Genomic DNA, 132,119 nt, shown 5'->3' on the forward strand with positions numbered 1-132,119 from the left:
CGTGAGGACGGCGGTGAGTCGACCGCTGCCGCTGCCCCATCGACTCCACTTCCACCTCTCGCGAGCTGGAGTTCCTGAGTCGACGGGGAGCGCAATCGGGGATCGATTTTATCGCGTCTACACGAGACGCGATAAATCGACCCCCGATAGATCGATCACTACCCTGGTAGTGAAGACCTGCCCTTAGTGAGAATATGCCTTTAAGGGTTTGCCTGAATCACCCAAATGACCCGTTGCTGATAATGGGCGCAGATGAATTGGCGCTGAGCGTTTTGTGCACATCTCCACCTGCAGTTCAGCTGTGAGCAGCACCAGTTGAGCAGGCACCCACTGTCCGCCCTGGAGACAAACCCATAGAGAGGGATGGAGGAGGAAGAGAAAGCTCAGTGCGATGAGATCACTCAGCCACTCGCTTCGGGTGTGCACACAGCCAGGCGGTTTAATTGCTTAGTCATTGTTAAGGCGACGAGTATGTCACAGAGGTCGCGGAAGTCACGGTTGCACGGTCCCGGTTCTGGTACTCGAGCGAGCTGGATTAAATTGAGCTCAGGGACATCAGCTCAAGCTGCTCTCACACCTCATGACTGCCATCTAGATGAACCCATAGTCTCTCATCTCAGTTTCCCCTCATAAAATTAGGACAATACTTCCTTGCAAGGATACATACCCTGAGTCCCTCAAAACATCTCAGGATATGTCTACACTGCAATGTAAGCCCAGGGTTCAAATTCACGATCAAGCCTATGCCCCCTTCTGTCCACACAACTCATGCTAACTCAGGGCTCAGACCCAGTGTGCCAGGACCCCACAGGGTGGAGGGTCTGAGCCTGAGTCAAGCAGGGACCCAGGGTTCAAGCCCTGTTGCTTTGCAGTGTGGATGCAGCCCCACTGAACTTGTGCACTAGTAGTTTGCCAAATGTATCCCACAATGCCACGGGATGACTTTTTTGTCCTCTGAACAGTCAAATTGTCCCACATTGCATCATGAACAAAGGGTTAGTTCGGCCACCTTTGGGGAGGGTGCTAGGAAGCCTGGGAAATGGGTGGTTGGACTCGGGCCCACATAATTGCAGTGTAGATGCTGAAGCCCCAGGTTGGGACCCAGGGTTCAACCGTTCCTTTCCTGAGGTTACAAATGAGTGTAGACACTCAAGCCCTAGGTGAACAAACCCAGGGTCTGCTAACTCAAGTTCTACTACTCCAGGGCTTACATTGTCGTTTAGACAGACCCTCAGATACTACAGTGATAGGGGCCATAAGTACCATACTGGGTTGAAGAGGTGTTCAGGGAACCCAGCTGTACCACAGAGGTCAGGCCTTTGGGTTTTGTAGAGTCAGATGTCTCAATCCCATGGCAGGTGGGTGTTCCACGCACGTGGAAAAGATAGAGCTATTGATGCCCTGCCCTCAGCACCCTCCAGCTTTTCCTACACAACTCTGACGCCTCCGCTGGCTTCATCCTTCAAGGAAGTCACGTAGCCTAGTGTTTGTGACAACAATCTCCCCAGGAGTAAAATGCATGGACACAGAGTCACCTGTGAGATTCAAACCTGCAACTACTGCATTCTGAGACCACTGTGCTACCCCCCTGAGCTACAGAGCCAGGCTGTAGGGCCCCTCAGCAGAGGGAGGACATAGATAAACGCTGAGACGAGACAAGCCACCAGCGAGGAGAGTAGCTTCTCCTCACCTTCTCAAAGATGCTTTTCTCCAGCAGATCCCAGCTCATCCACAGCACAGCTTCTCCCATAACCATATAGGCTCACTAGTCAATCGTTGCTAGGGAGTGGTAGTGTTACCCGGGATTCTTTCAACCCAAAGCTCTCGGCAACTTTTACTCTGTGCAAGGTGGTATCAGAAAATAAATCGGGGAGACATGATCGTCCAACCAATAGTTGACGGCACAAACAGGACAACACAAGAGTGCTTTCACTTAAAGCTAAACTTTACTTAGTCTCAAGCACTTACACACCCCAAACCCTCAATAATTACCGAAGCTGAGCGTGGCTTTCGAGTGGCACGTAACAGGCTTCAGCTGGCCAAGCTTCCGTCTGCCGGTGCAGACCAAGATGTGTCCAGAGGGAGCGTCCCCGAAGAGCCCCTCCTGAGAAGTCCAATTACCTCAAACTTTCCCCCCTTAGTTATACATTAGTAATACAATGACATGTCCCTTAAAGAAAACTTGTTAAGCAAGCAGTTTTTAAAGATCAAGCAAGAGATTTTCTTATGGTCATCAATTTACCAGATATGTGGGGGGTTTTTTCAGAATGTCCATGCCTTAGGTCCCTGACAAACATTCCCGGGGGCGCATATAGACAGACTTCCTGTTTTTCTAAAATACATAGATCAGCAATTTCAACATTTTCAGCAGGAACGACGAGGGTCAAGGGCCCTGTCTATGGTACCCAAAACCCCCTCCCCACCTGCCTTGGTTACGCTGAGGCCGCTGCAGGACCAATTTACAACCTGCTGACTTGGCTACTTTTAGCAATAAGCAAGAATGGGTCAGTATGGCCTGCTAACTTGGCTACTGTTAGCAACAAGCGACAGTGGTTTAGGCACTTTACTCGTTAGCCAAAATGTCCCCAAACAGGAGACCTACCTGCCAAGAGAATCCCTCTCTCTGAGCTCAGTGGCTTGGGCTTGGCCTGCATCCCTTCTAGCCTTAGCTTTCTCATTCACCAAGCCCTCACCTGGGCGATGTGGCCTGCAGCAGAATCCTTGTGTGTTTTCCTGCCCACCCCAGCTAACAGGAGAGGATTGGGCCAAAAGAAACCTGATGAGGTTCAACAAGGACAAGTGCAGAGTCCTGCACTTAGGACGGAAGAATTCCATGCACCGCTACAGGCTGGGGACCGAGTGGCTAGGCAGCAGTTCTGCAGAAAAGGACCTAGGGGTTACAGTGGACAAGAAGCTGGATATGAGTCAGCAGTGTGCCCTTGTTGCCAAGAAGGCTAACAGCATTTTGGGCTGTATAAGTGGGGGCATTGCCAGCAGATCAAGGGACGTGATCATTCCCCTCTCTTCGACATTGGTGAGGCCTCATCTGGAGTACTGTGTCCAGTTTTGGGCCCCACACTACAAGAAGGATGTGGAAAAATTGGAAAGAGTCCAGTGGAGGGCAATAAAAATGATTGGGGGCTGGAACACATGACTTATGAGGAGAGGCTGAGGGAACTGGGATTGTTTAGTCTGCAGAAGAGGAGAATGAGGGGGGATTTGATAGCTGCTTTCAACTACCTGAAAGGGGATTCCAAAGAGGGTGGATCTAGACTGTTCTCAGTGGTACCAGATGACAGAACAAGGAGTAATGGTCTCAAGTTGCAGTGGGGGAGGTTCAGGTTGGATATTAGGAAAAACTTTTTCACTAGGAGGGTGGTGAAGCACTGGAATGGGTTTCCTAGGGAGGTGGTGGATTCTCCTTCCCTAGAGGTTTTTAAAGTCAGGCTTGATAAAGCCCTGGCTGGGATGATTTAGTTGGGGATTGGCCTGCTTTGAGCAGGGTGTTGGACTACATGACCTCCTGAGGTCCCTTCCAACCCTGATATTCTATGAGAGAGACCTTCCCCTCCACACCCTCCCCACCTATCCTTGATGAGCTGATGACATTTTAGAGCCTGAGGAGGCCCAGTGGTTGCCTTTAAAGCAATCTGTCCATTTTGCCTCAGCTAAGGAGAGAGAGAGCCATCGAGGAAGCACAGTTAACTATGGCCACTGGAAAGGTGACCACTGGACTGGCAGCTGGCAACTGGCAGAGAGGGACACGTATGGTGCACTGGATACCGCCTTTGGCAATGAAAGCACTGAAGCTGGTGGAGCACTGCTCTGGCAGCCCGAGACCCAGAGGGAGAATCATGTGCAGATGGTGATTTTAAACGGGATGAGTGCTGCTAACCCTTGTGTTGCTGTATTACATATTGTGAGAAACGCATCCATTGCTATCATATCCCCTTGCTCTTATGATCTGTGAATTTAAGGTGCAAGCAAGCAAATGTGAGGCCAGAACGAGGAGTTAATGACAATGTTAGTAACACTTTGCAGTGACAGGACAGCATTCTGTCTTCCAGGACCCAGCCATGCATTACTGTGCATCACAGGAACTCGGGTTCCATGCAGGCACACTTTTTGCAGCATCCAGAGTGTATGTTAAAACTTCATCCAGAAGGGGTCCGTTCAGCCCATTAAGTATACGTTTATTTTGGCAGGCACTTCACAGCCCATTGCAATATTATTTTAGCAGCTGGTGGAATGTAGATACAACCGTCCTGCTGCCAGCTCTGAACTCAGAGGCACATTTAAAATACACGTTTCTTTTCGGCTCCCCAGTGCACGTGCCTGGGGCCACAGCAATCCATTTTAAACCACTTCCTAGGGCAGCGTCAAGCTTCTAGACGCAAGGCTGAATCCAGAACACGCTGGAGTTCCTCCTACCTTTGTGTAACACACAAGATCAGTCTGTGTGGAGGCGTCATCCCAAAAGACCCTTCTGGAAATTGGAAAGGGTTTCTTTAAACAACACGCATGCACACGCCCAGCTTGATAATCCTCTGCAAGGAGGTGGTGATTTGTGAGTGTGAATGGATATTATCTGTGTATGCCCTGTTCTTATTAAAGCCAGCAGCCTACTAGGTCAGCCCATGAAAGGTGCCCATTCTTTCCCATAATACTAATGTGAGCAGAGTCAGAACGGGCTCTACCCTGACATCTGGTGGTGAGCTGTGGAAAAGGACTTCAGGTGCTGATCTCGTTTGCATGGGCACACTCACCCTGCCTAGCATGATGGGATTGCTTGCCCAAATGGTCACTTTGGCTGCTGTGGGATCCCCAGTCTTGGGGGGGATCCCCTTGTTATTGGAGCAGGAGTAATAAAGGGTTGTTATCCTGGTTATGAGAGTCAAGGACAGTAGAACTGTACTTGGCATTTTATGACTGAGGGACTCGCCCTCAACTAAGTAGCACTCACTAGGCAAGGGACATGGGTTCCAAAACCCAGTGAATTGAGAGAGGTTGGGGGCAGGTATGTGTATCTGGTAGTGTGGGCCCCTTCTGATGCCTGGGGGGCTGTGCTGCCCAAGGACAGAAACTGTGGGTGGGGTAACTGTTGGGTTGCCAGACTTAAGACTCTGAGGGGAAAAGGACACGTCCAAACTTACTTGGGAGTGGGTCTTTTGCTCATGGTTTGTGTTATGAATCCTGTTTGTGATGTTTCCCCAACATAATACCACAGTGTATCCCTCCTTTATTAAAAGGTTTTTGCTACACTCAAATTCTTTGCTTGTGAGAGGGGAAGTATTGCCTCTTAGAGGTGCCCAGGGGGTGGTATGTAATTGTCCCAGGTCACTGGGTTGGGGCTCGAACCGGTTTTGTATTGTGTTATTGAAACGGAACCCCTAGATACTGAACCCGGCCGTTGTTGCTGCCAACTCTGACAGGCAGAGGAGTTACACTAATGAACATCCAGGATTGTCTAAAAGCTTTAGGGCTTGATTAATAAAGGAAATGTATCAGCTTTACAGCTGTGTGCACCAAGCCCAAAGGAATGACACCGGCTGCGAGTGCTCAGGACACCCTCTGTGTAATGGGAATGCCCAGGTGACACACTGCTGGCATGGTGGCTTGACCTACTGGTCTCTGGTATAATGAGCATTCTAGGAAGGGAATGTGGACAGAGCATTCCCCACCCCTGCCATTCCCAGCTGCCAGAATGGCTGCCTGGGACTGTGGGTAGCTGGTCCTGAGACTCAGGAGAGCTGAGGTGGCAGAAAGCCCCCGTCAGCGCAATGAGCATAGTTCAGCCAGACCTGAGAACACAGCCCAGCTTCGCAGTCGCTCTGCTGCAGGGAGACAGGGCGAACGTCTCCTGTACTTGCAGCTAGCAAAAACTTGGGCTTTCCGGAAAAGCTCATTAAAACTCCAGTTATAAACAGACCTGGCGTGATCACACAGCCAACACCCACCCTCTCTTTTGTTGAGAGAAACGTTATTTTAAAAGCACATGGGTGTCTCTAGGAATTATTCCCCATTTTATCCTCTTCTGTTGTATTCCTGAACAATCACCTTTTGGGGGCAAATCCAGAACAACCCCAAAAACAAAGACAAAAACAACCCTACCCTCCCCCCCGTGTTACTTGGAGTTTCTCCCTGTATGACAAAACTCATGCGTTTAGACGGGCCCATCTGATTGGATTTGACCTTAACACTTATTCATTGTGAATGCTTCCCAGCCCAGGATGGATTCCACAGCAACTGAACAGACAATCTGCCGGGTAAGAAATGTTCATTTCCTTGGTGCACTAGATCAGTATTGCCCTTGAACAACAAGCCTTGATCAAATTTGCAGAGAGTGTTGCTCATGCAGAAAAAGACAGGTAGCTCCTAAATGTAAACTGAAGCAGGGAGGCATAAATCACAAGCACACGCAGAAGCCCTCTGTAGCTGGAATATTATTCAAACTTTTAATTTCAGTCCCATTCGTTTAATAGACAACAGATGATGAGCATTTTCCTTTAGGCAATACAGATTTGACATCTGGCACCGATGTAAAGGAGAGGAACAGCAAATGAGTCAGTGAAGATATAGCATTTTAAAATCCAGTGTTATGGGGTTTTAGGTCAATACTGTTTCTTGCAAAAAGAGTTTCATAGCTGTTAAATTTGACTTTTATTAAAATCTGAATAACCCTTGGGAATGATGCTCTATTATTCTGGGAACACTTCAGCACAGTTCCTCTCCATTTATTTGCAATAGGATTCATCTTTCATTTACCTCTACAATTATTTTTCTCTCTTCCAGCTCAGTTTCTGTTTAGTTTTCTCTCCTGTTCTCAGTTGTTTTTTCCTTCAAATGGTTACTTTCCCGTTTATTCACAACATATAAACAGAGACTATAGCTAACAATATAAAATAAATACTCTTTCTGGAAGGTTGCAACGTCACACTACTTTAAAATCCAGAATTCTAACACATAAGACCCAAAAGCAGAGAGAAACAAAGCAGGCTGCTCCCCACAACAGCCATAACTCACCCCACCTTGTTCTAGGCCGGCTCTTTGCAGCTGATTTCACGTTTCCCTATAGACTCCCTAGCTTGCAAGCAGGAGCAGGAAAACCCCTGAAATTTGAAGTGACAGTTTATGATTTTAACACATTTTTTCTGTATATTGCTTTTGACACATTTTATTTAGCTTTTCCTTTTATCTCATGTGCACATCTGCCTTTCTCCCCACTAGCCTTCCCACCTTCTCCTTCAGGGGAAGGTTCAGGAGTCCCTGCAGTTATGACATAATCTCTTCATAGGGGAAGTTTTTTTCCTAACTCCCAAAAGTTAGCAGTTGGCCTTGTGTCTTTTGCTCTTTACGTAACAATAATTCTACAAAGGAAGAACACAGGTGGGATGGGGGCCAAATAACTGTTTACTGAATATATACAACATGCAAGTCCTAGCCCCCTGCCCATCTCACCCATCACCCTCCACCTCTGCTTGGTGTGCATCTAAAACTACAGACCATGGTGAACAGCATTGGAGGGCTCACAGACTATTTATTCCTAGTTGGCTTGTCCCCTGAAGCAGGAGCATTTATATCCCTTCCTAACTACTGGTTGATGGAGTTTTTTGTTTGTTTGTTTCTTATTCATAACTCTGGAAGGTCTCGTTATACATGTAAATGTCATCCTTTTAGAATCTTGCTGAGGGTTTGAGCTCACTGCTGTCTTGTACCAATGACATCAGCTAACTCTCTGGGACATGTATTTTTTTTTCTCTGTGCATTAACATCTGAAGGTATCATGGGGGGAAAAATATTTGCAATAATCATTTTCCCATGAAATGTCCCAAGCCACAAAGTGGTTCTGCTTATGATTCTGCACAGCTTGCTGGAGCCAAAGATGAACTCAAGGTGACTGAGCATCTGAGCCTACATTCATCATCATCATCCCTGCATCATGAACCCAGCCCACTCATTTGTCTTCATTCAGCTCTCTAACTGCAGAATTGGGGGACTGGAATAAAAGCAGCGATTTTACTCTCTGCAATATTGGATATACAGAGATAGCTTTCACTGAAACAGCTACTTCAGCTAGTCCTGGGGAGTGGGGAAGAACGGTGCATTTTTGTTTTCCCAAGTTGCACCACCTGGACATATAAAATTCAAAGCTGGCACTGAAGAGACGTAATGCTAAACTTGTATGCATTCTGAACTCATTGTCGACAGCTATATTCCATGCCACTACACCAATGCTGCTCCTTTGAAGTTTACACTGGAAGTTAAAGGAGGGAGAAGTGTCTTTGCAGCACTTGTTATCAAAGGAACTTTGTGACACTACACATCCTTCCTGTAGGAGAGCTGCTATTCCCTCCGTTGGCTCTCCTTTGATACTGTACCCTGGAGTGAGAGAACATGCACAGAGCAGGGGTATCCATGGGAAGGGATGTATTCCAGGTAAGTCCATGCAATAAGAGGATACCGCACATCTACCCGGACAGCTTAGATGGGGACATCATAAACATGGGGGCCTGGTTAAAGGGATTTGATCCTGCAAACGGAGCTGGCTTGAAAGCTGCTTTGCCCAGGTGTCAGCTCTGGGAGACGGTTTGCAAAGCGTATGCAGGGCTGCCAGGAAGTCACCCCACCCAGCCTGCCCAGGTAATAGCACAAGGCACTCAATGTTGCCTCTCTCAAAGTTTGCCAGCAGAGGATAATTTGACCCCCCGATCAATATGCAGCGAGCATGCTGCGGAGAGCAAGAAGCAAGTGAAGAGATCATTGCCCCACGGCCGAGCGGGGCAGATTTGCAGGGCCTCGCTGTCCCCTTCCCGCTGGGAGCAGAGATCGAGGACACGGCGTCGGGTAATTTCTCAGTGTGATTTGTTTATTTATATGTACATGAGTCCTGCTCTCTGAACCCAGGATGGCAAAAAAAAAAAACACGACACACAAGCAAAACCCCTCAGGCTGAAACCTCCTGCCCGCTTCTTCTGCCCTGTCCCAGCAACCAGCTGTCCTGCTTCTGCTTCACCCCAGGGTCTGCTCACAAGGGGCTGCTGGCCGCTTAACACACAGTCTCTCTCCAGAGCTTGCTTACTGGTGGCCACACACACAGTTTAACATACACCCCTTACTCCAGCCCCTCCGAATGCTGTCTGGAGACATGGCCCATCAACCTTCGTCTGCAACAGCTCCGAGCTCTCACTGCTAGCCAAAGGAGATTGCTTTAGTGCATGCCTGGCACCTCAGGATGTTCTGATTAATGATGTCTAGGTGCAAGCCATCAACCCCTCTTGAACAGGAACATTGGCAAAGGAAGCCCATGTGAAAACAAATAAAGGGCACGTCTATTATCAAGATATTTCCCTTACAGTCCCTCTGCACACAGCGGCTACCCACAGAGCCATGCGCCAAGCACGCGAGTGCTCGTTTGGAACAGGGCCATTTGCAGAAATGTCTGGCCCCAAGAAGTCAGTGACCTGTGCCGTGGTGTGGACAGAAGAGTCAGAGTTTGAGGCCAGCAGGGACCACCCGAGCAATTATCAAGAAGCACAGGCCGTGATTGGCTGGCAGCGTAAGGCCACCCCTTCCCAGCCATTTCTGGGAACAAACACCTTCTGGGGTGGTTGTGTGCAGTGTAGTTGTAACTGTGTCGGTCAAGGATATTACCCTGTGGAGTGGTTGTCACCTTCTGGCAGGTGAGAGGACAGATACTGGACACCCAAAGGGCAGGTATTTCATACCCACTTCATCTCTAGTTCACAGTATTCCCCTCTTAGGAGAGGGCATTAAGAGAAACTCATATTCCCATGTGGAAACCATGTTCAATAACTACATTTCTAAATGTGAATAAGTGTCCCTTGCGGTGTCCTAGATCCCAGTTTCTTTCTCCTGTCATTAGCTTTAGGGCCCAAACTCCCCCAGTTTCCTCAGTTATTCTTCCCCTTGCACAAGCAAAACAAAATATCCTCTCAGGCCTTGACAACAGCTGAGTGCGCATTGGCTTCACTCTTAAAGTCCTTCATGACCTATCTTCACCCAACCTAGTATCTCTTCTATGGGATCCAGGCGTGCTGGAACTAGGGATGCTGCACCCCCTGGCTTGACGTGGTTTCCATCACATACAGGATTTACAGCGTGGTTCAATGGCTCTCAGCCCCCCGCCCCGCTATACAAATTGTTCCAGCCCGATGGGATCCAGACATCAGTACCTGCCTCCTCTCCACCAACAGTGCTGCCACAGAGACGATTTGTCAAATTTTCTAAGTGCCTTTGTTGTTTCTCCCATGCTGCCCCTTATGCACAGGAGGAGATCCCTGTAACATGGTGGCTTTGCAGATGTTTATCCTCCATCAGTTATCTCCTTAAAATTCTTCTCTGTCTGATGCTTACAGAAAACTGACCTCAGTCAGGGATAGGCTGACCAGGCAGCAAGTGTGAAAAATCGGGACAGGAGATGGGGGGGTAATGGGAGCCTATATAAGAAAAAGGCCCAATATTGGGACTGTCCCTATAAAATCAGGACATCTGGTCACCCTAGACAGGGAAGCCTGAAGCCAGTGGCCACGGGCAACTTCAATTCAGTGTAACAATTAATGGTTTCACAGAAGAAAGCAGTCAAATTTCTCAGTGCCGCAAAATTGGCTTTTCTAAAATCTAGAGCAGAAGGAAGAAATATTGAAATCCACCAGAGTGGTAGAAGGCCAGGAAGCTCAGGAAGGTACAATCTTCCAGACACCAAAGAACCAAACTCCTCTGGAAAATAAAGTCATGGAAGCAGCAGAAGCCCGTTTAGCTTCACGTGGGACTGCTCAGAGATCTAAGGTTAAAAACAACTCCACTGGCTACAGAAAGAGACAATGAAAGCACAAAGCGTAGAGTCGGTTGAGCAGTGCAGGGAATGGAGATGGGCAGCCCAAAAGCAGAAGCAGTACTCATCAGCCCAAAGGTTGTTTTTCAGTTTTTTTGACCAGAAAATGCGGATTCCTCAACACTTTTCCCGGGAAAGGGTCGCTTTCAAATAATTTTTCGATTCAAACATTTTGAAAAAAATTAGAAATAATTGAAACATTTTGAAATGAAAAATTCTGGTGCAAAACAACTTTTCATGTAGAAATTTAAGCCAATTGTAGTTAAAAAATGTTTAAACCAAAATGAAATGTTTCAAAATTGTCAAAATATAACGTGGCGATTGACCCAACTCAACCTTTTTTTTTTTTCCCCCTTTCAGATTTTCAGTTTGTGAAAAATTACAAGATTTTGACCCCATTCAAGGCAGGAACATTTTTTGATACCTCAAAAATGTGCACGGGAAAACAGATTCCCGACCGGCTCTAAACCCGAAGGAATGAGAAAGTTTTCACAAATACAGGGTCAGTGATGTGGTAGGATTTACGACTTTTGTTCTCCACCACCCATAGGGGACCCACTTCATCCTCAGAGGCTGCCACAGTTTACAGATGGCCTGTGACAGATGAAAGGGGACAGAAGACAACTAGAGCACTGGAGTCTCAAGCTGAATCCAGAGACCCCAGAGAATTTTTGCACTCGTCATTATTTGTATTACTGTGATGCCTTGGAGCCCTAGTCATGTATCATGACCCCCTTGTGCTAGGGGCTGTACAAATACACGCCCTAAGGGCTTACACTCTAACTTTTAGGCCATGGCTGTGCAGTGAAAGAAGAGATTCTCTGTCTCTGCCTTAACATCTGCCAAATCTCATTTTGAGGGGCAGACAGCTTGGCCAGCATGAGCTGGGTGCCTGATTAGAGTCCCTCCCATCAGGAGGACATTTGTGACCCTTTTCAGATGGGTTATCATTGAGCTGCTTGCGTCCATGGGTGCAGAATGGGGTCTGGAGAGGAGAGCTCTTCCCTGGTTGAGCTTTGGTTAGTGGCATCTGCTGAGTCCTAGGAGTTGTTGGGCACATACCATCCCACCCCTGTTATTCAGTTCCATGCCCTCCCTGGCTGGCCAAGGCCCGTGGGGAGGTATTGTGTCCAGCACTGGGGGCGTTGTCAGTGGCTCCATTGGGGAGGGCAGCGTGCCAGCTCCTTTTAGCGGAGCAGCCATGTGGCCTTCCTCAAAGAACCAACACTGACGATCTGCTTAACAGCTTCCCTGTGTGGCCAAGGTCAAAGAGAACATTGCGCTGAGACAACAGAGGGCCCAGGTGCCACAGCGGCTTGAGCCTGGTCAGTCAGATTCAGACTGGGTCTGGGTCAGAAATAGCGCCAATAGCAGCAGGAGGTGATCTCCGACTGCCAATGAAGATCAGATGTCCCTGCTGACGTCGCTAGCTCTATTGGCAGACATCAGTGGCTTTGAGCATGAGGCGCTGCTGACCCACCTGCCAGGGGAAGCAGGAGAGGACAAGGAGGCCCTGGGCAGTGTTCCCAGAGGGCAATCGTGAGGCAATTGCTCCTTCTCCTAAAGGCGTTGTTGTGAGAGTCCCGTATGGGCGCATCTCGCCTCCCCTCCTGCTCAGTGTCTCTATGGAGCTGCTAGTGTGTGGCCACAGTGCGTTCAGTCAGCCAGTGTCACAGGCCAGCTTTCTCGCTCCACTTCCCCTGCCTCAGCCAATGCTGCCGATCAGCTAGCTGGGTGTCTGGGGGAGACTGGGGCATGGATGAGCACTCCCTGGCAGCAGCTGGTATGTTGCTGGAAGCAACCGGGTGACATGGCCAGGCTGTTATCTCCCCCTGTGAGCGAGAGGGTGCCCCCACCATCGTTACTCGTGTTCGCGATATTGAGGTAATCTCAGATCCCTGTCGGCTGCTGGCTGCGATCAGGAACACGTCTGTCCATCTGTGCCTGGCCAGGCCCTGGGATGTGGGGACCTTGCTCCTGTGACCTAGTTTTTCCATCTCCAGACTACCTATGTGGGTCTGCATCCCAAATCTATCGGGAAACGCCAGCCAACACGGTGTCCAGAAGCACCACTTCTTGGGGTTGGTGCTTCAACAACAGCCACATAGCAGTCTGTGGGGGGCAGGGGGAACATATGGCATTACACACAGACCTAGGACAGCCCCAATGACAGGATCAAACCCCATTTTTCTGACTCCCCCGCAACTCTCCTACTTCAAAATCAAAACGTTAGAACATTTTGATGGTTATTTTCTATGAAAGTTAAGGAACGTCCCTCCAAACGTCCTTTAAGGTGACCACGGTTCAGCAAGACATTCACAAGCCAACAGCTGTCAGTGCTGAAGGAACTGCGCGGGAAGCATGGTATGGACGGGAGTCCTGGATGCATTCAGTGTGGGCAATACTAGTACAAGTGCAGCTATAAAACTTCACTTCAGACACAAGTTAAGGTTGCTCCCTGACAACAGTGAGGTGACCTTTCAATTCATTTGGACAGCAAGGACAATGGTCCAGACCTAACTCCCATTGGGTTCAATGGGAGTTAGGTGCCTTAATAACGGAGGATCTGGACCATCGTTAATCTCACCCTGTCCACAGGAGGCACAAACATGCACTTCTTCATACTTAACAGGAGCCAGAGGTTAGCAGAATGCAGAGTTCTCTCAGGGCTCTGCCCATTTCCAGCTAAACTATATCACCTCAGACATGCTGCTCCTCGAGAACCCCTTGCAGGGAGTGGAAAGGTCCTATAGCATCTGATTTCGTGTATTTTGGCAGGACTGCTATCACGGTGACCGCTATGGTGAGATTGCGGGCTTTGTTCGATTAGCATCAAAACAACTCCTCAGCCTACCCGGCATTGGCGGTGTCCCACACCAATGGAAAACAGAGGCCCCCTCCTAGCTAAACCGGCCTGTCAGGCTGCTTTTTGAATGCTGAACGTCCAGCGCCAGGACTCACCAGAGTGGGCGTGGCCAGTCGCCACACACAGCCCGTGTCTGTATTTCTTTGGCAACAGCTGTACCCAGGAATTTTCCAAGTGACTTAATTGACCTACGTACAAATCAGATTTGACTTGGGGATTTGTCATGGCCCTAATTGCTGGTCCAGCTCAGTCTGGTACTTCCACTAATTTGACAATGCAGCCAGTAATGAGGCTCGAGACAGAAAACAAGATGTATCACTTCGAATCAATACAGCCTGACACAGCTTTTAATTGGACTGATCCTTCCTCCCAGTCGCTGGGCACCCCTTCATCCAGACGTTGTGGCAAACTGCTCTAATTTAATGCTGAAGATGCACCAGAAGCGTATCAGAATAAGGATAGCCGTGCAGGTTCTTATTTACTAATTGCATGCTGGGCGTTGCTGGTGGGAGCTAGGATAGCAAAACCAGTTGTAAATCTTTTCTGACGGACCCTCCACGATAGGACTGTTTGCTAAATGTACATTTAGCCCAGTTTACTTTACCAAATTGTGCTAATTGCAAAAAGACTCCGTGTTGAAGTGGGCATTTTGTGTAATATTTTCTAAGTCCTGTGTGTGCCTCAGTTTCCCCTATATACTGCACTGTTACCCAGTGGGGGCAGGGCAGGTCAAGAGACGTAGGTATAGATCTCACCGAGCTGTCTGGGCCTTAGGCCCCATATCAGTGGAGCATCTAAGATGACAATGGCAAATCCAATCACCAAGACTTGGCATCTAGCAACCAACCACCCAGAGGGAGATGGATTTTCCTGCCTCTCAGCAGGGAAGCTGACTGTTCTGACAATATTGTGTGGTGTCACTGCAGACGCTCTGTGAGGTGCATTAAACCCTGCAGAGTGGACAAGTCTCTAGCCGGAGTCTGTCTCAATTGGACTTGCTGAACGGAGCTCAGGGTGTGAAGCAGAAGTGCAGAGATGCAGTCTAAGGAGGTGGTCAGGCCACGTGGCTTACCCTGGAAGAAGAGTGAGAGACGGGCTCTGGCTCACTGAAGGGTTCCTCCTAGAGACTGTTGCAAGGCTGGGGCCATGGCACCAATCCTGTAGCTCCAGGAGAGGTTTGCTCGGATTTCTTTGCTGAAGAGTTAATTTACAGCACAGTCAGAATGTTTCCACTGGGCTGGGGTTGTATTTATGGAGAGGGTTTTTCATAAGCCTGTCTGCAGGAGCTATATAATACCTTGAGTTCTACACCCCATGGGTCTTGCACCTGGTCTCTACAGTACCATTGCCCTGAGTGACCCTATATTCACCTCATCTACTCAAAAAGTGCTGCTCCTCCCTAGCTGAGAGGGATTTTATGACCCTTATCCACCAGGCCCACAGAGCTGAGATGGGGTGCTGATGTTTCCACTCTTTGTAGGAGGTTTATTTCTCAGACACAATCATGGAGCCTCCTTGAGGCTAGGACCACTGGCCATTCCAGCACGTGGCGATTTTCTTCCCCTGACCTGGCACCTTGCACAGAGATCTCCCACCAATCTGTCCCCAAAATAGCAGGCTGGTATCTGCCCTCAGGCTCTCTCTGTGCTCGCAGAAGGCGAGCATTTCGCATGGCACCATCCCTTCTCAGCCACCTGCTGAAATCCACCTCATGCAGCAAGGAGACCAGCATGGCCATGCCTTTGTACGTGTGGCCTTAGGAGGCCGGGAGAAACATTTGCAGCCCATCTATTGGACCCCATTATCCCCAAGACGCTTTGCGCGTAGACAGATCTTGGCGCACACATTAGCTGCCCATGTTTCCCCAGAAGTCACAATGTTTGCTAACCCCTGATTCCTTCTCAGGGAGCGGAGAACCCCCGTGGGAAGTGTCTTCAGAGCACCAGCACCCAGCACAGTCCGCACAGGGCTGCCCTGCACCACAGAACGAAAAGGTGGATTGGCCAAAGCATTTCCATAGGCACTGTTAGAGGGACCCATCTGTACTGCAAAACACAGGGAAGCAAACCAGGTACCGGACTAGGACCCGGCCGAGGGTGACCATTCAGCTACCCAGCGTGGAGCCATGTTGTGTGCGGACAAACCATGTTTAGAACCTGCCATGTCACGCGCTGCTGACAACCCCATTAACAGCGGTGGGATAGACAGGGCCAGCGTGTTTCCACCGCTGATTCACCAGTTCAAATCCAGCTCAGGTTACTAGTGGCTAAGAAGTGGGGTGGGAGTTTGGTGACCTAAATGAAATGGGGGCGGAGGTCTAAATGGGCTCACCTCTCAAGAACTCATCACTGACTGCCTTTGGCACCAGCAGATGCAGAGAGGCTAAGGCCTGAATAGTCACAGATGTTAGCTCACCCTCATTTCAAGAGGCAAACCCTCAAAGTCAAGGTTGTTGCATGTGGATAGGTTGTGTGCGGATAGGTTGTGTGCGAAGGCTTCATTCTCCATCCCAGACTACGTTTCAGAAGCAGTAACTTCACTTCCAAAAGTAAAACAAACACCGTCCTTGGAAGATGACACAGAGCGAACTAGCTCGCCCCAGCAGGACTGATATTGAAGAGTTTGCAATTAATTATGGATCTCATTTTGTGTGTGTGCGCATCAGCAAGAGAGGAGACATTCACAAAAGATGCCTTTCACGTCCCCAGTGCAGGTTTGGCTGGATTCTCTTTCCCACATTAAATAGAGCTGGCATATTTTTCATGTGCAAGTGCCGTGCTTTTCAGACTCAAATGATACCATCTTGAGCCCATCTGTAAAATCAGGGGCTACTCTTTTCAGCCTCCAGCGTAGTAAGGAGGTGGATAGCTGCTGGTGAAGAGAATCTGGGACCATGTCTGGGCATGGTTCACCCGCAGCCAGGCAATTAGCAAAGCAGAGAGGTGTGCTCGTGTTGATGCTGCTATCAGTACTGACTTCAACCACTGTTCAGACTGACCTCTGCTTGTATCCAAACATCAGGGTTATAGGCCTTGAGACAGTGATTGTTTTAATTTATACAGTGTAATTTCTTTATTATTATTACATCCAAAAATGGCACTAAAAGAATGTGATTAAGGTTGCAAAGTCAAGCACTGAAAAAAGTTAGGAAATGCCAGAATTAAAATTCCCTGGGCAACCCTAAGTCAGCCCCCGGTGCATCTGTGTTATGATACAGTGTTTAATTACATGATCACATACTACTTTTTCCACAAGACCACTGCCTCTTCCAGTGCATGTGATGGACTGTAATCACTGCACGGGCAGCTCGTCAATGTTTATTTTATCCTTATTCAGGGTGTGGCCTCATGCATTATCTACTACACGCTATTCAGACCCGGCTCTGAATACTGAATCATTACATTTCCTCATGGGTTTCTCTATGTTCTCATTACCGTAGCATCTGAGTGTTTCACAGACATTCACGAATTAATCTTTACAGCGCCCCTGTCAGGTAGGCAAGTGCTCTTATTCCCATTGCACAGATGGAAACGTGAGGCACAGAGATTAAAGCCTCAGAAGTGGACACAACTCACTTTGGGTGCCCAACGTGAAAGTAGGGTGACCAGATCACCCAAGACAAATATCGGGACGCGGGGGGGGGGGTGACGCGGGGGGGGGCGTGGCGGGGGGGGCCAAAAAAAAAAAAAACCTTCCTCCGCAAGTGCTGGAGGGAGGCCCAGGAGACTCAGGGGAAGCGCGGGGCCGGGGTGAGTAACAGTCCGGCCTGGCCCCGAGCAGGCAGGACTCAGTTGGGTGGTTGGGAGAGGAGGGGGGCGACCCACGGGGCCAGGCGGCGGCTGTTGTTGTCCCCCCGGGCAGCGGGACTCGGGAGCAGCCGCTGCTGCAGCTCCCACTGCCGCGGGGGCAGGAAGCGGCCATGGCGCTCCGCGGCTGCGGCGCCCCCGAACCTCCCGAGCCGGGGCCTGCTGCGGGGACCCAGCAGCGCGTACGCTGGGCCCAGCCCCTGGCTAGGCACGTCTGGGCTGCTGCCCAGCTGGTACTATCCCGCGGCGGCCCGGAGTGGGGGCAGCAGGCCCCAGCCCCCCCGTCCCGCAGGGGAACGAACGGGGCTGGGCTGCCGATGCCTCCGCCCCGGGGCCGCCGCGGGATAGCACCAGCTGGGCAGCCCAGACGCGACTGGCCAGGGGCTGGGCCCAGTGTACGCGCTGCTGGGTCCCCGCAGCAGGCCCCGGCTCGGGGGGTTCGGAGGCGCCGCAGCCGCGGAGCGCCATGGCCGCTTCCTCCCCCGCGGCAGTGGGAGCTGCAGCAGCGGCTGCTCCCGTGTCCCGCTGCCCGGGGGGGAGAACAGCCACCGCCTGGCCCCGCGGGTCGCCCCCCTCCTCGCCCTACGGCCAGGCCGGACTGTTACTCACCCCGGCCCCGCGCTTCCCCTGTGTCTCCTGGGCCTCCCTCCAGCGCTTGCGGAGGGAGGGGGAATGGTGAGCCCGGGGAAGAGGCGGGGATTCGGGGAGGGAGCCAATCGGGGGAGGAGGGGGCGGAGTCGGGGCAGGGGGGGGTGCGAGCACTTCCGGGCTCTAGGCTCGGGGCATTTCCTTGTTTGTCCAGTGTCCCGACCGCATGTCGGTCGGGACGCGGGACAAACAAGGAAATATCGGGACAGTCCCGATAAAATCGGGACGTCTGGTCACCCTACATTCTCTGGTGCCTCTCTCCCCCCGGTTCATTGTATAGGGAGCTGAGGCACCTCCAAGCTCGGTGTCACAACGCTCCAATGCCAAAGTCCCTTCATGGATTCCACCCGGGCTATGTGGGGTACCAGAGCAGGCAGGGGGCTCGGAAGTGGATTCAGCCATGTTGGTGGGAGTGTGGCTGGGGGGATGCTGAAGGCATTAGGCAGCCCGGGTTCCGGGGAGAATAGAGAGCCCCACCAGCCCCCACGGTATGAAGGTGTTCTTCATTCACATGAATAACCATAGCCTGGCCTGACACACCTTGGCCCTGGAGCTGATCTAGCCCAGGATAGCTACTGCCTCATGGACAGGTCATAGCCTCAAATTCTCAGTGTAGTACCTGCCTCACAGGTACACAGGAACCTCAGAGGCAGGGCCACCAAAAGGACATTCTTGCACTCACCCATTCAATCTTTCTATGGATTGTAAAAGGCATTCTTAGAGCAGTGTGACAACTGGTGGGAGTGGGTACATGAAAAATATTAGTCTTCGGGAGGGAGAGTTTAGAGGCAACATTTTACTGTCTATAACAGAGGCACTGAACAGCACTCATATCAGTTTATACGGAACATGCATCTCCTCGAGCAAGGGGGCATATTGAGTTTTAAAGGTTTCAAGTTAAAGAGAACAATTTAAAACCAAATAGCTCAGGCAGATGAAACCGGGCAGGCAGAGACAGAAAAAAGAAGGATTGAACCATATCGACTCTAGTTCCTATCAAAGCAGTTCATTACAAATTGCTCTTGCAGGGGAAATCACAGAGTCGACTGGCACCTGTTTCTTCTAAAGCTGCATTGACTGCTGGCATACAAGCCACGGCAGAACAGAAATACTTGAATCTCTGAGCCAGTTAGCAAGAAGTACAGGTATTTGGATCAGAGGAGGACTGGAGACAATTGGCATCTGACTGTCTCGTGCCAGCTCCTTTTCAGAGCTATTGGGAGTAACGTGTTTAAAGGACTGAGAACAAGCTCTCCATTTCAGCTGAGCCACCAGCAGACTAATTAGCCAGAGGAATTTCTCATTGGGAGGGCTGCCAGGAGACGACTCTTCTGAAGCAGTTCTCATGGGGGATGCTCAAAGCACTCTATGAATATCACTCACCCAGGCAGGTTTCATGCCCATTGTAAGATGAGGCACAAAGGGGTTAACAACTTGCCTGAGGTCAAACATCAAGTCACCCAGAAGCCGGACCCAGAAGCCTTCATTCACTAGGTGACTAACTCCGATACTAGGGCAGAGGGACCCATTATGCTCGTCCAGTCTGATCTCCTGCATTGCACAGGGCGGAGAAACTCACTTAATGATTCCTGCACCAAGCAAGTTGAAGTACAGTTCTGATCCCCATTGGATCAGACCCCTGTACAATGTAGTGGGTGGATCTCATCAATAGAAGGGGAAAGAAATTAGATTTCCGCTGCAACAAAATAAACCCTTTCATATTAGTAGCAGCTTCCAAAATGGTCATGTTAGATGGGGTGTTCATGTTACACCTCCTAAATCACCAGCTGTCAGGAGAACAGCTAACAGATCGTGTAATTTTCACTCTGCTACTAGCAAGGACCTCACACAGACCTACAAACACACACAAAAAGAAAGATCCGCCTCAGTTTGAAATAACAAGGGGAGCTCCTAAAAAGAGCTAACACTGACCTCAGTTCAGGAAACCCAACTGAAATGGTGCTGAATTATAACCTATAACAGGGGTCGGCCACCTTTCAGAAGTGGTGCGCCGAGTCTTCATTTATTCACTCTCATTTAAGGTTTCGTGTGCCAGTAATACATTTTAACGTTTTTAGAAGGTCTCTTTCTAGAAGTCTATAATATAGAACTAAACTATTGTTGTATGTAAAGTAAATAAGGCTTTTAAAATGTTTAAGAAGCTTCATTTAACATTAAATTAAAATGCAGAGCCCCCCCGGTGGCCAGGATCCGGGCAGCTCGCGTGCCGCCTTTGGCACACATGCCATTGGTTGCCTACCCCGGACCCATAACCTTGTCCTCTTCTAGGGCTCTCTCATCCCTTCTCTTTCTTCAGAGCTGGAGACACCAGGATGCAAAGGCCCTGATTCAACAGAGCACTAAAGCACATATTTTACTGAAGTGAGTTGGAATACCCTTAACGCGAAGTTTTTCTAAAGCAAGGCCCACATCCTTACCTTTCTTTCTATTTCTCTTAGTAAAGCTCCCTCCACAGCCACAGGCTGACACAAATCCCCACCTCCACCGCTCAATAGTCTCTTCACTTTATTTAACACCCTGGAAATATATAGCTGGCAAGAGTTTGAGAAAAATCAATGGGTTGTGTGGTTGCTGAACAGAATCCAATTGCATTAAAACCAGGGCCCAGAGCCCAGACAGTGAGAAGGCGGCTGTGTTTTTATGGGTGAAAGGAGCTGTTTCAAGATGCCAGCACCTGATTTTTGTGGAATTGGTGATGCCGGCACACAGGCTGGTCAGCAGCATAGTGAAGAGAGCTGCTTGCTTGATGAAGCCAGCATAAAAGCGGCTGGATGCAACCCAGCTGCGGGAGATAACTTTTTTGCATAAATTCATTCTCTCTGTTTAGAAGAGGCTAGAGATGTGCCAAGTTGTTAACATTTTGTCTGGCCCATCAAGGAGTAAGAGTAGGTTAAAGGGACATTGTCAGGAGACAGCCTGGATTTTAAAAATATCCTTTCATGTGTTACTAAGCCCAGTTTCAAATTGGAAAATGGAAAGAATTAGAAGAGACCGTAGTCAGTCTTTAATATTTTTGGCAGTTTCCCGTGGACAAGTCACTCACTGAGAGCTGGACTGGGCAGTCCATACGTGGGTAAGCACTCACAAGTGATCATATTGCAGGCAAACAGCACGACCCACATGAGCAATGCTCGGAAGGGTGAGCAAGATTTGTACTTTCTAACTGGCTTGGTCAAAGAATTTCCCTCAAATGTTTTGACAGAAAATGGGGTTTTGACCTAAAAAAAATTTAACGAGACGTGTCTGCTTTCCATGGAAGATTTTGATATTTCACTAAAAACAAAACATTTTGGCTAAAAACCCAAGTATTTTGATTCAAGTGGAGCCTCATGGGAGGTGTAGTTTGGATGCCTTTCGCTCCCATTCTCCTCTGCAGGCTGGGCTCTCTGTCCGGACTACATCGCTCATGAGGCATTACAGCCAGGGACTCCTATGATAACTCCTCGTTCCTCACCAAGAGGAGAAATTGGTGCATCATGGGAGCTGTAGTCTGGCCAGGGAGCCTGACCCACGGATGACAATAGGAATATAAGACAGCTGAACTACAACTCCCATGAGGCACTGTGGAACCAGTTAGAAAAAGAAACTGGAAGTATTTAAATTCAAAAATATATTTAGCCAAAAAGTCAATTTCTCTACAAATTTCATCAAAAAGTCATTTGTCAAACTGCTTTCTGAACAGGTCTCCTTTCTAAGCCCTTTGTTATTTACTCTCATTTGCACTTCGCGTAGGTCTACACAGCCACTGGGAGCATGCCTCCCACTGCAGAGCGACAGGTGCTCGCTAGCAGAGTAGCCAGGGGTAGCATGGGCAGTGGCTCAGACTATCTGCCCGGGTATGTAGCCAGGGGATCCAGGTGGGTTTGTACTCCCGCTGCTAGCCTAAGCCGCTGCCGCCCCTGGCTACATTATTTTTAGCACACTAGCTCCAGGACAGCTAGCACCCACCTGTCTGCCTGTTCTGGGAAACACCCTCACAGCTGCAGTTTCTCTTTTCAGCACAGTTCTGTTGCATTTCCAGCCGTGCAAGGAAACAATTAAAAAAAAAATCAAATGGCTTATTTGCTAAAATTAGAAAGATACACCACCACACTAGTATTCACATTGCTTTTCGTAAAAAATTAAGTTTGGGGCCTAAACTAGTTGATGTTCTCTTTCTGGGAGAAATCGAGAAATAACGCATAAAGGGAAACTGATTGCGCTGATAAAATAGTGTTACGACGTTAGTGGAAGAGGAGGGTAGCATTGCAGAGACGTACATTTGGGAAATAATGGTTCTGCTTCCTTCTGCAACTGTTCCAGTTTAAAGGGATTATATGATTTGTGAAGAAAATCTGCCACCTCACTTACTAATAGTGTCTCTTCCTCCCCACACACCACCACTGATAGTGACTGCCAGGAACACCATTTGGAGCATCACATGGGATTATTGCTGGGTGCTCTCCATGGTACAATGATTTAGAATGTCATGTCACATTTCCGTACTCTGATGATCACCCACTGGCACCCTCTATGTTAAACTTCCAATTAACGAGGTGGTGTGAAGACTTTAAAATGCTTTTGATTTACGGTTCTTCATGATGAGAGTTATAGCAACTGACAACCAGCAGTCAAAGCACTGTCATCTTCTACTGATCCTCCCAAAACAAATAGCTTCTGGGCTTCACCAATGTTGTTTTGAAGCAGGAGTAATCCAGGCAGATGTCATTCTGTGCTGTACAAGTATCAATGAAACTTGTATTTTGCCCAATAAATGTCATGCTCACCATGGATCTCTGATCCTAAACACTTCACAGTTACGGGGAAAAAAAAAAAGGCAGAAAAAGAACAATTCAGCCCTATAGAGACGTGGGCCTGCATCTATCCAACAGCCATGTTCTCACAGGGCCAGACTCTAATACTCACGTGCAATACTGTTGCACAGACCTCGCTCTGCTTGTTGCATCGTTTCACCGTAACTGGACAGAGTTCCTCCCTTTCAAGGGCACTCCCCCAGGCCTGACAATGCAGGAGTAGTAGGTTGGGGCTAACTGGGACCACAGGAGTTCTTCAACCCCTTCTTGACTGGTGAGGGGTTTGTCTGCCCTCTGAAGTCCTCCTCTGCAGAGGGGAAGCCATACTCGCAGCAATGGGTAAACTCTGAAGAGTCAACACCCCTTCCCCAGAAACACTGACATGCTCCACAATCTCCTCCCCGCCAGCGTGAGACCACTAGAGAGCCCTCCTTAAGGAGTTCAGGCCCAGATCTTCAAAGGAATGTAGGTGCCTAACTCCCTTTGACACCCCTCTCTTGGATGCCTTTCGATTTCTAAAAGAGAGCCACATGGCTCCAGGGCGAGGGCACTGCCCTTAGCACAGCTCTCACGGCAAATGTAAGAATGAAGGAAAAGGAATAAGACAGCCAAGGAGTGGATCTGACTTCACCACTGGAGACTGTTTGAACTTTTCCACTTCACATCTGAAGTGGTGGCATCTCTTTGTTAGCTTTCCACTAATGTATTATAGGGCTAGACCTTCAGCATATTCGTTTGCTGAGAAGTTGAGGGCCCAGATGGCTTTTCCCCAAAACTGTCTTGTGAAGTTTACGTCTAGCTCCTGGTTTCCCTGGCTACGTGGATTGGGACTTTTGCACAGTACTGCCATGGTAGCCATCTTTGTCTCTTCACAAGCCCACATTGCCAGACAGCCTGAGAAAGGACAGGGATGTACCAGGCCAGACCCTTAGCCCCTGTCCAGCACTGTTTGTGGTATTGCAAAGACACCGTAATGGCTTACCTAGGGATTCTCCTGACGGGGAAATCCCCGAGTGGCATAAAGCTGGTGCAGCCGGCCTGACCACAGCCCCGCCCCAGACTTTCCTAGCGTACGGGGCACGGCGGGGAGAAGGGCAGAGTGCCCACAACTCCCTTGCACTGCGGCGACCCTAGCTGCCCTTGGGAGCATTGCAGCTGGTTCAGCTTAGCATTACTCGCACTGAGGCTCAGGATCCGAGCAACGCCTGGTGGTTCACAGCCCGAGGACTCCCACCTTTGCAGCCCCTCCCTGAAGCTGCACCAAGCACCGAAAGGCTGGTCGCCAAGTCCTGCCCCGTGGCCTCTGATTTTATCTCCAGAAGAGGCACAAGGATCTGTACCAAGCCCCTCCTGCTGCCCCTGGGCCTGGCCGGGGAGGAGAGCTGAGCTGAAGTGCGAGCAGCCTCCGAGGAGGAGCTACGTCCCGGGCTGGGATGCAGAGGAGTGCTTGGGGCCTGCAGCAATGCCAGCGCAGGAGAGGGAAAAGGATAGTTTGGAGGAGCAGGTTCCTATTGAGGTTAGTGCACAACTAGGATAACCCAAGGAGCGGATGAGGAAGAAGCTGACGTCTTAAAGTGTTCCCAGTAGCCCTAGTTTCCAACAGCTCGGAGCAGCAATAATGGCCGTGGCCCAGGGAGGCAGAGGGAAGGAGTTCGCTGGGTCAGTGGCAGGGGTTTTATCTTCAATGTTGTGTGTGATCGGAGCCCAGCATTTCCACCGTCACCGCCAGCTGTGCTAAACACAACAGTCAGCAATCGGTAGGAAAGAGCCCAGAACAGCGGCCCAAGGGGAAGCCGTGATGAACCCAGGCTGTTCATGCAACAGCCCAGCTCCATGGTGCTGAAAGATAGTTTCCAAGTGGGGTTCAAGCTTGGGCCACTGGAGGAGATAACTGAGAAGAGGGACGAGGCTGAAAAAGTAACAGTGACTCTTTCCATCCCTCTCTGCTATTGGCCATCAAAGGCTATTGCATTGACCAGCTGAGGGACCAGCAGTGCTGTCTGCAATTGAGAGGAGTAACTGCTTTAGATCTGTCCCAAGGCACGAGGCCAGCAACTGCACTGAACGCTTCAGCCACTTAGTTATGAAGCGTGGGTCAGACTTTTAGAGCTTAAAATCCCCTCAAAGGAAACCTTGGGCCATGGACATCTCCACCTGCTTCATGCTGTCTCCTTCTCTCTAGCATCACCTGCTAAAGAATCTCATATGGGTTTCTATATGCTACATCCCTACTGCACCTACAGCTATGGGACAGGAACATCGGCTAAAATCCCAGTTACCCAAAACCCAGCCCCCTTCTTGTACAAGCACATGGAATGGATTCCCCAGTCTCTTCCGGGAGGTTATAAGATGAAATCCTTAGCGAAGAGGAGAGAGACGTTTCTGGACCAAATCCTCAAAAGGTATTAAGGCCCCACCAGAGAGCCCCGCATTCTTGGTTAGTTGCTCAAAAATTTTTATTTGTTAGACAAAAACGTGTAATTCAGTGCAGCTCTCAGTCTGTTTTGTGAGACGATCCTCATGAGAATTCTTACCGCTTCCCTCCTTCAACCTGGCTTCATTTGGGATCTAGGTCTTGTCTGTGCTGGCGGCTAGCTCGGATTTCCTCCATTGTCCCACAGCAACCCTCCAACCCGGGGGAGGAGAGCGGTGATTTGCACTGGTGAAACCTATCCTGGCTTGAAATCCTTTCGCTTTTAAACCGGCTGGGTTCAATTCCCAGCGCCGCCACAGAGCTGGGCAAGTCATTTCATCTCTCTGTGCCTCAGTTCCTTATATGCAAAATGGGGTAGAACTTCCCGGCTTCATACAAGGTGGTGAAGGAAAAGTTGTTAGGTGTATGTGAGAAGTTCAGCTGCTTGGCTGATGGGGCCATGTGACTAGCTAGAGGATGAAATTTGTTCATTCGCCATCCCTGTGGAAATAGCTAAGGCACATGATCTGCACTCAAGCAGCAACTGAATTTTAAAAAACCATACACAGCTCTTGCCATGGTGTTAGACAGTGACAGACTGCAGCTGCTGGAGGGGGGAAGGCAGGACATTTGACAGCACATACAGCAAGTATGACAGAATTTGGCCGATGTGTTTTTGCAGATGGTCTTATCTGAACATACTCCAGACACCACCAGACATCAGTTCACAGTCGTGCCACTGTGTGTATTTGGTTTTGCTTAGAAAGAACAAATGAGCATCCAGTGAAGTGACAGAAACAGCTTGATAAGGAAGAACTGCACGTGGGCTTTGCAGAACTGCAAGACACACACTGGAATTAGGGGATTATAGCAAAGTGGTGTCCCTAAAAAGGGACACCACTTCGTTACAGTCACGGGAGAAGGTCCAGATGCAGTGCAAAGTCATGTCTCAAGATGCATTTTGATGGAGAGCAGTAGCTGAACGTAGGACTTTTAGAATTTTGTGTTAAACCTGATTTATACGGCATAAAAGAAAGTCTAAAAGCATAGACCTGGATAATTCCAAAACCTAGTTTACAAAGAGCCCTTTAGAGTAGCATACTTCCCTAGCACATCACTTACAAACACACACACACACACGTAAAATAGGCAAGGAGCTCATAAATCTTCCACCGCCCACACTGCGTAGGTCTACACAGCAAAAATGCCAGCAGCGGCAAGTCTCAGAGGCCGGGTCTACAGACTGGCAGGGCTCACGCGACGGTGCTCAACACAGCTGGGCGCAAGCTGGAGACTAGGCTCTGAAGTCCACCATCCTCCCTGGGGCTCCAGAACCCAATCCAGAGCTATTTTTGGTGCTGTGGCAGGAGTCCTACGAGCGCGAGTCTGTTGACCCAAATCCTGTGACTCACTGACATGGGTGTATCTACACACTGCAAAAAAAAAAAAAAAAAACCCATAGGACGTAACACATTATTCTTATCAAATATTAGGAAGTGTCTAATCACAACACACCTTAAAGGTGACCCAAAATAAGCACACTCCTTTCATCGCTCAAGGTATCATTGCAACACCAAACCCTTAAGAAAACAAAACTATGAGCCATATCCTCAGCGGGTATAAATCAGCATACACCAGTTTACACCAGACAAAGATCAGGCCCCAAACAGTATAGATCCATTGATTATAACGCCAGAAAAGGACCACTGTGATTAGCTAATCTGACTTCCCGCATAACACAAGCCAGAGACTTCCCTGAATTAATTCCTATTTGATCTAGAGGATTCTATTTTTTTTAATCTAATCTAATGCCAGTGATGAAGAATCCACCCCAAACACTTGGTAAGTTGTTCCCGTGGTTACTCACCCAAGGAACTCAGCACACCAAGGTCTCTGTATCCCAAACCCCCCCAAGTCTGGTTTAAAACTATTTAATGGTTTTAACATGAACTGACTCACAGGGCCCATCTATTCCACTGAAATTAACACAGCGCCTCTATCTACTATTGGAATACAAACAATGAAACGTGGGTTTTCATACATCAAAACACAAACGTCTACGTTTCTCTGCTAAAGCCTCCCACAAGTTACCTTTGGAATGCACAGGATTGCCTCATCCCCACTTGTGTAATTCTCATCCTTACTCATCTCTCGACATTGCTATGAAAGACGGAGCAGTATATTCAGATATATTGAAATAATAAATTAAACGCAGTTTTGACTTGAGGGCAATAAAAGATGCAAATCATAGAAAAAGCAGAACACGTTTCTTTGCAGAACCTGACTATTTAATTAACAACATTTATTTCTCCACAATGAATGAAACATAATCGTCACCGTCACAGGACTAGACTTTTCTGGTCTCCGAGCTCCCACCTCAGGGTTTTTGACTGTGGGTACATCTACACAGTAATGTAAACCGGGCTTGAGCCTAAGTCCCCTTGCATCCACACGCTAGTTGTGCTAACGCATCTGGGGTCCCAGGACCCTGCAGAGCCAGAGGGTCCAAGCCTGCATTAAGCTGGGACCTAGGGCCCAAAGAAACCCTATTGCTTTCCTGTGTGCATGTGGCCCCAGCTTGGCTCAGGTCCCGGAAGCTTTCCGGATGTATCCCTGAGTTCCCAGCAGCAAAGGAGAAGCGTTGCCACCTCCCTGGCTCCTCCTCACTGCTGCACAGAGCTTGCCCAGAGCAGGGAGCAAAGCTGACAGGCGGGAGGTGGTGCCCAGCCGCTGGGATGTTGGAGGAGAGGGGTGTCATCCCTCCCCCAGCGCTGCTGCTCCCCCTCCCTGCAGGGCAGCCACTTGGTCTCCTCTCCACTGTCTGTTGCTCCCGGGCCCCCCTGGGGCTGCGTGTGCAGGGGTGCCCAAGCTACGTGTACTGTGAGAACAGTTAGTGGGAACCAGCCCTAAAGCTTCCCCACAGCCTCCGGGGGATCCCTTCTCCCTGCCTTCTGGGATGCAGAGCACCCTGCATCCCAAGCCTTGGGGATGCACTTCACCACTCTGCAGTCAGCAGCAGCCAGGCTGGGGGGGGGGGGGGGGCGGTTCTTCCTCTGAAACCTCCGTTTTATGTGAGACTTCAAAAACGGACAAAAATTAACAACCAACCAACCACCCACCCACCCCTTCATTGAACAGCCCCTGCTACAAACCAAGAATTGCAGCATTTCATTTGACTCGTCTGACAGCCCTGGAGACTGGTGTACACCCGAGCTGGGGATAATCAGCACATGGGCATTTTCCTGCCACGGCGACTCAGCCTGGAGGTGCAGAGCCCAATTCCCAGGTTAGATGGTAGTTCAGAACAAAGCCTTCTCCACCGGCCGCCATTCTGCTGAGACGGCCACCAGAGGAGCTAAGGTGTCGTCTGTGTGCTCCTTATGGGCACCTGAGTCCCATCGACAGCCCCGCCACAGTGAGGAAACAGGGTGGGCGGGAAAGTTTTCCCACCACGTTCCTAGGGTGAAAGTGTAAACATGGGGGAGAGGGGGGCATGCACCAGGCACTTTGGGAAGTGTTTACTTTGACTCAGGTCTGAGCACTGCAGTGTGGACGCCAGAGCCCTAGGTTTGAGCATGGGTCAGAAAATTTTTAACCTAGGGTTAAAATGCAGTGTAGATGCTCAGCCAGGGTTCCCTGACATGGGTCAGCTGACTTGAGCCCCACTAACCCGAGGGTTACATTGCTGTGTAGAAGCAACAAAGAGTCCTGTGGCACCTTATAGGCTAACAGATGTATTGGAGCATAAGCTTTCATCAGATGCATGTGTAGACATAACACTCTATATCTACCTGGGGTGGGTGGGTAAAACCATCTGCTCCCTCTGGCAGTCTAACACACCCTCCTAGAAGTCAAACATCAATCACAGTTTGGGGGAGGAGATCACTAAGTCTCACCTCACACCCCCACGTTCCCTACTGTGGTTGTAGCCAGCGAGTCACTCAGACAGAGAGTCCTGGGAAAGAAATGGCTGTGCACCAGGGGTTTTCAGACATGTGGCGCAAGAATTTCTTGTGATCACCTAGTTGTTTTCATAGCTCCAACCTTGCAGAAGAAAGTGAAAGCCTCACAACTCAATGGCTTCAGTGTTAACTTGGGGTTCATGCTGCTTGTCCTAGCATGCATCCTGAGCGGCTGGGACAAGCTTGGGACAGAGACCCAGAGGCACCGCATTAGGGGTGTTTGCTTTTAGCCTAATCATGGATTCATCTTGAGGTGCAGAGACAAGAAAAACATTTTCCCTGAGCATTATCCCATTGGGCCTCCATGGAAGCTTAAAGCATGGCTCAGAATGACTCCGAGGGACTGAATATCACTGGCTACGCAGGGCACGCTCATGTGATGGACTACAAAGCGCTGTCTCCGGTGAAACAGTAAAGATGAGCACAACTGATCGTTCCATTAACGCCAACACACATTTAAGTTCAAAGTCTCTGTTGTGAAATGCAGGCATCTGCTATCACTCTGCCAGTCAATCACCTCCTGTCTGGAACTGTGGCCCCTCTCGCCACCAGTATAGGCCTGGGAAGCAATTCAGTGGGGCATCTGAAACATCACATGAGATTTAGTTTATGAAATACCTTATCTAGCAACTAATACTGCTTTAGAGGAAGCTGAAATGAGATTAGAATAGGCACCTGCTTGGGAGCGGAGGTCAACAAGATGCAGTATCACTTAGCTAACATGGTTTTCTGCAAGAGGGAAGTTATTAAAGATCCATTACAGAGGCGGTGCACTCTGGATAAACAGCTGAGATAAAACGAAAGTAGAGCTATTGCAACATTTAAGGTTTTGTCGGCGTTTCCAGGAGAGAGTGTTCTGGTTTCTGTTTTCAAAGGTGTGGAAGCAGAGAAAAGAATAAAGGGAATTTGAATGCAGATATCTTAACTTTTAGGAATAAAGCAGGAGTTAGGCTAACACTAGCTCTAATAACGCAAGATTTCAGGCAGTGGAAAGCGAGTGGAACAAAAACCTGCAAGAGATGCTGTTTTTCGACCTTGTGTTAGATAAGAATGGAATACAGACTGTAGCAGGAACTGCTGAGAAAAGTAAGATATCAGAAGGAATATGTATAAACAAGATGCCGTTGTTGATCATTATTGTCTGTAACAATAGGTATAAGTGCTTGCCCTAATTGTTTATCGAATGGAGACCTGCCTGGGATGGGGGGAACCCCTGCCCATGTGTACCCTCCCCTTGCAAGTGTCAGGAAAATAAACTGTCTGACTTGTTGCAACCAACCTGAGAGTGAAAACTCGGTTTTCTTCCACTGTTGTAACGGAGCGATAAGAATTATGACTGAGTCTATTCCAGTAACACTAAGATGGCATCCGTGACGGCACTTAGGTACCATGATGCTCAGCATTGCAATGCCTAACTTTTAGGATGCTAGAAAATCCCTGGAACAATACCGGGATCCACAAAACTGGGTTAGGTGCCTATGCTCCCTATGCAATGAACGGGGAGAGAGAGATGCCTTAGGCTAGGTCTGCACTAGAAGCGCTTACAGCTGCAGCTTCGCCACTGCTGGGTGGACAAATTGGAGAAAGCCCAGAGAGCAACAAAATGCTGAAAAGTCTAGAAAACGTGACCTCTGAGGGCAGATTGAAAAAAATTGGGTTTGTTTAGTCTGGAGAAGAGGGCGGGGGCGTAACAGTCTTCAAGTGCATCAAAGGTGGTTATAAAGAGGAGGAGGAGGAGACGATGTTGTTCTCCTTATCCACTGAAGACAGGACAAGAAGCAATGGGCTTAAATTGCAGCAAGGGAGGATTAGGTTGGACATTAGGAAAAATACTTCCTGACTATCAGAGTGGTTAAGCACTGGAACAAGTTGCCTAGGGAACAGGTTAGACAGACACCTTCAGGGATGGCCCAGGTAAGACTTGGCCCAAGTGTCCTGCCAAGGACTGGCCTAGATGACCTATCGAGGTCCCTTCCAAACCGACATTTCTATGCTTCTACAGGGACAGAAGGCTGTTTCTCTCGCTGTAGCTAAGTCGATGGAAGACTTCTTCTGTCAACCTAGCAGTGTCTACACCAGGGCTTGGGTCAGCTTACCTATTCCTCTCAGGGGTGAGAATTTTTCAAACCTCCGAGCAACACAGCTAGATCGGCCAGCTTTTTACGTGCAGACCAAGCCCTTAGACTGCAATTCACAAAGGGGAACTGCCTCAGCTAGCCAATGGGAGAGGCCAATGGCGGTGGGGGGGGGGGATGCTAAGCCGCACCTCCTCAGAGAGAGGCTCCTGAGTCCAGGATGCAAAGAGACGCCTCTCCCTGTTAGCGATCCATGAGCAGGTCCCGCCCCCTGCAGCCAGGCAGCGTAGGCCCCTAAGGCGTTGCTTGCAGGAGTGAGTTAGGCAAGCGCCAACTCGACACAAAAGCGCTGGGTGAGGAGGCGACAGCTCCCTCCTTATAACTTTGAGGCTGGTGAACATCCCACATCCCAGCTGAGCAATTCCCACCTCTGCCATAGGGGGCGAAAGGGTTTGAACAGGGGTCTCCCGTGCCAGGAAGCAGGGAGTTGCACCTGCCTCTCCCACATCCCTAGTAGCCTGGAGGGTTCTGGCAGCAGCAGGGGCCGAGTCAGAGCTTTGGCTGTCTTTTGAATCAGCTGGGAGGGTAGTTTGCATAGCCGCGTGCTGTGTTACTCCCTGGCACTGAGCGGGTTTGGTTCGAATTTTTCTCCTAGTTTTGACCTACGTAAAAGACGTCGCTCAGGGACAGCAAAAGCCAAGGGCCAGTTAGCTTAGGTCTCTACACATCTGTGTTTCACCTGGAGAAAGTCCCTGGCCTCTGCCATGCAGGAGGTCAGGTTACACGACCTTTCTAGCCCTAGGATCAGTAACTCCGCAGCTGGATTTGTATTTTCCTTAAAAAGAAAAGGCCAGATTCCCAGATCCAGCTAGGCTGTACTTGGTGCAGGACCACGAGTGAGGGCAAAGGGAGCTTCAGGTCACCTTTGTGCTTCCTGCACCTGGGATCATGGCCCCGGCTAGTCTTTGCTCTAACCCCAGGAGCATTCCAGCAGCCAGGCATAGCCAGGCCCATCTGCCCAGCCACACCCCTTTTCCACCGGGTCCCCATGCCAGGATGGGCTACAAATGCAATAAAGAGTAAAGTATTCAAAAGTTTGTTGTTTTTACATGGGGGGGGGAGGAGTGCCATTAGCGCCAGCCCTGCCTGCATGGCCACCAGTCTCAGCCTCTGCTTGTAGTTTATTTACACTCCTATTTTCCATTTTGTTGTTTGCAGGTTTTATTTTCGGAGCTATTTTCAGTCAGATGCTCTGGTGACAGTAAGCCCTGGAAGGACCGGCTGTACGCTGTCTGTAGCAGTGACTTCTTGGATAGATTATTCAGTCTCAAATCAGCCTTGCTAACATCGCTGGGAGCTGCTGCTTTGGCTGACAATTTTCAGTCACTCCCACTGACACACCGGTCTGTTAGCAACGGGCCCCTGGCAGCTCGTTTTAAGGAGAGCGTCGTTCGGCACTTGGGAAGGCAAAGCTTCAGTTCCCTACCACTCACCACACGACCCAGCGTGCTCTCCCACAATTAAGGGGTGAGGTAGGGAGTATCCATGTTATTTAGCCATGTTCTCATTTGGGCCATACGGATCAGGGGAGCGTGTCCTTTGGTCAGGGCCGGCTCCAGGCACCAGCCCGGCAAGCAGGTGCTTGGGGCGGCCAAGGGGAAGGGGCGGCACGTCGGGCTCTTCAGCGACAATTCGGCGGTGGGTCCCTCAGTCCCTCTCCGAGGGAAGGACCTGCCGCCGAATTGCCGCTGAAGAAGAAAGCAGCGCAGTGGAGCTGCCACCGATCACGATCACAGCTTCTTTTTTCTCACTGCTTGGGGCGGCAAAAACCCTGGAGCCCTTTGGTTTCATCTCAGGTTTGGGCTACAAACAAGAAAGTCACTGTAAGGTCTGAGGCCTTTTTCTTTAGTAAGCGCCAGCCGCCACATTAGGCCAGCAGCAGCAATGAGCTAAGAAGCAGAAAGTCGCATCCTCACATTCCCTCTAAATTACATCAAAACAAAATGTGATACCAGGCTGGTAAGAAGGCTCCTGTCCTAACAGTACCCGCCATGACCAGCTAAAGGAACAGATCTTAAGATCTTTAAAGTAAACTTTACATGACTGCGTTCTGTCGGGCAAGAAACCACTTAACCGTGATGAGTGTGAAATCTATACGTCTATTGTTTTGCCTTTATGTTCCCCACTTCTCTATTGCTTTTCTGTAGGGTCTGATCCTTTGATTGTTTGTCTGTTGCATAACTAATTTTGCAAGATTTAAATCAACTAAGGTGGTGGGATATGATTGGCTAAAGGATTGTTTCATAATGGGCTCAGATGGGTGAAAAATACGGTTTTGTAGAACTTCAGTTTAAAATGACTGGTTACGGCACAGCTAAGCAGGACCCAAGTTCCACTCACTCTATAAACTGGGGTCCAGAAGGAAGTTCTTTGGAACCAACTCCAGGACACAGCCCAAGACCAGAGCTGCCAGACCTCACTCTGCCAATGGCACGGTACAGAAGCTGGAGGCGCCCCGGACGACCAGTTCCTGACTGGCCACCGGGAAAAGTTCATCTGCCGTATTGGGAGTGGTGAGCGTTGTCTGCATAGCCTGTGCGTTCTGTGTTGGTAACTGTTCATCAATAACTAGAGGTTATGGATATTGCTGGGTAAGGCCCTTTCACTGGTAAAAGGGCCCCACAAACCCACAGACGATTACACCCTGAGCCCTAGGAACTTGGTATGGGTGGAGATGCCTCAATTAACAAGGTTATGCCTTGAGCCCATGCAAGGATAAAGGTGACAGGCCCTAGTGTGTGCGGGTAACAGTCACAGTGCTGTGGGTCATTTGCCCCTGGTTACTACCTTCCATTCTAGGTACCTCGTTAACAGAGAGGTAGAGACAAAGTGAGGAACGGTCAGAGAAGGGCAACAACATGATACCCAGAGAAAGAGCTATTGTCCAGCTTGGCTAAAAAGCACCCAGCACTTGAGGTGAGGGGCAGGTAGACATTATAGCCACCTACAAGTGTTGGAAGGTGTAAACATGAATCCAATGAAGGAGGGAGAGGCGTTACTGATGTAGAGAAGCTATCCTGAATTAGCAGGGATGGACTTTTAGCAAGGCATTTTACCCATCTCAGAGTCAGCATCAGAGCTGAAGGGCAAAAGGGCCCACCAGATCATCTGGTCTGACCTCCTGTATCTCACAGGCCACTGACAACACCTCACACCTGCACACTAAGCCCAACAACTGGAATGAGACCAAAGTATTTCAGCCCTCAGGAGACTAGACAGTTGTATGCCACAGGCAGAAAACAGGAGGGACCAAGGTGGCCCAGTGCCCAAAGCCCTGCAGTGGAAGGGAATTGTTTTAGTGAGATATCCCAGATCCATGCTCCAAACTGCCAATCTGGCCTGGGTGAAAATTCCTTCCTGAGCCCACATATGGTGATCAATTAGACCCTGAGCACGTGAGCAAGAACCAGCCAGCCGAGCTCCTGAGAGAGAGAGAGCGAATGCTCAGGAAAGATCTTGGCATCATTGTGGATAGTTCTCTGAAAACATCCACGCAATGTGCAGCAGCAGTCAAAAAAGTGATCAGAATGTTGGGAATCATTAAGAAAGGGATAGATAATAAGACAGAAAATAGCATATTGCCCATATATCAATCCATGGTACACCCATACCTTGAATACTGTGTGCAGATCTGGTTGCCCCAGCTCAAAAAAGATATATTGGAATTGGAAAAGGTTCAGAGAAGGGCAACAAAAATGATTATGGGTATGGAACAGCTGCTGTATGAGGAGAGATTAAGAAGACTGGGACTTTTCCACTTGGAAAAGAGAGTACTAAGGGGGGATATGATAGAGGTCTATAAAATCATGACTGGTGTGAAGAAAGTAAATAAGGAAGTGTTATTTACTCCTTCTCATAACACAAGAACCAGGGGCCACCACATAAAATTAATAGGCAGCACATTTAAAAAAAAAAAAAAAAGTATTTTTCTCACAATGCACAGTCAACCTGTGGAACTCCTTGCCAGAGGATGTTGTGAAGGCCAAGAGTATAACAGGATTCAAAAACTAGAGAAGTTAATGGAAGATAGGTCCATCAATGGTTATTAGCCAGGATGGGCAGGGATGGTGTCCCTAGCTGCTGTTTGCCAGAAGCTGGGAATGAGCCACAGGGGATGGATCACTTGATGATTCCCTGTTCTGTTTATTCCCTCTGAAGCACCTGGCACTGGCCACTGTCGGAAGACAGGATCCTGGGCTAGACGGACCTTTGGTCTGGCCTAGTATGGCCGTTCTTATGTTCAGGGCCATCTCAGTCCACTGGACAGAGTGGCCAGTGCTCTATCTCCAGCCAGAGCCAACCCTAATGCTTCAAAGGAAGGAGACCAGACACGCCCCCCTGCCAAAAAAAAAATCCCACCAGAATACATTTGGCGGGGGAGGGGGGATGAGGAATTAATCCCTTCCTGACCGCTGTAGGTGACCAGCTGAAGCCTTGAAGCACCAAATTATTAGGAATATAAAACATGAAATGGGAGGGACCGGTGGGGCAACCAAGCCCAGCCCTCTACTGCTACAAGCAGCCCCATCATACAGTTACTCATAAGTTCATCAAGTGCTCTCTTAAAACTGTTTAAGTTGTTTGCCCCCGTGGCTCCCTGTTCTAGAGCCTCACTCCCATGATGGCTAGAAATCTTCACCTCATTTCCACCCTCAATGTAGGATTTCACCTGCATCCAGCCTGGCCATCTCCTGAAGGAGCCAAAATGCATCCCCTTCGTGCTCCATGTGTGTCTCCTGAGGAGCAACTACATCACCGTTGAGTAACATAGAATCACAGACTGAAGGGGACTTTGAGAGGTCTTCTAGTCCAGGCCCCTGCACGAACTTCGTCTCCACTCCAACACTTGCAGCCTGCTGGTGCCAAAATCCTGAACACCAGCCATCAGATTCAGACCCAGGTCTGTACCACTAGCACTATGCCCCAGCTATCAACCCAGCGTGGTCTTTATGTCTCTGCCAGGAAGACAGAGTCATTTCCAGCTTTGGATCAAGGCCTAGAAAAGGTTTTCTGGTTGGGGGTTGTTTTTCAGTCACTCCATGGAATGGAGAGGAGTGCTGGCTGCAGGAGCAGGCCCAATGGCCGCAGGGGGTTACTATTCCCTAGGTCAGAGGAGTTTGACCCATGTGCACATGACTAAAAAGTCAGGGCACTTTTCAGAATCTCACTGCACAGCCAGACCTCAGTGCACATTTACTGAGAGGATTCTTGATGCCACACACAAATGCACCCTCCAAAAGCATTCATTTGTCTGCCAGCCTGGAAAATGGCCCCATTCCGAGCATTACAGACACAACGACCACAGCAAGACTGGATTGCCCGTGTTTTGAAGGGGAAAAGCACAGAACTGTCTCACCACTCTGTGGTCTGCATTCCCTTGAACACGGAGCATCATCACGCTAATGAACACGCGGTGTAGGATACAGTTTAATAAGTGACGGCCATCTGAGCATCTGAAGTCAAGCCGGCTTTAAAATGCAACTAGAAGCTCAATTCAACAACAGCTTCTCTGGGCAGCATTGTATGTATTCCCGGGAAACATTTGCAATGAGATGGATATTGTCTCTCCCCCGCCCCCATGAAGGATCTGCAATGGCTCTGTCTGAGTCCCCTGGAAGTGACTGATCTGAAAATTAGGTAGGTTTGGGTACTGGGCTCGGGCCGGATCTCACTGACACCAAGGCCCTGTCACATCACTCCAGCAGCACAAAGGGGCCCACTATAATTTCTCCCCACTCATTGACTAGGGCACAACCCTAGGACTTGGCAGTCCCAGGTTCAAGACTCTGCCAAAGACTCGGTGTGTGACCTTGGGCAAGTCACTTGGCCTCTCTGTGCCTCGGGTCCCATCTGTGTAAGGATACATGCAGTGTGGATGGTGAGATCTGCTGAGGACAGTGCTAGATAAGAACCATCCATTATTATTCACACTGCCAGAGATAGGTAAAATAGCCCCAGGGTAAGTAAGAATCGGGCCTGTTGAGAGCTTCTGTTTACTAAGACCCGCTGGTTTCTCAGGGAGCAATGAGGGTACAGATATGAAGACTCCCCGTGAGCACCATGCCGGTCAGTGTCCATGGGACTGAAGCATAGGCTGATTGAGAAGACTCTCCAGATGGCTGTGATATTGGACCGACCCATCTAGAGAGTAGGTGGTCATTTGCTTTTTTGTGATCATGCTATTCAGGAGTAACTCCATCAACTCCACTGGAGTCCCTCCAGATTCCCACAGCTGCCCCTGACCCAACCACACACAAGTCAGAAGGGTCAGGTTGTCATGAATATCCCCAGCTGCCACCCAACATCCACACCACTTTGGAGCTGGAAAACATGCCAACCAGATCCAAGTCTGAAACTAAATTGAGACTGCTCAGACAGACAGACAGGGCTAAGAGCCGGTAAAGGACTAATGGACTGAATTTGTGCAGCCAACAAATCCCAGAAATGGGAATTCGAATTCTGTAGCCCGAGAGAAGGTGACAGCTGGACGGACATCAGAACAGCTTATGCCCCATTTCCTCCCTCTTGTGGAGAAGAGGCATGGTAAATCAATCATACTTCTTCTGTGTACCAGTTAGCTGTCACTAACAAATGAACCCCAATCTGCAGGCAGATCTGTGCCCTCACACTCAGGTTCTCTCTGACTGTGCTTGGATCCAGGATTTCTGCTCACGTGTTCACACCAGCCTGCCAAATGCCTTCCACATACCCGGATAACAATCCAGGTTAGGGTATTTTGAGAAATGCCCCATCACACCCTGCCGCACAAAGCAAAGTAACAGTCAGCCAATGGTGGCCATGACTCACAAAAGCAAATATTTTTATTAGGACATGGCTAGAGAAAGCATATGGAGTTGTGGAAGAGATTGCACCCTAAATCACAAATCCCAGCCCTGGTTTAAGTCAAGTTGGATTTTAACAAAGCCACTACTGGCAACATACACAAGAACACAACACAACACGCACAATCTTGGCCCTGAACTAAGCAATAGTGCAGGGGTAGGCAACCTATGGCACACGTGAGCTGATTTTCAGTGGCGCTCACACTGCCCGGGTCCTGACCACCAGTCCGGGGGTCTCTGCATTTTAATTTAATGTTAAATGAAGCTTCTTACACATTTTAAAAACCTTATTTACTTTACATACAGCAATAGTTTAGTTATATATTATAGACTTATAGAAAGAGACCTTCTAAAATTGTTCAAATGTATGACTGGCACGTGAAACCTTAAATTAGAGTGAATAAATGAAGACTTGGCACATCACTTCTGAAAGGTTGCCAACCCCTGCAATGGTGATTCTGGTCCTCCAGGGAAGCGTCTGAAGCGCGTACTCCTGTATAACGCTGCCACACTAAGGCCTGGCTACAGACGTTCCAATTCATGTCTGCTATCCCTGTTTACATGTTGATTTGCTGCATCAAGTACTGGCTTGACTTCCTACCACGAGGGCAGCTACGAATGCCATACCCCTGGGTTATTTCCTGCTTACAGCATTTCCATGTACAAATGTGTTTGAAGCAATGATCCTCACGCACCAACTCCACTGGGCTGGACATTGTGTGCAGATGCCGGACTCTCACCTCCCAAAACAAGTCCTCTCCTCTCAGCTCACCCATGGTCAGAGAGCCCATGGTGGTCAGAGGAAACACTACAGAGACACACTGAAAGCCTATCTTAAGAAAATTGATGGGTTCATCACAAGCTTGGGTGCCACATTCTCCATCAGGCAGTGGGCTGTTTGCAGGAGACGAATCTTACCCTCACAGCTGAAAAAAGAGAGAAGGAAGGAAAAAGAAAGAACTTTTGCCCCGCAGGCAGCTGACCTGCCAGGAAACATCTCTATCTACTGTCGGCGGATCTGTGGTTCCAGGGTCAGACTCTTGAGTCATTTCAGGACCCCTATGTAAATCTATGGTAGAGATCATCCTCAAATCAAGGGATCACTGATGACGATGATGATGAATAAATGCTGTGTACATTTCATTTCAAAAACCACACCTACACAAAGATTTTGCCCAGATTAAAAAAAAAAGGTCTTTTTTAAAAAGTTGAATAGGCAGATGCTAGAAAATCTGTGAAACTGGGAACCACAAAGAGCTGAGATCATGTTCAGTGTTAGGTGGAGGGAGTGTTATGCATCATTTATTTTATCTCTTCTGCAAGCTGTTAAGCATGAAAAGCCCTTGAAAAGGATACTGAGTGCACCAGTTGGTAGCTGTGAATGATAGAAGTATTATTGCAATGATGTTGGTGATTACGTGGTGGCTTTGAAATACAGAGACAGTGTGTTGTAATTACCTAAAGGGACACATTCAGTTTAAAAGTCAAACATCAGAAATGTGTTGGGGGTTGTTTGTTTTTAAACCAGTTACTGTTACAACTAGCACCTCAGATCGCTGTTACTGTAAGATGAAAGGAGGGGAAGTGTGTTTCCAGTTTACTTTGGGCAGGTGAGAGCATTTTGTGTAGTCAATTTCATTCATTCCCTGGAATGGTCAGTTTTCATCATTGTGTGACAGACCCACAACAGCAAACAGTGCAGAGGAAAATATTGCAAATAAAAAAAAAATGAATGTGATTGCAAACACCACAAGCTGGCAGGGAGAGACGGGGCAGGTGTAGTATTTGAAGTTACTCTTCATTCATTTTATTTTTCCAACTAAGTGGAATTCCAGCTGGCTGTCCCTTTGAACTCTAATCATTTCTATGGTAATACACCACCCTGCTGTGTCTGACCCCAGGAAAGATCAGGGCATTACAGCCAGATACCATGCCATGGAGAGGGTTTATCAGGCATTTTACACTAGGTGATGTGCTCATGTGGCAAGTTCTTCCCTGGAGACAGATTTTGTCATGTAAATGAAAGCACCCCAACATTAAACAATGCCAGCAAAACGGTAAACTCCCCACAAATATGTCTTTCTTCATAGGCCTCAGCTGCAAGCTTGTAACAAACACAAGTATAACTATAAACGCGGTTCTTTAAAGGATCCTCCAGTGTTGTGTTTTTCTCCTTTTACCTCTTCTAACCAGGAGTCTGATATGAACAAGGGACAGCTGCAGGAGTTTCACACCGCTGGTGAGATTCCTCACTTGCTTTGCAAGGCTAGTCAAGGGCGTGCATGGGGGGCATTAGACAACATCCTATCCCAGACTGAAAGTAGGGGTAGGTAATTATCCTCCGACATGTCCAGATTTCCAGAAAGGGTGCATACCCAATTGCTCCTGCTGATATTGTCTGGGTCCTCAGCCCATATGAAAAAATAAAATAATAAAAATCAGGCAACTTATTTAGACACCTAAATATGATCCGTAGGCTCCCTCTTTTCAGAAATCTTGGCCTAACGAGCTAACATTGGGCCAGATCTGCACCAGCAAATTGAACCAGTCACTAGTAACTTAGCTGGTACCCTTCTGTGAACAGCAATGCCATAGTGCATACCCACTAGCATTCCCTTTTGGGTGTGGTGGTTCTGTCCTCGAGCCACACACTAGCCAGCGAGTGCACTGCACTGACCTCTTGTACTGATCTCATGCTTCCTGACACAGCAATGGCTTGAGGGGGGGCTCAAAAGACCTCCTGGGAGTCCTTCAAACCTGTAGGAGAAGGAGTCAGACTCTTAGCTCCTTGAGAAACAGCCATTTCCATGGTAGAGCCTCAAACCAGAGGCCAGCAGGCATGCTTAGAGCAGGCAGACAGTGGGTTCTGGGAGCGCCTAAAACACAACCTGAGCGTCTCGGGAGGCGGTGATGGAAGGTGCCAGCCAGAGAATAGGCCCAGCAGTGCATGGAATTCATGCTGTGAGGCTCACCTCCTCCTGCACCAGCCCTGGTGTAAGGGGCTCCATGCGCTGCTGCTAGATTAAGTTGACTGGTGGGGATCCAGGCCCACAATCAAGGGTGCTGGAACAATTTGTATAGTGGGGGTGCTGAGAGCCATTGAACCAACCTGTAAATCCAGTATATAAAGGAAACCACTTCAAGCCAAGGGGGTGCTACAGCACCCCTCCCCCCCTCGCCGCACCTCTAGTTCCAGCACCTGTGCCTACAACCGCAGACAGCTGGGAGAGAGTTGTTCTGGTGACCCGGGCAGGGTGGCCAACGCTGGTTGGACGTAGTCCTGGAGGTGTCAACAAGTGACAATCTTCAATTCCTGGTGACTCCCACAGCTAGCATTGTAATCCCACCGGGAACCACCACTCCACCTCAGCCCGGTTCAGGTGGGGCTGGGAAGGCAGTGGCAGGTGCTGGAGCTGTACATGGCAACGCCGAGTGTTGCAGGGACGAGTGACTGAGGTGGCCAGAGGGTCAGGGATCTGCACGCCTTTGCAGGGGTCCAGCAGGATGGAAATTGCCACATCACGACCGTGCAATCAGCAACGTCTGCCTGTTATGCCCAGTGTCACGCCCAGGGTGACAGGCCACGTGTCCAGCACACCACACCGCGAGGCGGCTGTAAGGCAGAGGAGCTGAGGCGGTGACTGGGTCAGTGCTGCCAGCAGCAGGTGCAGAAACACAGAGGAAGGCAATTTGGGGCCCACTCAAATCCCCTGTAGCTCCACTCCCTCCATGCCTTTGCCTCAGTTTGGGATGGAGAGAGCAGGTGTTATCTGCTGAGGGTCTCCCCACTGCTTCCCTCTGGCCAGGCTGGGGTCTCCCTCCCCAGCTAAGCTCTGATTGCCTTGTGGGACGTGCCCTGACGCAGACACCCCAAACTCTCCAAGCTCCTGTCACAGCCAGAGAGCTCAGGCCCGGCTCCTCAAAAGGTACCAAGGCACCTACCTCCCATTGACTTCACAGGGAGCTGGTGTCTCATGCCCAGGAGGAGCTGGACCAGAGCGACAGTTCTTCAAACCTCAGCTTTCAATTGGGACACGGAGGCTGTCATAACTGTAAAGGGAAGGGTAACAGCTGTCCTGTGTACAATACTATAAAATCCCTCCTGGCCAGAGACTCCAAAACCCTTTTACCTGTAAAGGGTTAAGAAGCTCGGGTAACCTGGCTGACACCTGACCCTAAGGCTTGGTCTACACTAACCCCCCAAATCGAACTAAGGTACGCAACTTCAGCTATGTGAATAACGTAGCTGAAGTTCGAAGTACCTTAGTTCGATCTTACCTCGGTCCACACGCGGCAGGCAGGCTCCAACGTCGACTCCGCGGCTCCCCCGTCAACTCCGCGGTACTCCTCTCGTCTAGCTGGAGTACCGCAGTCGACGGCAAGCACTTCCGGGTTTGACTTATCGCGTCCAGACAAGACGCGATAAGTCGAACCCAGAAGTTCGATTGCCAGCCGCCGAACTAGCGGCTGGGTATAGATGTACCCAAAGGACCAATAAGGGGACAAGATACTTTCAAATCTTGGTGAGGGGGAAGGTTTTTGTTTGTGCTCTTTGTTTGGGAAGTTGTTCGCTCTTGGGACTAAGAGGGACCAGACTTCAATCCAGGCTCTCCAAATCTTTCTGAACAAGTCTCTCATATTTCAAACTTGTAAGTAAACAGCCAGGCAAGGCGTGTTAGTTTATCTTTGTTTTCTCAACTTGTAAATGTACCTTTTACTAGAGTGTTTACCTCTGTTTGCTGTAACTTTGAACCTAAAACTAGAGGGGGGTCCTCTGGGCTCTTTAAGTTTGATTACCCTGTAAAGTTATTTTCCATCCTGATTTTACAGAGATGATTTTTACCTTTTTTTCTTTAATTAAAAGCCTTCTTTTTAAGAACCTGATTGATTTCTCCTTGTTTTAAGATCCAAGGGGTTTGGATCTGTATTCACCAGGGAATTGGTGAAGAGTCTCTCAAGACTACCCAGGGAAGGGAATTAGCACATTGGGAGTGGTGGCAGCAGACCAGATCTAAGCTGGTAATTAAGCTTAGAAGTTTTCATGCAGGCCCCCACATCTGTACCCTAAAGTTCAGAGTGGGGAAGCAGCCTTGACAGGGGCCCTCCCCCAATCCCTTCTCCCCTGCACGAGCTCGAGCAAAGAGGGGCTGTCCATCTGACTTCAGAGTCAGGGCCCCAGTGAAAACCCCAATTGTTCGTTCAGATATAGGCCTGACGGACTTTGCCCTCCCACGTCTCCCAGCTCCTTCCCCCCCCCACAGAGCGCCAGCCCCAGGACGGCACGCTAGTGGATGGTCAGCGTAGCATCCCATCGTCCAGTGCCCCCTGGCCAGCATGAGCAGGAACATGGGATAGCGACCAAGGGGAGTTAAGTCTCTCAATCCCTTTAAGAATCTGGGCCAAAGCATCTGAAAACAGACTTCTCCTCCCCTCCCCCTTGAGGGCCAATTTGAAACCAAAAAGAGTCACTCCAGCACCAAGCTGTGTGCTGGAGAACACTGCTTCCTTCCTGCCTTCTCCGAGGGCCTGACCCAGAGCCTCCCACTAACATGAAACCCAGATACATGGAGCCAGGGCACAGGCCCACACCGTCGCAGCACCATGTTCATTTGCCAGCAGGAGGGATGTGTTGGACAGGCAAGCTAAGTCCCGACACGAAATCCAGCCTGCTGTCCCTTCCGAGGGATTCTCTTCCCCGTCCTGATTTGCCATCACTGCTCTAGATCACAGTTCAGAAGATTACTGGTACCTTTGCATTTGTTCCAGTCTCTCCTATTGCAAAGGAGCTAGAGGGCTGGTTGCTGTATGCTCCCTTTTATATTTGGCGGCAAAAGAGCCCTCAAAAATATGGCAGTGGCAAGTAAAAAATACACTGATTTAAGGACAGGCTACAAGCAGGAGGGACATTCCAAACCATAGCTCAGCTGGAGGTTAAAACCTGTCACAGAAGAGACCTGTAATGGAAACTGTTGGTGTACGTTACGCTGTGTCTATACTAGCACTTGTCCATAAAGTGTTCCATGGTCGTGGTGTGAAAAAACCACCCCCCTGACCAACAGAAGTTACACTGACCTTAGCGCTGGTGTGGACAGTGCTGTGTTGGTGGAAGAGTTTCTCCTACCGCCTCTTGCGGAGGTAGGAGTTAAGCCAACGGGAGAGTCAGCTAGAGTGTCTCCACCACAAGCCCTGCAGTGGCACACCTCTAGTGCGGTCGTGTAGATGTAGCCTCAGAAAGTTCCTCCTGAACCTGTATCAGAGGGGTAGCCGTGATTGTTGCTTTTTACAGATTCAGACTGAGGGTCCTGTGGCACCTTTGAGACTAACAGAAGTATTGGGAGCATAAACTTTCGTGGGTAAGAACCTCTGGCATCTGAAGGAGTGAGGTTCTTACCCACAAAAGCTTATGCTCCCAATACTTCTGTTAGTCTTAAAGGTGCCACAGGACCCTCTGTTGCTTTCTCCTGAACCTGGACTCACTCCTGTAGGAATGAGTCACTCTCAGCCCAACCCAGCAGAGTTTTTAACCTGGGTGCTTAGCTTTAAACAGGCGAGTTCCCATTGAGCTTAACAGGCACAGTCAGGTGAGTGCACTTTTGCAAGTCACACCCATGCCTGAAGACATATTAAGGAGCCTAAGCTCTGGCACTGGTTTATGAAAACCATGATCAGTATTATTTATGCATCACCAAAAGGTTCGATTCCCTGTTTTAATTGCACCACTCAGCGCAGCCTCAACGATGGAACGGCACCTTCATGAGAGGCTGCCTCAGTTTGAAAGTTCAAGTTTCCACCGTGTTTCTGTGAATGGATTCATACCATCCTAGATAAGTAGGCTTGACAGGATCAGATTAATAAGAGTCAATAAATGTTGATTTCACCTAACACACAAACAGACAAAAGTATTTCCATTGAAAAGTGATTGAAATTTACAGATAGGCAGAAAAAGAAACACTGCTGGGAAACGTATTACAGCCTGATTTAAGGATATTTACTTTGTGTCCATTGACAGTTTGCGTTTAACAGTTATAAAGCTTTAACTTTCCGAATCTCAACATCTCCTGCCTTGAAAAATTGTCTGACCCACATCATTTCCCACAACTGGGAAAATTTACATTGATAAAAATTAAAATAAAATGCTTAAAAGCCGAACATTGATATTATCTCTCAAAAAGAAAACACTGAATTCTGCCAACCTTTATGTAAGGCTATTAGCTGTGTATATACACATCTAAATACCATGCTGCCCTCTGGTGGTCATTGTGGGAAAAGTCGCTTGATCCTTGCTAAATTAAAGGACATTGTGAACAAAAAAAAGTCACTTCTGAAAAGCATTTCACTGCTATTGCTGTAACCTCAGAGTGACAGATCTGGGAGTCAGTATCTTCCCCCTGTTTTCACTTTGTTTATTTTGCACATGTGGCTGCACTTCGTGTACAGATTTTCAAAGGGGATTTGGATAAGTAAGCATAATATTTTCAGGGGCAGCCAAGGTCCAACTGCTCCATAGTACCTAAAACCCCAACTCCCATAGATTTCAGCACCTCAGAGGATCTGGGCCTATGTGACTTAGAAGCCTAATCCCTTTGGATTTAGGATTACACTCCAGCTGCTAAGTGCCTAAATCACTTTTGAAAAGGAGACTTGGGAGCCTAAATCACATAGGTGCTTTTGAAAAAATATCCTAACTTCCCTAGTCTCCTTTGAAAATCCCAACCTTTGCCAAAGCCAGTTGCACTTTTCCCCAAATCAGGCACCTTGCACCACTGAAGGCAATCAGACGGTTGCCATAGACATCAGTGGCTGCAGATCCAGGCCTATCCATTAGATTCTGCCCACGTGGCTCTTTCACACAAACAGCAACAGAGAAGAATTTCATAGTATAGGAAGATGATCATCAACTTATACTGGGGGGGGGGGGCGCCACGCAGCACCAGGGCAGCACCCGAGCCTCATTTGTTTTAAATGTGAGAGAGACAAGGGAGCTGAGGTAGTATCTTATTGGACCACCTTCTGCTGGCGAGAGAGAGACGAGCTTTCACGCTACTGAACTCTTTGTCAGGTCCAACTCTTAAAACTCTTCCACATGTGAACGAGTTGACAGTGCCACTTCAGAGCCAAAGGCCATATTCTGGAATCCACCCCAGAGGGCTTGCAGCAGTAAACGCACCTCGCTCCCCCTTAAAGCTTTCTATCAGCAGATCGCAAAGCACTTTACAAAGGCAGTCAGTAGCATTATCCCCATTTTACAGATAGGGAAACTGAGGCACAAAGAGGGGAAGCAATTTACCCAAGGTCACACAACTGGTCACGAGCCGAGTCAGGAATGGACCCCAGACCTCAAGAGTCTCAGTCCAGTGCTTTATCTGCTAGGCCACACTGCTTCTCACCCCTGCTAAAGCAGCTATCTGCTCCAAGATATTTCTATTCTCCCCAAGGAAGAAGAGCACTGCCCGTCTAGTCTTTGCTCAGACACCTCCATGCAGGGGCCTAGCTCCCCAGCCTCTAGCCCATAGGCGCCGACTTAGGGGTGCTCCGGGGCTGGCGCACCCAAGGGAAAAAAGAAAGGTTGGTTCTGAGCACCCACTGGCAGCCCACCAATCAGCTCCTCCCCCTCCCCCAGCACCTCCCACCCACAGCGATCAGCTGTTCCACAGCAGCGTGCAGGAGGTGCTGAGGGAAAGGGGGGGGGCGCGGAGAAGAGCGCGAGGCCAGGACATGTTCAGGGGAGGGGGCAGAGCAGGGCAGGAAGAGGCAGGGCCTTAGGGGAAAGGGTGGAGTCGGGGCAGGGCCTGGGGCAGAGCAGGGGTCCAGCATGCACGCGCACACACACACACACACACACACACGCACACACACAGGTGCCTCTGATCTGGGCAATTCCAGACCCGCACATCAGTTGCTCAAATAATTGTATTGAACAGTAGCATTGCCATGGCCCCTTTTCTGGGTGCGAGGTATTTTGTAAAGGCTCAACTTCTGGAACAAACAGTGCTGTGCAGGGGCCTCTTTGGACAGCCTGAGAGATCCCTGCTGAACGGTTTTCAGCTCAGAGACACCAGTGCCAACTCCACACAGTGGAGCAGCCTGTGGATTTGTACAGCCCTTACAGCCAGGAAGAGACACTGGTAGGAATGAGCAAGACCGCTCCCAGACAAATGGAGTCCAGTTTTCTACACTGTGACAAACATCGTATTGCTTTCATTCCTCGCATTGATCTACTGGAGCATTACATGGGCAGACAACAGGGTTGAAGTCATTGGCACCGACATGTGGGGACCTGACGTGTCTGTGACATGTCCTTCTGAAGTCAAAGGTGTGCCACGAGCTGGTCAGCCCGTGGCACAGCCAAACAAGCAGCTGGCAGTGAGTCTTCAGTGTCCCCGAGTGGTACGCCACATGCCAAGAAACACTGCAGACCTTCCTGCAGAATTTTGCAAGCCCTGTAACTGGAGATTTCAAAGCAGTCTCTTATTATGTGCATGTACAGCCCCAAGCACAAGGGGTCCTGACCTCAGCTGGAGCCTCTGGGTATCACTGCAGTACAAATACTAAAGGGCCTTTCCTTCTCACAACACTCCCGAGAGGTACCGAAGACGTGTCCCCATTTTACAGATGGGCAAGCTGAGTCACCAAACAGCTCCACGGTCCTCTTTTCTGCCATCCTGCTGCTTTAAGGCTCTACCAGTCAGGAAACAACTCCCAAAGTTATACTATGGAGTGAACTGCTGCCGTGCAAGTTAGCAGGCAGATTTCCTGTGGGGTATTAAATAACAGTGTTTACAGCGCCTGGCTGAGGTTACATCTTAAGCCTGGATGTGTAACAAATATGCCAAGTAACTCCTGTGCACCGAGTAACCCAAGCTGGGCATTAGTGGGTTACTCCTAAGTGAAACCCGACCCTATTAGAGCAGCTGCTAGGAATCTCTGCTCTCCAGTGGACTATAAACCTGAGCCTTGGAAAGATAAAGAACTCTTCCCCTAAGAGCCTCCTCACGGGAGGCAAAACGGGACACTGCAACCAGGTCCTCAGCTGGTCTCAGTCAGCATAACTCCACTGCACTCAGAGCCGAACACCCAACATTGACCCAAGTGTTCCAGCAGATTCTAGATCTTTCCGTGGACCCGGATGTTTGGGGGGAGGTTTGACACCAGAGGAGGAAGTTCCCTTCTAGGACTAGAATTTTCAGTGCACCAAATGGAAACTCATCCCTCCACCCCCTTCGGCCCCGGGCCCCAGCAAATCTAAGCCAGCCCTAGTGACCGTAATAAAACAGGGTCACGACCCACAGTTTGAGAACCGCTGAAGACTATTGGGAAGGATGGGCCACTATGACATTCCACGGGAATGGGGCGTTTCTCTCCTGATCAGTAATTCGGTGGAGTCCGGTTTTGATGGGCACGTGAGGAGTCTGTGTTGGTTTTAACATGGTAATCACTCAGGGGAAAAGGGCCCCAGTCCCAAGAGGCCCTTGAGCACATGCAAGTGTTATGTGCTAGGCTGGAGCAGGGCTCCTTTGAACTGGATTTTTAAAAGCCCTAGAGCAGCACTGGCCAAGAAGCCAGTGTCACAGGTGATAGATTCCCACTGCCGGGAACGGAGGTGGTTAGGTTCAGAGACAAGTGGAGCCGACATACCAGATCTGACAGACACTAATGGAGTCAGCCGTGCCCTCCACAGCCACGGAGTTACTACACAGAGCACTCCGGTCTCTCCTCCCCTGGACAGACTCAACCTTAAAAATGGGTCACGCTTGTCCTGTTTTTTTTTTTTTTTTTAAATGGAGATATCCTATCTCCTAGAACTGGAACGGACCTTGAAAGGTCATCAAGTCCAGCCCCCTGCCTTCACTAGCAGGACCAAGTACTGATTTTGCCCTAGATCCCCAAGTGGCCCCTTCAAGGATTGAACTCACAACCCTGGCTTTAGCAGGCCAATGCTCAAACCACTGAGCTATCCCTCCCCCTGTTGAGGGTCTCCAGAGCAGCCCAAATTAATTAGCCTGGGCCACGTTCTCTGCTGGCCTCGCTACGGCCATTAGAGACCTCGGCAGCACGTGTCAGTGGTAAGAACCGCGTTTGGCGGCCTCTCTCTAAGCTGCTCTGCCTGCACACGCGGTGCATTTGTCCAAGGGTAGGAGCATTAAATCCTTCCGGATTGTCTCTCTGTTGAAGAGCAGTGAAACAAGCATGGCTGCCTCCCGAGCAGCCAGCCAACTGCCGCTTGAGTGGCAGCTCTCGCCTCGGTCAGCTTTTCACGTAAAATGGAAAAATGCTACTGCCCCGGGGCAGCACCCTCATCCCCCTCCCTTATGGCGGCCCTGCAGGCCCTCCTAGGTAACTCTGCACAGTCCAAACAGGCATGAGACAGAAGTCCCCGCCCTGGGATCTACCTTATGTAACCCCTTTGGGGTTTAGAGAGCATGGCCCTTTAAATCTTTTTCCTAAGCGGGAGGGAGAGAGTAAGAAAAAAGAAGGGAAATGCCAGGGAGCAGCGCTGGAGCTCTAAGGAGAGGGGGAGGCAGCCCCTGGAAAAGTGAAGCAGGAGAGAACCTGCCTGAAGCCTGGGAAGGACAGGGCCGATGGGGGACACCCCAGGACAGGATCCAGGAGGAGCACTGTGCCAGGGAGGAATCGCCCGAGAAAGACAGGCCGGAGCTGGACCCAGTATCACGGCTGCCCAGAGCTGCATGGGGCTGTGAGTACTGGGGCTTGGGACTCTGCATTGGGAACAAGGAGGGAGGTTGCTAGATAGTTAAGTGGGGAGGTGGTCGCTCTGTGTGGCTTTGCAGAGAGCGGCAGAAGAGGGCACCGGAGGGGTTTGTTGGGGGAAAAATTCACTGGCGCCAAAGACAACCAGGAGCACCCAAGACTCACCACTGGACTGGAACTTTGCTCAGGCCTCCTGAACTCTGTGTGCAGACACATTGCTCCGTGTCTGCCCTTCCAGACTGTGCTACCGCTGGGCCCTTGGGGCCTTGGTTTGGATGCAGCCCTGTTCTACTGCTCCCCCTATATTTCCCCTTGTTGATTTTCTCCTCTCATCCCTCTGTAAATAAATATTTCCCTTGTTATATCCACTGTACTTTTCCTGTGGGTGTGTGTGTTCACTCTGGGGGGTTTGGAACAGGTGCCCCTGGGGTGGAAGGGATTTCTCCTGCTGCATTCCTGTGCATGCCTTCTCTTGGCCAGAGCTGCCTGCAGAGCAGACTCCATCTTGGCCACGAGGGCGCTAAAGTTACACTTATTTGAGCCCAAATAAACTAAAACCCAACAAGTCTGTTCCTGCTCTCTTCCCCAGCCTCTTGCAGTCACTCAAGCTGCTCGCTCTACTTGAGGGCAGAGTCCTCAGCCAGCCACCACCTGGGTTAGGTACAACCTCTGCCTTTATTCCCTGTATTACTCACCTGCAACTGCTGCTGTCCTCTCCGGGAGCTCCTCCCACCAGGAGCACATCTCCTACAGTCCTTGGTCTGGGGAGCATTTCTCCTCAGGAATTTCCTGCCTCTAGAGTCTCCTTCAGCTGAGCCCAGAGAACCCTTTATCAGGCTCATTAACTAATTAGCTGCCAATCAGCCACCTACAAATTTAATTATTTCCATGTGGGTTTGAGTTGGCTCATTCTCCCTCCCAGGAGCCTGTCACAGGTAGGCTGGTCCCTGACCCCATTAAAGGGCCAGCCCATACATTCTGTCACAGCCAGTAACAGCACTATGGCATTGTGTGGCAAGCACTGAAAGAGGCAGACGATTGAGAGTCTTTCCTCAGATGAGGAAGAGAATACACGGAGGACAGAGATCGAGGTTAGCATCATGCAGGCAAAGGGGATGAAAGTCAAGCTTGGCTCTGAGAAAGAATGAAAGACACCAGCCATGAGCGTTGCAAACCTGCCCAGTTCTGCAGCAGAACAATCACACTGCTTGTTGATTGCAGCTGACTGGGGAAAAGAAAGTTACAAATGTCATGAAACCATTGGACATTTTGAATGTATTTCTACTTTCTAGAGTCCATTTTTGGTCCATCCCCTCCCCCCCCCACACACACAGAGTTTTGGGGGGAACAGAATTAGGGTGACCAGATAGCAACTGTGAAAAAATGGGACAGGGGGTGGGGGCACCTATATAAGAAAAAGTCCCAAAAAGCAGGACTGTCCTGTTAAAAAATGGGACATCTGGTCACCCTAAATAAAATGAACAACATCCAGGAGGGCTGGGCTCGCCATGACTCTCACCCATTATTTTTCCTTTTTCCACTCGGGCACTTTTCCAAAGTTGGAGATGTTGTGAAAAGCGACAGAGTGGAAAAAGGAGAAAGGAAGGAAAAGGAAAGAGTGAAGAAAAAGAAAGAACGAACCTAGACCCCATTCTGTTGGGCTCAGCGGCATTTCAATGAAAGCAGGGAGGAACGGAGCAGCAGGAGCAGTAAAAGCGAAAATCCAACACCGCAAACAGCATTCGTTTTTAGAAATTCTCCCTTCATTTTTCTATTGGAAATGAAACAATATCACCATTTTGAAATGTCCCCGCAACAAGCGTAAGAAAAGTGACATTTCCATGTGAAAATGTTTAGTTTCAACTAAACTCCATTTTTTTGGGCAGAAAAACTATTTCAGGTGAATAATTTCAACCAGCTCGGGTGACCACCCTCCGAGTCTGGTTACAGACACCTTCCCTGGGCTCACCAGGAACAAGGAACTGCCTGAGTCCCACCATAAGCAGTAGGTCTACAGATGTTCTGGGCTACTAGGGAACAATGAAATGAGGGGAGGGATAACTCAATGGTTTGAGCATTGGCCTGCTAAACCCAGGGTTGAGAATCAATCTTTAAGGGGGCCATTTAGGGAACTGGGGTAAAAATCTGTCTGGGGATTTATCCTGCTTTGAGCAGGGGGGTGGACTAGATGATTTCCTGAGGTCCCTTCCAACCCTGATATTCTATGAGTCATTACAAGAAGTTTTGGTGTGGTAAAGGAGGGTTACAAACCTGGGATATGAGTGCCATCTAGTGGAATTGCCTTTTAAAAATTGAACTTTGCCCACACACAAAAATGCAGTGATGACAATGGACTTACACAAATTTTGAGTTACGCAAGGCTTTCCAGCGCAGAACAATTGCGTAAGTTGTGGGGCGTCTGTACATTGTGTCAGTTCTAGCTGCACCAGAGGGCCTGACGCTGCATTCCTGATTGGGAATTTTAGATGAATAAGGAATTCAGCATTGCGTGCCCTAAGGCAGGCGAGGAGGAGCTCTTACAAGACACATTGCTCACTGAAACTACAATTAACGGCAGACATGCCAACACTAGAGCCAGGACGTTAAGAATAAGCACAGATGAATAGCTCTGGCTCTGCAGATCCGTGGCTAGATACCTTTGTTTGGCCCAGGGTATCATGCCCATCACATTGGAAGTACAAGGTGAAAATATTAATCCCAGCCCAGCTGCTAGTGGTGGGAATCTGCTGGCTAATACAGCACAATGCAAGCTGCTGAATCCTAGAAGCCATAGAATCATAGAACTGGAAAGGAGCTAGAGAGGTCCTCTAGTCCAGTCCCCTGCACTCATGGCAGGACTAAGTGTTATCTAGGCCATCCCTGACAGGTGTTTGTCCAACCTGCTCTTAAAAAGCTCCAATGATGGAGATTCTACAACTTCCCTGGGCAATTTATTCCAGTGCTTAACCACCCTGATAGTTAGGAAGTTTTTCCTAATGTCCAACCTAAACCTCCTTTGCTGCAAGGTAAGCCCATTGCGTCTTGTCCTATCCTCAAAGGTTAAGAAGAACAATTTTTCTTCCTCCTCCTCGTAACAGCCTTTTGCATACTTGAAACTGTTATGTCCCCCCTCAGTCTTCTCTTTTCGAGACCCAATTTTTTCAATCTTCACTCAGAGGTCATGTTTTCTAGACATGTAATCATTTTTGTTGCTCTTCTCTGGACTTTCTCCAATTTGTCCACATCCTTCCTGAAATGTGCTGCCCAAAACTGGACACAATGCTCCATTAAGGCCTAATCAGTGTGGAGTAGAGCAGAAGAATTACTTCTCGTGTCTTGCTTAGAACACTCCTGGTAATACATCCCAGAAGGATGTTCGCTTTTTTTGCAACAGCGTTACACTGTTGACTCATATTTAGCTTGTGATCCACTATGACCCCCAGATCCCTTTCCACAATACTCCTTCCTAGGCAGTCATTTCCCATTTTGTATGTGTGCAACTGATTGTTCCTTCCTAAATGGAGTACTTTGAATTTGTCCTTATTGAATTTCATCCTATTTACTTCACACCATTTCTCCAGTTTGTCCAGATCATTTTGAATTATAATCCTGTCCTCCAAAGCACTTGCAACCCCTCCCAGCTTGGTATCGTCTGCAAACTTTATAAGTGTACTCTCTATGCCATTATCTAAATCATTGATGAAGATATTGAACAGAACCAGACCCTGAACTGATCCCTGCGGGACCCCACTCATTATGCCATTCAACCATGACTGAACCACTGAGAACTACTCTCTGGGAACGGTTTTCCAACCAGTTTTGTAGCCACCTTATAGTAGTTCCAGCTAGGTTGCATTTCTCCAGTTTGTTTATGAAAAGGTCATGCGAGACATCTCACATGACCCATCTTGCATAAAACACATCTTAGTTAGGCCATAATTATATCATAACCATCTCTCTCTGAAGAACATGGGGCGTAGTGTCACATGGGGTATTTGTCTTGTAACACATTCTTTTTTCTGCAAGTACAGCCGGCCACGCCGGACTGTTTTTCTGGCTCAGTTGAAGTGTCCCAAGCTGCCTGTTTTGTCAGTTCAAATGGTAGCAGCAGATGTTTTCAGTCCAGGGCTACCAGTCTGGGCTGTGCAGAAATGCAGGGTGATTGTAAAGAATGTGTCTCCATCCTACATCTGCACCTTATTGACTTGTGTCTCGAGTTTCTGGCTGGTGATGCATGTGAACTTCTCCTGGGATAGGAACTCTAGATGGTCAGTTAAATTCCAGGGCAGGGCATACTGATTATGTCTGCCTCTCTAGCCCACGACCCCCCTGCATAGAGAGATGTGCTAGTCAGTCACCAGAAACCAAAAAGTCTCCTGAGCACAGGTGGATGGCTCTCCTCCACTAGCCTGGAACAGACGTTCTCATTCCCACATAGGTGCCCTGCAGATAACAATGCTTCCAGAGTTTGTCCTGCCTGAAGGGACTGTAAAGCCAAAGTTAGTAAGAGGGGCCCTCATAGGAATGGCCCCGGGGGGGGGGGGGGGAATGAGATTGATGAATTATGATAAAACTGACATACCCAAATTAAAATGATGTGTCTTGGCTTGCTTGAGCTTCTGAAGAGGCCAGTGAATAATGTCTGAATAAAATAAAACCAAATCATAAAAAGTATCATCCTGTGACCTTGAAGAGAGACAGCCCCTGGAAAAGGAGAGAAATCCTTTTTCCTCCTGGTCCGACAAGGACCACGGTAGGCCCATCCCCCTCTGCTGGGCTGAGACAGGAGCCGGGGGGAGTGGACTGTCACCCAGCGTGGGAGAAGGGAGAGAATCAGGGCCGAAATGATGCAGGGCGTTTTGGCCAAGGCTGAGGAGGAGGTGTCAGAGAGCCAAGGAGCCACCCCAGCAGGAGGTGCCGTTCCTGGGGCAGACGGCAGGTTGAGGGAGGAGGACAGAGCCCAGCAGAAGCAGCTAGCTCTCATGCACACCAGGCTCCAGCTCCACGGGCTGCGTCCCCGCCATGCTACCATGTCCGGCAGCAGGGGCTCCCCCAGAAGGATTTCTCAGGGTACACCCCTTGGCTCCCTGCCACCCTTCTCCCGGCTAGCTTGCTGCAGCTCCCTGTACTTCCAGCTGTTGCTGAGCGAGTCCTGGTGTGGCAGAGCAGAGGAGAGACCGGCTGCTGGAAGTGGGTGAGGCCAGGCAGAGGGGCTGCAAGGCTGAAGCTGTGTGGGCCGCGCTGCTGCTCCTTGCCACGGCTGTGAGGAGGGCCCAGTGCTGATGACTTGGCGCCCGCCCTGCCTATAGTTCACATCGTGTGTAACGTGCACAGCTGCAGGTGCCACCGTGCTGCAGCCTATGCAGCCCTTGGACTGCAGATGGACTCCATGGCCCAAGCAACGAATGGTTCGCGGAACAAGCAAACTCATGTTCTTCTGAACCTCTGAGGACAGGACAAGAAGCAATGGGCTTAAATTGCAGCAAGGGAGGGTTAGGTTGGACATTAGGAAAAATTTCCTGTCAGGGTGGTTAATCACTGGAATAAATTGCCTAGGGAGGTTGTGGAATGTCCATCATTGGGGATTTTGAAGAGTCGGTTGGACAAACCTCTGTCAGGGATGGTCTAGATCAGGGGTCAGCAACCTTTCAGAAGTGGTATGCCGAATCTTCATTTATTCACTCTAATTTAAGGTTTCGCGTGCCAGTAATACATGTTTAATGTTTTTAGAAGATCTCTTTCTATAAGTCTATAATATATAACTAAACTATTGTATGTAAAGTAAATAAGGTTTTAAAATGTTTAAGAAACTTCATTTAAAATTAAAATGCAGAGCCCCCCGGACCAGTGGCCAGGACCCGGGCAGCGTGAGTGCCACTGAAAATTAGTGCCATAGGTTGCCTACCCCTGGTCTAGATAATACTTAGTCCTGCCATGAGTGCAGGGGACTGGACTAAGTGACCTCTCGAGGTCCCTTCCAGTTCTATGATTCTATGTACCCTGTACATCAGTCCACACCTGCTCAACCACAGCCATGCCCGTGAAGTGCAGAGGGGCCAAGGAGAACAGGAAGACAGGGAACACACAGAAACACATGGGGTGGGCTGTCCCTGTCCGGGGTGGGGGGGGGCCAGGGGCTGGGCTGTGGAGGGGGGCCAGGGGACCAGGATGTGTATGTGGGGAGGGGGGGCTGGGCTGTCCGTGCCCAGGGTTGGGGGGGGGTGGCAGGGGACTGGGCTCAGGGGGGCCGGGCTGTAGGGGGGGCAGGAGGTGGGCTGTCCTAGGAGAAGGGCTGGGCTGTCCCTGCCAGAGTTGGAGGAGGTGGGCTGGGCTGTAGGGGGGCTGGGGGCAGGCTGTCTCTGCCCGGGTTGGGTGGGAACAGGGGCTGAGCTGTGGGGTGGGCAGGGGGAGGGGGCGGGGACTGTCCCAGCTGGGGTGGGGGGAACAGGGGGCTGGGCTGTGGGGTGGGCAGGGGCTGTCCCAGCCGGGGTGGGGGGAGCAGGGGGCTGGGCTGTGGGGGGAGCAGGGGTAGGCGGCTGTCCCATCCGGGCTGAGGGAAGCAGGGGGCTGGGCTGTGGGGTGGGCAGGGGCTGTCCCAGCCGGGGTGGGGGGAGCAGGGGGGCGGGCTGTCTCAGCCGAGGGGGCGGGGGCTGTCCCAGCCGGGGTGGGGGGAGCAGGGGGCTGGGCTGTGGGGTGGGCAGGGGCTGTCCCAGCCGGGGTGGGGGGAGCAGGGGGCGGGCTGTGGGGGGGAGCAGGGGGAGGGGGCTGTCCCAGCCGGGGTGGGGGGAGCAGGGGGCGGGCTGTGGGGGGAGCAGTGGGAGGGGGCTGTCCCAGCCGGGGTGGGGGGAGCAGGGGGCTGGGCTGTGGGGGGAGCAGTGGGAGGGGGCTGTCCCAGCCGGGGTGGGGGGGAGCAGGGGGCGGGCTGTGGGGGGAGCAGGGGGCGGGGGCTGTCCCAGCCGGCGTGGGGGGAGCAGGGGGCTGGGCTGTGGGGGGAGCAGGGGGAGGGGGCTGTCCCAGCCGGGGTGGGGGGAGCAGGGGGCGGGCTGTGGGGGGAGCAGTGGGAGGGGGCTGTCCCAGCCGGGGTGGGGGGAGCAGGGGGCGGGCTGTCCCAGCCGAGGGGTCTGTCTGAGCCGTGGTGGGGCGCCCCCGGCTCTGTCTGGCGGCGCTGTCCAGCGGCTGCAGCCCGGTGCCTGCGCTCCCTGCCCAGCGCCCAGCCCGCGCCATGGCCCGGCCCGTCGGGCTGTTGCTGCTGCTGCTGGCGCTGGCGGCGCGGCGGGGCGCGGGCGGCGGGTGCGGGCTCTGCCGGCCCGAGCGCTGCCCCCCGGCGCGCTGCCCGGCGCCCGAGCTGGCGGCGCGGGACGAGTGCGGCTGCTGCGAGCGCTGCCTGGGCGCCGAGGGCGAGCGCTGCGGCGGGCGGGGCGCCGGGGGCTCGCGGGGGCCCCGCTGCGGCCCGGGGCTGGTGTGCGTGAGCCAGGCGCGGGGCGCGGGGGCGCCCGAGGGCACCGGCCGCTGCGTGTGCAAGGAGGACGGGGCGGTGTGCGGCTCGGACGGGCGCTCCTACCCCAGCGCCTGCGCCCTGCACCTGCTCGCCGGGCCCCGGCGCGTCCGCAAGGCGCACGACGGCGAGTGCCGGCTGGGTGAGACGGGGCCGGGCGCGGGGGGCGGGCGGACGGGACGGGCTGGGTCCAGCGGGGCACCCGCTCTCCCCACCCCGGGGATCCCGGCGCGCTGGAGCCGCCGGGCGGGACGGACGGACCCGGGGACCGCTGCGCTCAGAGCCGGGTCTCGCTGCCTGTCGCTAGCGGCGCCGCAGGTGCAGGGCATGGGGCGGGCGTGGGCGCCTCGGGGTGGGGATCCAATCCGCCGCTGCTCAGGTCTTTGTGCCCTGCTCCCCGCCTGGACAGTGCCTGGAAACCCTCGGGCTCAGGGGTGTCTTTCAATCCTTGGGCTGGCCCCGGCTCCCTTTGTGCTTCTAACGAGATCAGTGACACTGTCAGCACCGATCTCAAGGCACTTGGCAAAGGAAGGTTCATTCCCGTGGCTGTTTGTTTAATGTTGGAATGGTTTCCGTATTATTTAGTGTGGGTTTAAAGCGGACTGTCCTTTGAGGTACCAATTCAGTCCCAGCCTCCACTTGTGTGTGCCCTGGAGGTACAGACAACTGCACGTGCATTTGAACAAGTCTAAGATTCGTGTGCAGATTTGCACCCACAAAAACCTAGTTGGACAAGGGAGTTTTGCAGATACACTTTTCAGCCCCTGTGCGAGGGGTCGAAGTGTTGTCGTGAGCGCGGGCACATGTGTGTGAGCCCAGTCTTGCACAGGAGGCCAGGTGGAGGCTGGGGGGAGAATTTGGCCATGTTTGTGCGGTCTCTTGTCAAGGTGAGTTGGGCAGGATGCCTCACATGTACTAATGTGTTCTTAAGAATTGACTGTCACCGTTGTGATGCCCCACAGCAACACAGCATGGTGTGAGCATTACAGTAGCTGGCCTGCTCACTCCTTGTCCCCATCACATGCACTTCTGGCCCCCAACGTGAGCTGTGTATGAGGGCCAGACTGCTGTGGTGCTGTGGCTTTGTCTGGTGCTGTGGAGGTTGCAGGTTCCAGTCTCCCTTGAAGGAGTTGTTTTAATTGTCCTTGAGCTCTGTGGGTGGTGGCACAGATTGGCCCTGCAGCATGCTAGGGGGAGCGGGACAAGAGCTGCAGGCTGTGGATGGGTTTGGTGGGTCAGCAAGGGGGCTGCACTTCTCTCCTCAAAATACCCATGGGGGAGCGAGCAGGAGAAGCCTTCCTCCCCGGGGAGTAATAGCTAGGGGAGATTGAGGTGGGCAGATTGAGGCTGGATGGGCCAGGGAGCGCTGTGACAATGCTCCACGGGGCTAGTGGTGGGAGAAGTGGTTATGGATACAGTCTTATGAAGTGATGGGCAGGGGGCTTGATTCACCCTGTGGCTTCAGGGAGTGCATTGTGTTTTCCCCTGTGTCCCAGGGCCTCTGAGGTCCTGCCAGAGGGGAGCAGCTTTAAATCCCACCATAATGCTCTGTGAAGCATTGGGATCCTACTGCCCCTCCCAGGCCAGAGCCCCTGCTAGTCAGCCGCTCTCACTGCCCAGGCTGTGCCAGCCCGCTCTGGGTCTCCCGCAGTGGAGTGAGAGTTACAGATGGCACACCCCAGAGCAGCCTCTGCTCTGGAAGGCGTTTCCAGCCCTGGGAGCCCAGAGCAGGAATTCTGCATTGGTGAACGGAGCCCATTCACCCTTTGTGTTTTTATCCCCCCCTGCCTTCCCAGAGCCATTAACGGAGAGAAAGACAGCACTGCCCTTCTGAACTGGCCAGAGACATTTATCAAAAAAATAATAATGCTACTTGTCAATTCAGTGTTCTGGGTTAGATCCTGCAAGGTGCTGAGCACTCATGGCCCGATCCAGCAATGCACTTCACCACGTGCTTAACTTTAAGCACATAAAATGGGATTTACTCATGTACTCAAAGTTAAGCATATGCGGAAGTGCTTTTCTGAATCAGGGCCAGCTGAGACTATATCATCTTGAAGTATCAGTTATATAGTCTGGCAATGAATGAGTTAAGATGAGGTGCTGGTTCATTCTGTGACAATGTCATAATCCAAAAGTTTGAAGTTCTGTACCTGTAGTGCTAATTCTCTGGTCTGTCTGGCAAGCGGCATTCCTAAAAAGTAATTTTCTGGGTTTCTTTTTGAAATGGTTCACTGGAGGGATATAAGCACATTGCTCAAAATCCTTTTCTCCAAATGCGCATGCAGGATTATTCTGTTCCTTGACTGTAACTTATTCTTCAAATAAACTAATAATACAACAAATGCCTCCGAAAGGCAAAGGTTGGGTTTTGAGCCTTTAAGTGCTGAGAATTGTAGAGACATTACCTAGAGCATTAGAGAATGGAATTCCAGATTAGACATGCTGGCTTTTAATATTTTTTTTAAAAAATGGCTCTCTGCCTTCATATAATCAGCTTGTTTGGACAGTTAATTCTGTTAATGTTTCGGTAATTAACCTGCATTTTCAGAGTTGATAACTTGGTAATAAAAATTGACTTGGAACTGGAATTTGGCATACAAATTCTTGGCATGCTAAACACAAAATAATTGCCATGGATTTAAAAGAAAAACAGAACCGTTTTGGCCACTTCAAAGTTCCTTTAGTGTTTTAAGAAAAAACAATAGACGTTTACCAGGTTTAGAGACTTTTTTTGCACTTGAGTTACCGGAAATTTTGATTAAAATGAACCGTGGTTGGTTACTAATCTTATGAAGCTCTAATCACGTTCGGTATTTCAAAAAGGAGTTTAGATTGACCAGGAGATTTCAGTCCTTAAAACTTGACACAAGGGAATCTTTTCTTAGCAGATTTTTAATGTACAGTTAAATATGTATATACTCAAAACGCAAAACTTTCCATGAAAGTAATGCCTAGGATAATTCTCCCTTCCTCTCCCAGAAAACTAAATACACCCCAGTGAGTCAAATCCTAAACCCTGCACAAAGCCAAAAGCACAGGGGACCTCTGCCAGAAATGCACTCTGCTCTGCCCCCGCAGGCCCCCAAAAAACTGCTCCCCACCTGCTCCTGCAGCCTCAATGTTGCACTAACCTCAGAGACAAGTGCAATTCCCCTATATGGTGTAGTTGCAGACTCACTGGGCGCGCCCCATTCTGCCCCCCAAACACCCCTGCCCATTGCTGGCGATGGAGCCCTTTGGATTCTGCACCCAGCAGCTACAGAACTCCCTTTGCAGGCTCCCTACATGCTGCGTATTGAGCCTTTTGCCCTGCAGACAGATAGAGGATGGGACGAGATGCAGGATTTACTCCTATCCACATAATAAAATTAAGGCCCTGAAAGGTTGTGCGTGGCCCGTGTGGAGTTGAAGGGGCCGGCCTGCTTGCCAGGATCCAACTGCAGGATCAGGGCCTTAATGTTGTTGTAGTTTAGGGGCAAACCTTAAGCAAGGTCACCGCATGGGCGCCAGAGTCTGTCTGTCTGCGGATCTGATTGCAGGACCAGGGGTGCTGAAACAATTGGTATAGTACAGACGCTGAGAGCAATTGCACCAAACTGTAAAACCTGTATATGATGGAAACCACTTGAAGCCAGAGGGTGCAGCAGCCCCCCCCCCCCCCCCCCAGCCCCTATGGGCAGGACAAAAGCCAAGCAATTCTGAGCATCCCATACACTATGCCAGTCTTCCTATCCACAACAGTGTGACCTGAGGACTGTCAGCCTTTGCACTTCCTGCCACTGGCAGATTTGTGTCACAACCACATCGTTACTGAATGGCGGCTGTTAGCATCGGGCAACATTTTGTTGCATCTTCCTCTTTTTGTTTCCATACTGAGGAAAATGCAACAAGGAGGGGGCATTTCTGTATAAGTGAGCACCTCGTTATAGTATGACCCTAGGGCACTCATTTATTCAGCTGTAATCAGAGGGATAATTTTTAACAGTTCCCCCTGGGAGATGGGTTGTATGCAGACTGGATAAGCCTGGGTACCAGCTGCTTCCTTTCCTATTTGTAATCAAACCATCCCTGTGAGTTTGTTTAGTTTTTAATGAGCGTCCCTGAAGCCCAGAGAGGGAAAGGGCTCCTAAATTAAATGTGATTTTGATTCTCCTTGTGTCGCTGGAACATTTCTGAGACAGAATGGTGTGCACGGAGATCGGTTTAAAATTCACTTCCCACTCTGGCTTTTAAACATCCTGAATTGTAGCGGGGAACACCGGGTTATTGAAGGTTTGGACCCCCGGGTGTACACTAACGGTGCTCCCTTAGCTCCGCGGCCTGCCTTTTCATCAACGCTTTAGTTGGGAACAAACACATTGATTAAAAGGCGTTACCCCCTTTTCCAGAGACAAGCCCGGGTTCTTGTACTATCCTGCGGAGGAGCCTGCACTTTTACACCAAGGAATCTCCTGTCAGATGGAACAGTCCTAAGAAGCCTTTGAGTCACTGTGACCCGCAGCATTCTTTACAATACTCTGAATATATCAAGAATAAATGCCTGATCTCCTTTCATCTCTTCCAGCGCTTTTCATACTCCCTTTAATCCTCTCGCTGACTCAGCCAGTGAGAGATTAGGCAAAAGCTCTGCTAAATTCAGTGCCAATGTGAGCACAATTTGATATTCATAAATTAGTCTTGTCCCGGTAGATCCCAGTGAGCTTGGCTTTGTCTCTACAATCTTCTTTCCTCGTGATCTGTTTTAGTACTGGAATATGCAAGAACAGGTGCAGGTCACACTCGCCGTAGCTAAGGTTGCAAATCAGATTCCATTAAAACGTTGTTACTTAAACTTTTACAAAATAGTCAACTTTGGGGCAGATGTTTTTCATGGTAGGTCTGTGCCTGAAAGTGAGTATTTTACTTGTGTGTTTTAGAAGTATTTAAGAAAAATCCCTCTGGTTATTTTTGAGGGATAGCTCAGTGGTTTGAGCATTGGCCTGCTAAACCCAGGGTTGGGAGTTCAATCCTTGAGGGGGCCACTTAGGGATCTGGGGCAAAAATTGGTCCTGCTGTGAAGGCAGGGGCCTGGACTCAATGACCTTTCAAGGTCCCTTTCAGTTCTATGAGACAGGTGTAGCTCCATATTTTAATATATATATATATATTTAATAAAGGTGGGGAGGGGATTGCATGATGTTCAGTGCAAACACCAAAATGGGCCCTACCCATTTTCCCCCCACAAAGGCTGAAATGCTTTGAGCAGGCTATATTCCTCCACTAGGGTTTGCAGGTCAGAGTCAGTACAACTTGTGCATCTAACCTGATGGAGCAATATAACTTGATCTGAGCATTTCAGCTTTCTTGACTTGTGGAAGTTTGTTATATGGGAAGGTGCTGTCAGTTGCGACTACAGCATGAGTTATTTGCCTGTCAATTTTGTGTGAGAATTTGAGTTGGCCTTACGCTAAGGATGTTAATGAGGCCCTTGGCTTGTCCTTGTCAGCACAGATGAGCATTTTAAGGATGAAACTTCTTAGTAGAAAATCTGTAAACTCGGAAATGCCACTAAATACTTAGGAATCTAAAGAAACAAGTACAAGCATCCACTTCAGCAATGTAAGACCACAAAAGGGAAGAAAGCAAAGAACTAACAAGCTGTAAACAAAACCAATCATTAGGCCCTGAGTTTTAATCTCACCTCAACTGCTGACTGACCTTAATGCCTTGGACTTCTACAGCATTGTACAGTCCTTATTTCGGCCTCCCGCCCCAGATACAGTTATTTGCCCCCAGTTACCAGATGGGTAACAGAGGCAGAGAGTTGAAAGTTGGTGTGTCAGTTTTTGTGACATGGCGATTCACCTGGATATCACAAAGGATGAACAAGCAAAGGTGGTTGCAGGAAAAATTCCTTCGGCCCACCCTATTACACCGCCCTCCCCCCCGCAACTGAATCCATATTCCTTGCCATGATGCTCCAGTTCTCTTCTTCCCCCCTGCCCACTAAGGCATCTCTGAGGGAGGGGGAATCTCTGGGCATCAAGGAGGAGCATGGAAGGATGAACTCCCTCTAGACCAGGGCCGGTCCAGCTTTTTTGCCACCCCAAGCAGCGAAGCGGAGAAAAAAAAGAAGATAAAGCTGTGATTGGCGGCACTTCAGTAGCAGCTCTACCGCGCCACTTCATTTTTCGGTGGCAATTCGGCGGCAGGTGCTTCGCTCCGAGAAGGACTGAGGGACCCACCGCTGAATTTCCACCGAAAACACCGGTCGTGCCGCCCCTTTCCATTGGCCGCCCCAAGCACCTGCTTCCTTTGCTGGTGCCTGGAGCCGGCCCTGCTCTGGACCCAGGCCCAGACCACTCCTGTCTCCGCATCCAACATCACTGCATACAGGAGAACAAACATTCCACTCTCTAGCCTAGCTCTGCAGCCACACAGAGCGTGGAGGTGGCATGGGACACACACAGGGTATATCAACTAACATACTGTGGAAGGTAGGGTCGGGTTGGTAGAGGCATCTCCTGGGGAAAGAGCAGGTACCCAGAGCAGCATACGCCAGGCTTGGTTTAGGAATGGCCAGGCAGGGGTGGTTTAGAGATCTAAGCATCACCTTTGGTGTTTAGTCTCCTTGGCTCTCAGGATCACATCCAGGGAGGGTGGGCTCAGCCACGCGTCTCCAGGAGAGAGAAACAGCTCCATTCGGTTTTTCACGCAAGCCCTTCGGATGGGAAGCTCTGCGTGTCCTGTGTGGGTAAGCTGGGGAGCAGGGCTCCTTGGAGGGCTTTACAAAGCGGGCTTTGAAAGTGTGTGACGTGGCAAAGTTCTAGCCTCTCAACCTTGGGTTCGAGAGGGGCCAAGCCAGATACTTAGTAGTTGGGAATGGTCAAGCTCCATTTGCACTTTTCCCTTAAAAATAAAATAATCAGACTAGGTAATTCCATGCCAAAATCTGATGTGAGTCAGATATTGAAGTTGTCTAGCCCAGCCCTCAGCGCTAGGGATTGGAGAGCTCAGATTGAAAGGGGCCAGGGAGCATTTTGGCTTTATCTAGTGGCATGAGCTTCGACCAGGGATGCCCTGGGATTCTCATGCCATCAGGAGGCAGAGCATGGAATGCAGCTCTACAAAAACAAGCAACTTCCATGACATTCGCCCCAAATGGTAGCAAATGACAGTGAAATCCTGGGGTGCTTCTGCTCACGCATCACCCTTACTGAGCCGCTGTGCACAAGTGTGAACCCAAGGAAAAGGGGGCGGGAGCCCTGGCAAAGCAGGTGTGATAGCAGAATCCAGGCGAACATGGCAAGGTCTGGCCAGCAAGCCACGCCTAGCTCCGAACAAAAGGACTCTGCAAACCAAAGCAACTAGAGGCTGCTTTAAAGTGCTTGGCTCAGTGCTAGGACCGAGCGAGCACGTGGAAAGGAAGCAGCCACTGCCCGTGATAGCCAAAGATAGTTGTTTTTGCTTGGCTGCTATTCCTGATCCCTCTGCCACCACCGATGTGGGTCACCTAGACGTGGAGAGGCTGATCTGGTGCAGTGGAGGTTAATCCAGGGCCCTGGGCTCTGAAATGCGCTTAGAATTTGCTGGTGGTTCGTGGCATGACGCTTCCCCCTCACCTGGGAGATTTCCCTTAGGAAATCCATGCTGGAGTTAATACTCCTAAAGGCAGTGTCAGTACCCTTCCATGCCCTGTACTCCCCTGGGCAATGGGAGGGGAAGGGAAGGCCCAAGCAGGGAATGGGGAGCCAATGACGTCTGGAGGGAGAAGGCCTGTTAGCACATACAGCTCCCCACACCTCAGTTCCAGGGTATGTGGCAGCACAGAATGGTTTCCCATGGAGCCTCACCCTGGTGAGAATTCTGAGCCACAGCCCATGTGCTCCTCCCCACAGGCAAGGTCTGAAACTCCTCCTTCAGGGTGGAGAATGGGGGTAACCCCTGGGGTGAATCTCAGTGTTTACAGCAGGAATTTCCTTGTGGGATGGGGTGATGGGATCCTTTTGGCATCATTGGGAGCTGTGGGGGCTCATTGCCTCTGACAATAAATCAAGTGTGGGCGCCTTTCTAAAAGAGACTCTAGTTCCAGCACCAGCTATGGGCTCGAACCAGGAATCACTAGGTGAGGTTCTCTGGCCTGGGCTAAGCAGGAGGTCAGGCTAGATGGTCAGAATGGTCCCCTCTGGCTTTAAACTATGAAATCAGGCCATGTATTCAGGATCCTAAATATGGAAACTTATGCCCAGATCTTCCAAACTATTGAGATGCCCATTGATTTCAATGGGAATTAGGTGCCCAAATACTTTTGAGGGTTTGGCCCTTGGTGCCTAACTTCCAGGCGTGGAATATTGGTCTTTGGTTTAGTAAACCTGGCCCTAAATGTAGAGTTATCAGGCGTGCAGAACAGGCCAGCCCCAGGGAAGTCAGTAGGAACTGCAGGTGCCCAGTGCTTTTGCAGATCAGGATTTCCTGACTCTCTCATATTTTTTTAAAGGTTGGGAGTGGATTAGATGCTAGTGTTCGAAACGTAACGGCTGTCACACAGCATTACTCGGCTGCCGCATTAAGGTCTTTCAGGATTTATAATTTCTCAGCTATTTGTGAGTGTTTCTTTAAACTCTTATTCTAAAGTCTTTATTAGATCAGTGTGTTGGCTGCTGAGTTTACTAGACAAGAGCGTTTTGTTATGCTAAGCGCTCCGTGGCAATTCAGCCTATGAAAATCTACAGAAATTCTTTCATACCTCGGCATCTGCATGTAAAGCTTCTTGAATGTGTCATATAAAGCAGAGAGAACAATGCGCCCGGGGAGCTTGAGAACTGCCCTCCCCCACACCACCCCCCAAAATCCCAGCATTCATAGCATGGAAATTAAGGAAGGGATTGTTGTGGATGTGAGCATGGGCTCACGTTCACCCAGGAGCAGTTATAATAATCCCTGCTTAGTAGAGGCAGCTCAACAATGCTTTAATAACATTATTCATAGCCACTTTTGGTATTGCATGTGTATCCTTAAAGAGACACCGCTACCCAAAATAGTCAACATTTTCCACCTGCCCCGGAACACACTGCTAGCTGGAATCGGTGCCATGGTCACAACTGGGAGTAAACATTTGACAGTCGCTAGTAAAAATAGCCTATGGGGCAGATTTGTTCCTTACGTAGGTTTGATCTGCTGGGAGTTGGCAGAAATCAAGAGTGCCTTTGTCACTCAGTAACGTAGTGCATTGTTATAGGACAGGCATTTCTTTGGGTATAATTCTTTATAACCTAGCCCTTTTATTAAGGGGAATCAACGTAACAGGGAAAAAGAATACTATGGAATCCAGCGCTGATTTTCACAGCTTACTTGTGACTATACATCACATAGAACATCTGCAGCTGAGGTTGTGCCGTGTTTCCATTATACCATCCTAGTTTTAGAGTGTGTCAGTTCCCATGGAATGACTCCAGGCCAAGCTCTGGCATGCTAGCTCGTGTTTGGGAACGACATCCACTCTCCAGAGCTCAAAAGAATCGATTGAACTCACTGCCCGCAATCCTTCATTTCTCCATTGCACACAGATAAGGCTGTGGTCTGCGATGAGTGAGTGACCTTAATTTCCACGTGTCCTGCGAGGCACACCGGATGAGTTAAGGAAGGAGTTTTAACCTGATTTTGAGTTGGTTGGTTTGAATTTTGATTGGTTTGGGCTTTTCACAGCTAACAGGTCCCACAGAAGACGTGTGTAACAGAGCTTGTTTTCGCGTTAAAGCAGAGCACTGTTTTGCACATCTCCTGTAGGACTTGTGAACTGTTAAATGCTGTCGTTTCCATAAATACACCGGGAATGGTTCATGGTTCTATTTTTAAGCAGAGTAGCTGTAGCTTACTGTGTGTAAAATCTGATATTTCCGTTGGCATTAAGTTGGGTATGTGACATTGAACTGTTGTGTCCTCTTAGCTCTCCAACCTGAGATGCCTTTTCATAGAATCATAGAATCTCAGGGTTGGAAGGGACTTCAGGAGGTCATCTAGTCCATCCCCCTGCTTGAAGCAGGACTGACCCCAACTAAATCATCCCTTTTGCACTGCTTTACTGGGGAACAGCAACCCCTCCAGGCTCTGCTCACTCACAGCCACTAGCATGTAAAGTCACTCCCAGCTGAGTACATCAGTGCTATGAATAGATACAGGGTGACACCCGCATATCCCTCAGTGCCAGCCTTGCCTCCCCCAGAAATGTGTGTCTTGTACTGCTCAGTAGCCTACTGGACAGTACAAGCTCATAGTTAGGTCATCATTCCAACACTGGGTAATGATTGTGCATCAGCCCTGTTGCCCTAAGCAGAGATTCCTAAACACTTCAGCCAAAACACACTGGTTTACATAAAACAATAAAACAAGTGTATTAATTAGAGAAAGATAGATTTTAAGTGATTACAAGTATAGATTCATATAAGTCCGGACTGGTTACAAAAGAAATAAAAGGATAAACACGCAAGCTAATTCCTAAACTTTACCAAGGCTAATAGATTTAAAAGCAAAAAAAGCCTAAAAGCCTACAGCAGTCTGTACTATCTGAAAAACCTCCAGGCTAGGACCACTCCCCCAGTCCTCCTGTTCTTCTTTTTCCCCCAGTTAAGTGATGCTTCTTTTGTCTTTCAAGGGATCTCGCTGCCATGAGTAGAGATGGAGGGGGAATGGTGAGGTCTATATCCCACTCCCCTCTTTGAGGATTACCTTCCACTGGAGTGCAGACAAACAGTCTCCCGTATGTGTGAGGTTTGAAGCATTTCTGGGATGAAATGTAAATTCTTTGTTTATACCATCCTCCCTCCTGATGGTTGGCCAAGTAAGTAGGTAATGGTGCCTTAGCACGTTCCTGGCATGCTAGTGTGCCTTTGTCTCTGAGAAAATGGTTTGTGGGTGTTACCCAGAACTACAACATCTTTCAGTAATAATCATATAGCAACATTATGTGTGTAACATAATTTTACATGCAATGATGTTACACACATTTCATCTGGGCAATAACATTCAGTAGATTATGAGTTTTCAAATGATACCTCACATGGCATACTTTGAACAATATATATCATAACCATATAGAAGTGGTGAACATGGGGTACAGGGTGTCATAGGAGGTACAGGGTGTCACAGGGAAGCAGTGTCAGGTAAACTTAAATTGAAGATAGGAAAATGTCAGTATTTTTGCAAAGGTAGTGTCCTATAAATGGACATTTGAAAAGACAACTTAAACCCAAACCTTGCTGGTCATTATAGTAACTGGCAATCTTGATGGACAGCTATCTGTTTTCATTCTGTTGAGTAGTTAAGTAAGTTTAGTTGCAACTACACTCTGTGACCTAATGCAAAAGTCTGCATTAAAGACAGAACTCTAGTGGTGTAATTAGGGTGACCAGATATCCTGATTTTATAGGGACAGTCCCGATTTTGGGGTCTTTTTCTTATATAGGCTCCAATTATCCCCCACCCCCTGGGGATGGGGGATAATCGGAGCCTATATAAGAAAATATATAGAGAGCCCTGATATCACCCCAGCCTTGGAGGGAGACTGCAACGAGGACCCCGCCAAGGAGGCGGAAGAAGCGGGACCTCGGAGCCAGGAAGGCGTGCCTAAAGACCTCCCACTAACATTTGTTGTCGGGTCACCCTAGGTGTAATAGAGGGAATGCTATTGTAAGATACAGGCAAACTGGCATTGGTGTTGAAATGTTTTTAGAAATACGGGATTTTGTTTCTTTCTGTATCACTCTTTATTCTGAGAGTGAGCATCGGGGTTCACATTCTGCCTGTTTAACTTGCTTAAACAAAGTCAAGGTATTCCCACCAGGCTGTGAAGTCTTCACAAATGTTTCATAATTGCAATACCTCAACTGAAGACTTGTCATTGGGGCTTGTCTACACTTTTGGCTGGATCGATGGGCAGCGATCAATCCAGCGGGAGTTGATTTATTGTGTCTAGTATAGATGCAATAAATCAACTGCCGATCGCTCTAGCATCAACTCCGGTACTCCACCTCAATGAAAAGCGCAAGGGGAATCGACGAGAGAGCATCTCCCGTTGACACACCACAGTGAAGACACCATGGTAAGTAGATCTAAATACGTCAACTTCAGCTATGTTATTCACGTAGCTGAAGTTGCATAACTTAGGGCATGGCTACACTTGCCGATGTAGAGCGCTTTGAGTTAAACCAGCCTTCGTAGAGTGCAGTAGGGAAAGCGCTGCAATCTGTCCACACTGACAGCTGCAAGTGCACTGGCGTGGCCACATTAGCAGCTCTTGCAATGGCCACAGAGAGCAGTGCATTGTGCTAGCTATCCCAGCATGCAAGTGGCTGCAACGTGCTTTTCAAATGGAGGGGGTTGGGTGGAGTGTGACAGGGAGTGTGTTGTGTGTATGTGGGGGGAGAGAGAGTGGGTTTTGGGGGGGCTGAGAGCATGTCAGCATGCTGTCTTGTAAGTTCAGACAGCAGCAGACCACCCTCACCCCTCCGCCTCTCTCTCTCACACACAGCATTCCACAGTAACGGTTGCTTTGTCTCGGAGCAGATAAGCAGCCAGCTGTCAGAAACGGAGCTTTCAAAGGGCATATCCGCATTCCTGCAGCAATTACAAAACAATGACATGAGTGGCCACTTGACTTAAGGGGATTATGGGACGTTTCCGGAGGCTGATCAGAGCGCAGTAGTGCAACACCCCGTTCACACTGACGCCCGGGCGTTTCAGCCAATGCACACCAACCGTTAATCTTCTCGCCAAGGTGGAGTACCAGGAGCGCTCTAGCCCTGGAATCAGAGTGCTCTACGTGCCTTGTCAGTGTGGACGGGGAGTGAGCTACGGCACCCGGGAGTTAATGCACTGTAACTCACAAGTGTAGCCAAGCCCTTAGATCGACACCTCCCCCGCCCCGTAGTGTAAACCAGCCCTGAGTCACAGTGATGCAGGAAAAGCAGCCCAATTCACCATAACCTCCTGGCAGTTTTGCACCACTCTGGCAATGCAAAGCAGCTGTCAATCTAGCTTTGGGGTGGTTGAAATTCCAATCCAGCTGCAATCCTGAAGAGCCAGTTTGTCAAATGCAGCCACAGAATAATCGCAGAGTAAGGTGTGATTGTGTCAGTGCGTTGCGTTGCACCAGTAACGATGTGAGTCATGGGACTCCACCTTCGCACTGCAAAGATGACAATGCACTCTGAAGTTGTTGGCACTCAGTTATTTGGTGTCGGTCCAGTTAGAATTGTAATGGACTAAACAGTGATGGTGCAGTTTGGAAATAAGTGAGACGTGCAGGGTGTGTCGGAGTGTCTGAGGAAAGTGCATGTGCTTTTCAATGCAAAGGCCCTGTCAGCCAAACAGGGAAAATGAACATTATGCATGCCCTCCAGCAAAAAATTACATGAAGGGGGAAAGGATCATTGGGTACATGAATAAAGAGGAATCTGGGTTAGAAAGAAAACACAAGTGAGGACTAAAACCGTGTGCAGAATGAAGAGTATAAATGCTTTACTGGAAGAACACAAGTGTGGAATGGAAGGACTTGACCCCAGAGGTTAAATAAATATATATTTTAAGGTACGGGTAACAGGTAAAAGAGTTAGTGTAAAACATGAAACACATTCCGTGACTTGGTGCTCTGTGGTCCAGGGAGGTTGCTATCATTAAGTTAAGCAACAGAACTATGCCTGTCTGAGGATCTGGGCTGATGGATGCAAAGGATACAACCAAACCTAAATTCCCCCTTGCTAGACAGGAGAAATATTAGAGGGAATCTGGATAATGCTAGAGCAAATGGTCAAGAAACTGGAACCATGGGCGGGGGACATTAAAGGCCGGAGGAGGCTAAATCTCCCCCTAATGCAGGCCATGTCCCCACCCACACTCCGCCCAGAGGCCCCGCCCTTGCTCCCCCTCTCCCTTGAAGCCGGCAGGAGCTCAGCTCCAGCCGGCGGCCTGGAACTCGGGGCTCAGGCTGACAGCCAGGGGCTGGGTTGGGCCAGTAGCAGCCTGGGGCGCATGGCTGGGACGGGCCAGCTGGGTCTCCTCAGCCAGGGGAAGGGGGTTCGGGCCTCCGGCAGGCAGGGGAGCAGGGCCTCAGGTGGAAGGGGCGGGTCCGGGGCGGCTAGATTCCCTGAACGGGGGGGTTTCATCTGCCACCCATGACTGGAACATATGAAGACTGACGACTGGCATTGAGGAAGTGAAAAAGAACTGGAGCCTTTAGCAAGTTTAATTAAAGCTTCTCTGGAAATGGAAAAGGAGAGAACTATCAACTGGAGAGAAAATAATGAAACTCTTCCATCGAGGAACAGAGAGGAAATCTAGGTCACTGGAGACTGGTAGCTGCACACTACATTCTGCCAATGGAAGAGATAACTGAAGTAGTTGGGTCTTCACTAGAGCTGAGCAAATACTTGATAGTTTGGTTCAGTAGCCAGACTGAAAAATGTCCCCCCTCCCGGCCCCCAGTGTGATTTGTTTCAAAGCAAAACTGAATTTTTCTTGCTGAAACAAAAAACCAAAACCCAAAAGGTTATTCAAGTCAAATGAAATGTTTGGAACGTCATTTTGAAACGAAATGTTGATTCGAAATGCAATGTCAGAATGGACTGACATTTCAAAAGATAGGGATTTTCCAAATTATTTTGGCTGAAAATGTTCCTGAATTCACAAAGAGTTTTGATGCCCTGAAAAATGCATTATTTAGCAAATGTACTATTTACTGAAATGTTTTTGCCCAGTTCTGTTCATCTCTCATGGGTGATGGGGCCCAGGTGGGTTAGTAGCTTGTAGCACAGTCTTATAAAATACTAGCGGAGTGCCACAAGAACTGGCACCGAGACTCAACTGTGCTGGCTTCAAATATCCGTGCTGGCAAGAAGGGTCATGCAACAAGATGCTAGAATTAGCAACTAGCACTCTGCCTGGAAACTGCTTGGAGTCTCAAGCAGAGACTGGTGTTTAGGAGCACGGAAAGATGGTGGCACCTCAGACTCTGCCTCTCCTCCTTCCACACATGCCTGACTTGGCTGACCTTGATTATTAACCCCTGCTGTGCTGCACAGATGCACCCAGCTTTGTACTGCTTGTGTACATTGGAGTCTCCCATTAATCTCCATTGCGGAGATCTAACAGATGGAGAGTGGCTAGTCGGAGAAATCAGGGTGCTGCACCAATTGATGGCCTAGGGCCGCCTCCCATCCTCCCGTATGCCAAGGAAAGTGTCCTGCTGGCCCCTGGTGACTGTGAAGTTCAGGGCCTGTGGTAGGAGACAGTCACCACTGCCCTCTGAAATACAAAATGTGTGTTACATCAACCTCTTTTGCTTGAAGGCCTTTTATATAGACCCTGCCCGGTTCCCACAGTTTGAGAAGTGAGAGGATCACAGGCCATAGTGATATTTATTTATTTAATTATATCCGGCGTACCTAACTAAGACACCAGCCATCTATAAAGAACACCAGAAATATCACACACACACTTCAGTCTGACAACACAGGACTTTTCTCAAGCCCTGAAAATAAGTGTCATTGTCAGTTCAACCCCAATCACACACCTCCTCCTAGAGAAACAGACAGTTTTTTGCATCGGACACCTGGAGAAATAGCTGGTTTTTGCATTGTGTCATGCAGGCCACAGAGCAGGTCAGAAAACGGGCAGGGGTGCGTCTTCATTACCCATTGTTGGAATGAGTTTGTACGGTCCAGGGGGCTGCTGAACAGTACAAGATGCACATTTCTGGGGAGCCAGGCTGGGACTGAGGGATATGCGGGTGTCGCCCCGAATATAGTTCATGGATGGCTGGGCATAGCGTTCATGTATTCAGCGAGGGGCTGCATGTGAGCAGAATCTGGAGAGGTTTGCTGTTCCCAGCAAAGCTGTATAAAAGACATCCCCAGGCTGGTGGCTTAAGGAGATACTGCTGTTCAACAGTCCAGATTGTACCCTGGGGAATGTCACAGTAGGTCGATACCATCACCTAGAATTGTTTGCAGCACTGCATTCAGGACTGGCTGTGACACACCATTAAATATGCGGGGAGGGATAGCTCAGTGGTTTGAGCATTGGCCTGCTAAACTCAGGGTTGGGAGTTTAATCCTTGAGGGGGCCATTTAGGGATCTGGGGCAAAAATCTGTCTGGGGATTGGTCCTGCTTTGAGCAGGGGGTTGGACTAGATGACCTCCTGAGGTCCCTTCCAACCCTGATATTCTATGATTCTATGATATGCTCCTTGAGAGAGGCACTGCTCAATAAGCCACCAAAAGACTCCATTCTGTACTCACTGAAGTTTCTGAGTGGTTCAGGTGTAGCTCCAAATATACTGCATTGAAGTAATTCAGTCTGGACATGAGAGAAGTTTAGATAAGCATAGCAAGGTTCACATCCACCAGGAATGGCCCCAGCCTGCTAGCCAAGCACAGAATGATGAAAGTACCGTTGCTGTCGGGATGTCTGGAAGCAGCTGAGGAAGCAACAAGACCCTCAAGGTGTGTAACACAAGTTGAGCAGCCCCCCTTGGGGAAAGGAAGCCTGTATTGCAAACTTCATCTCCATTGTCTGCTCAAAACAATGGCTCTTTCTGGCATGAAAATAGGAGTTAGAAATGGAAGTGCCAGCTCATCCGTAATTAAGTAGTTGCTACTGAGATGGGATAGTACTGATGGTGCTAAACAGTTTCCAGATGTTCATTTACCAGACGTGCAGAGGGGTTAGGGAGAGTCAGAATGATTTGAAATAATCTGTTTCAGGCAAGGATCGGATAGGAAATATTGTTATCCAAGAATTTTAATGTTGCCCTTAAAGAAGCTGTTTGAATTTGAACTGGAAATACCTTTTGGGTTTGTGTGTCTTTTTCTCTTCTTTTCTGTTTTGAACTGCTGAGATTCTGTGTTGCAAGGGATCATGGGACATGCCACATTGCTTTATTTTGATTGAAAATATTTAGAGGTTCATCCTCAAGGCCCAAATAACCTTTGGGTTTTAGTGTAGCTTGTAGTATGGGAGTATTTCTGCATTAAGCTGCTCTTTCCAGAACAGATCTCAGTCCATCTCTCTCTTAGACCGTTTTGCACTTGCACCCGTCAGAACAGTGTCGGCATCCCTCACACTTTAATTATGTTGACAAAGTGGAATTCCTGGAGTCTTCTGCCTGTCTGCCTTTGTTTATGTGGCATTGTTTGGGGTTGTGTTGCATTGTGCATGTCATTCTGGTTATGGTGTGAAGGCTTTATCAAAGGGGAAGGCCTGGCAGCTTTTCCTGAAGATGGCCAGACTCTGCATTGAGTGAATCTCTTTTGAAGTTGGTGTCACAGCTAGATCCTCTCAGCTGTGAACCCCCTATCTCTGGCTCTCACGTGCTTCATCCTGGGTTCTCTGATCCACGTTTTCCCAGAGGAGCGGCGGTGTCTTGGCATTTCACAGATGGAAATGCAGCCTTGATAATGAAGCTGGGACCTGGTCCACTAATGACTCCGCCATTCAGGACATGCTGGTAGTGGAAACGACGTGGGGCCACGGAGGCACTTTAGGGCTCATGATAGCCTAGCCCATGCAGGAGGTGGACAGCTGCATTGTTTTAATTTGCTGGAGCCTTTGCATTGCTTTCATCTTCAGCATCAGATACAGCAAATTACAGGCATCCAGCGTGGCCAGCGATGGATCGCTGTGGGCGGGTCCTTGTCTGGCAGGAAGAGGTGATGTTTCCTAGCAAGCTGGAGATGGAAGAAGGCATTTTTAGTCATAGATGCTCTCTGATCACATGGGCTCACTGACGAGTTATATAGGACCCCAAGCCCTCACACTGCGTTGACCGTGGTCTGTCCGCATTCAGTGGGAGAGGAGAACAGTATCCTGGCTACTTCTTGAAAGCGTTTCCCTCTTTCCAACCAGCACATCTGCAGTTGTGCCCAGGCTGAGTTAAGCCAGATGCTTGTCCTCTGGGACCCGCTTCTTGGGGGCATTGTGACAATAAGGTGTTAGCTCCTGACAGGTTAATGTCCTGTATGGTTACATTCTTCCAGCCAGCTTGTCTCCGCAGCGACTCTCTGAAGTAATCCTCAGGGAAGGATAAGTGAGATTTAAATAGACTGTAGTAAATGTCTAAGAGAGTCTTGTTTGGCAAACTCAGTGACGGTACTGGGCCAAACAAAATTACCAAGTGTTTGGGATTCCAAACTGACTGAACCTGAAGGCTGCCCCAAGACACTCCGTCAGCAATGAAGCCTTTCAGCTCAAGTTTTGTTACTGCAGAAGTTTAAGTAACAAGGGGATAAAAGAGACAAAGAGAAAGCCTTCACGCATGAGAGCAATTCAAATGCTATTCAGTTTCAAATGCAGCACTGCAGTTAGCTGAATTAAGTTACTTCATGTTTGGCATTAGAACTGTAATTTCAATACTGATTAGCATAGATCATTAGCATTTGCCTTTTTATTCATGTGTCTGATTATGTCCAAATCTGTTTATTTTTCCAGATTGCATATATTACAGGTTAACAATATCTTGAACTTTACAAAACTCTGAGGTTTCCCGTGATTTTTTTTTTTAAATGTTTTGTGATAAAACCATCATCGCCATATCAGGAGATTATAGCTCTTAACATAAAAATCCCCTCCTTGTAGACTTAAAGGCCAGAAGAGACCATCATGATCATCTAGTCTGACCTCCTGCACATTGCAGGCCACAGAACCTCACCCACTCACTCCTGTAACAGACCCTGACCTCTGGCTGAGTTACTAAAGTCCTCAAATCTTGATTTAAAGACTTCAAGTGACAGAAAATCCACCATTTACTCTAGTTCACACCAGCAAGTGACCCCTGCCCTATGCAGAGGAAGGTGAACCCCACCCCCCACCCCCGGATGTCTGCCAGTCTGACCTGGGGGGAAATTTCTTCCCGACCCCCAATATGGCAATCAGTTGGACCCTGAGTATGTGGGCAAGACACACCATCCAGACACTTGGCAAAGAATTCTCTGTAGTAACTTGGAGTCCTCCCACGTTAGTGCCCCATCTCCAGCCTTTGGAGATATTTGCTAAAAGCATTCACAGATGGGCCATATGCCATTGTACCATCCCCTCCGTACACTTATCAAGTTCAGTCTTGTAACTTTTTTGCCCCCACCCCTGGGGAAGGCTGTTCCAGAATTTCACTCCTCTGCTGGTTAGAAATTTTCATCTGATTTCAAGCCTGAACATGTTCAAGGCCAGTTTACATCCATTTGATCTAGTGCCAACATTGGCCTTTAACTTAAATAACTCCTCCCTGCCTGATATTTATCCCTGTGATGTATTTATAGAGAGCAATTATATCTCCCCTCAGCCTTCTTTTGGTTAGGCTAAACAAGCCAAGCTCCTTAAATCTCTTCTTGTAAGGCAGGTTCTCCATTCCTCTGATCATCCTTGTAGCCCTTCTCAGCAACCTGTTTTGGTCCAGTTTGAAATCATCTTTCTTAAACATGGGAGACCAGAACTGCACACAGTATGCCAGATGAGATCTCACCTCTGCCATGTACAATGGTACTAACACTTCCCTCTCTCTACTGGAAATACCTCGCCTGATGTGTCCTAGGTCTGCATTAGCCTTTTTCACGGCCACATCATATTGGCGGCTCATAGTCATCCTGTGATCGACTAATACTCCCAGGTCTTTCTCCTCTTCTGTCTCTTCCAACTGATATGTCCCCAGCTTACAGCAAAAATTGTTGTTGTTAGTCCCCGAGTGCATGATCTTGCACTTTGCTCTGTTCAATTTCATCCCAGTTCTATCACTCCATTTTTCAAGATTTTCCAAATCGTCTTGTATAATATTCCAGTCCGCCTCCATATTGGCAATACCAATATGGGTCATTCACAGATTTGATTAGCACATTCCCACTTTTTGTGCCAAGATCATGAATGAAAATATGAAATAAGATCGGTCCCAAGACCGATCCCAGAGGAACTCCACTGGTAACCTTCCCACCCCCCCCCCAAGCTGGACAGTTCACCTTTCAGAATGACCCACTGTAGTCTCCCCTTTAACCAGTTCCTTATTCACTTTTTGATTCTCATATTAATCCCCATCTTCTCCAATGTAACTAATAATTTCCCATGTGGAACTGTATAAAATGCCTTCCTGAAATCCAGGCAGATTAGAGTTGCTACTTTTTCTGTGTCTAGAAAACTGGTCATCTTCTCTCAAGTTGGTCTGGAACGATCTACCTTTTGTTGTATTTTATCCCAATTTACCTCTATGTCTTTAATTAGTCTCTCTTTCAAAATTTGTTCTGACCTTGCGTACAATTGAGGTCAAACCTATAGTTAAGGTACTGTGCTATATTTGCAATTCTCTAGGCATAGGATAGACCCCTGAGTTTATGGATTCATTAAAAACCCTTGCTATTGGGCTTGCCATTTCCCTATTAAAACATCCGTCAAAAGCTTTGCCCAACAAGCAGCTCTTGGATATGCTCAAAGACAGCACCATTTTTTAATATTTTTCATTCCATCTCTCAAAGAATTGAGTGTCTGAGCAAACAAGCTGTATTCAGTATTCTCCTCCCAGTCCCATGAAAAGCTTTTCTCTGCTATCAGCTGATGGCTTTATTCTACGCTCAGGTGCATGTGCTGAACTGCCATTGGTGTTTAATGTTATATAGGACTTTCTGTTGTATAGCTCATTTCTATATCTGAGAACCTGGGGTACTTTGTGAATACCCCATAGCAGAGGGGAATTCTTCCTTGCTTTTTACAGCTGGGGATGGAGGCAGAAAGATACAGAGTATCTTTACTCTGCAGTCAGACATGTGACTGCCCACCTGTAGACACATACCCCAGCTACCTTTGATCTGGCTAGCGCAAATAACAATAGGTGTGAAGCTGTGGCAGCATGGGAAGCCACTCGAGTACATAGCCAGGGTCCTGTAAGGAACCAAACACATCCCTGGTCTTACACCAACGTGCATACTTAAATCCTGCCCAACGTGGCAGTGTGCCCCAGGTGACCTCTTGAAGTCGCTTCCAGCCCTGCATTTCTATGATTCAGTGAGTCTGGGTCTGTCTTCTTTTGTTTAAATAAAGGCACAGGATACAACAGCATGTCCTAAATATATATTCATTGCCATGTTTTTAGAATATTGGATCATAATTTGCATGTGATTTAGTGGCTACTTTTTGGTTAGTTTTTTTCTTGCTGTGACTTTACACCCCGTATTCTTCATAGAAATATGCTTATGATATGAATGTGGCATAACTAAGATATATTTGATACCAGGGTCAGCTTTAGGCCGATTCCCTGATTCCGGTGAATCGGGCCCTGCAACTCAGAGGGCCCCAGAGTGTCCAGAAGAGGGGCCCCGCAAAGTAAGGCCACGGAAGACAACTGCTGCCGAGGAAGGACCCTCCGCCGAAGTGCTGCCGGAAACAGCGGCAACCGATTGAGCTGCTGCCGAATTGCCTCCGATATCTTCGGTGGCAGCAAAATCGCTGCCGCTGTCTTCAGCGGCATTTCGGCAGCAGCTCTTTCTAATCGGGCCCCACACGTCCTAAAGCCGGCCCTGTTTGATACAACATGGGTCATGCGAGATATCATTGGAAAGGTTATGATATACTGAATGTGATTATCCAATTTGTAGGTCTGTATCATTTCTGTATCTAAAGTTAGGAATATTGGCTATGTAACAATTACAACTGTGCGTGTACTTGGGAAACACCCACCAGACAGCAGGCCATCAGCTGGATGGGCCATTAGGAAGAAAGAGTAGAGCCCAGGCTGGAAAAGGGATCTGGTCTGTGAATATGGTGTCCGAAGATTTAAGCTGCAAGCAGAGTAGCTAACCTTCAAGAATTTTTACATCCTGCCCAAAAACATATATTTAGGGTGAGAAATTACTTTTTGAAACCAGTCTCTTTAAGATCTTAAGCTTAGTATGCGTGTTTTGTTTTATTTGCTTAGTAATCTGCTTTGTTCTGTTTGCAATCCCTTATAATCACTTAAAATCTGCCTTTTGTAGTTGTTAAACTTGTTTTTGATTATTATAAAACCCAGCTTGTGCCATTTATAACTGAGGGGGGCAAGAAGTTGTGCATATCTTCCTCCACATTGAGGGAGGGGGCGAATTTATGAGCTTAGCTGGTATAGATTTCTCTACAGCGCAGGACAATATTATTTTGGGTATATTCCCCAAAGGAGGTGTGTGCTGGGTGAATCCCCGAGTTGATTCTTCCCACACAGCTGATCTCAGTGTCTCTGTGTCCATTTGCAGCTGGGTGTGTCCCTGCCTGTGCGTGTGCCGGAGAAGGCTTGAGGGCCTGGCACAGCTAAAACAGGGTGAGGAAACCCAGGCTGGTGGAACAGGCGGAACCAGTGAGACCCTAGCACATCAGGTGGCATCCTGAATGGGGGGTCCAACCCGTCACAGGCATGTTTTTAGAATATTGGATCATAATTTGCACATGATTTAGTGCCTACTTTTTGGTGATTTTTTTTTCTTGCCTACATGAGGTATAGATAAGAACTCATTAGTTGTTTCTTTATCAAAGTGTTGCACTGAGACGGATTTTCAAACCGTAACCTTTCCTGCCTTGACACTGGCATACTGAAAATCTTTTATAAACAATGGTGAGCTAAAAGCAGGCATTAGGTGCAGTACATCAGCTACGCGATGGACTGCTGGCAATTCATCCTGAAAGCCCCAGTGTATCAGAAATCACTTATCATAATACTCCCGATTCAGTTCTGCAATCTGTCATAATGTGCAACTTTTCTCCCCCAAAGCTTCAATTTACATCCAAGGATAACAGTATCTTAAAGCAGATGTGTGCCATTAAATTATTAGAGCATCAGAACGCTTGGAAGCAGAAGGGACTCAGCAGGTATTAATCTTTGAATCCAAAGGGAATTACTCCACATTCTGTATAGGATGCTTTATCTTCTTACAGACTCAATTAAGTAGCATTACTGCATAGATTCATTTGTCAATGGTAATTTTAAAGTTGGGGTACCTTGTAACAGATGGTCTTTTTTCCTTTTCTTTTCTTTTCCAAAGAGTGATGTGTCCTATGCCAGCTGCCAAAGGGAAAAAATAGTTTATGTTCATACCAGCTGAGTTCACACAGTATTCAATATTCTGCATGCGTCCACGGACTGAATAGAGATCAAAAATAGTATCAGGTGCCAAGCGTGATGGGTCCGCACAATGGGATCCCATGGTGTGAATCCTGGAGATCTGAGCTTTAATTTGGCAGGCAATAGTAGAAATCATAACTGGAGTGACAATGCGTTCCTGGATATTGACAGAGCTCAAAGATTTCCTCCTGGGCTAATTGTCTTCTGAGGAGGAGGAGTGCTCCTGGTGGGGAATCCAGGGTGACTGTTTCTAAATTACCTTTCTTTGTAGCGGCAGTAAATGCTAGTGGAAAATTGGCTTAATTTGGCAAGGGTGCACCCTCTGAGGAAGACTGCTAGTATTCATAAATGTTGCTATAGATACTGATAACAAAGCTGAAAGAAAAATGGGAAATATGGTGAAACTAAAGCACCTGAACCTCACTAAGGCCTTGTGTTGTAAGTCCCTTTCTCTCTTCTCTCAACAGATGCAAATCTTTGTTCTTTGTTCCATGGCCATTCAAAAGAATTGTTAGATAGCTTTAATTAGAAATGTAGTCCTGAAATACTATGGTTTATATTGCACATTTGTTGGCATTACGATATTTTGTCAATGGCTTTTGTTTAAGATGCTGCTACCCGTGATAAGAGACTTGTCATGGCTGTGTTTTAAAAAGCCAAATAAGTTTGTAATGATAAAGGCTGTACAGCCCTTAGGTCATAATCCTGCATGCATATTTAATTTTATGCAGGTGTAAGCCCATTGGTTTCAATGGGCCTATTCACTTGTGTAAAATTAAGCTTATGTCTTTGCAGGGTCAAAGTATAGTGTTAGGTAACTGAGAGCTCTGAACGCCAGTTTCACCGACCGTGATCTCTTTCAGCATCAGTGATACAGTCCACAACAACAATTCATGAAACAGCTGCTTTTTTCAAATGCCCCCTCTGTGGGCATTGTCCTGTGTGAGAATGTCTATAGGTCTATAGCACTATCTGAAATGTGGCGCTGTATGAGCACTGCTGTGCTCGGGAAAACATGGACCAAATTCTCCTGCGAGATGGCTTTGACTTTGAACAGGAATATTTTGAAAACCGAAGTCAATTTGGATTATGTCGCATATAGAACCCTGTAATCCTAAATTTACCAAAATCTATTAGATTCTTCTAGCCTGTTTTAAGCATACAGTCTGCAAACAAGATGGGAGAGGTAATTCTCTCTCTCTCACCAACAGAAATTGGTCCAATAAAAGCTATTACCACACCCACCTTGTCTCTCTAGTATCCGGGGACTGCCATGGCTACAACTGCACTGCATACAATCTGCAAACAAGTTGGTTGCTCCAATTAAAGGGGTAGAAAATGGGCTAATAACAGAAATCTGGACGTCAAGTATCAGGGGGTAGCCGTGTTAGTCTGTATCTACAAAAACAAAGAGTCTGGTGGCACCTTAAAGACTAACAGATTTATTTGGGCATAAGCTTTCATGGGTAAAAACCTCACTTGCATCTGAAGCAGTGAGGTTTTTACCCATGAAAGCTTATGCCCAAATAAATCTGTTAGTCTTTAAGGTGCCACCAGACTCTTTGTTGTTTTTGTAGAAATCTGGATGCAGCCTTAACTGTGCCATCTCCAGGATAACCTAACATCAGAAATGCATTCTTTCCATTTCCAAATTGTGTGTCACTGAGTTTCAGGGTTTGGTGTAGTTTGTCTCACAGTGTACTTCCTTCATAGGAATACAGTAGCTGTTCAGTGGTCACAACTAGGCATTTACGGTCCTGATCCTGCAACGAGGTGCATGTCCCATTGACTTCCGCTCACATACATCTCACTGCAGGACTGGAACATAGGGAAATACAACCTAGATGGAGTTACTGTCCGGTGGGTGAAAAACTGGAAAACCGTTCCCGGAGAGTAGTTACCAGTGGCTCATAGTCATGCTGGAAGGGCATAACGAGTGGGGTCCCACAGGGATCAGTTCTGGGTCCGGTTCTGTTCAATATCTTCATCGGTGATTTAGCTAATGGTATAGAGAGGACACTTATAAAGTTTGTGGACGATATCAAACTGGGAGGGGTTGCAACTGCTTTGGAGGAGAGGATTAACATTCAAATTGATCTGGACAAACTGGAGAAATGGTGTGAAGTAAATAGGATGAAATTCAATAAGGGCAAATGCAAAGAACTCCACTTAGGAATTCCTGTGAGTCTCTGATTAAGGTTCCATGTTTGTCACAGAGGTCAAGGATTCTGTGACTTTCTGTGACCTCTGTGACTTCTGCGGCGGCTGGTGTGTCTGCCCCTGGGGCTGCCTGAGCAGCTCGGGCAGCCCCCGGGCCAGGTGCACCAGCTGCTGCTGGGGCAGTCTCAGGCCCCCCCCGGTCCCTAGTAGCAGGAGTGGGAGCTCAGGGCTAGGGATTTGGGTGCCTGGTGGCGCTTACTTGGAGAGGGCCTCCCCTCCCTCAGCCCCTAGCTCTATGTGCTGCCACTGCCAGCAGGCACCGCCCCCATAGGCCACGGTTCCCAGCCAATGGGAGCTGCAGAACCAGGGGTGGGGACGGAGTGAAGACAGCACATAGAGCTCAGGAGCTGGGTAGGGAGCCAGCCCCAGCCCCAGCCCCACCAAGCCTCCTCCCCAGCACACGCGCTGCCCCCCTGCCCCACCCGAGCACCCATGGCGGCCCCTCCCCTAGCACCCGCGGCGCCGCCCCCAGGCTGCGCCCCCCAGGGCACCCCCCCGCACACCCCAGCACCTGCGGCATCCCCCAGTCAGTCCCCCGAGTTCCCCCACACAAGTTTTAGTCAGGGGAACATAGCAAAAGTCATGAACACGTCACAGGCCGTGAATTTTTGTTGATTGCCCGTGACCTGTCCGTGACTTTTACTAAAAATACCCGTGACTAAAACGTAGCCTTATCTATGATTCTACGTAGCTAAAAGGAATGGGCTAAATTCCATCTCTGTTTGAGTTTATCTGGTGGCAGATGGAGTAAGACAACAGTGCCCTGATTTCTATAATGAAGCCAAGCTTCCCAGGTAGAGGGGCTAAAAGCTTTTTAAAATAAAAGCTCAGAACCATTTCTGTTGCCTCCGGTTTAGAGACAGATCCAAACCTTTGTTACTGCATCATCTGTGGCTGGATGGAGGAATCTGTATGTTTGTTACATTTAAAATTGGCACATAACATTGAGAACTATTAGTAGTCCCATGTAAAAGCACTAAAACGGAAGTGTTCTTGTTATTTGCAGCTCCTGTGATTGTGGTGCCACCAAAAAAGATTCATAATCTAACTGGTGCCCAAGTGTACCTGTCCTGTGAAGTGAAGGCAGTTCCCACTCCCATCATCACATGGAGAAAGGTATGCCAACAGTAGATTACATTTTAGCCAAGAGGTTACGCAGAATCTAATGTGTGTAAGACAGAGAAACTGACATGGGGCCAAATCCGCTGTTAATGTAAACTGCCATTGGAATCAGCGTTCACCTGGAGAGAATTTGGCCCATTTCTTTTGCTGTGTTGCCATACCTGATTTCAGATTATTATATTCATAAATAAAACAGCATTACTTAAAAATGAGACTAGAGGGCAGTAATTCCCTCAGCGCGTTAGCATGCCCCGTCCGCAAACAGGGGCTATGAACACCTGCCTCCCCGAGGGGCTTTGAGAATTGAAGTGTTGGTCTCACCACTTTTGACCAGCACTGAGGTCAGGAGAGCATCTCTGACTTACAGCAGCCCGGGGCCTGGCCTCAGTACATCCCTGCGGGGGAGGAAGGGAATTAATAACCCAAACCCCACTCAGTGCTCAGGTTGAATATTGGACTGGCCTGGCTGGGGGTGATTCTGGGCTGAAGGCTGGGCTGACATAGAGACTGATGACATCTGTAGAAGGAGTCCTTTGAGCAGCACCAGGGGCAGAAAGGAAGAACCTCTGCCTAGGGACTCTGGCTGTGGGAAGGAAATCTCTCTCCCCCGCTTCCAAGGAGCCAGCTCTGGGGCTACAAGGGGGGTGGTCAAAGAGCTAGGGCTTTGGGGATGGCCAGAGGAGTGGGATGCTACGCTCCTGGGAGCTAGGGACAGACCTTGAACAAAGGCAGCTAGGCACTTGTGCCAAAACATTCGAACTAGGGTGCCTAAAGTTAGGCACTGAAACAGAAGGGGGGTAGCGCACCCAGCGATTCCCAAGGGCTACGCTGGGAGAATGGGGAAGCTAGCCCTCATCCTGCACACCCACCAGTTCCTTAAGGATCCAGATGGATGGGGCAAGAGGAGCCCCACGCTGCGACACTGGCTGGATGTGTGCAAAGAGAAAAGTCAGAATCTGCCTGCAGCAAGCTGGGGCGAGCAGGGCTACAACCAGCTGCATACCACCGGGTAAGAGGGAGGCACTGCCTCGCGTTGGCTGCTGGTCCTTGACTAGGATCTGCCTCTCGCTCCTCGCAGTAGCTGCAAGAGGTTCTGCTCCATACTCCTTCCCCTCAGTGAGAGCCTCACTCTGAGATGCTGAGGGGAAAGATAATGGCATGTGTTCTTCTGTGACAGGCATCTCTCTGTGGAGCACTGGTGCACATTGCAGAAGCTAGTTGTGACGGGTTGGCTCACAGAAACCCCCTTGGGAACTGCCAACTGATGTGCCTAGACTACTTCTGCCCCTGCTTTCCCTGCCATCTTGAGACTCCAACACCCTGTCTCGTTGAGCCAGACACTCCCATCTGCTCCAACCCAGACCCAGGGTCTGAACCACATGCCCCAAAGCTGCAGACTTAACTGAAAGCCGCTCACAGAAGTGTTCCTGTCTAACACTCAGATGCCCAACTCCCAATGGGGTCCAAACCCCAAATAAATCCGTTTTACCCTGTATAAAGCTTTTCCAGGGTAAACTCATAAATTGTTCGCCCTCTATAACACTGATAGAGAGAGATGCACAGCTGTTTGCCCTCCCAGGTATTAATACATACTCTGGGTTAATTAATAAATAAAAAGTGATTTTATTCAATATAAAAATTAGGATTTAAGTGGTTCCAAATAATAGCAGAGAGAACAAAGTGAATTACCAAGTAAAATAAAACACAAATCTAAGGCTAATACAGTAATAAAACTGAATACAGATAAAATCTCACCCCTCAGAGATGTTTCATTAAGTTTCTTTCACAGACTGGATGCCTTCCTAGTCTGGGCACAGTCCTTTCCCCTGGTACAGCCCTTGTTCCAGCTCAGGTGGCAGCTAGGAGATTTCTCATGATGGTTGCCCCACTTTGTTCTGTTCCACCCACTTGTATATCTTTTGCATAAGGAGGGAATCCTTTGTCCCTCTGGGTTCCCACCCCGTCCTTCTCAATGGAAAAGCACCAGGTTAAAGATGGATTCCAGTTCAGGTGACATGATCACATGTCACTGTAAGACTTCATTACCCACTTGCCAGCACACATGTATACAGGAAGACTTACCAGTAAAACAGCCATCTACAGACAATTGTCCTGGTTAATGGGAGCCATCAAGATTCCAAACCACCATTAATGGCCCACACTTTGCATAACTACAATAGGACCTCAGAGTTATGTTTCATATTTCTAGTTTCAGATACAAGAGTGATACATTTATACAAATAGGATGACCACTCAGTAGATTATAAGCTTTGTACTGATACCTTACAAGAGACCTTTTGCATGAAGCATATTCCAGTTACATAAGATTCACACTCATTAGCATATTTTTATAAAATCATATAGAGTGCGTCACACTAGTAGAGGCAGCAACATGTTGAGCTCAGACCTGCCAAATGCAGAGGCAACACACCGATGAGCATGATGCTTTTAAAGTATTCCATATCTACGTTAACGGTATGCCAATGTCATCAAATCCCACAGGTCACAGAGTCACCCAAGGGAGTTAAACTCCTGGAAGAATTGCCTGGAGACAGAGTAAACATGGCAGTCCAAGTTCGTGGTGGTCCTTCTAAACATGAGAGCACAGGGTGGGTTTTGGTAAGTCCAACAAAGCAAACTACTGAGGGCAGAGGTGGGGAAAGGGAGGGGCAGGCTGATTTTGGAAGTTTTTCCATACAGAAAATACAGTACATTGCAAGCACGTGATGGTACAGTTCCTAGGGGAGACATTTTAAGAGAAGAAACTCAGAAGAGTGATGGAGCAGAGTTTAAAATAGAATGGAAGTTCCTACAATCTATCAGACCTAATTTAAACCTGACATTTTAGTCCTTGTTTTGAAAGAGGAAATCTAAAATCCTTCAGATTTTTCATTCTTATCAAGAATTGATTTATGGCTTCCCTTTTGTGCGTACTGTTCACTTGTTGATAGTGTGATGTTCTCCCCTTTCGTTTTGCCAGATTAACCCGCTGATGAAGGAAGATGAGGGCGTTTACCAATGTCATGCTACCAACATGGTTGGAGAAACACAGGCAGAAGGGAATATTAAAGTCACTGAGCAAAGTAAAAGTAAGAGGACTAACTTCCTAGAATCAGATGACATGATATAGCAGGGTAAGTTCAACGTTACAAATCCACTTCAGTACCGCAGAAGCCTGTTGCCTTTTTTTGCATTCACCTACTCTTGTTGGTCGAAAGATACAGATGTAGAGGAAGCATGGCCTAGAAACAGGGAATCTGGAGGAGCCTGGAGGTGGTTAAAGGTTGAAGCATTGGCTCAGGACTATCTTGAATAAGTCATTTTCTTCTGTCTACCTTACTAAACCCATGCTGAAGTGTAGGAAGATAAAAGAAGGGCATTGCAATGTGCTAAATACCTTAGCTTTTCAATAGCAGATACTGCTGCACTGAACATTTCTGGGTCGATAAGCTTATAAATATCATTGCTGTTTTTAATTCAGCATTTAATGACTGCAGTGTAAATACATACCGTACATGATCAGAATGCTTGACCTCTTCAGACCAAAAACCAGCATTTGGTACCATATTCTAAACATGATGCTAATGTCACATGCTAAGGAGACAGAGCGGACTTCCCTCATCTATGACCAGTCATCTCCTCTCCCCTGTAATATCTTCTCATGTAAATGGATGCAATTCACCCCAGGGCAGAGGGCCAGCACAATACCTGTGTTACAATTTCATCCTTGCGCTGACCCTTTGCACCCTCAGGTGAATCTCACCCAGAGAAAGGAGAGCAGACCCCAAGCAGATAAACAAGTGTGTGGCCGTGATTTAAATAAAACAACCAAAAACGTCCTTCTGCTGATAGCTTCATCGTTCCCAGAAGTTTTAGTATAATTCCCCACTGCATTACTCCAATTCTAAACTGGTGCGACTCCATCGATTTCAGTGAACCTTTTGAATAACTGGAGTAACATAGTGGTGGTGAATTGTGCCCAATACGTGACTCTAGCAAGGCGAGGCTGTGAAGCAAAGAGGGTGAACAGTGATCAGTCTCTTGTTGTGCAGCATTTGGCCTGGAAATGCAGCTCTGTGCATGAAAATTAATGCTTATTTCTGGGAGAGATACCCTATGTTTTAGCTGAAAGAGTGGCTTTTATGAAAAAAGATACATCCAGTTTAGCAAATATATTATTCAAAGGTATATATTTTGTGCTAGTTGCAGCCATGGCCACATCTCCATCCTAGTTCAGTTTTCTATACAAGTTATTACAAATTCCTGGATAATAATCTCTCAAACTGTGCTTTTTTTTTCCCTTCTAGGGAGAAGTGATTCAATCTTCGCTCCAGGGAAACAAAGATTGTCGAGCACAGGCTAAAAACAAGTCAATTAGTGGCTTCCTTGGCTATCTTACATTATAGAATTAGGAAACTGCATTAATATTCTTGTTACGTGGTTAATGACATGTTTTTTGTACATTTTCCTATTTAGATCAATTAGATTAATATTAAAAATCTGTAGTTTATAACTGGAAAAAATGAGCAATAAAACCCTTTTTTTTTTAAATCATTTTAAAGATACATACTGTCTTGGGATGGCTTTTTATTGGCACTCTCAACTGTAACAGTAGGGGGCAGCAATTATGGAAGAGACCATTTAGTGTAATTTCTGCACGTTGGTCTTGGCCTGAAAGACAAATCACAGCAATATAACAATTGTCTTTAAAGCAAGCCACTTCTTAAGAAAAAAAAAAGCGGAGCATTTAATGGAGCTTTGGCAATTGTTGCTTTTGGGTGCATCCAGTCACTAGAACATGACTAACTAGAACACCGTGTTTTGAAGAGGTTTCTAGTCAGAAATGGATAGCTGCCAATGTCTAAAACAGATATGGGTAGCCCTGATTATATGAGCCCAGTACTCAGTCTACTGAGAAGGGTGCCACAGTGATTCATTAGATTCCAAGGCCAGACGTGGCAGCCGTGTTAGTCTGTATCCACAAAAACAACAAGGATTCCGGTGGCACCTTAAAGACTAACAGATTTATTTGGGCATAAGATTTCGTGGGTAAAAAACCCACATCTTCAGATGCATGGAGACAGAAAAGATCACTGTGATTCTCTAGTCTGCCAAGGGTAGCAGAAATAATGTGACTTCACTGCACTTCTGAGCAAAGCAGAGATTCTGAGCAAATGGACTCCACCCCAACATACTGTGGTATAAGAGAGCAGAGATAGGTTCCCATGCAACAGCCACATCCCCTGACCCTTTTCAGATAACCCTTGTGTGTTCTCTGTCTCACACGAGTCATTCAATAATTAACACTAGATGGCCCAGTCACTAGTGAGTGACACTGGCCCTCTGCAGCGGTTCTGCACTTGAGTAATGCACCACGTGAGACTTATGTGATGCATGAAATCCATGCTGTACATCAGTACAGTCCAGTATAAGTGATGCACAGGCTGCATGCAGAGTCTCTGCACGAGGACAGAAGTCACTCTGGTCTGCGTTAGCCAGGGTTTTAAAAATCCTCTAATACAGCACATACGGCAGTATGTTTTTGTGGCTACAGACTAACACGGCTACCCCCGATACGTTAGTAGCACACTGTCATTATCCTGTTCTGGACCAGAACCACTTTTTAACACCAAAAAATCCCAAAACAGTTGGTTCCAAAGTGGCGCACACAATGAGATGTATACACCTGGCTTATTGCCTTAATATTTTAGCAATGAAAACCGATCCGCTAGCCTGTCCCAGCTCAGAACCACTTTGAGACCAATAAGGATTCAGAACACCAGGTTCTGAAGTGCCTCAGGATTAAATTTGTACCTATACTCCAATACCTTGTGGATAATACTTAAATAATGAGAACTGATTAGTAGCACACTATCATTAACCTGACCCAGATCCACTTCTTAACACAAGTAAGGACCTAGGACTGTCGGTTCTGAAGTGGCTAAGGGTGACCAAAATGATTCACATCATACAAATGAGAATAACGGTATACTTTCAAGTGCCCCTTGTGACGGTGCTGCCCGTGGGAGCCAGCTGAGGTCACTCAATCAAGGTGAACTGCAAACAAAACGGGGCAGACAAACTCCAAACGCTGGTGGTTATTTCAATACTTAGATTTACCAAGCCAGCACAAAACAGCTTCTATAGTACCTCACCGGTTACTCAGAAGTCCAAACAACGCAGCCTCAGGTACCCAGCCTCAGGCCTCCGTCCAGACACACCTGTCAGATATGATGATGATTACTGAAAATCTTACTTCATCATATAAAAGAAAAGGTTCTTCCAATCCCAAAGGATCAGCCACATACCCAGGTTCAATTCTAACTTAGATCTTACCCAAAATACACACTATAGTCAATTCTTATTAACTAAGCTAAAATTTATTAAAAAAAAAAAAGAAGAGAGAGTGTTGGTTAAAAGATCAATATACAGACTTGAATTCAATTCTTGAGGTTCAGATACATAGCAGAGGTGAGCCAAAAGTCCTTTTAGAAATAGTCCATATGTTATAGTCCAATATCCATATTCAGGGTGGTTCCAGTCAATGACTGGGGATCTCAATCCTTGTGGCTTAAGGTTTCCCCCTCTTGAAACCCAAAGCAGATGTGAGATGCAGCAGGATTGTGTCCCAGGGTTCTTATACATTTCCAGCAGCCTTTCAGCCTGAGAAAACAATAGGCTTAATTCTCCTTCCAAATATCCTGGCAATTAGCACAGGGTAATTTATCCATTAAACAGTTCAGATACAGGTTACCACAACCTTCAAAGAGACACATAGACAATAATACTATTTCACTCAAGTATCATTGTCAAGGCTGCTTCCCCACTTTGAACTTTAGGGTACAAATGTGGGGGCCTGCATGAAAACTTCTAAGCTTAACTACCAGCTTAGCTCTGGTCCGCTGCCACCATCCCAAAGCTAATTCCCTTCCCTGGGAAGCCTTGAGAGACCTTCACCAATTCCCTGTTGAATACAGATCCAACCCCTCTTGGATCTTAAAACAAGGAGAAATTAACCATTCCCCTCCTTCCTCCCACCAACTCCTGGTGAATACAGATCCAACCCCCTTGGATCTAAAAATAAGGAAAAATCAATCAGGTTCTTAAAAAGAAGGCTTTTAATTAAAGAAAAAGGTAAAAATCATCTCTGTAAAATCAGTATGGAAAATAACTTTACAGGATAATCAAACTTAAAGAGCTCAGAGGACCTCCCTCTAGCCTCAGGTTCAAAGTATAGCAAACAAAGATAAACACTCTAGTAAAAGGTACATTTACACGATGAGAAAACAAAGTAAAACTAAGATGCCTTGCCTGGCTTTTTACTTACAAGTTTGAAATATGAGAGACTTGTTTAGAAAGATGGGGAGAACCTGGATTGATGTCTGGTCCCTCTCAGTCCCAAGAGCGAACGACAACCAAAACAAAGAGCACAAACAAAAGCCTTTCTCCCCCTCCACCCCCCCCCGCCAAGATTTGAAAGTATCTTGTCCCCTTATTGGTCCTTTGGGTCAGGTGTCAGCCAGGTTATCCGAGCTTCTTAACCCTTTACAGGTAAAAGGATTTTGGAGTCTCTGGCCAGGAGGGATTTTATAGTACTGTACACAGGAGAGCTGTTACCCTTCCCTTTATAGTTATGACAATCATCATAAATGTTAATATTCCTTTTTGATCTTTGAATTAAAGTTACAGCAATAGACAAGACTTGTTTGTTTACATCACAAGACTTGAGCAAACATCTACCCTTGAGATCTCTAACAATGCAGACTTGCATTTCAAAGCTCTATTCATTTACATATCTTCCTAACCAGTTCCTACAATTCACCCATGGGTCAGGTCAGTCTGAGTTAATTAACTCTTTCTGGCCCTGTCATCTTTCAATGAAATATTATTTTACACTCAAAATATCACACCCCTTATAGGAAATAATACCTTTATGAATAGAAGTGCATGGAACACTCTGTTCCAAGATAGCACAGGGGACCAGAATGATATACATAATACAACCAACTGAGAATAATGCTATAGTATGGAAATCCTCTTCTGAATGCACCTTCAAATGGCTATTCTGTGTAATTAATTCCCTTTATGAACAGAACCACCCAGAACACTTAGTTCCAAAGCAGCACAAAGAACCAAAAGGATGGATGTAATACAACTAACTAAGAATGGCATAATATTGCTGAAAAAAATGACCAAATCTACCTTTCTTTACACATTCCAGTCAATAAAGTAATGTATTATTGATTCAAAACATCTGGAACTGTATATAGCTGAAGTGAAGGGAGAATAAAAAGAATGCATAGGTCTATAGAATAGAGAGCCAAGTTAGAAAAATGTAATCCTTGAAAAACGCAGCTAAAACCGACTTTTAATGCTGTACCACATTCTGTGAAATGAAATGTTGCATATTATTTGCAATTTGTAGAAGTATTAGCCTATTGTTTTTGTCATGATTCCTACTGTTGGTAGTAGTAAGAGTAGTAGTTTATACAGTATTTCCATATAGTCTAAAAAAGTGGGGCTAAAAAGGCTTTACCCTAGGTCTTGGTCTAAATACGAAATGTTTTCCTGATGGACGCATTTCAAATGTATATTTTTGTTTTGTTGGTATAGGGAACCGTATTATATAGGTTCTATGCAACAATCTAATTGTTTTTTTTTAAATCAAAACAATTTTTTTATATCGTTTTCCCTTTTCTTAACAGTTGAATATAGTGAGGCCTAAATTGTATTTTGAACACAAGAAAGTGATAAACTAGCTTTATTTTCACAAGTAGGCCTATATTGCAAGAGTTTTGGAATTGCTATTTGCCTGTTCACTTCAACTGTTTGCTGTGATTTTAAACAATCATTAACACACAAGTACAGAGCAAAAAAAGTTTCACAACTATTCTATCGGCCCACATCTACTGCCTTGTTACTTTAATAAAATAATTTTACTTGCAATTCAAACAACTTCTGTACAGAACTAGCAGCGAACCTGGTGAAAGAGTAAACAGCCGTAAAGAACTATTGAAATCTTGATGGCTTAAAGAACCGCAAAGAATATATCTCCTCAATATTTATTCCACTCTATATGCATCCGAAGAAGTGGGCTGTAGTCCACGAAAGCTTATGCTCTAATAAATTTGTTAGTCTCTAAGGTGCCACAAGTACTCCTGTTCTTTTTGCGGATACAGACTAACACGGCTGCTACTCTGAAAAAAGAACCCCTTGTATACCATCAAAAAACAGTTTTTATTAGACATCTCAGGGTGACAGATGTCAACAGCTGCCAGTGGAGAGCTGGGAATTGAGTTGCATAAGAACTATATGTTTCCAAGTCGAAATGGGTCAAGTGAGTAGGCCTGCCTGTAGAACAAATGCATAAGATCATTCATGATTAATTTCTTAGTGTTTACATCAACTGTTATTAAACCGAAAGGGGTCAAAAACCTGAACTAGTCACTTTGAAAATAAAAAACATTGAATTCAATGGCAAAAAAATCTTCCTTGACACAGAGTTAAGGTTGCCCAGAATGGAGTCCAGTCCTAGCAGCTGAGGCTACCAAAGTGCCATCGAGCAGCTGCTAGAGCCCAGCCCGAAACGCTGAGCTGCCAGGGACAGCAGTGGTAAATGGTGCTTCCCCTTGGAGGAGCACCCACCAGTTGAGAACCTCTGCCTTATTCCCTTCCAGGGGATCGAGACACCCACTGTCCCTGAGCACTGTGATCTGTAACAAACGTGAACTAAGAGGCAGGTTGTAGTAGACTGGGCAGAGAGCGAATAAAGCTATTTACAAGCAGGTATTGCAGATTGGTCACTTAGAGCGGAGCACCGGGTAAAACACGGACTGGAAAGCCGGGCAAAGAGAGTGGTAATAAAGGCATTGATGTTCCTCCCAGGTACTGAGAAATGAACATGAGAGCTAAAGCCAGCACAAAGCAAACACCAGGAACCACATGAGAAGTATGTCCTCACGTTCTTCAACAGGAATTCTAGAGCAGAGAACATGGCTTTTGGCAGAATAATGAATAACTTTAAACTGTCTCCATAACCCATTAACCCTCCCCCCCCAGTTCCCCCCCTTCCCTCCTGAACTGGAGGGGAGTTAACAGGCCACCTAATCTTGAATGGTCCCTTGAAATGTGTTATCTAAATCATAGAATCGTAGGACTGGAAGTGACCTCGAGAGGTCATCCAGTCCAGTCCCCTGCCCTCAAGGCAGGACTAAGTATTATCAAGACCATCCCTGACAGGTGTTTGTCCAACCTGCTCTTAAAAATCCCCAATGATGGAGATTCCACAACCCCCCTAGGCAATTTATTCCAGTTCTTAACCACCATGACAGGAAGTTTAGCATAAGTCTATTTTTGAAACTCCCCAGGAAATGAGTATTGTAAAAGGGCCCAGGAGCATGTCTATGATTTAAGGGTCTGTCCAGGTTTTCATTTATGAACCCTGTTGTTCAGTATTTCTGACTTCACTATTAAAATTTGCTGCAGGCTGAAACCTGGCACACAAGCACAGATCCTAGGATTGAAAAAGTTCACATTAAAATTATATGTGTCAAACCATGTCTGAGTTTTAGTGACATTATTGCGAACAAAAAACATGTACACACTATGTTGAGTTGAAAGACAAATTTGGGAATGGGGTGGAGGGGTGTTTAATTCAGAGTGTATGGACACTCAGAGGAGCTATATTATTAGGACCTTTTAGATAATCTGCCCACTGAAATTGGCAGAACATTTAGGATTCTGATTGATCTAGTTCCCCCTCCCAATCCAAGTTGAACAATTCTCAAAAAAGCAGCTACTTTGTGCTGGAGTCACTTTACTGACACGAACAGTCTGATATTCTCTTCATACCAAGAGAGCATACCTGACCCAGAGCGTTAAGATTCTGCATATTGTCACGCTTCCAAAGCATGGTAAACTTTCTCATTGTTGCTTTAGTTAGTAGAGTCACCTAAAGCACCCAAATTAATTTGTCCAACCACTTTAGTAATATGTATGAATTAAACACCCCTCCACCCCATTCCCAAATTTGTCTTTGAACTCAGCACAGTGTGTACATATTTTTTGCTCGCAATCATGTCACTAAAACTCAGACATGGTTTGACAGGCTCCACTGCACATAAAGCCTAGAATTCTTACCAGGCATTTCATACAAACAGCTCTTTCGGAGTTGTTAATGTATAGTTAAGAATATTACGCCAGGAATGAGGATTATGGACCTGAATACTATGGGTTGTGGCAGAGCTCTGACCTTGTCCCCGGGGGTCCTGCGCTTCTAGGCGGTATATGCTAGCCTCAGTGGCTCTCTGTGACCCTCCACGTAGCCCTTCTCTCTAGGGCCAGGGTTACAGTCTACTGAGCCCTTTTCATCATAAGCCAGCAAGGAGGTTGGTGAGAGAACTCCCACAGTCTCTATTGTCCCTAAGGCTTGTTTTAGAACAGTTTAGCCTCCTGACCTGACAGGGGCCTGACTTCCCCTCCCAGGAGATGTTCCTGTAGTGGTGGGTTGGGGGGGGACCTGGGCCCACCCTCTACTCCGGGTTCCAGCCCAGGGACCCTAATGGTAGCAGTTGTTGGCAGCCAACCTTTCACTGCCAGAGTTGCTACATTTCCCTGGGCCACTTCCCCACAGCTCTCCTGCTTCTCCCTTCTTCACCCTTACCTTAGGGCTCCCTTATCAATAACTTGAGGGTGTCTTCATTAACCAGTCCTTCAGCCGCACTGCCTCTCCTCTGCCTGACTGGAGTGAGCCCTTTTTATAGTATCAGCGGGGCCTTAATTAGAGTCAGGTGGTCACATTAGCTTAATGGCCTCACCTGACTCTTTGCAGGTTAATTGGAGTCAGGTGTTCTCATTAGCCTGGAGCAGCCCCTGCTCTGGTCGGTCAGGGAACAGAAAACTGTTAATCCAGTGGCCAGTATATCTGCCTTTTGCTATTCTGCTGTACCCATCTGGCCTGGATCTATCACAGGGTCTAAATACCAATACTAAGATGGGTGAACTGGAGTGCCAGGCATTGAATGAGGCTATTGTCACTATAGGCATCATGGAAACTTGGTGGAATGATAATAATGGGGGATAGTAATACCAGCATCTCACTTTCTGGGGTGCAATCAAGACCCATGAGGAGTTGTGTCATTACCTGCCCTGTAACCCAGGGTGCCTTGAAAGGCTCTGCTGCTGTAGGGCCCTTGGCTGGATGCTCCTAGCCAGCAGATAAGCCTGCACGGAGTGTCTGGGTGATCAGCAGCCTGCCTGTAACCCCTCAGCACCGCTCTGGCCTCCGCCAGCCTTGGTTACACCTGGACGACGATCCCAACAGCCCTCGGCCCCAATTTTCCTGGTATGTTTGTAATTTTGAATTTGTCCTCCATACATACCCCACACAACCATATTAATGGTCAGGATGTTATTAGCTTTCTATTGCTATTTTGCATGACACCTTTTAATGCAAGTTATTACATTAGTGATTGGGGGTACACTGAACGGTCAGGCCAGCTCACACTCATTAGCAGATACCAGGGAACTTCTTGCATTGGGATACTGTTAGGGTCACACAAGGTACAAAATATATTGGAAGGACAGGGTAGGTCACACTGGTGGGGGAGTAGCACTATATGTGAAAGAAAACAGAGTTAAATAAAGTAAAAATCTTCAATGAATCAAACTGTTCCCTAGAATCTCTGTGGATAGAAATCCCATGCTCGAACAAAAAGAGTATAGCCATAGGAATCTACTACTGATCACCTGGGCAGGATGATGACGGTGTTTGTGAATGCTCAGGGAATTAGAGAGGCTACAAAAGCAGGAAGCACAATAATAATGGTTGATTTCAACTATCCTCATATTGGCCAAGTAAATTTAACCTTGGCGCATGATGCAGAGAGAGAATTTCTACACACCATTAATGGCTGGTTCTTGGAGCAGCTAGTCCTGGAACCCACAACGGGGGAGACAATTCTCGATTTAGTCCAAAGTGGAGCACAGAGCCAACCTGAGTCAGAAAAGGAGCCAGAATTTAACAATGTACATTGCCAAAGAGTCACAGTAATACGTCAGCAGCCCCCCATCAGCTCCCCAACCCTGGGATCGGCGGCGGCAGTTCAGCGGCAGGTCCTTCGCTCCTAGAGGGAGTGAGGGACCTGCCGCCCCCGAATTGCCGCAGGTGCCGCCCCTCTCCCTTGGCCGCTTCAAGCACCTGCTTGTTAAGCTGATGCCTGGAGCCGGCCCTGCGTGTTAACTACTTTTTTAGAAGATAAACATTCATTTTGAAAAATAATTTTTTGCAAATAATCTGCCCAGTGGATTTGCTTTGGGTGTTATGATTGGGAAAGCTTTCTAATATCAAAAGTCAATTTTTTTAAATACCTACTGACTATACAAAGTCGCTGGTTTTCATATTTTCTTTAGGTTGTAGCAGCAGCCTGAAATAAGCAACTTACCATTAGAAGGTGAAGTTCTGGCCCTGCTGAAACCTCCTATTGACTTCACTGGATTTCACTCTTGATATACGTGTGAAATTCACCCAGGCATGGAGGCCCATGCAAAACCTTCAGCACCATTTACATGCATTCCATGGTGGGGCTGGGGCTGTTAGCGGACAGGAGCCAGGATAGAAGGCTGCAGACAGATTCCTGATTTACACAGATCCAGTGGTCCTACCATCCATAGCACACACTTCTGTTGATTTCCAGGGTTGTCAGGGGCCAGGACACTGCACAGAAGTGCAGGTATATTTGCTAAGTCACCCTCAGGAACTAGAGACAGGTGCAAAGGGGTCCAGCAGAGAGACGCTACCCTTTGCCATCCAGTTAAACCCAGGAGGAAGCTTCGGATGAGGCTTATGTTTTGCTGTTCCTAAGGACTAAAGGAAAGCCAATAATAGATGGGTAGCGGGGGCACACGGACGTGCCTGCATTTGGGGTCTAAATAGGCCTGCCAAAACTACTGTCTTTCTGCTGCAAACTACTGTTTGCCCATTTCTCTAGGGAATGTTGATCAACCTGTTTTTTTTTCCTGACGTTGAGTTCAACAAGGCATGGTATGGGCAAAGCTCCCATGAAATCTGCCAGGGACTGATAGATGTGTGTTTCAAAACAGTTGAGGCACAAAAAACATTGAGAGCTTCTTTTCCCCTCATCTCCGAGTACTGGCAATCCACACCAGGATGCCCCCAGAACTGGTTACTGACTGCATGCAATTAATCCAGTCTCATGACTAAAATATCATTCTCAAGTTTGTCTAACACTGTCTGTTGGTTTTTCAAGAGTTTTAGTGTTAAAATGCCATTCCTAAGGCCACTTCGGCCTGTTCCAGCATATTTTTATTCTCTGTGCTGCTTTGGGAATGTTCCGTATGGTTTTAATAAAGTTGTTTAGAACCCCAAACTGGCACTTGGAAGTGGGTTTGAAACAGGTTTTTTGCCGTACAGTGTTGTGCTCAGTTACTTGTACTATGTGTATAATTTTGGTCCCCTGTGCTGCCCCGGAACTGTGTGTTTTTTGGTGGTTCTACTCATAAAGGTATTTATTGCCTAAAACGGGCACTTGAAGATGGGTTCGGACAAGGTTTTATGTAGTACTGTGTTATTCTCAGTTAGATGTATTCTGTAGATCATTTTTGTCCCTTATGCCACCATTTTGTCTGTGTTCCTGGTTCTTTATGGTGTTAAAAGTGGCTCTGGGCTGGAACAAGATAATAACAATGTTATTAGTTCATTCTCATTCCAAAAATATTGTTAAGTGTTTTTAACAATATCGGCTGCGTTTCACAGCAGCTTTATTTATTAAAATGTCTTTCTGGGATGTTCCGGAATATTTTTGTTCCCTGTGTTGCCTCAGAACTGAGTCTTCCGCGTGGCTCTATTTGTAAAGGTATTTATTGCCCAGAACAGGCCCTAGAAGGTGGGTTTGGAAGAGGTTTTCTGTGGTATAGAGTTATTCTTAGTTACTTGGAAGCTGTGTATCATTTTGGTCCCCTGTACCGCCTCATAACGATGGTCTGGGTCATTATTGCTGTTTAAAAAAAAATGGTTCTGGGCCAGATCGAGTTAATGACTGTGCTACTAATCAATTTTCATTACCCTGAGGACAATATTTTAGTAACGAAAACCGATTAGTAGCACACTTTCATTCACCAAGTCTGGCCCATAACCACTTAACAATGTGTTTTTAGTCTGTTATCATTACCAAAATATTGTTCCAAGCTGTTTAACAGTATCTGCTTTTTTTTTTTTTTTTTTTGCAAGAATTCTACTTATTAAAATGCCATTCCAGGCTGGTCCAGCTTTTACACCATATCTCAATGCATTGCCTTTGCTAATGACTATCAATGTATCTGAAACTTGGTGCTCTCTGAGTTCAAGGGCAGTATTGTTTTTTTACTCTTACTTACTCCCTCCTCTCTGTTGTTACAGTATCCCAGTAAGTTATTTAAACTCATTCTTGTAATAGAGAGAAACTCGCATCTCCACAAGAATGGTTTCTATGGGGCTATCCTGTTATAAGTTTATCTCCACTCCCAGTGTTATGGATATGCAATTTAATACTATATTGATGGACACTATAGAGTTTTACCAAGGTTAAAACATTCTTGGGTCTACATGTCTAGGGCTAGGTCTACACTGGGGCGGGGGGTCGATTTAAGATACGCAAATTCAGTTACGCGAATAGCGTAGCTGAATTCGATGTATCCGAGCCGACTTATCCCACTGTGAGGACGGCGGCAAATCGACCACTGCGGCTCCCCCATCAACGGCGCTTACTCCTACCTGGGCTGGTGGAGTACGCGTGTCGATTCAGGGATCGTCGCGTCCTGACGAGACGCGATAATTCGATCCCTGAGAGATTGATTTCTACCTGCCGATCCAGGCGGGTAGTGAAGACAAGCCCTAAGGGTTCAGGAACCTGTAGTGAGACACCTCATCATCTGAGCATGTAGTGTCCCTATATTGACAAACAATTAATGATCTGCAAGTCATTGGGCAATTTTATAAGCTATATAACTGTGGTAGAGACGACACTATTCTCTTTTGATTTGCCTCTATTTGCTCCATTACCACCTTGTGTCTCTGAAGAACACAGAGGCAGATGAAGTTGTGTTGACAAGTGCAATGTAGTGCATGTTGCAAGGAATAATTTGCACTACTGATGCACATTTCTAGGTCATATAAACTAACTGCACAAGAATCTGGTCACCAATAATGTACAGCAGGATACTGTCATAGTAAGAGCTTTAGCCACATGACTTCCAGTTAGATCGGGGTAGTCGATAGGCAGACCATGGACCAAATCCAGACCTCCAGAGGCTTTAAATGGACTCCGAAATCTTTTTATTTACTTATAATTATGTTTTATTATTTTCTCTGGAATCTGGACCTTGACCAGGACATTTGGACCTTGACAAAAAATAATTGACTAACCCTGAGTTAGACTCTGCAGAACTCTAGAAATGCCAGTGTCTACATACTTTGAAAGAGCCACCAGATGTCAGCAAATACATAGTTACAGCACTCCCAGAGGAACATCATGAAATTAAAAGGCATGCGGAAGTTCCCTCCACCTTGAGTAACTATGGGGAAATACAGCTGTTTTTTTCTAATTCGATCCTATGCCGACACCACTCCCCAGGCACACCAGAGCTATAAAACATAACCAATTTCAAAGCATGAGGTAACATATAAAACAGCTAGCTACCACTCACTCCCCCGCAGCCACCCTGGGGCAATGGCTGCCAAACACACAGCATCCCATGCTCATATTTAAACTTGCACAGGTTATGATGAGCATCTCTGTGAAAAGGTGCAGAACTCAACGCATTTTTTAGATAAAAATACCAGCAGCACTTAACTTTAAAAAAAAAACCTTGTAATTGCGAACTGTTCTCCTGTACAATTGCTTTTCAATTTGCTGGAATGGTACATTTGCATGGAGGGGTGTTATATGGAATCAAAGATGGATTAATCAAAGCCAGAGAAGTGATGTTGGTGTGGTATTCTGGCCACATTCTGCTGATTCAGAAAATAACATCTCTGATACGGTACCCAACTAACAGGCAAAAGTAATGTCCTCTAAAACTGGGAAACTGTGGGGCACAGTCTTGTCTATGGAAAGATGTAAATAGAAATTATTCCCTGTGATCTCAGACTTTTCATGGGGATACAACACCTCTAAATGTCAAGGGAGAAGGGAATAAAAGATATTCACCAGGGGAATTGCAGATGAGACTCAAGTCTCTCTAAAGCATTAAACTAATTTTCAGCCCTTTGCATATCAGCTATCGAGCTCCCTGTGTTTACAGTTATCTCTGCAGCTCAAGAGCATTGAGCAGTCTACAAGGAAGCTGAAAGACACTAGTCAAGGCTGACCTCTTTAAACAGTTATCAGAGGATAAGGACTTTGTGCCACCTTGCAAACCTCTCCAATGACCTGGATACCCCCACTGGTTTCTGACAATAGCCTTGTTCAGCTAAGTCTTCATATGCAGCCAGTTGTAGAACATCACTCGTTTCTAAAAATTACAGACCATTTTCTAACACAGAAGGTTTTGCAGCCAACCCAAGAATTCTATTCTGGACATCACTGTGATGGATAACGATGAATAAACCATTGCCTAGGGATCGGTGATCAAATCTGATTACATTCAATATTGGCAAACAGAGGACAGTCCCAGCCAGTAATAAGTATACTTGGAGCTTCAACAGGACAAATTTCCCAGATCTGAGGAAAAATTGAGTGAAATTGATCAGGAGGGAAAACTTAGAGATAGGAGTGAAAATTGTGAGCTCTTTAAGACGGCATTATTAAATGGCCAAAAGCCATGATTCCATAATCAAGAAGGCGACTTTGGCTAAAAGCACAATCTGGTTCAGTAGCGGAGTGAAGGCAGCAATTAGAAACAAAAAAGCAACCTATAACTTAGACAAAAGGGGAAGGAGACAGCAATCAATATAAACTAGATGTTATAAAATGAAGGCCATTGATAAGGGAAGATAGACATCAGAACGAGAAATCTATGGCTGGCAGGTCTAAGAACAGGGAGGATTTCTTAAAGTACATTGGAAACAAAAGAAACCCTAACAATGGTACAGGCCCATTACCAGCTGGAGATGGTAGAATTGTTGATGATACCAACAGAACAGAAATATTTATTGAACTCTTCTGCCTATGTCTGGAAAGCAGCAGGATGATGTACTGGTATTGTGTGAGGATGATGAAGTATTTTCTAGTCCACTAGTAAGTGAGGATATTAAACAGCATCTTCTAGGGATAAACATTTTTAAATAAGCAGATTCTGATAACTTAAACCTAAAAGAGTTGAATGAGGAGATTTCTGGCCTACTAATGTTAATGTTAATTTTTAATAACCCTTAGAATCCTGGGGAAATTCCAGAAGACTGGAAGAGTGCTAATGTGCCAATATTTAAAAATGCAAGTAAGTTGACTCAGGTCAGGATGCCTGGCCAATTGTTACATCAATCCCAGTCAAAATAACGGAAAAGCGGATGTGCAACTCAACTGCTAAAGAATTGAAAGAAAGGAACATAATTACTGCCAGTCAATATGATTTTATGGAAAATTGCTCATGTCAAACAAATCTGATTTCATTCTTTGTGATCACAAGTTTGGTTGATGAAGGTAATTATATAGATGTAATAAGCCTAGACTATTGTAAGGCATTTGACTTTACTGCACAACATTCTGATTAAAAAATTAGCACTAGACAATATCAATAAAGCACACATTACATGGATTAAGAGTTGGCTAACTGACAAATCTTGAAGTAGCTGTCAATGGGGAATCATCAGATGGAGGTGTTTCTAATGGAGTTCTGCAGAAGTCAGTACTAGACCTGATGCGGTTAAATATTTTCATCACTGATCTGGAAGTAACTTTAAAATCACTCCTGATCAAATTTACAGTGTGACGTTTCACTCCATATTCTTAATGACAATATGCTTATGATATGAATATGACATAACTGAGATGTACTTTAGGCAAGATGGGTCTTGTAAGATATCATTGGAAAGGTTATGATTTACTGAATGTGATTATCCTATTTGTATGCCTGTATCATTTCTGTATCTGAAGTTAGGAATATTGACTATGTATCTGTATTTCAACTATGCAACTTTGGGTGATGCCCACTGCTAACACTTCAGGTACAACAATGGAAAAGCCGGACAGGGCTAATGGGCGATTAGCAGAGACAATGGTCTGTAGAAGAGCTTAGTCTTCCTGTGAATGCTGGAGACAGCCTACGAGCAATGGCTGCCACAGCCACGCAGAGACATGGGTCCAAGTCACTTGATATTAGATACCCACCCCCCTTTTGGAATGCCAGTGGTTTTCCACTAGAAGACAAAGGGTTCCCGCCTTACATAAGAGTTATATACGGCGGGGGAGTGACATCGTCATGGTTCTCCTCTGCCTCCCCACCCAGAGAGACACTGAAAAAACACCTGGAAGCAAAAACTGAACTGAGGGGAGAACTGAACCCAAGCTGGAAGGGCGGCTAGCTTCTGAGTAGTAATACCTGAGGTCTCAAGAGGGAAATCAGTGCAGCTGCCTGTCAAAACTTTCTGCAATCTGCCTAACCAATTTCTTTAGTGAAACTAGCTTAGTTTGCATGTTTGGGTTCATTTGCTTAGTAATCTGCTTTGTTCTGTTCTCTCTTATATTTACTTAAAATCCATCTGTGGTACTTAATCTTATTTCTTGTTTATAATAAAACCCAGTTTATGCAATTTCTAACTGGGGGGGGGGGGCAAGAAGTGTGCACATCTCACTTCACATTGAGGAAGAGGGCGGATTTTTATGAGCTTGCGCTGTGCAGATTTTTCTATACAGCGCAAGACAGTATTATTTTGGGTTTATCTCCCAAAAGGGGTGAACATGTGAGTCCTATCACACAGAGCTGACTTCAGTCTGTGTCTGCAGTGGGGTGTGGCCCTACCTGTGCGTGTGTGTGTGCTGCAAGAGGCCAGAGGGCCTAATTCAGCAAAGCAGGGAGAAGGAGCTCAGGCTGATTGAGCAGGGGAGGCTCAGTGAAATCCCAGTATGTCAGGTGGTCTCCAGAAGGGGGGTCCAACCCGTCACATACGGATGAACCCAAGATTGGCGGAGTGCTGAATAATGGCAGGGCGGCCATACAGAGCAATCCGGTTTGCTTGGCAAGCGGGACCCATTCAGACAAACAAAATGTGTTTGAACACAGCTGAACGCGAAGGGATATATCTATGAACAAGGAATGCAGAGCATGCCTGCAGAACGGGGGGCCATATCCTGGAAAGCAATGGCTTTGAAAAGGATTTGAAGGTCACACTGAACAAGCAACCAAACATAAACTCCCAGGGCAATGTTGTGGCAAAAGGGGCTAATGCAATCCTTGGAGGTCTAAACAGGGGAGCAGTGAGCAGGAGCAGGGAGGGGATCTTACAATATTGGTGAGAGTGATACTGGAATCCAGTACATCCAGTTCTGGTCCACGTTTTAAACGGGATGTTGAAACATTGAAACGGCTGCACAAAAGAGCCGCAGAAATGATTAAGGAGGGCTGCCGAAAATGTCTTCCAGTGAGAGACTCAAAGAGCTCCATCGGTTTAGCGTCTCAAAAAGATTGAGAGGTGTCTTAATTGCAGTGTATACTTACCTTCCTGGGGAGAAAATACCAGATGTTACAGGGGTCTTTAATCTAGCGGCGGAAGACATAAGAAGAAGCTGAAATCAGGCAAATTCCAATTAGAAAATCAGGCACACATTTTTAACAGTGAGGCTGGTTAATCACTGGAGCAATCTCCCAAGGGAAGGAGGGGATTCTCCATCTCTTTAACTCTTCAGATCAACACCGGATGCCTTTCTGGAAGATCTGCTTTGATTAAATGCACTATAGGGCTCTATACTGGGGTAACTGGGTGAAATTCTTTTGCGTGGCATACAGGAGGTCAGACTTATTGATCTAACGGTCCCTTCTGGCCTTATCCATGAATATTGAACTATACTGAAGCTCTGAGCGCTAGCTCCTAATGGTGACTTGTGGTGCAGTCTCAGAGATGCCCTTATAATGATGAATGCTCATATGTAAAATAAATCCTTATCAAATATAGAATTAGGCCTTTAAATGCTGAGTCACCAGACCGTAGCCCATGGCACAATAGTCTTCTGATGGTGGCACCAACATAGCTGAGACCAATGAGAATCAAATTACACACTGGAGCCCCCGAGGGTAAAGAGACATGATAAACAGCTGCATAGCCGAAATTGCTCACATCTTTTTATTATCAGCAAGGAAATATCATCTCAAACCAGAGGCTGGTGTTTCCTCAGCAACCTGGCAGTGACATTCAGATCCAGGGACTTTAATGTCAGAACGACTGGTGCACACGATGTAATCCCTGTTGTTCTACGGTGGCTTAATCCACCAATGGCCTGAGCTCATACTGCTCACATGACATGGCGTCTCTCAACAAAGCGTTGGGGCGACACACCTGTGGAAACAGGCTGTGGCCGGCAGGACACCTGGGGTCATGTTGCCAAAACATTTATATGGTAAAGATGGCAACTGAACGATAGAGCTGGCATCTTCAAAAACTGCTGACTCTGAAATGGTGTTTGCAAATCTTTTAAAAAGGAATCACAAGTGGTCACAAAGGACCCTGCATGCTCTGCTGGGAGCACTCCAGGTTTATTATAAAATAAAAAAACAGGTTTGTTCCAACGGTAGCCTTTTATTTGATTTAAAGTGAGTTCAGTGATGCTGTATTACACCACCGTGGGTTCGGCTCTGGTGGCCACAGTTTCAAGCTCAACAGTGTGAAAGTCACTGGCTCAGATTTAGAGCCCCTAGGAACTCATGAAGACCAAGGGTAGTGACCACTTGTACAGTCACAAATACAAGGTCTAGTCTGTTTTACACGTTTTATTAAAGTTACAGTTAAGGTTATGATTACCCACGCACACAGAAACCCTATAAAGACCTGTGCACACATTACAAATACAGTCATACTCACATCCTTAATGATATTCTTAAGGTTTGATGGCTGCCTTGCCAATCGATCAGCAGCAGAGGGATGGTTCCTGCTGGAGTCTTCCCATAGGAAACTCATTGTACCCAGTCCGGGAGCCCTCTTTTCTCTTGTGATTCTGACTATACCTAACACTCTGCGCATGTGCATGAAGGTGTCAATGCTCTTTTTCCTTATCTGTATTATGCCCCCCCTCCCCCCCCCCAGAATATTGGAGTGCCACATTTTTCATAGGTTGCTTGTACTTCCTTTTATTCTCATTAGCGTCTACGCACAACATGTACCCTGCAAGACAAAAAGCCTAACTGGCTTCAAGACTGAGCTTAATAAATTTATGGTGGGGATGGTGTGATGAGACTGCCGACAATGGCATGTGGCCCATCGGTGACTGCTAACAGCAAATATCCCCACCTGCTGGTGATAGGTCACTAGATGGGGAGGGCTCTGAGTTACTACAGAGAATTCTTTCCCAGGTATCTGCCTGGCGGGTCTTGCCCACATGCTCAGGGTCTAAGTCATCACCATATTTGGGGTCAGGAAGGAGTTTTCTCCTGGTTCAGATTGGCAGAGACCCTGTGGAGGTTTTGACTGAAGTTCTGTGGCCTGCAATGTGCAGGAGGTCAGACTAGATGATCACGGCAGTCCCTTCTGACCTTAAAGTCTGTGAGTCAGGCCACGTGTTAGAAAATTGTTACAATAGGGTATCCCTCATGATATTGAACCGTACATTGCAATCACTTTTTCATAACATCATCCATTGGCTCATCTTTCTTGTGATTTTGTGGTGTAGGGTCAGTCTTTGGTCACTTATGTCAAGCATTTCTTAAGCCTATGGCCTAGTATGGCTAAGCTGACATCTTACAGGCCTCAGCCTGTAGGCCTTGCATTTCAGCCCTGCTTTACTTAGATACCTAATGCGTACTTATCCCTTCTAACTACTTATCAATCTTACACTTCTATGATCCTACAACTTACATCTCTTTAGCATACAATGATTATATATGACATAGCACATGAGTTAATAACATCACACAACATATAATAAATGAATGATAAAATGAACCAATTGGCTATACAACAACCAAATCCAATACAAAGGGAGTCCTTCCTATTTTGGTGCTCACAGCACAGTTTGTTAGTTTAGGTTTCTTGCACTAACTGGATATCTGTCCTGTATTAGGACTGTGTACTAAGTGGTAGAAGTTAACTGACAGTTGAAATTTCAGTCAGGTCTTTGTTTGTAAAAGGCAATCTTCCTTTTAATGAACACAGAATGGGTAAATGTCAGATTGGGAGTCTAACAGTGGATGTTCACAGGCAAGCCGCATTCTACCAACTTCTGTAGCAGTAGAAAAAAACATATAGTCCCCCAATGTAAAACTACCTTGGCATGAGGCTTCTGGACACATGGTCCATCTACTGCAGTCTTAACTGGTCAGTAAGTACTGTCCTAGTAACTGCTCCTCTCCTGTGAAATCAAAATTGATTTGGGGAGTTCCATACGCATATGACTGAGGACAAGGGGGTTTGCTTCCTTTCCTGACAATGGCAGTTTTATGGAGACTACATTGTTTCTTATTCATGTTTGAGCATGTCAGCTTGATTGTGCATTCTTGTTCAGAAGTAACAACGGACATTTAAAACCGTATAGACTCCAGTCATATGAACTTTTGCTATCTCGCAGCTTCACATAACAATATCTTCCAGGTGGTAATAACGAAAGGTGCATCACTCACCTGAGCACATGCAGTTGCCAAGGGGATGTCATGACACCATTTTCTTTCACCCTTTCCTGCTGTTTGATGGAATCAAACAATGATTCCCTCACTCTGGTTCTGAACATTAGCTTATAGCAAGGCCCTGCGTTGCTCCTTACGCCCAAACATTGATGATAAATGGAACCATCAGAATGTCCTTACCGAGAGTCACATTGCACTCAAGGAATTTGTACAAAATATTTGCACTACCCACTTACAATAGTTTGGTATATGTTACTTGGAGACACAGAAATCTGCTTGTTCTGTTTCCGGCAGAGTTCATTGTAACTTACCCCTTTCATCAAAGCCATTTTCCAGAGTGCAGTGATTTAAAAAAAAAAAATCACTTCTCTCATTGACAATTTTCTCTGATTCTGGAGCTGACGTGACTCTTCATTCACTTGTTCTCCATGTTTAATAGACAGTCTCTGATTTGGGGGATAGAGCGTTTCAGAAGTGTCATCCTCAAAAGCCCCGCAAGTCCATTGCTCGAATTTCTGAAATGTCCCACACTGGATCACTTCTCTTTGAGTGGTCAAACAGAAGGCTTTGCTCTCTGTGTAGCGTAAAAACTAGACCTGGTGCAGAGTTAACATTGTAATCATATTGCCCACGCCTTTCTTCTACAGACCTGCCGCACTTTCTTTTGGAGAACATGGACAATTAGTTTGCTTTATTGGCAGCCTCCTTGTCTCCAATTGCCATTTGGGGGCCTGCCAGGATCAGAAGTTGCATAGCATGCATTTGGAGCTATCAACATCTCGCTGTAAATGTAGAGGATTGTGAACAGAGAAAAACATCACCCAAGATTTTGCAAATTCTTGTAAGAGAAGTCTGATTAATTCAGTAACAGTTACCTTTTCCCGCACCTTTCACAAGGAGGGGGAAACTGAAAGTCACTGCTTGATTTGATGCTCTCGACTGATGAAAAAAATCCCAGACGTTGTAGCTCTGCTGCTGACTTTCTTGGGGTTAAAAATTGCTCTCAAGTGTTTAATTTCTTTGTCCAAAATAAGCCTGATGAAATTTGTAAAGGACGTAGCACTGCATATATCACTTTTTAAAAGGACCACTGTGTACATTGGCATTTCTTTCCAAGCCATCTATCCCTCTATGACCTTGTTCATGCTTCCTAGAGTATTGTCAGTTGCTACTGTAGCCTTTTTAACGTTAAATTCGGCTGTATGGTTTGGGACTCTGTCCTTAGAATAGTCTTCACAGATGTGTCTGAAGGGTTTGACATCACAATACATGGAATTCTCCATATTTGCTCGATATGCATCCGAAGAAGTGGGCTGTAGTCCACGAAAGCTTATGCTCTAATAAATTTGTTAGTCTCTAAGGTGCCACAAGTACTCCTGTTCTTTTTGCAGATACAGACTAACACGGCTGCTACTCTGAAACCTGTCATATTTGCTCTGAAATTCTTCCACTGATTCTGAATTGATTAGCTGTGACACGAAGGTCTTTCAAAACCGTTAGGTCAACATTCCCCTAACTCTCCACGCCTCTCACCTAAGTGGCCCCAGCAGTCATAAGAAACTTGTGCAGTACTCCCGGGATCCAAGAGAAACTTGCTTGTTTCGCTGCTTGAGGAAATGGGTACATTTCTCATTCTGTCTTCTGTGCAGCTTTTCTAGTGTTTCAGAAACAAATTCCTGGTGGTGCCACATGAACTCCTTTGTGTGAAGATAAACAGCCATTGGAAATATTGGCTCACCTTTCAAAGGGACGTTTCTCATCACGAAGGGAGGCAAATCCAAGTAGTACCATGTGACATGAGCTGTAAAAAAGTGCAACAATATTTTGTGATGTCCAAACAAAACTGAGATTGGGCAGCATGTGAGCTTAGTTATGTACGAGTCAGGATGCACTGACTGTTCCGAGAGGCTAAAGATTTCATTATTGCAAGGGTGCCCTTCTTCTTGGGACATACTTTGCCCCCGTTTGAGGATCCATGGACAATCAACAGAGTGTGCCTACAGGAACCAGCCAGAGCCTGTGCACTTTGCTAATGTTCATAAGCTTCTTTGGATCTTTAAGTGATACCACAGCATCTTCCATTTCCATAATAGAAACAAAAGGCTGCTTCGAAGATTCAGGTTACCATGTCTTGAAGAGAGGCACAAACTTCCATCACCTAAATAATGGCGTACATGAAGCTTGTTGAATCAGGAGATTCCCTTAGTCAATACACATGTTTTCTGTAACTGGACAGCGAGATGTCTTTCACCCTTCCCCTCCCATTTACCTTTTTCAGACAATTGTACCTGTCCCACAGCACCTGAGGTGGATGAACTGTGGGTTTTAGATTCAAATACCATGAGAAGGAAGAGCAGAAAAAACTCAAGGGTATAAAAAAGCTATTTTTTTTTATGTAAGGTCCCATAAGAACTGAAATCTCTTTGATTACGGAGATTCCCATAACAACTTCATAATATAGCTCCTGAGAAGTACAACCCTCTCAAGTAAAGCAAAGGGGGGAGGAATAACTCAGTGGTATGAGCATTGGCCTGCTAAACCCAGGGTTGTGAGTTCAATCTTTGAGGGGGCCACTTAGGGATCTGGGCAAAAATCTATCTGGGGATTGGTCCTGCTTTGAGCAGAGGGTTGGTCTAGATGACCTCCTGAGGTCCCTTCCAACCTTGATATTCTTTTCCCCCCCCCAAAAAAAAAATTCACCTGGGCTGAGTATCTAGGCTAACAGAATCTTTCAAGGCTGCCATCATCTGCAAAAGCCAAGTTTCCCTGATTGGATTAAGTCCTTGTCAACAGAGAAGAATATTCTTTTTTCACCATAACTATACCCGTATAACTTTACTGAAGAGTATGTTCACAGCACTTTGTTTATGCCATCTTATGCTGCTTTCTTGTGAATCATTGCACCTGCAATATGAGTCAGCAATGCAATGCTGTGGCAAACAAAGCAAATGTAACGTTAGGTCGCATTAACAGAGGCATAGCATGCAAGTCCCGGGAGGTGATAGTTCCGCTCTACTCGGTGCTGGTTAGTACTGTCTCCTATTTTGGTCACCAGTGTATAGAAAGGATGTAGGAAACTGGAAAGGATCCAGAGGCAAGCAACAAATGATCAAAGAGATGGAATGCAGCCAGATGAGCAAAGGCTGAAGGAATTGGGTATGTTTAGTTTGGAAAAGAGGCGATTAAAGGTGGACATGATAGTGGTCTTCAAGTACTTGAAAAGCTGTCATAAAAAAGATGGAGAAAAGTTGTTTTCTCTTGCCACAGAGGACAGGACAAGAGGCAGTGGGTTCAAACTACAGCATAGCAGATTTAGTTGAAATCTCAGGAAAAACTTCGGAACTGCAAGAACAGGACAATGGAACAGACGCCTAGGGAGGTTGTGGAAGTTGCTTTGTGGAAGGTTTTCAAAAGGAGGCTGGATAGCATCTGTCTTGGATGGTTTAGACGCAACAAATCCTGCATCTTGCCAGGGGGTGAGACCCTTCTAACCTTATGGTTCTATGACACTATGAAATTTGAGCAAAGTTGTTCTCACCACATCCTCTCAGCAGTCTTACTGACCAAACTTCTTAGGCCAGGGCCCCTTCTTCAATTTAACAGCTGCTTCCTTTGTCCCTTCTTGTGCAGCGACTTGATTGTCAGAAACAGAGGGAGGACGGGAGCCTCTGGGTGTTTGTCCCTCTGTTTTACACTGTCAGTCCCCTTCTTGGAAAACCTTTTCAGCTGAGATTAGAAAAAAAGTCTTTGGAGAAGGATGTTCCAGAAAATATATTGAATTATTTTTTAAGAAATCTGGGGCTTGAACCACCCTGACAAATTTAAACCATGTTTGAGCAGGTCCAATGAGACTTTTATCTTCCATTATAGCAGGTGCAGCAAGTATAATAGACAGAACTCCTTATACAAAGCATCTCCATCCACACTCAGCTTCATCATCTCATCAAATGAAGGTGTCTTGTTAAGGCTCAGGCCAGAAAAACGAATTAGAGGAAGAATTCTCAAAAGAAAACCATTTCTCCAGATAGGCCACTCTTCTAAACAGCCTCGCCTTCAATTTTGAACTTTTGTTGAGCTTCTCTGGGCAGGTGCGTTAAAGCGCTGTTCACATGCTAACCAAAGAACTCAACATTTTTCCTGTCAATCAGCTGACTTCTGACGTAACGCCATAAAGTTCTGTGGCATTCGTAGCATCCGTTTCAAGAATACAGACGGGCTTCTGAGAGATGGCCGTGACCAAACGTACAAAATACACGTAGCTCTTGGGAGAGTGTCAACATGTCACTTAACCTGTGCTTCTGATCTCTGATGAATCTCCAAACTGGATTGTAGCAGTCTGATTCTCAAGACTGCAACAAATACAATGTGATGGCCTCCCAGTTCAGCAGAAGCCTTTCAACTGCATGAAAGAGGCTTAACCAGCAGGTGGGGGACATGCAGAAGCACTCTGGAATATTTTGATGCGCAAAATCCAAACAGGACTTGAGGCATCTGACTTTTTTGCACTGCATGAAAACCCATTAAGAACTTTTAAAACCAAACCTCCCACATCAAAGCTGAGTGCTTTCATGAAAATTTGTGCTGTGTTGTGCACGTCATTGCCGTTACAATTAGCCTGTATTATCTGTGTTTGTATTGCTTTCAATTTAACAAAAACAGAGCAGTTCTTTCCATAATTCACTGATGCATTCTCTGGTCCATATGCAATTACTTCTTTCAGGACCAAACCAAAGTTATTCACAGCATCAATTATACATTTTGTAACAGATTCAGATGATTCATCTGGCTCCTCCGAAAAATCCAAAAGGACATTGTTCACGCCACTTTCAACATAAAGAGAAAAACAAGCAGCCAAACGGAAAAAAAAGTTTCCTTATTTTGAAGCATGTGTAGCAACAGCAAATGAAGAATGTCTTGCCTTCAGTTTTTCAACAGCATTTTCCACAGAGAATGGCCCTACTGCATTTTCCACCAGACTTTCTATTTTTGTTCTTGCCAGCTTTATCTTGCTTGCCAAAGAGGAATCTGAATGTAGCACACTGATAGTTTGCTGCCACAGTGAGGGATGTTTTTATAGTGGGGGTACTGAAAGCGGAAACAATGAACTTCGTTATTACCACTTCAAGACAGGGGGTGCTGCCGCACTCCCAGCACCCCAGGTCCAGCACCCCTGGCCACAGTTCAGTGACAAACAACGGTAACGATGCTTCACCCCATGACAGGTATAGACCAAGTCAGCTGCAGTGACAGTGTCCTCCGTCTTCGAGTTTTTCAGTGATTACAAATGTGTAATACAAATGTTCTGTTTTGCATTCTGACCAGTTGTCTGGTGCATTTCCCCAGTAGTTTTGTCCCATTTAGCCGGCCAGTCTTTAAACTCTGCAGCCATTAACCCATTTTCTTCAAGTGTGCAGTGTCTGAAGTGTGTCCTCTCAGGACGTGTGGGACCTCTGGTACAGGTATTACCCATTATCCTCACCACTCTCTGTTGGTTATTTAAGTTGAAATTTGTTCTGTAATTTAACTGTAGCACTCTTTCTCCTACCAACTCTTCACTCTAGAACTGACACTTGCAGACATGGGGACATGAACAAAGTAACTGCATGATCCATGTTCTTTCTCCTCCTTCTGCCTCTTTTATACCTCAGGGCCTGTCAAATCTACCTTCTGGATGCTTCAGTGGTGCCTGTGAAGTGCTTAGCATACTTAGGAGCTCTAGAACAGTGGTTCTCAAACTGGGGGTCGCGAAGTCATTACATGGGGGGTCACGAGTGGTCAACCTCCACCCCAAACCCTGCTTGCCTCCATCATTTACAATAGTGCTAAATATATTTAAAAGGATGTTTAATTTATTGGGGGGGGGTCGCACGCTGAGGCTTGCATGTGAAAGGGGTCATCAGTAAAAAAGTTTGAGACCCACTGCTCTAGAACAGTGGTTCTTGTTCCGCCGCTTCTGCAGGGAAAGCCCCTGGCAGGCCAGGCCAGTTTGTTTACCTGCCGCGTCCGCAGGTTCGGCCGATCACGGCTCCCAGTGGCTGCGGTTCGCTGCTCCAGGCCAATGGGAGCTGCTGGAAGTGGCGCGGGCCGAGGGATGTGCTTGCCGCCGCTTCCAGCAGCTCCCATTACCTGCCGCGATTGGCCGAACTTCCGGATGCGGCGGGTAAATTCGCCCGGCTCGCCGGGGGCTTTCCCTACACAAGCGGCGGAACAAGTTTGGGAACCACTGCTCTAGAAAGTATTCAGTTAAAATAAGGATTATTCCTATATTATACTATAATAAGAATTCTTCCTCCTTGCCTTTAGATAGTAAGTTTTCCATAGAAATATGCCCCCCATGTAGCCCCAAGTCTGAGGTAATACCCAGGAACTCCCCAAGAGAAAGAGAGGGGTTCTTAAAGGAATGTGTTTCTCATCATAAAAGCTTTCTGGAGAGAAATACCTAAATAACAGAACACCAGGGAGTGACAGACCCTCGGTTACAAATTCTCCCACCTACTGAACAACAAATAAATACATAAAACAAATGAAAAAAGGTATTCTCCATTGGGGAGTAACAGATGTTCAGTGCAGGACAGGGGGAGGTGGGTAGCAAAGGCTGGTTTCCAATGCTGTGTTTTCAAATGCTTTTTATCCTCATGCCAAAGATTACAGAGCCCCTGGAAAGGATACGTCTCTTGGGCCAAATTGCCAGTAAGAGTCATTAAAAAGACACTGGGTTCTGTGTTTGTGCTTGACAGAATATAGCTCTGTGTTCACACCCTACACAAGATTGTAATGTTTGTACAAGGTACGCCTTGTGAGGGGTCATTTGAAATCTCAGAACTGGCTGATCAGTAATACCACGGCAAAAGGCACATAGCAACACAATAGGTAAAGTTATGAGCATAAGCTGAAATCATGACTGAAGTATGTTTCCCAGATAAGTCTGGGGAGTGGCTAAACCGTTCCTCGGAGACAAAGGGCAACGTGATACCTCAGCCAGGCAACAAGGCTGATGGACCAATACCTGCTCAATGGTCACTCTTTGGCAAGGATCATAGAATCATAGAATATCCGGGTTGGAAGGGACCTCAGGAGGTCATCTAGTCCAACCCCCTGGTCAAAGCAGGACCAACCCCAACTAAATCATCCCAGCCAGGGCTTTGTCAAGCCGGGCCTTAAAAACCTCTAAGGATGGAGATTCCACCACCTCCCTATGTAACCCATTCCAGTGCTTCCCCAGCCTCCTAGAGAAAAAGTTTTTCCTAATATCCAACCTAAACCTCCCCCACTGCAACTTGAGACCATTACTCCTTGTTCTGTCATCTGCTACCACTGAGAACAGTCTAGATCCATCCTCTTTGGAACCCCCTTTCAGGTAGCTGAAAGCAGCTATCAAATCTCCCCTCATTCTTCTCTTCTGCAGACTAAACAATCCCAGTTCCATCAGCCTCTCCTCATAAGTCATGTGCTCCAGCCCCCTAATCATTTTTGTTGCCCTCCGCTGGACTCTTTCCAATTTTTCCACATCCTTATGTAGTGTGGGGCCCAAAACTGGACACAGTACTCCAGATGAGGCCTCACCAATGTCAAATAGAGGGGAATGATCACGTCCCTCGATGGGGATGGGGGTGGGGGACCAAAATTACATCTTTGCAAAGAAACAGACATGCTTCTCAAAGAGAGGACAGGACTATAAAACGAAGGGGCAGACACCCCAAGACACCCACCTCTCTCTCCCTGTCGCTGGCATCACACCTAGGAAGACAAAGGAAAGCAGATGCTGGAGTCGGGGTGAGGGCTCCTGACCTGAAGAGTCTGTTCAGTAACCTTGCTGGAAATAGGTGGTGAGGAATTTTGCTTGAATCTAATACCGTTTGTTAAGTTAGACACTAGTGAGTGTTTTATCTTTCGTTTTCTTTTAACCATTTTTTATTTTATGTCTCCTGGCTTGTACTCGCTTAAAATCTCTCTTTGTCATTAATAACCTTGTTTTACTGTTTTATCAATTCCAGTGTGTTTAAGCTGGAGTGTCTGGGTAACGCTATTTAAAATAATAACCTGGCATATTATTCCCTTAAAGGAATAAGGGACTCAATATATGCGTACTGTCCGGGAGAGCGCTGGGCATTACAGGACATACGTTTCTGGAGGAAAATCTGGGACTGGGCGTGTGTTGGTGTCACCCTGTGGTGATCTTTAAGGCTGGTAGGAGCCAAGGTGTCACAGTGCTTACACCTTTTGGCAGCATTTCTCTCACCTTTTCAAACGGCAGAAAACTAGGAGTCGGGCAGGACCATGTGCAGCGAAGACGAAACAGGAGAGCAGCATAAAGGCGAACCAAATCCGTTAGAACTAGAGAACATTGCAAGCAGAAGCCAGAAAAGCAAAATTAGGTACAGGCAACACAGGCATGTGCCTGGGGGTCTGGCTACTGGACTCAAGTGATGACATCAGAATGGCAGTTATTTTTAATTTTGTCCCCGTAGGCTTCACAGCTACAATGCACCGGAATGCTCTTCCTGAGCCATGATGTATATTGCTCAGTAAATGATGAGCCACATGGCCATGGGGCATCATGGGAGAAGTAGTCTGGCTTAGGAGCCCAGCATGTAGAGAACTGGGCCACCATGCATCCAAACTAGGGTTGTCGGTTTTGGTTGGATATATTCCTGGAGGTCTCCTCACATGACATAATCTTTAATTCCTGGAGAATTTAGGACAATCCTGGATGATTGGCAACCCTAGTCCAAACTACAATTCCAAAGAAAGATGATGGTAACATCTCCAAATTGTCATCTGAATATCTCTGTTTTGAGGCATTAGGTTTTTGGACAAGTCATCAACATTTTCTGTGGAAAGCAAACACTTTTCATGAAATTTTTTTTGTCAAAATCCCTTTTTTTTTTTGTCAAAAAAATTGTTTCCACAGGTAATGTTTGACCAGCCCTGGTTGTTCAAAATAAAATGGTGCTTTTCCAATCGCAACCCCACCCCTTTCCCCAGCAAAAGACTCCAACTTTGGGATCTTCAGAATGGTCTGCCACTTAAAAGGACTTGTAACCGGGGGGCAACCCAGGAAGTGTTTTGTCATTTATGGGGGTTGAAACCCCAGTTCCTTATTCCAGGATAATTTGCAAAATACAACTTTGTGTGTTTGGTTGGGAAAGGGGGAGAGGGACGTGGGCCACTATTTTATGCAAAAATAGCTTCAGGTCAGGAAATGACACATCTCAGCTATTTCAGAATAGGGGAGAGGCCGCAGGGATGTGTCAAGAAGAATTTTGACCCAAGATGAATTTCGCTCTTAAATAATGAATTCGTAATAAAATTGTAACAAATTAACCATGCTTCTTGTGAAATTTCTAAAAAATGTCTTAAACTAATGACTTCTTTCAAATGTTTGGTCTGTGAATAAGGAACTGGGACAAGGCAAATGACTTCAGCCTTGTGTGTTAGTTCCTTTTAAAATGCAGTTAGCCCTTCATTGCTCTTGATTTGTGATGTTCTAGAGCAGTGGTTCTCAAACTTTTGTACTGGTGGCCCCTTTCACATGGCAAGCCTCTGTGTGCGACCTCCCCCCCTAAATTAAAAACATTTTAATATATTTAACACCATTATAAATGCTGGAGGCAAAGCGGGATTTGGGGTGGAGGCTGACAGCTCACGACCCCCCAGGTAATAACCTCATGACCCCAGCCCCCAGTTTGAGAACCCCTGTTCTAGAGGTCATAGGGGTGCCACATTGTTATTCACTCCTCCACTAGGTGGAGGCACTGTGCACTGAGAATCCAGTTTCGCTCTTTGACCAGTAATCTAGGGCCTGACACAGGCCATCAGCCCGGGAGCAGGAAGAATGGCCCTGGTGTGACAGCCACAGGGGAGGGAGGAGAAAATAGACTGTACCATGCTGGGGGATCAGAGTGCTCCAGGAGGATGTGTCAGCATTCCTGCAGCCAATGGCCAGTTGTGATGGAACGCAGATTCTGCCCCACCAGCCCAGAGGACATTGACCGTGATGTTTGTGCGTCCTGCTGCCGGCATCGTCTCCAGCCCCAAATTATTGTTGCGGCTCTTCTCTGCATCCTTTCCAATTCTTCAGCTTCCTTTTTAAAATGCACACACCAGACCTGTACCCAGTATTCCAGCATCAGCCTCACCAATGCCATACACAGAGGTAAAAATCACCTTCCTACTCACCACTCTCCGTCCTGCATCACATCCAAGGAGGCAAATTAGCCCTTTTTGCCACAACCCCTCTACAACCTAAACCTTCTCCGAGTCGCTGCTTTCCAGGGCAGTGCCCCATTCTGTACAGATGTCCTGTATCCCTTATTGCTAGATCTAGAACTTTGCATTTGGCTATCTGACTGCCCTGTCCTCATCATTTATCACTCTGCTACTCTGTGTCATCTGCAAATTTTATCAGCAGTGATTTTATTTACTCTGAGATCACAGATGAAATACTGAAGTGTTGGGCCCCCACTGATGACTACTTGTTGAGATCAGTCAGCTGGCCAGTTCTTAATCCATAGAGCATGTGCTTTGATATGATATAGCACTAATTTTAATCAGAATTTCCTACACTACAAACTCATCCTACTGTAATCTGTGGTAATCTAGTTACCTGTATCAACCAAACTCATAATCTCATCGAAGAATGAAATCAGGTTTGTCTGACAAGTCCTATTTTCCATAAAATTATGTTGACTGGCATTAAGAGTATTTCTATCCTTTAGTTATCAATTGACTCTATATCAGTTTTTCCATTATTTCACCCAGGATTGCTATCAGGTTAATAGGTCTATAGTTACCCAGATAGCAGGACATGGTTGTGCAGGGACTTCGCTCTAAGAGACCCACAGGGTCAGATTTTCAAATGTATTTAGACTCTAGTGGGATTTTCAGAAAAATCTGGCTCAGTGGGTCTCAGGACACTCAGTTGAATTCCTGACTCACCTTTCTGGGTCCAGTGGCAGCTCAACTCAGCACTGTGAGCTAACAGACGGTATAACCTGGCTGTTGCTAATCTGGTCCAACTGCAGGAACCCACGTGAGGCTCGACTTGGAAGAAGTCGCCCTGCTGCGAGGAAATGCCCAAGGAAAACCAGTTTGCTAAGCTACATTTTCTTCCTTCTAGCTTCCTAGGATCAGCAATTTATTTTCTGTGCTAGAAAAAGACCCAACAGCAAGGGACCCCCACTAGAGACGGGCGGGCAGGCGGTTTGGTTTTAGGAAGGTGCGCAAGACTAGGAAGCATCAGGTATTATGGTGATGGAAGCTATGTCATAGCCAGAGATAGGCAAAAGGCATTCATAAGTAAGCTTTACTGAATAATTTGGAATAACAAAATACATTTGAGGAAAGTGTAACTCAGACCAGAGGCTGCCTGATCTAATGAACAGAGCACTAGACTGGAGCACAGGAGACGTGAGTTCTAACCCCAGCTCTGCCACTCACTGTCTGGGTGACATCCCTTCTTTGTGCCACTATTTCCCCAACTACCTTTTATCTGTCTTGTCTATTTCAACTGTAAACTTTTCAGGGCAGGAACAGTCTCCTACTTAAAAGGTACGAGCTCGTCCTTTCCTATCCCCTTCCTCATTCTTGCCATTGTCTATGCTTTTCCCAATCCCCACCCCCACTCCATACATGACTAACACTTTTGTAAAAGAAGACATTGGTGAGAGGATGGGAGTAAAAAGATCCCATGAGCCTTCTAGGTTAACTGATTTTATTAAAAAATAAAGCAATAGAACAGTGCCTGAAATCACAGACTTGTTAGTCCATTTTATTTCAACAACAAAAAAATAAATCGATTAACTGGATTCAAGTTAACAGCTTCCTAGATGGAGTTTAGGGATCCAAACAACTTCATTTTTCACACAGACAGGTTCAGTAAGATTGACAACCATAGCACTGTGGTATTTTAGAGGTAGCTCCAGAACAAAGAAATCTGTTTGCACTTAATTTCTTACAAAAATGGAATATGATGCAATTTCTGGACAGAAGACAAGGGCTGTACCAGCACAAAGAGATATATGCTGCCACATGGGAGCATTACATGACTTGAAGTCAATCAATAGGACAATAACCATTTTCCATACTTCCAGCTAGGCCATTGCTCTCACAAAGTCAAATATGCTTAAATGAAATTTTTCGATCCATTCGGTATGTGAAGTCTGCCTTTTGCACCTTGTTTATTAACAGAGAAAAGCAGCCACAATCCTTTTTGTGTTTCCATGTATCCAGTCTTTGCAGCTCTTCTGTATTCATATACTATCCAATTTCTTTAAGATGTATGGAGCTGGAAAAGAACATACAACCAAGATATAGATTTATAGTTCAATTAAACAGGATTAGAAGTTGTTTTAAGCATACAATTTGCTCTGCCTATACCTTAATGCAGGGGTCGGCAACCTTCCAGAAGTGGTGTGCCGAGTCTTCATTTATTCACTCGAATTTAAGGTTTCACGTGCCAGTAATACATTTTAATGTTTTTAGAAGTCTATAATATATAACTAAACTATTGTTGTATGTAAAGTAAATAAGGTTTTTAAAATGTTTAAGAAGCTTCATTTAAAACTAAATTAAAATGCAGAGCCCCCTGGACCGGTGGTCAGGACCCGGGCAGTGTGAGTGCCACTGAAAATCAGCTCGCGTGCCACCTTCGGCACACGTGCCATAGGTTGCCTACCCCTGGCTTAATGGCTTGAGAACCTAGAGAAGTACAAGTTCAGTGTTCCAGACACTGCTTCTAACTTCACATTTTAACCAGCTGAGTGAAATGTTGACTTTGGAGACAGAACTAGGGTTAGAGAACACGGAATTTAAGAGGCTACAAGGAGGTCTGAAAGCCAAAGAGATGCACCAGGAGAAAGTCAACCCCTGGCAAGTGTATTGCGAGAGCTGTGGGGTAGAGCTCCCTGAGAAGGGCCCTTAGAAAACGAACATGAGCAGACCCACGTCTGTGGCTCCAACCCCCTTTGCACAGCGCAGCCTCGGGGAGATGGACCGAATTCCTTCCTTTGTTCGGGCTTGGAAACTTCCCACCTGATCTGCAACTGCGCCGAGCCGGGGGACTTTCCCTACGCCTCGTTCTCGCTACAGACTCGCGTGTCCTTCGCTGGGGTCCGGCCCGCACAAGGCAGCGTGTAGTTGTTGCAAGGGGGGGGGGGGTTGCACAGCCGGTTGCACGCTACAGGGTGCGGGGGTGTCTGGGCTGCGATCAGCGGGGGCCCCGGCTAGCAGCCGACCCGCCCGAGCTAGCCCCAGCCCCGCCCCGGCGATTCGCTGCTCCTGCCAGCTCCGCGCTGCGCCCCACGGGCGGGCACGGCACGTGCTGAGCGGGACCCGGGGTGGGGGTGGGGGGGCAGCGCGCGCCCACGTGGGGCGGGCGGCTCGTGGCGAGGACCTGGGGGAGGGGGAGAGCCAGCGCGCGCCCCGCCCGTCACTCACTGATCCGCAGCAGCGCCACGTAGAGGAGGAAGGTGCGGACCGAGCTGAAAACATCCTGCCGCATCTTCCGCTTCAGCTCCTCCGGGTCCATCTTGGGCCCCGGCCCCAGCCCCTCGATCCGGAACATGGCGGCGGCCAGGCTGCTCGGGCTCCGCGGCCGGGACTGCGGCTGGGCGGCGGGCGCTGCTGCCCTGCCCCGCTCCGCCTTCTGGCCCCGCCCGCGCTACGGCTCCTCAGCAGGGACACGCGCTGTCACAACCGCCTCCCCGCCACTCTACGCAGGCGCACAGGGGAGCACGACAGAAAGGGAGCGAATCACGTGACTACGGAGCGGCGTGGCGGCCCCCTCTCTTCCGCAGGCGTTGCTCCCCTTAGCCATCGCCGGAGCATGCGCGTTAGCCGCACTGAAGCCGGCTGCCCTCATCTGTGGGGTGGGGCAGGAGAATCCCCCGCCCCCCTGAGCCGTGGTACATGGTTCCCTCCATGACAGGCCTTATTTCCAGCCTGAATTGGTTCCAGGAGTTGGTTTATGCTTAGCTAAAGTAAACCACCCTTCGCCCAAGTGAGGGCTCACCCAGGAGCTGGAACGGATTATTTAACTACATTGGTTTAAGAAACAATTTATGTTCAGCTGGTGCAGCTGTCTCGTGTAGACGGGACCTACCTCAGGGTTTCCCAGTCTGCTGAGAGCTAGTTTCGTCTCAGGCATATGGGGCAGAGGAAAGGAACTGAGGGATGGTTCAGGAGAAGCTGCATAATCCCAGATTCACACACGTCCACGTCCCATTGCAGATACACTGTGGCTTCAGGCAAAGCAACGCTAGTCCTGAAAAGCTCGTGCAGCAGCCTAATTGTCCACACACAACTCCAAGAAAAACTCTACGGCCTCATCCCTCATAAACCCACCCCAGGGACCTTCTCTGGGTCTCCCAAGATACACAAACAAGGGAACCCAGGCAGACCCATCGTATCTGGCCACGTTACTATACATCAGGATTCATAGAAACCATTCTCAAACCACTCACCACACAAAGGACCAGCTTCCTCCAGGACACAACTGACTTCTTCCACAAACGCTACAATATTAACAACTTCCCTCATCTTCACCACCATGGATGTCACATCCCTATACGCCAACATCCTGCACATTGATGGCATCGCTGCCTGCCTCAAATACCTGCAAGACAATGGACAGCCCTCAGATATCCACGTCAAACACATCACCAGATTCATCCATTGCATCCTCACCCATAACAATTTTACATTCAACAACAAACACTTTGTCCAAACCATGGGTACTAGGATGGCTCACTAATATACCAACCTCTTCATGGACACCTTTCAGAAGAATTTCTGGACAAATGCATCATAAAATCAATGATATACCCGAGATACATCAATGGTATTTTCATCCTCTGGAAAGACACCTAAACTCCCTCACAGATTTCCACCACAACTTCAGCAAACACCACCCATCCATCAAACTGTCTTCAGAAAACTCATGCACCAGCATCAACTTCCTGGACACCACAATCAGTTTCAACAGTTGAAGCCTACAGACAACTATATATAAGAAACCCATGGATCATCACACTTATTAGGATGAGCAGAAGTCCCAATTTTATATGGACAGTCCCAATACTTGGGGCTTTGTCTTATATAGGTGCCTATTACCCTCTACCCCACTCCCAATTTTTCATGCTTGCTGTCTGGTCACCCTAACACTTATCTCCACAGATCCAGTAACCACCTGAAACACACCCAGAAATCTGTTAGGTATAAGCAGGCACACAGACATCACAGAATATGCTCCGAGGAGAAAGTTCAGGATATGAACCTTAACACACCTTAAAACCTTCTTCACCAAACAAGGGCGCTCCACCAGAGAAAAAGATTGCATCATGGAACAGGCCACCTAAATACCCCAAGAAAACCTGCTTCAATTTGGGGGGAAAAAAACCTCCATCCACACACCCATAGTTGTCACCTACCACCCCACACTGGAATCCATATGGGGTACCTTCAAACAATTCCAACCCATACTCGATGGGGACCATATCCTGAAAGAAATCTTTCCCAAATTTCTTCTTCTGGCCTTCAAACAACTCCTCAACCTTGTCAAGCTCATCATTAGAAGCAACCTCCCCACAAACCAGGACCCACCAACTCAAAGCAGCACCAAATCCTGCCATAATAACAGATGCAAAACCTGCAGACATATCTCCACTATGCCCGTTACTCAATGAGGGGGGAAAGACAATAACAGAAAATGTGGAAATGGCAGAGGTGCTTAATAACTTCTTTGTTTTGGTTTTCACCAAGAAGGTTGGTGGCGATTGGACGTCTAACATAGTGAATGCCAGTGAAAATGAGGTAGGATCAGAGTCTAAAATAGAGAAAGGACAAGTCAAAAATTACTTAGACAAGTAAGATATCTTCAAATCACCAGGGCCTGATGAAATGCATCCTAGAATACTCAAGGAGCTGACTGAGGAGATATCTGAGCCATTAGCAATTATCTTTGAAAAGTCATGGAAGACGGGAGACATTCCAGAAGACTGGAAAGGGGCAAATATAGTGCCCATCTATAAAAAGGGAAATAAGGACAACCTGGGGACCTACAGACCAGTCAGCTTAACTCCTGTACCTGGAAGATAATGGAACAAATAATGAAGCAATCAATTTGCAAACGCCTAGAAGATAATGAGGTGATAAGTAACAGTCAGCATGGATTTGTCAAGGACAAATCATGTCAAACCAACCCTGATAGCTTTCTTTGACGGGGTAACAAGCCTTGTGGATAGGGAGAAGCAGTAGACAGGGTATATCTTGACTTTAGTAAGGCTTTTGATACTGTCTCGCATGAACGTCTCATAAAAAAACTAGGGAAATACAACCTAGATGGAGCTAGTATAAGTTGGGTGCAGAACTGATTGGAAAATCATTCCCAGAGAGTAGTTACCAGTGGTTCACAGTCATACTGGAAGGGCCTAATGAGTGGGGTCCTGCAGGGATCAGTTCTGGGTCTGTTCAATATCTTCATCAAAGATTTAGACAATGGCATAGAGAGTACACTTATAAAGTTTGCGGACGATACCAAGCTGGGAGGGGTTGCAAGTGCTTTGGAGGATAGGATTAAAATTCAAAATGATCTGGACAAACTGGAGAAATGGTCTGAAGTAAATAGGATGAAATTCAATAAGGACAAATGCAAATTACTCCACTTAGGAAGGAACAATCAGTTGCACACATACAAAATGGGAAATGACTGCCTAGGAAGGAGTACTGCGGAAAGGGATCTGGGGGTCATAGTGGATCACAAGCTAAATACGAGGCAACAGTGTAACACTGTTGCAAAAAAAGCAAACATCATTCTGGGATGTATTAGCAGGAGTGTTGTAAGCAAGACACGAGAAGTAATTCTTCCGCTCTATTCTGTGCTGATTAGGCCTCAACTGGAGTATTGTGTCCAGTTCTGGATGCCCCTTTTCAGGAAAGATGTGGACAAACTGGAGAAAGTCCAGAGAAGAGCAACAAAAATGATTAAAGGTCTAGAAAACATGACCTATGAGGGAAGATTGAAAAAATTGGGTTTGTTTAGTCTGGAGAAGAGAAGACTGAGAGAGAACATGATAACAGTTTTCAAGTACATAAAAGATTGTTACAAGGAGAAGGGAGAAAAATTGTTCTTCTTAACCTCAGAGAATAGCACAAGAGGGCTTAAATTGCAGCAAGGGCGGTTTAGGTTGGACATTAGGAAAAACTTCCTAACTGCCAGGGTGGTTAAGCACTGGAATAAATTGCCTAGGGAGGTTGTGGAATCTCCATCTTTGGGGATTTTTAAGAGCATGTTGGACAAACACCTGTCAGGTATGGTTTAGATAATACTTAGTCCCGCCTTGAATGCAGGGGACTGGACTAGATGACCTCTCGAGGTTCCTTCCAATCCTATGAGTCTATGATCAACAGCCCCCACAACACACCTTTCAAGATCCATGGCACCTACACACGCCTATCACAACATGTGGTGTACCTCATCCAATGCACTAAATGCCCCAATAACACCTTTGTAGATGAAACCAGACAATCGCTACACTCTGGAAGGAACAGGAAAATGATAGAGGACAAAGACAGCCTATCACCTGTGGGAGAACACTTTTCACAGTATCTGACCTCTCAGTCCTCATCCTCAAAGGAAACCTGCACAACAAAAGACGAGCCTGGGAGCTTAAATTCAGAACTTTGCTAGGCACAAAAAATCATGGTCTTAACAAAGTAACTGGATTTGTGGCTTATTGCAACAATCTGTAACCCACTTTTGTTCTATGACTGCAGAGGTGTTAACAGGCTGCTCTATCTTGAATGGTCTCTTAAAGCAGTGGTTGTCAGCCAGGGGTATGCGTACCCCTGGGGGTATGCAGAGGTCTTCCAGGGGGGACGTCAACTCATCTAGATATTTGCCTAGTTTTACAACAGGCTACATAAAAAGCACTAGTGAAGTCAGTACAAACTAAAATTTCATACAGACGGTGACTTGTTTATCCTGCTCTATATACAATCCACTGAAATATAAGTACAATATTTATGTTCCAATCGATTTATTTTATAATTATATGATACAAATTAGAAAGTAAGCAATTTTTCAGAATTAGTGTTCTGGGACACTTGTATTTTTATGTCTGATTTTGTAAGCAAGTCGTTTTGAAGTGAGGTGAAACTTGGGGTATGCAAGACAAATCAGACTCCCGACAGGGGTGTACATGAGTTTGGAAATGTTGAAAACCACTGTCTTACAGTATATGTTAACTACTTATGCTAAACAAGCTGTTCCACATTATATCTAGCTGTGATGCTTGGAGCACCTTTCCCAGACCTGAAGAAGAGCTCTGTGTAAACTCAAAAGCTTGTCTCTTTCATCAACAGAAATTGGTGGGCGAGGTAATATTGTTTATTGGACCTTGTCTTTCTGATAGTCCAAGTGTCTCCTTCTTATTCCCATTGTATTAAGCTCATCCATGAGCCCATGGCAGCTTCTCTGCCCACCTTGAGAAATAAGAATAGCAATAAGAAGTGCTAACTAGCGAAGTGGAGCACAAGTACTTTTCAGGGAGGATGACGAGTAACAGGGGCTGGACACTCAGGGAGATGTTTGAGGGCTGAAGGGGCCTATCACTAGCCTGCAGAGTGATAACAGGCTCTGCAAGGCCTAGAGGACAGGGCTTGTGTTGCGCGTGGCCGGTGGAGTTGGGGAGCTGACTCCCGGCAGGCACAGACAAGGCTCCCTCATGCTAACGGTAGGGTGTAGTGATGCGACTCACAAACCTGGGTACCCACAGGAAGCATCACACTATCAATGAGAAAACATGAGTGAGAGAAGGTGAATAAAAGACGTGGAAAAGGACAGGAGGGAAAACAGGCACACGAGGTTGGGCGACTCCATTACCCAGGAGGCTCCAACAATAATCAGCTGTGAGCCACTTGTCTCTTGGTGATCCTAGTAACTACTCCTTTAGCAGTCAGAATGTGGGTGTCACCAGCACCCACCCCAGGGCCACTCATCAGATACGGGCCTCTAGATTGTATGGCTGGCTGTGCAGCGTGGCAGAAGGCCTGGGTGTTACCTCACCAAAGCAGCCTGTCTTTGAAGAGTGCACTAACATGATTAATTAATGATTTGTCATGTGTGGGTTCTGGCCTAAAGGCAGCAGCTCTGTCCTACTGAATTCAATATCCATCTTCATTCTTAAGATGAAATCAATAGAGGTGGTGGCTTCTTCTGTCTAATTAGCTCCGTGTTCCGTCCCATGGAGGATCACAGTCAGCTCTGGAGTGGATTCAAGGCAGTAATTCACCTCAGGGGCTCAAGCAGCGTTCTCTTTGCTTATGATATCAGCAGTTTTCACAGAGCCTAGAGAGTAAATTCAGCTGCATGTTCACACCGGTGCAATTAGTTGCTATCTATTATTCATTCTCACTCCTTGGGCTGGCAGGGCCTGGGAATGCTGCAGGGGCAGAACACTGAGCCCCAGGGAGTTAGGGGAACATATCACTTCTCCGGTGGATGCATCAGATCATATTCAGAGGGGGCTGCCTCTTCTGCTTAATTGGAAGTGTGGGTCAACATGGCACTGAGCTGTTTGGGGAGTGGGCAAATGGGATCTTGGGGGGAGACTCCTTTTCTTTGGACTAAATATGACATTTGAATATTTTATTTTTAAACTCCTTAAACTTTTTTATGGCCTAGTGGTCAGAGCACTAGATTGTCTCACAGGAGGCCTGAGGTCTCTTCCCAGCTCTGCTACTGGCCAGCTGGGTGACCTTGCACAAATCACTTCACCTGTCGCAGCCTCAGTTTCCCCCTCTGTAAAATGGGGATAATGATACCTCCTTTGGGAAATGCTTTGAGATCTACCGATGAAAAGTGCTATAGAACAGCTAAGGATATTATTATTTGTTATGTTTCCCTTTGTAGCCCGATCCTTTAGTGGTTATTGATTATTGGTTTCCAATTGATACTAATTTAAAGAGCTGGGAGATTGTAGGATTCTAGTCTAAGAATCAGGCACAATAAAAACCCAGGTGATCTCGTTCAATATCTGGTTGGAAACTCCGATGTGTAGAACGAAGACATGCTGAGGGCAAAGCAACTTTTATTAACACAATTAGAAAAGACACAAAAGCACCAAATCACATAAAAAGAGCAAAAATAGAGTTCAGGTGATGTCTCGTACCGTTCCTCACACAGATACACAGATACTCACACCCTTTCTTAGGAATATGGCTGTCATGGACAAAGAACCTGCTCTGTCCCTGGCATGCTGACGAGTCTGATGGTCCAGATCCAGATCGACCAACAACAACCCCCTTTACATGGTGGTCTGGGGATCCTAGGGGCTGTCATGAATATTCATTCAAATGCCCAGCTTCCCTTGTCCGTATCCAACTTCCTCACCCTAATAACGTTGGGGTGCCTTTTATCCCATAGGTTAGTATTTTAATGACTTTAGCTTATTACCACATACGTCAGTTTGTTGCCAGGGCAAATTCGTGGTTAAGCATCTGCCAACCATCTATCCTAAAATATCCAAGCCTGGTATCAGTTCAGTGTTCCTGCAGTTAGCTGGTATCATTACGGGCAAACTGCCCCCTTAAGCACGCTATTCCAAGTTCCCCAAAAGTCAAGGTAACAGTGGAGCCATTTATCTATGCCAAAGTTCACACGCCTCAAAGCCTTATGCTAATATATGCTAATTGCTTAAGCAAATGTTTGACGGGACACAGGCCTGTAGGTTCCTTGCATCACTGCCAAGCAGAATAAAATGCTAAAGTTAGCTCCATCCGCTGTACCTTTTAGGTGAGATTGGTGAAAGGCTGCTACTGTTGTGCTAGAAAGTGACCTACATCCAGCTTCTTCCAGAGCAAAGTCTTTCAATGCTGGGGTGTTGTTGTTTTTTAGTTCAATGCTGCAGATTTTCACCATCTACAATGAATAACTGCTGTAAAGAATGACCTTACATTTCCTTCCCATCACTGGTCTCAGCTATTGCATGACCCTGAACGGATCTTGTATAAGCAAGGAGAGGGAAAGATTCCTGGGTTGTTTTTTTCCTCTGGCTAATTTAATATAAAATTATGTTGTAACTTAGTTTGTTGCTAGAGGAAATAGATACTGATGTCGCAAAGTGCTCTGTAACCAGTGCAGTCCCTAAAGAGCGCTTTGGGGTCCATTTCATTGCTAGACAATGCTACAGAGTTGCAGGCCCTGAAGCATGGACCAGTTTTAGCCCTGATGAAAGGTACAGCGCCCAGTGACTTCAATAGGAGATGCATCTGCTTCAGTGCTGAATTTAGATCATGCTGTATATAGCCTCTGTGGGTCCTAATCCATTTTTACCACAAATACCCACAGCTACATATATTAATTTATAGTGCATGTTGTTATAGAAAGTGCCTGAAATAAGCAATGGGCTATTTAATTTTTAGCCACAGATTGGAGAAGCTGTAGTAAGGCCAGCTTCTGCCTGGAAATACTACCCAGCTCTTAGCTAGTGCTTTTCACCAGCTTGTTTTGCAGCTGGGGAAACTGAGGCCCAGGGCAGGGAAGTGACTTGACTAAGGTCATTCAACAGGCCAGTGGCAGAGCTGGGGCTAGAACCCAGGTGTCCTGAGTCATAGTCTAGTGCCCTGTTTACTGGATCACACTGAAGAGTTTAGTGACTGCCTCTGTCTAAGGGAGGGTGGGGAGAGGTATTCCAGCAGGGCACAAGGGCTCTCAGGGTGCAAGAATCGGTAGCCATGGAGTCCTTGCTGCAAGCAAGTAAGAAAAGCACAGGCTACCATCTGATTATTCTGAACTGTCCCTGGTGCCGGCTAGCAATGGACCATCACCAGCTGAAGAGCTACATTTGGTGCAGGAGCACATCCATGGACAGCATGTGTGGGTGAACCGGAGCCCGGGCATGTTTCTGAATAAGCAAGACCTTTCTCGTGCCTGGGGGGAGCTTGTCCTCTCACTGGAATGCAAGCCGCCCACAACAGCTCTGCGCACCTTGGGCAAGAGAGCTGGGATTGCTTTATGGGAGCTGGCAATCCTGAATGCTACTATCCTGCAGCTGCGTTTGGCAATCCAAGCCATGCAGGCGTGGGATCAAAGTGCACAATACCCCAGAGTTCCTGGAGCTTTTCCACACATAGATTTGTCAGTCTGTGCTGGGGTTAACTCACATTGCCATTTTATAGCCATCCAGCTACGTCAGCTGGGAAAATGGCCGCTCTGTGGTGCTGCAAACCCTGGTGAATGGGCACAGCAGATTCTTCAATCTGCATAGACTGGCCTGGCAAAACAGCCTCGGCTCCCTGGGCTGATGAGCAGGGTAGGAATGGCCCAACCCAGAGCCACATCCCGGCCACCATTAATAGGTCCTCTCTCCCCACTGCCATTCTGGGAGGCTTTGCCCAGTTACTGCAGCCCTGGTTTACGAAGCCCTACCCTGATTACACTGTCAGCCTGTGCCGGTCGGCACGAGCAGAATGGCCTAGTGCCCTTCAAGGCGCCCAGCTAGGTGGAATTCCCGTCGCTGGCTGAACAGGGCTGCTGTTGGCTATGTCGCCTTTACCACTCCTGCCTGCCACATACGTGCAGCATGTGTGGAAACAGAGGGGAAGGATTAAATAATAAATGGCCAGGCCAGGGAACGGCCTTTCCCTGGCCAGAGCCTGAATGAGGAGCCCACAACAGCTGGCGCTGACAGGCATATTAATATTATTAGCGGAGCCGTCTGTCAGTGTTTTGCAAGACACCCTCTCGTGGAGACTCATCCTGGCCAAGAGAATGCTGGTGGAGAGGGATGGCTGCCGCTGCGGCTGTGTGTGTGAGGGTGGCGTGGACGAACCCAATGCACAGTCTGTCTTGATGCTTGTCGGTGGTGCTGTAGTCCCCCGCGTGGTGCCGCTGGGGGGCCAGGGTGTTCCTGGGACTGCTCAGAGCAGCACAGTGAACATTCGGCTTTGGGGGATTTGTTAAATCAAAGCCGAGGTTGTGTTTACTGAGTCCTAAAGCGCAGCGTCAAGGACAGCCCATCCAAGCCATGCACCGTTTGTCAGACGCCACCGGTCACAGACGCCAGGAAGGGGAGCATGGGGAGGCGCAGGCTGGAGATCGGAAGCGGTGGGAAGGGGTATGTTGTTGGGGTCTGGGCTGTCCCTGGAAGGGTACAGCTGTGCAGGAGACGGAGCACGGGAGGGGACATTCGCCGCAGGTGACGTGCCATGGAGGAGGAGTCGCGAGGGGAGTGATGCTGCTGTCCCACCCTCTCCACAGGGGAGTCAGTTTAAGGGAGCCCTTCATCTTCTGATCCATGGCTCTGGAACATGGCTCCATTTCCAGCACTCTCCCATGTCAGCTCCCATTGGCACCCACGTTCTCTGCTTCTCCTGCGTAGGCATCCCAGTGCCACTCTCACCCCCACCAGGTCAGACTCTGTTCCCACGCCCTCAGTGTACTTCTCCTTGCATGGGTCTACCGGCCGCAGGCACCCTCCTTTGCACTCCTGTCGGGTGGGCCAGCCTGCCCCGTACCGTCCAGCCAGGAACATGCTATCCAAGCACGAATGGACTGACAACAACCACGGGAGGGAGGGAAGAATCATTATTTTACATGTAAGAAACTGAGGCACAGAGCGTTTAAATGACTTGCCCCAAGTCAAACAGGGAGACGGTGGCAAAGTCAGGGATTGACCCCAGCTCTCTTGAGGCCCACTCCAGTGCATTAGCCCAGAGTCTATCCTTTCTCCTTTTCTAGTATCAGCATCGCAATAAGAGATGGAAAGCAGCAAGGGTTAATGGGCATGTAAAGTGCATTTGATTTCCTTCCTGTGTGTTTCAAGTGTACCCTGTATGAAGGCCAGGTTGCTCACGTAACAGGACCTGGACCTGCATGCCATTAGTCCCCCCATGCCAACCCCATACCTCGTTCCCTTTCCCTCCCCTGGCCAGCAGCACAGCCGCCAGGCAGAGAGCACAGAGCCACACAGGAGATATAGTTTTGCAAGAAAAAGAAACACCTGAATTTTTCAATGTTGGGTCCATGAATTACCCTGCACCAGCACACCCTGCCGATTGGCCAGCCTCGCTCCCAGCCCAAGCACCCAGAGCGCTGGATAAAAGGCCTTCCGCAGACCATCCCTCTTCTCCAGCTGTGGGCTGCTGTGAGCAGGGCCCTGGAGTTCTGGTCTCAGAGTTGGTCCCAGGCTCTGTCCCTCTCCTGCCCCACCCCCACATCATTCCCAGGCATCTCTGTGCTGTCCAAAGTCACATCAAGACCAGTGGCGGGAGGGATTGAAGAACAGAGCAGGTCTGCCTCCCCCTCAGAGAGCTAGCTGGGGTCCTGTAGCCACCCTCAGACAGACCAGCCAAATGCAGGCTGAATCTAAACTGTCCCCCT

At 47.4% G+C, this 132,119-nt stretch overlaps 2 protein-coding genes and 1 long non-coding RNA gene across 4 annotated transcripts; 1 reads left to right on the forward strand and 2 right to left on the reverse strand.

Moving 5' to 3' along the window:
• The first annotated feature begins 57,183 nt into the window (after positions 1-57,183).
• On the forward strand, positions 57,184-88,545 carry IGFBPL1 (insulin like growth factor binding protein like 1). The gene is made up of 5 exons (XM_005309202.2): positions 57,184-57,684; positions 83,865-83,974; positions 86,483-86,599; positions 86,961-87,114; positions 88,288-88,545. Exons 1-4 carry the CDS (start codon positions 57,270-57,272, stop codon positions 87,108-87,110), a joined length of 792 nt encoding a protein of 263 aa, XP_005309259.2. The 5' UTR covers positions 57,184-57,269; the 3' UTR covers positions 87,111-87,114; positions 88,288-88,545.
• LOC135972296 (uncharacterized) lies at positions 88,334-102,201 on the reverse strand. 2 transcript variants are annotated; one of them, XR_010588720.1, is made up of 2 exons: positions 96,883-102,201; positions 88,334-88,651 (listed from the first exon to the last, which is right to left on the reverse strand). It is a non-coding gene; the product is annotated as an uncharacterized LOC135972296 (long non-coding RNA). The 2 variants fall into 2 exon arrangements; XR_010588721.1 differs by lacking the exon at positions 96,883-102,201 and adding an exon at positions 90,136-90,382.
• Positions 102,202-119,436: 17,235 nt separating this feature from the next.
• Positions 119,437-121,455, reverse strand: TOMM5 (translocase of outer mitochondrial membrane 5). Its single transcript, XM_005309186.4, has 2 exons — positions 121,178-121,455; positions 119,437-120,026 (listed from the first exon to the last, which is right to left on the reverse strand). Exons 1-2 carry the CDS (start codon positions 121,302-121,304, stop codon positions 119,992-119,994), a joined length of 162 nt encoding a protein of 53 aa, XP_005309243.1. The 5' UTR covers positions 121,305-121,455; the 3' UTR covers positions 119,437-119,991.
• Between the last annotated feature and the right edge of the window lie 10,664 nt (positions 121,456-132,119).

Source organism: Chrysemys picta, chromosome 6 (assembly GCF_011386835.1).
Source record: "Chrysemys picta bellii isolate R12L10 chromosome 6, ASM1138683v2, whole genome shotgun sequence".
Lineage (NCBI taxonomy): Eukaryota > Metazoa > Chordata > Testudines > Emydidae > Chrysemys > Chrysemys picta.

Coding starts and splice junctions, on each gene's coding strand:
- IGFBPL1 (XM_005309202.2), top strand. CDS start 57,270: ATGGCCCGGCCCGTCGGGCTGTTGCTGCTGCTGCTGGCGCTGGCGGCG. Junction 57,685..83,864: donor CGACGGCGAGTGCCGGCTGG/GTGAGACGGGGC, acceptor TGTTATTTGCAG/CTCCTGTGATTGTGGTGCCA. Junction 86,600..86,960: donor AGAGCACAGGGTGGGTTTTG/GTAAGTCCAACA, acceptor TCGTTTTGCCAG/ATTAACCCGCTGATGAAGGA.
- TOMM5 (XM_005309186.4), bottom strand. CDS start 121,304: ATGTTCCGGATCGAGGGGCTGGGGCCGGGGCCCAAGATGGACCCGGAG. Junction 120,027..121,177: donor CGTGGCGCTGCTGCGGATCA/GTGAGTGACGGG, acceptor GTTCTTTTCCAG/CTCCATACATCTTAAAGAAA.